This window comes from Vipera berus, assembly GCF_964194415.1.
Source record: "Vipera berus genome assembly, chromosome: 4".
Lineage (NCBI taxonomy): Eukaryota > Metazoa > Chordata > Lepidosauria > Squamata > Viperidae > Vipera > Vipera berus.
Genome location: NC_138206.1, coordinates 12,597,006 through 12,718,901, shown reverse-complemented (window position 1 = coordinate 12,718,901; position 121,896 = coordinate 12,597,006). Strand labels below are relative to the sequence as shown.

At 43.9% G+C, this 121,896-nt stretch overlaps 2 protein-coding genes across 2 annotated transcripts; one reads left to right on the top strand and one right to left on the bottom strand.

Moving 5' to 3' along the window:
* Positions 1-260: 260 nt before the first annotated feature.
* On the top strand, positions 261-59,047 carry SLC36A4 (solute carrier family 36 member 4). Its single transcript, XM_081326908.1, has 11 exons — positions 261-306; positions 13,755-13,869; positions 14,172-14,262; positions 14,656-14,744; positions 16,464-16,559; positions 21,616-21,700; positions 31,771-31,998; positions 33,474-33,572; positions 39,971-40,140; positions 42,457-42,626; positions 57,494-59,047. Exons 1-11 carry the CDS (start codon positions 279-281, stop codon positions 57,799-57,801), a joined length of 1,479 nt encoding a protein of 492 aa, XP_081183034.1. The 5' UTR covers positions 261-278; the 3' UTR covers positions 57,802-59,047.
* Positions 59,048-74,869: 15,822 nt separating this feature from the next.
* MTNR1B (melatonin receptor 1B) lies at positions 74,870-96,357 on the bottom strand (the record flags this gene model as incomplete). The annotated part of the gene is given in 4 exon segments (XM_081327703.1): positions 74,870-74,947; positions 74,949-75,073; positions 75,076-75,714; positions 96,093-96,357. Coding segments are annotated over 4 exon segments (1,074 nt in total). The 5' UTR covers positions 96,325-96,357.
* Between the last annotated feature and the right edge of the window lie 25,539 nt (positions 96,358-121,896).

Genomic DNA, 121,896 nt, shown 5'->3' with positions numbered 1-121,896 from the left:
CCCCAAAGAAGACACTCCCCAGCATAGGACTCCCAGTTCTGCTGGAAGTCCCATGATCCTCCCCCAGTTGAAAGGCCCTAGATGGGATGATAGCCACCTCCTCTGCCCGTCTAGCACTTAAGCATATCTATGATATCGAAGGCGACTGTACACTGTGCAGTACTGTACAGCTAGCAGCAAGTGTCGGGCAGCCTTGAACTGCGCAGGCGCGGTTGTTCCTTTGGCGCTCGGGTTCCACATTGGCGGAAGAGAGAGGAAGGTACCATAGAGACGGCGCGATGGGGACGCCGGCCAGAGAAGAATTAGGTACCGTACTTGGCAAACGGATTCTCTCGAGTTGGGGGAGGCTGGGGGTGGAGGTGGGGAGCGGGCGGTGGGTCCAGAAGGAAAACGAGGAGGGCTTTATTTCTTTTATTTCTTTTTTAGTCCCGTGTCGAGGTTTTGGGGTTCACCATTGAGGTTATTGCAGCCCAGGGTTTTGCAAAAGCATCGTGGGGACGATTTGCAGAACCGTCTTTGCAAGGCGCGCCCGCTGCAAAACGGGGACCGCTTTCAGACGAGACGCAGGTCACTGTGCAGTCATTTGAACGATGCAGTCTTGGTTCTTTGACCAACTCCGCCGATCAGACTATCTTTTACGCGCCGGGAGGCAATCCCGGAGGAGATTGAAAGCAATGGCTAACATTTCCCCCCCCCCCTTCCTTAGTTTTTCGTCTTCTTCTAACTGAGCCTAAACTAAGGATATTTCGTGGGCAAAACATTATCTCCTGAAAACGAGGCAGAATGTCCCAACAGAGGTTTTCGTTGGGAGGATGGACGGACAAAAGATCGTATGAGCGGTGTCGTTAGAAACAGTTTGTGGTACTCTTCTGCCCCTCCCTCAACAGTGGATTTTGTTTCCGTTATTCATTTTATTTTATGGGTTCATGAAGGACTCGGTGGAAAAATACAGGCATGAATGGAAAGATGTCATCTCCCAGAGGTTTGGAAAATTTTGTAAAAGAGGCAGCTGAAAAGTAAATCCTTTCCTTGGTGGCCCATCCTCAAAGTCCTGCTGTGTTGTGTTTTTTGATAGTGCTAAAACCTTTTTTCTTCAATAAGGACTGTCTGGGTAGGTATTTTAAAAGGCAAAGGCTCAGTTGAGTCGAGCAGGACTCCTTGCAGCTTCATGAACTAATAAGGTTTTTTTGTTTTGCATCAAGGCAGATACTGTTTGCTGTTGCTTCCTACTATTCAGCCTGTGCCTCCTTTATTTTTCCATTTCAAAGCATTTAATAATAATAATAATAATAATAATAATAATAATAATAATAATAATAATAATAATAATAATAATAATAATAAAAATAAAAAAAAGTTGGAAGGGACCTTGGAGGTCATCTAGTCCAACCCCCTGCTCAGGCAGGAAACCTTATACCATTTCAGGCAAATGGCTGTTCAGTCTCTTCTTAAAAACCTCCAGTGTTGGAGCATTCACCACTTCTGGAGGCAGGTTGTTCCACTGGTTAATTGTTCTAACTGTCAGGAAGTTTCTCCTGAGTTCTAGGTTGCTTCTCTCCTTGACTAGTTTCCATCCTTTGCTTCTTGTCCTGCTTTCAGGTGCTTTGGAGAATAGCTTGACTCCCTCTTTGTGGTAGCCCCTGAGATATTGGAAGACTGCTATCATGTCACCCCTCACCCTTCTCTTCATTAAACTACACATACCCAATTCCAGCAACCGTTCCCTATGTGTTTTAGCCTCCAGCCCCCTAATCATCTTTGTTGCTCTTCTCTGTACCCTTTCTATCCTCTGTCCTTGCTTGCAACAGAGAATAGTGCTGCTCCCTCTTCAGGTTGCCAAGGTAGGGAAACTCTGACCTAGATGCTTATCAGATGCTTATCAGATGTGTGAGTTATACCAGACTGGAGGATCTGGCTTTCACTTTAGAGGCCAAAATTCAGATTTACCTCACATTGGATCTACATCTGACAGGATGAAGTTCAGGGATGACAGTGTGACAGTTCCTATACCTGAATTAATAGAACCAAACACATAAGTACTAGTTTGGGAGTGTTGGGACTGTGCATGTGAGAAGAATTTGGAAACACTAGCGATCCAGCAGCGGGATCACTACTGCAGAATCCCATGATCAAGCATTGGCAAAAGTAAGAGAAGCACAGTGCAAAATACTGTAATTGTTCCATTGTTCTCTGTGCTGATTGGTCCATTTTCACAGAGAACAGGTAGTCCTCGACACACGACCACGACTGAGCCCAAAATTTCTGTTAACTAATTGAGACAGTTTTAAGTGAGTCTTGCCCCATTTTATGACCTTGTTAAAGAAATGACTGCCGTGGTTAGTAACATGGTTGTTAAGTGAATCTGGCTTCCCCATTGACTTTGCTCGTCAGAAGGTTGCAATAGGTGATTACATGACCCTAGGACACTGCAGCCCTCATAAATAGGAATCAAGCATCTGCCAAGCATCTGAATTTTGGTCATGTGACCATGGGGAGGTTGCAACTGTGGTAAGTGTACAAAACAGTCATAAGTCACTTTTTCAGTGCCTTTGTAACTTTGAATGGTCACTAAATGAACTATGGTAAGTCAAGAACTACCGGTATTGTGTTAGTTCTTTAAATAAGATACGGAGAAGCTGGAATGACAGTTGGAAAGAACCCGGAAGCCCGATCCTACATTGTTCAATGTGGTGAACATTTTTCACTTGCAAAAGAGAAGCCTTAGGGCATGGGTGTCAAACTCAATTGCATCACATGACGTATTGTGATGTATCATGAGGTTTTTTTTGCCTTTGCAGAGTTGGGTGGGCGTGGCCTGCACGTGACACCCCCCATCCTCCTTTGACACCTCTGGCTTAGGAGCAAAATGGCAGCAGATTACCAATATCTCAAAAACTGGCAGGGGAATTCTGGGAATTGAAGTCTACGTGTCTTAAAGTTGTCAAGGTCGAGAAACCCTTCTCTAGGTCATTTAATAAGATGTGAAATAGCATTGGACTATTTCCTCCAGATTAATGCAGAACCATTTACGAACTCCATTTGGCTGTACAGCCAGTTCAAATCCAGCAGGCTTTAACATCCTCAAGTCCATATTTATCTGTCTTGTCCACTGTCATATCGTAGAAGGCCTTGTTAAATATGCTAATGAGATCAAATTACACTTACATCTACAAAATTCCCTTGGTCTACTAAAATAGGCATTCTGTCATGGAAAGATAAGAAGTTAGTCTGACATGATTTATTTTTGGCAGACGCGATCTACTTCCTTATATTGGCTTGTTTCTAAACAATTACATGGCTAAATTTTAATTACTAACAAGTTAAGCATAAATTATTTACTGCATCCGCGGGATGCAGGCAACACACAAAACCACGCTTCCTCCAGTCCACGGAAAAACCTCTCTCCATGGAACTGGTTCCTGGTCCCAAAAAGGTTGGGGATCTCTGATCTGTTTGATCAAATAATCAGTGTTGATTTCTGCAATTATCAGGTGTTTCTTTCCAGAATCTGTCTCTAGAAGCAGTTAGGTATGTAAAGTTAAACTGACATGTTTTGATGACTAAGGATCAGCACCTTATCACTGGTTTAGTAACTGCATTTACCTGTTGAACTGGTTGGGGAGTTTCTATAAATCACACAGCCAAAATACATGTAATCTTCCATCCTTCAAGACTTTTCCACTGCTATCTCTGTGGTCATCCTTCTCTACTGGAAATTTCATCTGTTTTGGTTTTTCATGCCTTTGTGTGATTGCTGCCAATATACACTCCTAATTATATTTCCTCAACAGTGTTATTTCCTCAGCTGCGCGCACCAAACCCAGCAGCAACTCTTTATTTTTTCTTAAGCCCAGCTTTTTCCCATCCCGTAGGAGTGAACCAACATGGGAGACCTCTTTCATAAGAAGACATATGTCCCCTTTTATGAAAGAAATAAAAATAGCAAGCCAGTCTTTTCAGAGGCGGTCTAAGGATTTTTTATTTTTTTGAACAAAATAATCCAGAATGGGAAGTTGTGGAATTTTGATGGTGGATAGATCACTTCCAATTTATTTCTGGAAAAACTTGGGGCCATTCATTGAATAGTGAAAATTGTCTTGATCCATTAAAAAAAACCAACCCTGAAACTTAATTTTGAATTTGGACGTGGACCTATAGGGAAGGAGACTATTTTGGTTTTAAGCTCAGATAAAATATTTTTAGTGTTTTTCTCGAAGACATATCTAGAAAAGAGGTTACTCACCCACCCTCAGAAAACATATAATAAAACTATTAGTTTTACTTATTTGCAGAATAAGAATCTTAATGGTTGAAACCACTATGGTGCGGAGAGTTTGACTTGTTTTCCCCTGATAAAAATTTATACAATTTTCTTTTCTACTTTCCTGACTCCCCACCGTTTGAAATCAAAAGTTGTTCCTAAAACTTTTAATTTTAATTTTAACTGGGTTTTTATTTTTCTCAGGGTCTCATTTAATCTTTTTTAATTTGTTTTTAACTTTTGTATTGATTTTCTTTTAAATATCCTGTAAACCGCCCTGAGTCCTTCGGGAAAGGGCGGTATATAAATCTAAATAAATAAAAATAAATAAATAAAAATAAATATTGAGTAAAATCTAATGAATACACTTGGTCAATAGAGTTTTGCAACTATTATTTAAAAACTGTATTTGCATTGATTTTACATTTTGGAATGCTTTATCTTTCAATAATACAAGTGTACTTTTTTGGGTTGAGTAGGTATTGTAAAAAAAATTACTAAAGGAAATACATTTCTGTGCTACGGAAAGATTATGTTGCATACCTGCTTTGGGGAAAGATAGGTGCTTGAAAAGGAAAAAAAATAGAAGTAAAATGGATCTGAGAGAAAATCTATCTGGGTGTCTAAGAGATAGGATTAAAAATTCAAGATGGCAATCACAACTGTGTGATTGAAGCTATCCTTGTTTTTTTTTTGCACAAAATGCTTGAGTTTATTTTAACTATAATCTGTAGAGACTCCTTTCATCTACATAGTAAATTACTCAGACAATATCAGACTCCAAAAACCAAGAAAGGTGCATAGTGATTCCCCCAAGCGGAATTCTTTATTGTTCCCTCACCTACAGATAGATCCTTGCCTAATTTAATTATTTAATTATTTAATAAATAATAATTAAAGCAGACTATCACCCTGACAAGGTGGCTCAGTGGGTTAGGACGCTGAGCTTGTCGATCAGAAGGCCGGCAGTTTGGCGGGTCGAATCCCGAGTGCTGCATAACAGAGTGAACACCTGTTACTCGTCCCAGCTTCTGCCAACCTAGCAGTTCGAAAGCACGTAAAAAATGCAAGTAGAAAAATAGGGACCACTATGGTGGGAAGGTAACAGCATTCCGTGTGCCTTTGGCGTCTAGTCATGCTGGCCACATGACCACGGAGACGTCCTCAGACAAGCGCTGGCTCTTCGGCTTTGAAACGGAGATGAGCACCAGCCCCTAGAGTCAGAAACGACTAGCACGCATGTGCAGGGGAACCTTTACCTTTACCTTACTTTATCACCCTGATAAAGCATATGCTCTGGAAAGTATTAGGGAGGAGCTGTCTTCACCCTCTTTCTCCCACACAAACTATCTGAGCTGAGTTGTTTCTTGCTTCTCTGGAATGCACTGCCTCCATCCTGGGAGTCGAGACTGCATTCAATCACAGACAAATAGATAGGTAAGTTTTCAGTTTTATATAGAAGAACCACGTGACTCTAATCAAGATGAACAGAAGCATATGTTTCATACTGCTAACAGCGAAATCATGAAATATGTTTGCTCGCAACCTACCGTGCTGTTGGCCTGTTGTGTTAAACCATAGTTTGCTTTATAGCAACGGTTTCCAACCTTTTGGGGTTGGTAGACCAGGGTGGGGGGAAGAGGAAATATTCTGTGTGAATGGCAGGCCGCTTGCACAAATGGAGCTTTGCACGCAAGTGCTCACTGCTTGCTCAAGTGAAGCTGCATGCAGATGTTCTCACCCAACATTTTTGCAGCCCGCTTCTGAATTGGTCATGCCCTGTAGTGGGCTACGGCCCAGGTGTTGGGACCCGATTTTATAGAGTCCTTTGTGTTTTATGCATGGTTTAAATAGGTCACGGGGGCAGGTTGGGAGGGCATTAAATTGTAACTGCATAATTACTGGTTTCACACTGCTAAGCAAACACTTTAAAAAAGCACGAACCACCAGAGATTAACCGATCAGAGATTAACCGATCGGATGGATTTTATAGCAGTTCTGGAAGCCTTCCATGAAGTAGTTTTCTTGACTCTTGGAAGTTTAAGTAAACGTTTTCGAGACCACGAAAAAAAGAGGATGAAGGAATCTCATCCAATATAGATAATCGTATATGGTTAAGCAGATAGGCATTTGATGTCTCAGCTTGGCTTGTCCTACAGAGTCTCTAGAGACTTTGCTTGAATTTTTAACAGTGGGAACAGTGCCAAGCATTTAAATCATGTTGTCAGGTTGGAACAATGAGATTTGTTTGTTTTCAAGTAAAAAAAAAACCTTAAATAGACAATATGTTAAAAGATCTCCTGGGTTTAAAAAATCATTTTTTTTCCAAGTCTAGGTTGATTCTTGGTGACTTCTTGGTATTTCCAGGTAGCCTTTTTGACATCAATGTCAAAAGTGTTTAATGACTGTGGTCATGACAACACATTTCCTGACGTTAGTGTGGAAGTGGTTTCCATTTGCACTCTTTCAGGATGCTTTTTCAACTTTTGTGTCTGAAATTCTGGGTGTCTCCTTAGTTTCTCACCCAAGTTTACTACTACTACTACTACTACTACTACTACTACTACTACTAATAATAATAATAATAATAATAATAATAATAATAATAATAATAAGAAGAAGAAGAAGAAGAAGTTGGAAGGGACCTTGGAGGTCATCTAGTCCAACCCCTCTGCTCAGACAAGAAATCCTATACCATTTCAGACAAATGGCTGTCCAGTCTCTTCTTAAAAACTTCCAGTGTTGGAGCATTCACAGCTTCTGGAGGCAGGTTGTTCCACTGGTTACTTGTTCTAACTGTCATAAAGTTTCTCCTTAGTTCTAGATTGCTTCTCTCCTTGATTAGTTTCCATTCTTAGCTTTTTGAGGTCAGCCAAGGTCAGATAAGGGGGACGTGGTGGCTCAGTGGGTTAGGATTCTGAGCTTGTCGATCAGAAGGTTGGCAGTTTGGCGGGTCAAATCCCGAGTGCCACGTAGCAGAGTGAGTGCCTGTTACTTGTCCCAGCTTCTGCCAACCTAGCAGTTCGAAAGCACGTAAAAAATGCAAGTAGAAAAATAGGGACCACTACGGTGGGAAGGTAACAGCGTTCCGTGCGCTTTTGGCGTCTAGTCATGCCGGCCACATGACCACAGAGATGTCCTCGGACAAGCGCTGGCTCTTCGGCTTTGAAACGGAGATGAGCACTGGCCCCTAGAGTTGGAAACGACTAGCACGCATGTGCGGGGAAACCTTTACCTTTTTAAGGTCAGATAGATGCTATCTGTATTATATCCTCAATTAATGCATCTATTTTACTTTAAATCTCCTCCCCCACGAGTGTCCAGGGAGAGGAAGACAAATAAAGCTTGTATTGGTGTTATGGGGCAAGTGACATGATTTCTACATTTGCACTAGACATCAAAAAGTAAATATGTAATCACGGACTTTTCTTAATGATGCCACCAGAGTGCATGTTGACATTTGACTGACGTAGCTGAATTCTTCTCCTACTTCCCAACAGAAAGACAATCAAGACAGTTCGAGTTAAATTTGAAAGGTGGGATATAAATCCATTTTACAACTCCTACCTGGAAAATAATGTGTTCTATCATTTATAATAATAAATGATATAGATTTATATCACAGATATTATAATTTACACCACAGCTAAAGTGTTCATCAGAAAGCAGGCAGTTCCTCATCTATTTTTGTATGCTCTTTCTAATAGAGAGCTGTCAGATGAAAGCAGCTGAAAAAGTGAACCAGTTTAAGCTAATTTGAACCCTTTTATTAAAGATTGCTTTGATAAGTTAGTAATTTAAGATAAAGATCACTTGGAAGACAGGCACAGCTCCTGGTGATGTTTCTAAATAGAAGTACTGTATTGGTTTGTGCAATTCCACTGTGTCTGCAAATAGTTAAAATATGTTCAATTGACGGGCCTGAATCAATTATTTACATACAGGGTTACGGAGGTTGGTTTTATCCACTGCATTAAAATAGGGATTACATGGCTTTGGCTATTGAATTTTTTGACACCCTCTGTGGAGATCTCTGATCCAGCTGTGCAGCTGGAGAGATGGGAAGTTTTTTTTCCTTTTTAATGACTCAGTTTTACAGATTACCAGTTTTCAGTTCTGCATTCCCTGAACGGTTTTATTCCTACTGGCCTGTCTTCAAAACTTACAATTAAATTATTACCCTCATGAGTGGCTTTCTGTTCTGACACCCAGGCTATGTATTTTTGATTGCATATCCCTTTTTTAGGTTTTAAGTTGGATGGCACTGTCTTATCATATTGCCACAAGAACAACAAGGAATTGGTCACATTTAAGTTTTCAGACGCCCCAGACACACACACACACACACACACACACACACACACACACACTGCTGTGAGACTTTCCTAATCTTTCAAAGAAGTTCAGGTAACTTTCCAGATAACACAAGTAAGCTAAGGATGCTTTTGAGCAGGGGTCTTCAAACTTGGTCCTTTTATGACTTGTGGACTTCAACTCCCAGAATTCCTCAGCCAGCATGCCTGACACACTGGCTGAGGAATTCTGGGAGTTGAAGTCCACAAGTCATAAAAGGGCCAAGTTTGAGGACCCCTGTTTTTGAGTTTCTGAATCTCAGCAGCTTATAATTGTGTTGAGCAGAGTAGTCACATGTTCTCCCAAATTGTTAAGCAATAGTTTGCTTAAATATGATTTATTAAACCACAACTAGAAGCCTTTGCCCAATACATTGAGCCACAAATCATGGGTTTATATTCCGAGTCCCACACAATTGTCTAAGCCGGTGTTTTAAGATTTGATAGAATTCCAGGAAATTCTGAGAGTTGATGTCCACGCATCTTAAAATGCCGAAGGTTGAAAAACACTGGTTTAAGCCATCCCAAAGGTGCTTCCTCCAAAAGGCAATGGGAGTTTCTTAGTTTTTTTTTCTTTGAAAATGTTTCGCTTCTCATCCAAGAAACTTCTTTGGGACAATCATGACCTGGGTCAGGGGTCTCCATCCCCCAGGCTGTGGCCCATTCAGAACTGGGCTGCCGAAGTGGCGGGTGAGTGCAGCTCGACTTATGCACAGCTTGACTGATGCACACAGCGGGTGGGTGAGCGTGCCCGCCATTTGTGCAAATGGAGCGGCGCACACGCACACTCGCCTGCCGCTCACGTGGAACCATCCTCTCTCTCTTCCCCCCCCCCACTGCTGGTCCACAAAGCCAGACAGGTTAGAGACTGCTGACCTGGATGATTGAGACTCTCCATAGATCCTGGTTTTAGCCAAACCCACAGAAATTCTACATTGTGGCTTAGCTTGTGGAATGAATCCAGGGATGGGATGAATCGCCCCACTCTATCTTGCTGTACTCCACCACTTGAGTCTGTATCCGTTTTTTTGTATTTTACAGGCTTGGTCTTCTGGAGCAGAGCAGCTCAGTTGCCAACCAATAAAACTCTCCTTTCAGGATTGTGGCCAGTAACCTGAAGATTCCATCAAGCTCCACCCCCTTGTCTGCCATGTTCCATCAAGCCCCGCCCCCTGTCTAGAGTGGGTGAGGACTTTTTGCATTCAGAGCTGGTAACCATAGAAGCAGGCTCTGAGTTCTCCTTGTGGTGAGGAGCTGTCCACGTGACGTTCACAGGTGCTGATGAGAAATACTCAACCCAAGCTTATGTGATAAGTGTAGATAGGTAGCCATGAAATTAACTCATCCAAGGATGGTGTGCGGGCAAGGAAAACAGGCAGGTCGACTTCTGTATGCTATGTTAATTTAAATTTGGGGGAATTAATCTGGGAGAATAGAGATCTGAAGGAGATGTTGGCACCAGCATCCATAGGGGTCTTAAAAGAGACGAGATGCCACTTCCTAAAGTAGGTTGATGTAATACTCAAGGTACATAAGAGGGATGGGCTTTCCATTGCGATGCTACAAGCACGTTCACAGGTGCTGATGAGAAATACTCAACCCAAGCTTATGTGATAAGTGTAGATAGGTAGCCATGAAATTAACTCATCCAAGGATGGTGTGCGGGCAAGGAAAACAGGCAGGTCGACTTCTGTATGCTAATGTTAATTTAAATTTGGGGGAATTAATCTGGGAGAATAGAGATCTGAAGGAGATGTTGGCGCCAGCATCCATAGGGGGCTTAAAAGAGACGAGATGCCACTTCCTAAAGTAGGTTGATGTAATACTCAAGGTACATAAGAGGGATGGGCTTTCCATTGCGATGCTACAAGCACCAACTTGCCTTATCTGCCCCTGCCATAGATGCCTCTGGATGTTAAGCTTTATAAGGGGCAAAGGACTAGAACAGGGGTCGGCAACCTCGGCTCTTTTATGACTCGTGGACTTCAACTCCCAGAATTCCTGAGCCAGCTGTGCTGGCTCAGGAATTCTGGGAGTTGAAGTCCACGAGTCATAAAAGAGCCGAGGTTGCCGACCCCTGGACTAGAATAATGAGTATAGGGCTAGGAGTGGGACTGAGACATACAGCTGGCGTCGAACTGTTTTGAATTCCAAATATCATGCTTCTACAGGTAGGCCTCAACGTGCAACGGTTTATTTAGCGACCGTTCAAAGTTACAACAGCACTGGGAAAAGTGACTGATGACCGTTTGTCACAGTTACGGCCTTTGCAGCATCCCCAGGGTCACATGATCAAAATTCAGACACTGGGCAACTGGCTCATACGACGGTTGCAGTGTCCCGAGGTCACGTGATCCCCTTTTGCTACCTTCTGACAAGCAAAGTCATTGGGGAAGCCAGGTTCTTTTAGCAGCTGTGTTCCTAACTTAGCAACTAAAGTGATTCACTTAACAACTGAGGCAGGAAAGGTCGCCAAATGGGGCAAAACTCACTTAACAAATGTCTCTCTTTAACAACGAAATTTTTTGGCTCAATTGTGGATGTAAGTCAAGTGTGAAACCCTGCTTTGGATGGAAAACGGTGTTTTGAACATAGAGTTTTCATTCTTGAAATCTCTCTCATACTCAAGTGGTTTACATTCTCAAAATGAGATGTTTCGGGATGCTGCAATGGTCTTAAGTGTGAAAAACGGTTGCATGTCACTTTTTTTCAGTGCCGCGGTAACTTCGAACGGTCACTAAATGAACCGTTGTAAGTCAAGGACTACCTATCCATTCATCTAATATGAATTAATTTTTAAAATGCCACATTTGCATGTACAGATGATCCACAGAATGATGGAGTATTGTCTTGCCACAGTGCAAACTCTGGCACTGGGACACGTGTGTGATGTGGCAAAGCACATACTAGGAAAGGGGTGGGGCTTGCAAGATATGGACACGCTACTTTTGTTACTTTGACCCTCCTTCTCCCTTAGATGCTGCTGTTTCTGGAGTTTTTTATTCCCCTAAAAATACAGCTAGCCCTTGCTTAATGGCTGCTCTGTTTAGCAACCATTTGAAATTATGACACTGCCGGAAAGATGAGAGTTGTGATCATTCCTTGCACTTAACATGTCACATGATCAACTTTGGGGCGCTTTGCATCTGGTGGGGTTTCATGAAGATCTCAGCTTCCCACATTCACATGATCACCATTTTTGCACTTCGCAGCTGCCTTCCAACAAGCAAAGTCAACGGAGAAACTGGCAGTAAAATCACAAGTTGCAGTCACACGATGTCTTGCTTAATGACTGCAGGTGACTTGCTTAATAACCACGGCAGACTTGAGGTCTTAAGTCCAACGTCATCGTGTGATATCTCACTTTTTGACTATGTTTAGTGGTGCATTTGCCGGTCCCAATTGTAGTCACTAAGCAAGGACTACCTGTATAAATTAAAAGCATATGTATATATATAATTTTTTTGTTTGGGGGAAAAAAGTTCTGCTTTTAACTGCTTCTGATGTGATTGCATTGCTTGGAATGCTTGTATTTCTCTTGCATTAATAAATTATCTTCTGTATTTGGTTTTGGAGGGAATCTTTGATTTAAAAAAATACACATATATAATCCATGGATGTTTCTCCCTCTTTCTTATACCATAAGTGAAGATGCCTAAAGAGGTGGAGACAGGCTCATATAATTGATTTCCCACCCCTTCCCCACTACTTGGATCTCTGTAAAGAATTACCATCCCTTTGAACTGCAAAATAAGTTTTAAAAATAAAGCAATTCTGCATTTTCGTCAATTACATGCTTCTTTTTGAATGGCAGCAGCTATGTTATGGAATAAATTTGCTGGAAATGGGAAAAGGAGCTAATTTGGAGAGTTCTGGTGAATGATGGCATCTCCAGGATTAATTATTGTGATTGTTGATTTTTTTGGTATTACTGATTGTGCTATTTTTTTAGTTGCGGCTGCTTCAATTCATACGCTTTGTTTTGTGTTGCTGTTCTATAAACTGCAGAGAATCTGTTTTGATTACACTGGGTGTAAAATAATTAATACAGATAGTCCTTGATTTATGACCCTTATGGTCCTAAGTCATGAAGCGGGTCACCCATGTGAATGACCCAATTTTGCTGCCTTTTTTGTAGTGGTGGTTAAGTGAACACCACAGCTGTTAAACGAACCCATTGTTTGCTTTGGAAGTTTTTGCTGAAAACTGGAAGTAAATGTTAGTTTTCAGCCAAAATGTTGTAAATTGTAATCATGCGGCAAGTGATCTGTATAAATGTCTGTAAATGTGGATAGATTGCTCAGTGCCTAAAAATGTGGTCATGTGACCAGGAGAAGGGATTGGCTATCAGAACTCCAGAACCAGGCTATAAATACCCCTGGGAAAGTCCATCATAACTTTGAACAGTTGTTAAGCAACCAGTCGTAAGTCAAGGACTCTCTGTACTACCCGGATGTGCAAATCTTGACAAGTAATTCTGGCTAAACCTTTCCTTACGGCTAGTTTGGTATAATAGTTAAAGGCACCAGGCTAGAAACGGGGACACTGTGAGTTCTAGTTCTGCCTTAGGCACAAAGCCAGTTAGGTGATCTTCAACCAGTCAGTCTGTCTCAGCCCTAGGAATCAGGCAATGGCAAACAAACACTTCTGAAAATGTTGCCAAGAAAACTGGGGGAGTATATCTTCCCACAGTTCTCTGGACTCAAGGCTGATTCAAAGGCATAGACAACCCTTCCCCAAGCCTAAACTCTATTCCTCAATAAGGAATTATCTTACTATTCCTTAAACTACCTTTTAACATTTAGGCAATCTCAATCACTTGGATTCGGGTTGTAAATCCTGCAAATGCTAGAAATTTCCCTCTTCATCTGTTACTCTACGAACCGAAATCAACTGCTTCGTTGACTTTTAGGGGAGCATAAAGAGGCAACTCCACAGCACTCATACAAAAGGAATTAAACTTGATTAGGAAACAGCACTTCAAAGCAGAATTAACCAGGGAAGTGCATGGACTTTATAATGTTAGAATGATTTTTATAATGATGACTTATATTAATGTTCTAATAAGAAAACCTATGGAGATCTGAAGATATTCTTAGGTACTGTATTCAGTAATTCTGAATGTTGTGTTCTTAAAGTAGACCTGGAAGTAATGAAGCCTTTAATAGAAGATCAAAGTTCAGACGATGAATATGAGAATGAATCAGATTTACTGCCGGCAGACAAGAAATATCAGCTTGATCAGGAGGGCATTACGTATGTACTCTATTCCCACATATTTACAATAACCTCTCAGCCCTTTCCAGACTTTTATAAGACTAGACCAGGGGTAGGCAACCTTGGCTCTTTTATGACTCGTGGACTTCAACTCCCAGAATTCCTGAGCCAGCTATGCTGAGAGGAAAGGGAGAGGTTTCCAAGCTGAGCTATGCTGGCTTAGGAATTCTGGGAGTTGAAGTCCACGAGTCATAAAAGAGCCAAGGTTGCCTACCCTTGGACTAGACAATTCACACACTTACCCCTGCACTGATATTTTGTGTTTTTCTTTACATTTTCAGATTTGTTCAAACGCTCACTCACATCCTTAAAGGAAACATTGGGACAGGTCTTCTGGGCCTCCCTCTTGCAATAAAAAATGCAGGCATTCTGGTAAGTGTTGGGCAGATCCTTGCTATGGAGGAGAATAAGCTGTTGAGAGTTGGCTGCTGAGGCCTGCCACAAAATGGCTGGGTTCGCACAACCCATGAGGCTACTGGAGTAATGAATGGGTGAGAGATTCGGCCAGGATCTCTCTATATGCTGTGAACCAGGCTATTATATGAAGCCAGAATACCAGTTTATTTACTTCCTTGAGGGTAGACCATTATGTGTTTTTAGCAGTCTAGCAGAGATGACGAAAGCATTGAGAGTCGGATATCCTTCCTGATAACTCCGCAAATTTTTCAGGAGACCCTGATCTGCTTTCTGCTCATCCCTGCAGAAAAGGGGAAGCATATTGCTCTTTGTAAATTGGTTACTATCTTTGTTCCTTCTTCCATGCAGCTTGGACCAATCAGTCTTCTCTTCATTGGAATTGTGTCAATTCACTGCATGCACGTTTTGGTACGATGCAGCCATTATCTATCGGTCAGGTTAGTGTGTAGCTATCTCTTTTTGTTAATGTCACTTCTGCCCTGGAAATCAGCCCGCCAAATATTATCAGCCTGTATTTCTATGCAGGATATCAAGGTTTAGGGATAGACTCTTTTCTTTGCATTCACTATGGGAAAATAAAAAGCTATTAGCAGGTTAGATTTGTGGGTTTGTTTTGTTTTATATTGTTTTGCTTTCCTCTGTACTATGGGGATTAATGGAGTCAGGGTGCCCGCCATATTTCTGTGCTGGCTGCATGAGAGGAAACATTTGTCCCTCTGGGATTTGCTCATGCAGAAACCAAGCAGGCTGGCAGAAGGAGTTCAAAAGTATGTCCCCTTCCCTCCAGTCTGTTCCCTTGCTTGCATGGATTTCCTGATCACCGCGTGTTTGATTGCCTTGGTAAATATGAATATTATACCCTTTACGTTTTTCTGGACTCTGTTTTTTCTTTTTCTATCAAACTGTGTCTACTCTCAGAAAGACACTTGCATATTTTTTTTGAACACTTTAATAATGGCTTAACTTTATCCAGCTTCCACCTCTCTCTTTCTCTTAATGGAAGAGGTCATCTGACAGTCTGGGGTGACATGTCATCAATATGCTAATGATACCTGTTTATATAACTCCATCCATGGAGATCTGGATGGGGAGAAACAGGCTTAGCCTGAATTCTACCAGGTAATTATGGATGCAGAAGCTAGTTGAGTCCGTAGGTAGGTAGGTAGGTAGGTAGGTAGGTAGGTAGGTAGGTAGATAGATAGATAGATGATAGATAAAGAGAGATTGATAGCTGTATAAGCAAGATAGATAGAGATGGATAAGTGAGATAGATAGATAGATAGATAGATAGATAGATAGATAGATAGATAGATAGATAGATAGATAGATAGATAGATAGATAGATGATAGATAGATAGATAGATAGATAGATAGATAGATAGATAGGCAGGGAGAGAGAGAGAGAGAGAGAGAGAGAGAGAGAGAGAGAGAGAGAGAGAGAGAGATCTGTCTGTCTGTCTGTCATCTAAGCACATTTTTGAATTGTCCATCTCCCTGAAAGAGGGAGTAATTATTATGGAGGGCATAGTTCTTCCCCAGGTGAATGAACCTTTATTGTCAAAGTACAACCATGTATACATTGAGATTGGCTGAGCCTCCCTTCGTTCCCCCCCCCCACAATTCATAATGACAACAAACCCACCATCTTGTAGAGCTGACCTGCAACCTAGGGTTCTTCTGCACTTAAAAGCTCCTGCAAAACAGCAGTTGGAAGCCAAAGCCAAGAGACCCTTTGTGTAATTTCATCTTGTGTGCCAGTACCAGACATCCTTGGATCAAGAAGGTAGCTCAGACTTTCTAACGTTGCATCTGGATTGCTGAAACTTGGTAAACAAGGGGCAACCCTTGAAGACCGCCTGCAACCTGTTTCTGGGATTATCGGCTCTGCGTTGAATAAGGTCTGGGAGGGGTCTTGCTGGGGAATGCTCTGTTCAGAGACTTTTCCAGTGATGCCCCCCTCAACTCTCTTGACGTTGTTACTTCTGGGTGGCCAGACATCTCCCTCTTACTACATTTTTGTGTTTAATCTTTTTATATTAATCCTGTGAGCTGCTCAGAGTCTCTGAAAAATTGCAGCAGCGGACAAACAACTCAATATTTTTTTCTTTTTTTTTCAGTTGGAGGAGAAATAATTACTTTTTTTTTGTTCTTGACAGATTGAAAATACCTTTCTTAGGGTATAGCGACACCGTTAGCCATGCCATGGAAACGTGTCCCTTTCACTTATTACAGAAACGATCATCTTGGGGAAGGTAAGAACTGTTTTTGCACGGTCTCGGGTTTTTTTTCCACGCAGAGAATTGGGCAGCCTTCTGGTTCCACGATAACAGAACGCAGATTTTTTTTTAGATATAATATTAGAAAAAACATTATATTAAAAATTAAATATTAAATTAAAAATGAAAGTATCTGTTTAATGTTGCACGTATTAACGGTTGTAAGAATTGTATTTGATCGGTGCTGGATTTCAAATATGGGATGTAGTTTATCGATGGCCAGAAAGACGGGGTAGAGATCAGGAATTTAACGTGTATTATTAAGTAAGGCAAATGGACTCAGACGGCACGTGGTTTACTAAGCACTTAAGGTTTGTAAAAATGGAAAACTAATAAAAAATTTTTTTTAAAAAAATAACAGAGCAGAGTGGGTGGGTCTGACCAGAAAATCCCCCCCCCCCCCCCAGGTCTCAGTCTGAAAAGGAAAATCACGGCTATATTGCCATGATCAGGATGATCTATTATGCCCTGTTAGGAGTCCTGAAGGCTGCAGTTCTTACACAAGTGGACAGTCTCATGTAGGGAATTTAGATCATATATATTCTCCCTTCCCTATCCCTGTTCTGTAGCTTTTCTCTGTTACCACATAACCTCTCTGCAGAACCTTGAGGCTAGACCAGGGGTAGGCAACCTTGGCTCTTTTATGACTCGTGGACTTCAACTCCCAGAATTCCTGAGCCAGCCATGCTGAGGAGAAATGGAGAGGTTTCCTTACTGAGCCATGCTGACTCAGGAATTCTGGGAGTTGAAGTCCACGAGTCATAAAACAGCCAAGGTTTGCCTACCCCTGGGCTAGACATATGGTATAAACACAAAATGCCATCTGAAAACTGTTGCTATGTTCCGACTGTGTAGTTTATTCAGCCAAGTGTGACCTATTGCTGTATCAGTAAGTTATGGATCATCAGTAAGTTATGAATTCAAACTGATTCAGAACCAGCAGAAATGATGTGACCCTTAGCAGCATTGCTAGCTGGATATATTTAATCTGCCTTAATCATCAAATAGTGTATTTTGGGAACGTGAGGGAAAGGGAAGACCAGACATTATTTGGCTTTAGAATAGAGCTGGGAAGGGACCTTGGAGGTCTTCTAGTCCAGCCCCCCGCTCAAGCAGGAGAACCTATACTATCTCCATGTCCAGTCTATTCTTAAAAACCTCCAGTGATGGAGCTCCCACGATTTCTGAAGGCAAGCTGTTCCACTGGTTAATTGTCCTCACTGTTAGGAAGTTTGCTTCTCTCTTTGGTCAGTTTCCAACCATTGTTTCTTGTCCTGCCCTCTGGTGCTTTGGTGAATAACGTGACCCCTCTCTTCTTTGTGGCAGCCTCTCAAATACTGGAATACTGCTATCATGTCACCCCTTTTTCTTCTTTTCTTTACACTAGCCAAACCCAAGTCCTGCAGCTGTTCTTCCTATGTTTTAGTCTCCAGGCCCTAGATCATCTTAGTTGCTCTTCTCTGAACTTTTTCCAAGATCTCAACATCTTTTTTGTAGTATGGTGACCAAAATTAGTTGCAGTATTCCAGGTGTGGCCTCACTAGGGTTTTATAAAGTGGTACTAATACTTCGCGTGATCTTGATTCTATGCCTCTGTTTATACAACCCAGGATTGTATTAGCTTTTTTGGCTGCTGGTGAACATTGGTGGCTCATAGTCAAGTGATCGTCCACTAGGACTCCAAGGTCCCTCTCACAGTTACTGTTTTTAAGCCAGGTCTCGCCTAATCTGTACTTATATCTTTGATTTTTCCTGCCTAAATTGTAAAACTTTGCTTTTCAGCTCGTTGTTTAAGTTTGTTGATCAAGAAAGCATGATTCTCGCCACTTCTGTACTCATAGTTCACAAAAATCAAAAATTGCATATCACGGCGAGCCAAAATTAAGTAGATTACATGCATGGTGGCTTAGCATAGAGTGGGCAATTAGCAAGCCATGTTCAGCGTCTCAGTGCCCCATTGCATCTGCCGAGAATTTTGCCAAAGATGAAGAATACTTACCGTATATACTTGAGTATAAGCCGAATTTTTCAGCCCACTTTTTGGGCTGAAAAAATCCACTTCGGCTTATACTCCAGTGAACAAAAAAAAAGAACTGTCCCTTCGTTCGGGCCAGGCTGCTGAGAGAAGGGAGCGGCAGAGGCTTGCAGGGCTGGCAGAGGTGGCGGCAGTCCAGCGTTGTTTCTCCCCCTCGTGCGTGCGTGTGTGTGTCAGACCCACGGGAATGGCTGGTAGGGAAGCGGCATTCCGGCATTCCCCCCCTTCCTGTGTGTCGAGCCCACGGGGCTTGACACACAGAGAAACGCAAATGCCGGACTGCCGCCACCTTTACTAGCCATTCCTGTGGGTCTGACACACACACACACGCACGAGGGGGAGAAACAACGCTGGACTGCCGCCACCTCTGCCAGCCCTGCAAGCCTCTGCCAGGGCGGAGGGCGACGGCGGCTGCGGCGACCGGAGAAGGGAGCCGGAGGACTCGCAGCAGTCCTTAAGGCGTTGGTTGTTATGACTGGGCGAGAAGCGCGCGCGCTGGAAGGGGCTGGCTGGAGGGCGCTGCCTTGGCGCCTCGCATTCCTTTGTTCTGCGGAGGGGGCGGGGGGGGAATAAAGGCGGCAGGCAGCGCTCCAGTGAGGGGGAGGGGGAGAAGAGGAGAACGTAAGCCCTGCTGGCTCGGGCAGGAGTAAATAAAGCTGGATAACAGTTGTTTTGTACGGACGGAGCGAGAGCAGAACAAGCTGGCTGGAGGGAGGGATGCGTCTCCAGTCACGTAGCGTGTGTACTCGCGCTGTTCAACGCGGGGAATGAAAGGCGGGAGAGGGTGGGTGGAGAGCTCCTCCCTGCTTCCCTCTCCCGGCTCCTTTTTGCCTTGCAAAATGGAACTGGGTTAAGCCAGCCGAGAGCACGCGCTTTCCCCCTCCCCAGCCGGCCTGAGGGACCCCTGCCCCCTTTGTGCCTTTTGCCTTGCCGGAATGTCGCCAAGGCACTCGGCCGACTTGCCCTGCAGTCTGCGTCTCCTTGGAAGTCCAATACCTCTGGAAATCTCCACGTTGGAGAAGCGGCAGAGGCTTGTAGGGCTGGCAGAGGTGGCGGCAGTCCAGCGTTGTTTCTCCCCCTCGTGCGTGTGTGTGTGTGTGTCAGACCCGCAGGAATGGCTAGTAAAGGTGGCGGCAGTCCGGCATTTGCGTTTCTCTGTGTGTCAAGCCCCGTGGGCCCGACACACAGGAAGGGGGGGAATGCCGGAATGCCGCTTCCCTACCAGCCATTCCCGTGGGTCTGACACACACACGCACGCACGAGGGGGAGAAACAACGCTGGACTGCCGCCACCTCTGCCAGCCCTGCAAGCCTCTGCCGCGGCAGAGGCTTGCAGGGCTGGCAGAGGTGGCGGCAGTCCAGCGTTGTTTCTCCCCCTCGTGCGTGTGTGTGTGTGTGTGTGTGTGTGTCAGACCCGCAGGAATGGCTAGTAAAGGTGGCGGCAGTCCGGCATTTGCGTTTCTTTGTGTGTCAAGCCCCGTGGGCCTGACACACAGGAGGGGGGGGGACGCCGCTTCCTTACCAGCCATTCCCACGGGTCTGACACATGCACGCATGCATGAGGGGGGGAAACGCCGGACTGCCGCCACCTCTACCAGCCGTTCCCGCAGGTCTCTCTCTCTCTCTCTCTCTCACACACACACACACACGCACGAGGAGGGAAACAACGCTTGACTGCCGCCTCCCTAGCAGACCTTCCCTGTGGGATGTGCTGCCAGGAAGCCTGGCAGCCTGATGAGCGGACCCTGCGAACCGCGGCCGAGCCAGCTCCGGGATGCTGCCAGAGTCAACGAGTGGCTCGTCGTGGCACAGAATATAGATATGTTGCTAAGAAGGGGCCAAGCTTATACTTATACTCGGCTTATACTCGGCTTATACTCGAGTCAATAACTTTTTTTCAGTTTTTTGGGGTAAAATTAGGGGTCTCGGCTTATACTCGAGTCGGCTTATACTCAAGTATATACGGGTAAATCATTCCAACCCTGCAGAATTTTGGCTCTGTCCACCCTAGTGAAATTATGGTGCCATCTCTCAATCCCATCCTCCATTCAACAGCTCTTGAGTAAGGTTTTTTTTTAAGTGTAATCCTCAGTTGCAAGAAAGCGCTATTCTGGTTTAGGCAAGATGTGAACAAATAATTCTAGTTTTGATACCCTGTTGAATGTCTAAGTTCAAGATGGCTTATAACCTGTTTACCAAGAAAAGGAGATACAGATAGTCCTTGCCTTACAACCAGTCACAGGACTATTCAAAGTTAAGATGGACCTACTTGAGGGCTATTAATGATCTGGATTTGAAGTTCAGGTGACTGATACATTTTATGACCATGATGGGCAGGATCCATTACAGTTGTAAGTTGAGGACTATCAGTATATCCCTATCTGGAAAAAATGTTCAGAAGATCACTGCTAGTAATTTTGAGAGAAGGTTAATCATAACTTAGCAGATTATACTGAACATTCAGCAAATCCTGGTTATTTGCTTGTCAAGATTCCAAAGGTCCATGTGTATCTTGAAGAGCATATAATTGAAAAAGACCATTATATACCTCCATATTCCTCTTTTTTTCATCTAGTAAGTAGGATATATCCAAAATCTGAGAAAGAAGCAATTGCATTCCTTCTACATAAAGGAATAAATAACTTAAAAATGTTCTGAAAACAGCCCAGTGTGATTAGCAGCAGAAAATCAAAATGCCAATTAAGATACTGCCTTCAAAATACAAACCATTTCAATTTGATTAGAATAGCTTGCACGAGTCTGTTAATCCAATTCAGGGTGAAACGAGGCCATCTAAACAAGAGTGTTAACTGGTCCACTGGAGATATAAACCTGCAGATGCCATTAAAACAAATTAATAAGCAGTTGTCTCATCAAATTATCTTTTCAGTGCATCCATTCTTCTGATGCATTTGATGTATTTTCATGATCATAGCTTTACTTCATTGCAAGGCACAACTAACTGAAAACTTATTTTTCCTCTCATTATGTTTCGTAGATATGTCGTTGACTTCTTCCTTGTGGTTACCCAGTTGGGCTTTTGTAGCGTTTATTTTGTATTCTTAGCTGAAAATATGAAACAAGTAAGTACAATAAATATTGTTTGGATGTGTGTTATGTTATTGCCCCCTTTACTCTTTTGCTATGACAAGACATGTTTTCTCTGTTTAAATCCTTTGTGCATCTCATCTGTGGTTCTTTGTCATAAGACTGGACTATTGCAGTCTCCTCGTAAATGTCTTTGACTGCTCTTCAAAAGCTTCTTGCTTCCCTAGAAAGGACTAGCCCAAATTTCTAAAAGATGCATCATGGATCAAATTGGTTTCCTTATTTCTTGGGTGCCCCAAAAAAACCAACAACCATACTTAGAATGGAATAGAGCTGGAAGGGACTTTGGAGGTCTTCTAGTCCAGCCCCCTGCTCAAGCAGGAGAACCTATACCATCTCAGACAAGTGGCTGTCTACTCTAGCCTCTTTTTAAAAACCTCCAGTGATGGACCACTCATGATTTCTGAAGGCAAGCTGTTCCGTTGGTTTAACTGTCCCCACTGTTAGGAAATTTCTCCTTAATTCCAGGTTGCTTTTCTCCTTGATTAGTTTCCTTCCATTGTTTTTTGTCCTGCCCTCTGGTGCTTTGGAGAATAAGTTGACCCCCCTCTTCTTTGTGGCAGCCCCACAAATATGTACTTGAAGTATTCAGTGTGCATTTCTGGGCATCCCATTTCCCAAAGGACACTGACAGAAGAGGTTCAGAAGAGGTAACAAAAAACAGTTTAGGGACTTGGGGTACGTGACTTACGAGGACATGGTGGAAGAATTTGGGAATGTTTAATTTGAAAAGGAGCTGAGGGCAGACACGATAGTTGTGCTTAGAAAGAGAAACTCTGGATAAGCTAGCTGTTGTGATTCAGGGTCAGCCTGTGGGTTCGGCAGTTGGGTCGGACGACTCAGAGGAGGAGGAGGGGGGTGTTGAAGAGCTTGCTGAGGGGATTGGACAGCTTGATGAGAGCCCCCAGCCAGGCCCCTCTCATCTGGTCACGACGCAGACCCAGCTGTGTGAGCCTGACAGCGTGGATGAAGATGACCCACAGCTGGCCCTGTTCAAGGACGCCCGACGCAGGAGGCAATCAATCAGGGGTAAACAGAGGAAGGCAATGGGGCACCTCGGAAGGAGGCAGAGAGAGGCCACGCCCTGAACTGTATTTAAGGGGAATGTGTGGGAGGGCTGGTTTGCTGAAGGCAACCGCTTGGATAGTTCCTGTTTCTTAGCTCCTGTTTCATGGTTGGTGTCTTGTCTTGCTCTGTTTTATGTGAGTAAACTTGGCAGGCTTTATTCCAGCCTCTTGCCGTTTGTAAAGGGGTTGTCCCTGCTTTTGCTGCAGGGCCGGTAGCAGGCTGGTACAGAACACTAGCCAAGTTCTCCGTGGTCAGAGAAAGTGGGACCAGAAATAATGAGTGCATGCTGCAGCTACCTTGATTGTGTTTAAATATCAGAAAAAGACTTTCTGGGGACTTGGAAGGAGACTCTATGTGTCCCGGGATAAAGTTGCAGGATCCAATCTAGGTTGGTCACCAGGACCAAAGGTTTTGTCTTCCAAGGTTTCAGATTCATGCTGGAGTCCATCCTCAGGGAACTTGGCTCTAGCAGAATGTGTGCTTTGGACTATTCTGTGTGTGGTATTTATAGGGTGCCTGGTTGTATGTGTGGATTTTTAGTTGTTTATTGGGGTGCGATGGCCAGCTATTAAGTCGTCGGCTTAACAATTTCTGGGAGATAGTCAGCTTACAGAGGTTGTGGGTTCTTGATCTGTGGGCGTATTTTAGCAGAGTCTGAACAGCCAACTCTCATGGATTGTATAATTGGAGTGTGTACTGTGGAGTGTTGTACTAGATCAGTGTTTCTCAATCTTGGAATTTTAAGATGCGTGGACTCCAACTCCCAGAATTCCCCTAGCCCAAGGGTAGGCAACCTTGGCTCTTTTATGGCTCGTGGACTTCAACTCCCAGAATTCCTGAGCCAGCATGGCTCAGCTTGGAAACCTCTCCCTTTCCCCTCAGCATGGCTGGCTCAGGAATTCTGGGAGGGGGTTGGGTTTTTATTACTTTTAAATGCGTTTTAATCTATTTAAGAGTTCTGGGCACTTGTTTAATCTTTTTTAAATTTTGTATTCTGTCTTTTTAACATGTATTGCCCTGTTCACCGCCCTGAGTCCTTCGGGAGAAGGGCGGTATACAAATAAAATTAATATAATATAATATAATTAATAATTCTGGGAGTTGAAGTCCACGAGTCATAAAAGAGCCAAGGCTGCCTACCCCTGCCCTAGCCAGAATGGATTGCCAAGATTGAAAAACACTGGACCATATGATACATGTAGTTCCTCTAACCCTACCTGTTTAGGATAAGGCTGGTGGTTGTGCTGGCTTTCACTTGTAAGGCTGTGTTGGATGTGTTCAATGCCTTGTGTTATTTCTAAACAATAGTAAAGGTGAGATACAAATAAATAAACATAAAATTAACATAAATATACGCCAGCCAGAGTCATGGAAAGTCACGTGGCCTCTAAATGGTATACATAAATACCCAAACTGATTTTTGAAAAAAACAACAACAAAAATCCACTGTGGCTGCATCAAAACTGGGATGTTTTGTTGCCAAGTGTTAGCAGTGTGGTCTTAAAAACGTGAGAATTTCCTACTTGGTTCGATAAAAATCTGAATTGAATCGGGAATCCGATCTAGGTACTCATTTTCAACTCTAGGGGGAGCCCAAGGGATTCTATTCAGCTGCTGTTGTAATTCTATTTCCTCACTGGTAAAAAAAACTGCATCTTCACCCCTCAAAAAAGCTCCTGCATGTAAGTCACAGAAAATTAGTCTGGATAACCAATTATTGATCACGATCAATCTCTTTTATATCAACATTCATAGGTCTTACTCAGAACCGATAAAGCTAGCATTCTTTGAAGGGATCCTTTTGTGCTGTTTGGCACTCCTTTGTGATTTTGTCCTGTTCTTTTCACATATCTTGCTACAGCGGTTTCCAGATTTACATTTTCCTGGTGGGTGACAAGCTGGGAAAAAGCAGGTTTACTTTTCTCACATGTAACATACAAATAAAACAGTAAACTGGTTAGATTAGCATAGACCATGAGGCCTGGTTCACACATTAGACTGGGCTATATTCTTGTTTTAACTGTATTGGAAGATTCATTCAATCTTGTCTTGATTTTCTTTCGTGGTGGCTTCCAGTCTGTATTGTTTGCCTGATCACTGAGATGTGGCCAGTTTTGCTATTAATGCCTCCTGCTTGATTCTTTTACTCTTCTTGTCTTGAGTCCTATTTTAACATGCTAATAATAATAATAAAAAGTAGCATAAAGCATTTGGGTAAGTAGGAAGACAAATGGCTATAGCACTGTTTCCTGGTAGCGATAAGAGCTCTGATCTAAGATATCTATGCATGCTGTGGGATAAAGCAATTGAAACATTTAAAGATGATAATTTGCATCCCTTTAAAGTAATGGGTGCAATTTTGAAATGTTGCCCTCTGTTAATTAAAACAACAAAACAGTAAGGGGTAAAGCCTCCTTTGTGGATTTTGAAGAAGTAGGATAGAAAGAGTTGATGTCTATGGAGATTCTCAGTCCTCCAGGTGATGGTTGTCCCAAAGGTGCTTTTTCAAGAGGCAACTGGACTTTCTTGTTTTCCTTTGAAGATGTTTTGCTTCTCATCCAAGAAGTTTCTGACTGGGTGGTGGGGAACGGAATGGAAGGATTTATATTCCTTGCAGATAGCTGGTCATTTGCATTTTTAAGAGACCTTGGAGGTTTACCTTTTGACACAGATGGCAAAATTGAACAGCCTCTCTCAACAGAGAGCGTGGGATACGACATCATCTCTCTCCAGTCTACAATGCAGTCCTTTCAGCAGTTCCAGGAAGGCTCCGCACCCATTTGCACTACTACCCTGAGAACACAGACAAACCTCCAAGTGGCCTCAGCAAGTCTCTAAAAGAATGCAAATGACCAGCTAACTGCAAGGAATATAAATCCTTCCATTCCCCGCCATCCAGTCAGAGCTGATGAAGCTTCTTGGATGAGAAGCGAAACGTCTTCAAAAAACGAGCAAGAAAGTCCAGTTGCCTCTTGAAAAAGCACCTTTGGGACAAATTTTGATGTTGGAGAAGACGCCTGAGAGAACTGTGGATAGTCAGGAAAACAGACCAATAGATCATCAAACAAATCAACCCAGAATTCTCACTCTAGGCACAAGTGACTAGGCCGGGGGTAGGCAACCTTGGCTCTTTTACGACTCGTGGACTTCAACTCCCAGAATTCCTGAGCCAGCCATGCTGAGGGGAAAGAGAGGTGTTTCCAAGCTGAGCCATGCTGGCTCAGGAATTCTGGGAGTTGAAGTCCACGAGTCATAAAAGAGCCAAGGTTGCCTACCTTTGGGCTAGGCTCAAATTATCCTCCTTTGGACACTTTATGAGAAAGCCCAGCTCTCCGGACAAGGCTGTGATCCTGGGGAAGATAGAAGGAAAGAGAAGGAAGAATCGCAGCAAGGCGGCTCAACAGTGGCAAGGGTGCAACTTTGGAAGACCTGAAGGATCAGGTTGGCATGCGATTACCAAGAGCTAACACCGACTTGAAGGCGCTTTAGTTAAAAAATCTCTTTGAAGTTGTGGTGACTTCAAGAGCCCGTCCTTGTAGTTTTCTTGGTCGTACTGTCGTACAGAAAAGACTTGCAACTGGCTTTTTGAGGGATTTTTCTCCCCCTCAGCTTCCCACTTTATGAGGACCCGCTTTATGGCAATCACGACTTGCGTCTGTAATTGCCAGCCTCAATTATGGCCGTAAGTTGAGGACTGCCTGTATCCCAGTGCTCGCTGCCTCCCAGTTCTTTCTCTCCCTTTCTTGCTTTCTCTTTCTCCTACAGAGAATATGACAGGCCCGTGAGCAAACTCTGTCCTCACCGAGCTATTTTGGGGCCTCAGAGGATTTTCAGAACTCTGTTCTAAGTTAGGCAAATTTGGGGATCTCCTCATACTTATCCAGATCTGCCTCCTGTTGTGGATGATGCTGTTTTTACCTGCGTGACGCTGGATGCCAGAACGTAGGAAACAGAAAGAAAGAACACAACACCAAGGCATTCTCTGTGCTCTCTCAAGTATAATTTCGGTGGCTTTTATCGGCAGCTTTTGATGCTGCTTTTTTTATTGTTCTCAGTGCGTGGAAGCACAGAATAGAGTTTTATTCGTAGCCTTTTATATTGCTCTCCAAGGGGCTCCAGAAGCCACCCACTTCTCCAGCAGCCTTTTTATACATCGAAGCTTTTGTCTCATTTCTGTCTATTTTTCAGCTTGTAATCTGCAGTGTTTGTTTGTTGTTTGCTTATTTATTTATTAATTTCTAAATCACCTGATTCCTGGTGATTCCGGCAATTTACAAATTGTTTTTTTTAAAAAAAAAAACATTAAAACACCATTGAAATATCAGTAGGGTGGTGGTGGCTGTTCAAATCTTGGGGAAAACCTCAAACTTGCCAGAAACTTTTTTTTTAACAATTATTATTTTTCCTTTCCTGAGTTACCGGACTGTCATAATGAAATACTGCACCGGTGAATTATTTTTTTTAATAGAAAAAAAATCTACTTGGTGTACGAGTAGATAGTTTGAAATGTTATAGCCACAGTGACTGTAAGTTATGTATGTATGTATGTATGTATTTATTTATTTCCTCACTTTTTTGTCTTTATTTTGGCCATTTAACTTTTACCATACAAATGTTGCTACTAAATCTTTGTTTATTTTATTTATTTATTTTATTTATTTATTAGTTTTTATAAACCGCCCTTCTCCCGAGGGACTCGGGGCGGTGTACAGAGGAAGGAAGGTATACAGATCGAACAATAAAAATAATAAGAAACACTAATGAACACAATATACGTTGTTATACGTTGTTCATAGCCAGAAATAAGTGCCGCTTTTTGGCAAAACTGTCACAAAATGTAGTCAAATGACCCTGGGACACCGCAAAGGGTCATAAATGTGGCTGCGTTGTCAAAAGTGCCCAAAGTATGGTCATATGATCACAGAAGAGGACTGACCATAGAAACTTTGGATAAGGTCATAAGTAGCCCCAAGATAGGTTCATTGGAACTTTGAACAGTCACTAAGTGGCCAGACATAAGTCGAGAACTACAGGTCAGTCTTAATCAGGGGGTCTTCAAACTTAGCCCTTTTATGACTTGTGGACTTCAACTCCCAGAATTCCTCAGCCAGGGTGAGGAATTCTGGGAGTTGAAGTCCACAAGTCATAAAAGTTTGAAGACCCCTGGTCTTAATGAACACGGACCAATACAATTCAATTTTTCCCAATTTTTGGGGGGGGAAGGATACCAATTCTATGGAAACCTTTTGTGCTAATTAAGTGAAACATTGTTATGGGAATGACAGAAGAAAACCCAAAGTGTACTGTAATACAGCTTGCCTTGCTGGCATGCTGGCTTTTACACTGAGTGTATGTTAGGTCTAATAATGCAAAAGCCTGGCTAATAATGTTTACTATTCCACTGTAATGAAAAACAATGGGAGCCCCAAAGAGCATTAATAGCATATAGTGCCTGCCAAATGATACCAGATGTTTATGTAATAAAATACTTCCCACGCTCAAATAGTTGTTCAGATTACTTCAGGTAATTATTAGGGAGACCCCGTGGAGCAACCTATTATCCCTGTGGCTTAATAGGGAATAGATTGAATGGTCTAAAATGTTTTTTATTTGTGGGGTGACTAACATTGGACAAAACTGCAGGAGACTTTGAATTGGATGTCTTATTCCAAGCAGCTATCTCTGTTCCTACAGGCTAGTGTCCTTTTTCTCGATTGGAGGGAACTCTTAAAGGAAATTGCAATTCGAAGTCAAACACCGCCACCACCCCACCCAGGTTTTTTTAATGAAATGTAAGACAGTTTATAAGTTTATAAGGGATGCAGTGGCTCAGTGGGTTAGGACGCTGAGCTTGTCGATCAGAAGGTCGGCAGTTTGGCGGATCGAATCCCGAGTGCCGTGTAACAGAGTGAGCGCCTGTTACTCGTCCCAGCTTCTGCCAACCTAGCAGTTCGAAAGCACATAAAAATGCAAGTAGAAAAATAGGGCCCACTACGGTGGGAAGGTAACAGTGTTCCGTGCGCCTTTGGCGTCTAGTCATGCCGGCCACATGACCACGGAGACGTCCTCGGACAAGCGCTGGCTCTTTGACTTTGAAACGGAGATGAGCACCGGCTCCTAGAGTTGGAAACGACTAGCACGCATGTGCGGGGGAACTTTTACCTTTACCTTAGTCTAATGAAGAGAAGGACTAGGGGTGACATGATAGCAGTATACCAATATCTCAGGGGTTGCCACAAAGAAGTGGGAGCTAACCTATTCTCCAAAGCTCCTGAAGGCAGGACAAGAAGCAATGGATGGAAACTAATCAAGGAGAGAAGCAACCTGGAATTAAGGAGAAACTTCCTGACAGTGAGAATAATTAAGCAACAGAACAGCCTGCCTTCAGAAGTTGTGGGTGCTTCATCACTGGAGGTTTTTAAGAAGAGACTGGACAGCCATTTGTCGGAAATGGTATAGAGTCTCCTGCTTGAGGTTGGACTAGATGACCTCCAAGGTCTCTTCCAAGTCTTTTATCTCTGTTATTCTAATTGTAAGTTCTCTGAGAGAAGCAATCTAGAACCAAGAAGAAATTTCTTGACACTTAGAACAATTAACCAGTGGAACAACTTGCCTCCAGAAGCTGTGACTGCTCCAACACTGGAAGTTTTTAAGAAGAGACTTGACAGCCATTTGTCTGAAATGGAATGGTATAGGGTTTCCTGTCTGAGCAGGGGGTTGGACTGGATGACCTCCAAGGTCCCTTCCAACTTTATCGTTGTTGTTGTTGTTATTATTGACTTCTCCCACCAAGAAGAATGTAGGACAATGGAGACTAGCTCTTTCCTTCCTGTGGTGCGTTAGGAATAAGGAAAATTAAAACAGTATACGGGTAGTCCTTGACTTACAACCACTTGTTTAGTGACTATTCAAACCTATAACGGCACTGAAAAAAGGGACATGATTGGTTTTCACACGATGGTTTCAGCATCCCCATTTGGGCGCTTGGCAACTGGCCTGCATTTATGACAATTGCACTGTCCTGGGATCATGTGATCACCATTTGTAACCTTCCCAGCCAACTTCCAACAAGCCAAGGGAATCAACCGCATGACTCACTGAACAACTGTGGCCAAAAGGTTCGTAAAATGGGGGAAGCCAGATTTCGTTTAACGACGGCATGATTTATTGAACAACCGTCTTGCTTAGCAATGGAAATTTTGGGCTCAAACGGGGTTGTAAGTCGAGGACTACTTGTTTTGAAGGAGTTCAACCCGGTGGTCAATGCTTGATCAGCCAAAATTGGAGAAAGTGGCTTTAACCAAAAAAATATCTTAAATGAGCAGGCATGCCTAAGAACTGGTAATCATTTTACACAATACATTGTCCTTTATTTACTGTTTTTAGCTCGGGCTCTTATTTAATTCTTTTTTTTAATTTTTGTATTCTGTATTTTTATATGTGCCCTGTTCACCGCCCTGAGTCCTTCGGGAGAAGGGCGGTATACAAATATAATAAATAAATAAATAAATAAATAAATAAATAAATAAATAAATAAACCTTCCATCAAAACTCCCTCTCTCTACACCATTTGCATGCATAAAAAGGGAAAGTAGATTTTGACAGATGGCTGACTGAACCCAGAGTTTTGCAAACAAACGAGGGTATGCGGTGGCCTTCCTTTGCCCGTGAAAAACCCATTGGCGTGTGTATGCAAAGGGAGAGTTAAGGCCTCTCACATTGGCTGCATTGGGACTTTGGGGTCAACGAGCTGGAGTAGCCAGCCTGAAACCCCAAACCAGAGCAATCCTCGTCAAAGCAGGATTAATAGTAAGCTTAGTAATAGGAAGGCAGTAACTATACCAATTCTTCTTCTTCTTCTTCTTCTTCTTCTTCTTCTTCTTCTTCTTCTTCTTCTTCTTCTTCTTCTTCTTCCTCCTCCTCCTCTTCCTCCTCCTCCTCTTCCTCCTCTTCCTCCTCCTCCTCTTCCTCCTCCTCCTCCTTTTAAAAAAAAAACAAGACGTAACAGCCTTTCGGGTCAAACTGATGTTTGCCAACGCTTGTTGAAAAAATGTAAGTTGGTGCAATTACATGAGAGGAAAACCTTTCTTTACATTCTGTTGGAGAAGACGATTGGGCCCGGGGTGTTGGAGGAATGTAGTCTGGAGTCCTAGGAGAGAAGGGCTGTTTCTCAGAGGACAAAGAGGCAGTGGAGCTTGAAAAATCTGGTAGGCAGGAAGAGAGCTAAGATGGCCGCCTCTATAGCAGTTCACAAAAGTATTATAATTATGCAGATAGTTGCTTACGTCCGGCAAGATTCAGTCTGTAGGTGAACAATAATAAACAACATGTGTGGTTCTTGGGGCCTGACACAGACTGTGTAGTAGGGAGTAATGGCACAATTTATTTTCTAGCAACTATAGCAAGGGTTTTTTGTGTAGGCCCATAACATGCTGTCACAATTTAAAGAATCATAGAATTGTGGAATTGGGAAGGACTACACGGATCATCTAGGTTTGCTGTCTTCTGAACCACTGCTTAGGTTTTTTATCGAGGTAGTCCTCGTTTAGTAGTCACAATTAGGACTCGCAACTCTGATGCTAAGTGCTGTTGGTTGCTAAGCGAAATTGGACTGTGCCGATCTTACAACCTCACTTCCCCTTTGGTCGCTAAGTCATGTGACCACGACTTGCGATTTTACTTCCGCCTTTTCTATTAAATCCATTCTCTTGATTACGCTTGCGGCAAGCCAGTCGAGGAAGCACATCAGCGGTGAGACGATGATAAAGGTGAGCGTTGGCTGCAAAGCTGTTTTTTTTAAACACCATCGTGGCTTTGAACGGTCGTTAAATGAGTCAGTCGTAAAGCGAGGACTGCCTGTAGTTCTCCCAATGCTAAATTTTATTTTTTATTTTATTTTAATTCCATTTATATCCCGCCCTTCTCCGAAGACTCAGGGCGGCTTACTCTCTCTCTCTCTCTGCTTACTTTATGTCAGGTTTGCGAAGGATATGCTCAAACTAAACCATATGCTATGAACAGCACAGGAACCACTGCCCCCGCAGACAGAAAGAGCACGGATTTGAGAGTATACATGCTGTGCTTCCTTCCACCTGTAATCCTCTTGGTTTTCATTCGAGATCTGAGGCATCTCTCTGTGTTCTCATTCCTTGCAAATTTAGCCATGGCTGTCAGCTTGATCATTATTTATCACTGTGTTATACAGGTGAGTAGGGAGTATTTCTCCACTGTTTCATTTTTCAGGGTCACATTTAGTTGTGTTCTGCCCCACGGACCCCCGATCCTTTCTGATGTGGATTTGGTCCTGCATTTCTGTACCTTCACACAAGCACCAAGGGTGGTTGAAACGATCTAACTGGAGAGGAAAACAAGGATAAACAACTGCCGTACAGGGCGTCCTCAATTTACGACCACAGTCAAGCCCCAAATTTATGTGGCTAAGTGAGACATTTGTTAATTAATGGTTGTTAAGGGAATCGCTGCAGTTGTTAAATTAGCGACACCGTTGTTAAGTGAATCTGCCTTTCCCATTGGCTTTGCTTGTCAGAAGATCGCAAAAGGGGATCACGTGACCCCGGGACACTGCAATGGTCATAAATGTGAGTTAGTTCCCAAGCATTTGAATTTTGATCGTATGACCCCAAGGATGCTGCCATGATCGTAAGTATGAAAATCGGCCGAAAGACACTTTTATCAGTGCTGTTGTAACTTTGAAAATGGTCACTAAAGGAACTGTTCTAAGTTGAGGACTACCTGTATGGAATTCCTAAAGTGATTTGAGCCTTTCTGATTTAGTGGCTGCAACAGCAGTCTTTCCCCCCCCCACCCCAAAGAAAACACGACTCTGGTCTTGAAATCATCAGGGATTGAGCTAGGCTTGAGGCCTTAAGATCATATCTGGGGTTTTAGATTTTAAATTTTAAATTTTAGAACGTGTTTTATTGTTTAGGGCTACTTGGTTTAATTTATTTTAATTTTTGTATATTATGTGTTGTATATAGTGTTTTAATTGCCCTGTATACCACCCCGAGTCCTTCGGGAGAGGGGCGGTATATAAATCCAAATAATAAATAATAAATAAATATCTCATCCTACCACTGATGTGTCAAGATTCCGACTCATGAACCCAACCAACCAAAGACCTTCGAGACATTTCGATCTCTTAATGTAAAACTTTATTGAGTACCTCACTTCGGCACTAATGAAACCAAAATCAGCTCTGGCATATCGTAAAAGCACTGAATTCTCCCTCCTCCCTCTGGGTTGGGGCACGTTGCCCCATGAAGTAGAAAAACATGGTTATGAGAAATCATCTCTAGGTCTAGCCAGACGCCTGGTGTAACGTCCTTGAGTCTCAGGGTCTGGCTTCTTCATCTTTGAAGTCTGCCTTACAAATCTCTTCCCTCCCCGCCAGGTTCGTTGGCAAGCTGAGAAGCAATATTGTGTCACCCCAGCAAAAACGTGCTTTGAAACTTGACATGATGATTGCATAGAACACTACTTTGCTTTTAACAATGGTCAGAAGTGAGATACGCTACTAATATCCTCCACTGGATCTGATTTCGGTCATGTCAGTGTGTGTATATATATGTTTGTGTGTGTGTGTGTGTGTGTGTGTGTATACACACACACACACACACACATATACATATATACACTCCCTCTTTACTTTCTCCCCAGGGTTTATCTGAACCTCGAAAACTGACTCTGATGGCTACTTGGAGCGGGTATTCCCTTTTCTTTGGCACGGCTATCTTTGCATTTGAAGGAATAGGAGTGGTGAGTATTTGACAGAGTTAAGAATCTGCCTAAATCCTCTGAAATCCAAATACATTTTCTCTTCCCTTTATAGCTCTGCTATGCAATAAAAATGCATTCTGTAAACATGTGATTGCTGGTTTTAGGGCTGTCTTGAGGAAACTGATTGTGAAGTCCTGAAGGATGGAAAAAAGTCGAGCTGGGTGGTGTTAAGCACAAAGGTTGTTGTGGGAGAGAGTGAAGAGAAGAAGGTACATTAATGTCACGCCAGCCTAGATTATCTGTCCCAAGGCCTGCAAGCAATAGCCCCGAGTTACTTCAGAGTAGTTTCTTTATAGTTGCTCACCTACAGACAGAAATCTTGGCAAACTAAGGCACTTATCTGCATCACTACATCCTCAACCAACAAACAAAATTAAGCCCGAGATTTCTGCGGCTAAGTGAGCCAGTTGTTAAGTGAGTTTTGGCCCATTTCACGACCTTTCTTGCCACAGTTGTTAAGTGAATTCCTGCAGTTGTTGAGTTAGTAACAACCATTGTTAAGTGAATCTGGTTTTCCCATTGACTTAGCACAGACATGTCAAACACAAGGCCTGGGGGCCGGATGCGGCCCGTGAAGTGGTTTCATGTGGCCTGCGAAGCCATCCTGGAAACAGTGAGGGAACGGCCCCCACTGCCTTGGCCCTGGCCCAGAGACCCTCCTTCTGCCAGAGACCCTCAGATCTGTCCCACTCCTGCCCAGGCCCCCATAGGCACCCTTGATGTGAATGATGTAGAGCTCGCCATGCCCATCCAGTAGGCCATATGCACTCTAGCCAAGCCCACCCAGTAGGCCACGCCCACCCTGGCCACGCCCACCCGGCCTCCTGAGGGCAACTGCAATGCTGATGCGGCCCTCAATGAAATTGAGTTTGACACCCCTGACTTAGCACAGGGCTCTTCAAACTTGGCAACTTTAAGATTTGTGGACTTCAACTTCCAGAACTCCTCCTCAGCCAACCCTGGCTGGCTGAGGAATTCTGGGAGTTGAAGTCCACAAGTCTTAAAAGTTGCCAAGTTTGAAGACCTCTGACTTAGCATGTCAGAAGGTTGCAAAAGATGATCACTTGTTCCCGGGACATTGCAACCAGGGTGAGTCAGTTGCCAGGCATCTGAATTTTGATCATGTGATCATGGGGATGCTGCAGCAGTCGTAAGTGTGAAAAAATTTGGGGCTCAGTTGTGATTGTAAGTTGAGGACTACCTGTACTCTCAAGGGGTGTTTGTGAGAAACGGTAAAAAAAAAGTTCAAGATGGTGGCCGCAGCAATAAGATCAAAGCTCTACTTGTTTGCTGTGTATCGTGAGAACGAGTGGGTAGAGCAGGGGTAGGCAACCTTGGCTCTTTTATGGCTCATGGACTTCAACAGCATGGCTGGCTCAGGAATTCTGGGAGTTGAAGGCCATGAGTCATAAAAGAGCCGAGGTTGCCTACCCCTGGGGTAGAGCTTGTTGCAATCTCAGCAACGTGGAGCCAAGTATGTGAGTTTGCTTGTAGATTCCCCCTTCTAAAGAGTAGCAAAATCAACGTGAACTGCCTTAAGCAGTAGATGATGATCCAACATTGCAAAATTGCTGCTATTTATACATAGAACCTTCATGGTTAGCTTGATTGCGTTTATTTTTAATTTCATTTACTGTAAATTGCCAAAGTTGTTTGAGCTAGGCAACGGTAAATATTTGCGGAAGCAAATTGATGAAATAAAGAGAAGTTTCACACAGTTGTATAAATCACATATAGTACAACACTTTAGCTCCTGCTTATGCTGCAGGGAGTGCAAATTTTGCTTCAGAGACACAGGAGGTAGAATTGAAAGGGCCCCTCAGATTGGTAATCTTGGATTTCACGCTTACTCAGAGGGATGGACTTTCAGCTCTGCGGTCTTTTAGATTGACTTTGTGACATTTTTTTCTCTTTCTTATTTGGACCACATTCCTATTGTTTCCTTAAACAATGGTTAACATTTTAATGTCTGGAGGCTATTCCATGGCTGAATTTGGCTTGCAAAATGGATAAAGGACCCACCCCAAACCACGTCAGGGGAAGACGTGGAGCCAAATCTAGTCCAAAAGGAATCTTTACTATGACATGCTTGGTTGTAGGAATACAAGACAGGACTTAATATTGTTCTACAAACTAAGACCTTATAAAGAGTTCCCGGTTCAACCCCCCCTTAACCCCATTTGGTCAGCCCCCCATCATTTACCTGGTATCATCCCTCTCGTGGGAAAAAGGAACTTAGGATCTTTTATGTTTATTGCTCTCTTCCATGACACAAGCCAGATGCTACCTACTCTAACCCTCCCTTTTGTTCCCCCAGTTCAAAAGGCTTCTCTTTTGCTTTGAAATGCCTAATACAGGCTCAATACACATTCGTTCCTTCCTCCTCGGGAGATGGCAGAATCCAGGAACAACATACCATACATTAAACATACATTTATGAATATGATATAAATGGATTCTGACACAAATTCTATGTGTGATACACAGTTGTCCTTTGTGTCCCTATGTTCAGGTTCATGTTTTTAAAACTCTTACTATACTTCCTGGAGTAACAGTACAGTGGCTTTAAACTGCGGTATTGCAGGATAACTCTGCCCACAGCCTGGAGTTCGATCCAGACAGGGTTCAAAGTTAACTCAGCCTTCCATCCTGGGTAAAAATGAGGATCTAGATTGTTGGGGGCAGTACACAAATAATACTTACATTATAAACTGGCCAGAGGGTGCTGGGGATATAAGCTTAAATGCTACTGCTATTACTATTATCATTTTTTCCCTGTTTCTTTTTTAACCTCAAAATGGGGTTCCTCTGTTAACGTTAAGGAGAGGAGGTTCTTCCAATTTGAGATGCATCTAAAGGAAAAAGTGGTAGAGGAAGAACACAGTGTGATTGGCAAAGTTACTCAACAACTTTAACTTCTTGCAGCATTTAAATGTTGTAGCAGCATGTTGCTAATTACTTTGCAGATTTTGACATGAGATTCCGGATACCAGGGATAGAGGTGGGTCAGTCTGCTGGGAAAAATACGAATCTAACCTTTGTCTACTGAAACAGCTTTATAAGGAAGTTAAAAAAGATTTGGGGAATGGTCTGTCTTGTTCTCTCACAATATATGGAGAGACTTAGCCATAGTTTCAACTGTGAAACTGTCAGGGTCCTAGACCAAGCTACATCCAAAAACATTAGGGAATTCCTGGAAGCTTGGCAAACAGATAACTCAGCAATCAATAGACCCAAAGAGATAAGGCATATTTTCCTATCATTCAAAAGAGGTAATAGAAAAGCTAAGAAGGAAACAGGATTAGAACGTGTCCTTTCCAGGAACGAACACCAGAAAAGAAGAGATTAGCACCACACAAACAAACAGAAAACAATACAGATAGTGCTCGACTTACAACTGAGCCCAATGTTTCATTTGTTAAGTGAGGCATTTGTTAAGTGAGTTTTGCCCCATGTTACCACCTCCCTTGCCACAGTTGTCAAGTGAATCACTGCAGTTGGTAAGTTAGTGACCTGGTTGTTAAGTGAATCTGGATTCCTCCTTGACTTTGCTTGTCAGAAGGTGGCCAAAGGTGATCGCATGACCTCAGGACACTGGTCATCAACTGGTCATCAATATGAACCAGTTGCCAAGCATCTGGATTTTGATCACACGTTCATGGGGATGCTACAAAGGTCGTACCTGTGAAAAATGGTCATAGGACACATTTTTCAGTGCCGTTGTAACTTTGAATGGTGACTAAATGAATGGTTATTAGTCTAGGGCTGGGGGGTGTGTGTCTTCAAACGTGGCCCTTTTATGACTTGTGGACTTCCAGAATTCCTCAGCCAGGCACACCGGTTCACAAGTCATAAAGGGGCCAAGTTTGAAGACCCCTGGTCTAGGGCAGGGGTGGGGAATCTTGGCTCTTTTGTGACTTGTGGACTTCAACTCCCAGAATTCCTCAGCTGGCTATGCCGGCTGAGGAATTCTGGGAGTTAAAGTCCACAAGTCATAAAAGAGCCAAGGTTCTCCATCCCTGGTCTAGGGCTACCTGTAAGTAATCAAAGAGCTACCAAAAGAAAAACCATGCCCTCACCAACTGTGCACATATAGGCAACTCCTGATCTGACCAGTCTCTGGTCCATTCTTCCATTGAGTAAAACTTTCCATTATGAGGAACCAATTTTGTTCTCTGCTTGGGCAATGACCAAAAGTGGAGAAGTTTATTTATACAGGCCTGATAATTCATCAAGTGCTTTCTCTGCAGCTTCTCTTTTGTTGTCCCCCAAGGTTCTTCTTTAAATCCCATCAAGCCTGCTTTTTCTTCAGAACTCCTTTATGCTAAGCAAGTACTGAGTCTGCAGGCAATTATGGAACAGTGGTTTATTCCCAGAGGCTGGTTGTTTTCCCTTCATTGGGAGGGAAATTCATTGGGAGCCATTGGCAATGGAAGACCTGATATGTACGCGAGATTATTCTTGCATTTGAAGAGGTTCAGAATTGCTCAGTTGGTGCAATTACATGCAAGAATTGGCTGTAAACAGTGCAATTTCACACTGCAGCTCTCCAAAAATTAATATAATTTAATACCTTCAGTTCTTAAATCTAAAGTGTTTGCTTATTGGTGGATTTTCCTCCCAGGGTTTGGACTCCATTCAGAGACGATGCTAGCCTCAGTTTAAAATCTGCCATCACTAAACTGTCTTAACCCTGTACAGCAGTTGTTGGCAGCCTTTTTAGGCAGTAGATAACACTGTGATATTTTCAGTGTCATCATATAGGTAGTCCTCGACTTACGACCACAACCAAGTGGAACTTTTCCGTTGCCAAGCAAAAGAGTTGTTAACTGAATTTTGCCCCATTTTACGATCGTTTTTGCCACAGTTATTAAGCGAATCACTGCAGTTTTTAAGTGAACCATGAGGTCATTAGAGAATCTGACAATAATATAATATAATGATGATGATGATGATGATGATGATGATGATGATGATGATGTTGGAAGGCACCTTGGAGGTCATCTAGTCCGACCCCCTGCTTAGGTAGGAAACTGTATACCATTTCAGACAAATAGCTGTCCAGTCTCTTCTTAAAAACTTGGAGCATTCACAGCTTCTGGAGGCAGGTTGTTCTACTGATTAATTGTTCTGTCAGAAAATTTCACCTTAGTTCTAGGTTGCTTCTCTCTTTGGTTAGTTTCCATCCATTGCTTCTTGTCCTGCTTTCAGGTGCTTTGGAGAATAGCTTGGCCCCCTCTTCTTTGTGGCAGCCCCTGAGATATTGGAACACTGCTATCGTGTCACCCCCTAGTCCTTCTCTTCATTAAACTAGAAATGCCCAATGCCAGCAACCGTTCCTTAAATGTTTTACCTTCCAGTCCCCTAATCATCTTTGTTGCTCTTCTCTGCACTCTTTCTAGAGTCTCGACATCTTTCTTTACATCGTGGTGACCAAAACTGGATGCAGTATTCCAAGTGTGGCCTTACCAAGGCATTGTAAACACTTCACGTGATCTTGATTCTATCCCTCTGTTAATGCAGCCTAGCACTGTGTTGGCTTTTTTGGCAGCTGCAGCACACTGTTGGCTCACATTTAAGTGATGGTCCACTAGGACTCCGAGATCCCTCTCACAGTTGCCCCCACTGACTTTGCTTGTTGAAAGCTGGCCATCTTCTTTGGGCCTGGGCGAGCCATGATCAGTGGGTTGCAATTAAACTATAGGTCCAAGCCCTCAATATAGCACTGATATTATAATCAATTGGCTCCGATTCTAGGACACACTGGAAGTAAAGTTAAAAGGTAAAAGTTTCCCTGTCTAGTCATGTCTGACTCTAGGGCACGGCCCTCATATTTGCTTCTTGGCCAAGGGAGCCATTGTTGTCTGAAGTTGCTTCTGTGGTCATGTGGCTAGCATGACTATATAGCAAGGCACACAGAACACTGTTATCTTCCCACCGAAGGGGTACTTATTTATCTACTCACATTTGCGTGCTTTCAAACTGCTAGGTGGGCAGGAGCTGGAGCAAGAAACGGGAGCTCACCCCGTTGCGTGGTACTCAGGTCTCAAACCTGGGCTGTCAGCTTTCCAGCCGATAAGCTCATTGTCTTTAACCACTGAGCCCCTCTTCTTTGGAAGTAGCTTACATACGGTAATTCTCCTACACTCAGTTGCATTATGGTTGCACTTTTTCCAATTTTGCAGTTGCTGAGTGCAAAAAAACCCCCCAAACCTGTTTTTAATCTTTCAAATTTTCAGGAAGAAACTGTTCAGACATGAAACTCTTCTTTGAGCATTTCAGTAGCGAGACCGATGGCATATACACTTAATAAATAAATAAATAAAATAAAAATGTCTTATCCTCTGCTTAACCTATCTGTATCCTCTCTTTTTCAGGTGCTCCCCATTCAGAATAGGATGAAAGAAGCTGACCGCTTTCCAGTGGCACTCAACGTTGGCATGGGGATTGTGATGTCCTTGTATATTTCATTAGCCACCCTGGGATACCTACGCTTTGGGGATGAAATCAAAGCCAGCATTACTCTCAACCTGCCACAAGATCGATGGTCAGTCGAAGCATGTTGATGATGATGATGATGATGATGATGATGATGATAATAATAATAATAATAATAATAATAATAATAATAATAATAATAATAATAATAATAATAAAGTTTGGAAGGGACCTTGGAAGTCTAGTCCAATCCCCTGCTCAGGCAGGAGAACTTATACAATTTCAGGCGAATGGCCATCCAGTCTCTTCTTAAAAACTTCCAGTGTTGGAGCCTTCACAGCTTCTGGAGGCAGGCTCTTCCACTAATTAATTGTTCTAACTGTCAGGAGATTTTTTCTTAATTCTAGGTTGCTTCTCTCTTTGGTTAGTTTCCATCCATTGCTTCTTGTTCTACCTTCAGGGTAAGACTTGACTTTTTTTAGCATCCAGACTTGATTCTTTTAGCATCCTTGTAATTAAAAAGTATTCTTCTTAATTGGTGTGAGTATTCCCAGTAACATCTATCCAGCCCACTAGAGCAGGGAGGCAGGATATATATCATGGGTCCCCTCCATTAAGGAGGTCCTTGTAGTGGGACCAAGAAGAAAGGCCTTCTCTCCCCGTGGAACATAATTTCTGTGGAGATAAGATTAGCCTCCACCATGATATTCTTTCGAAAGGCCCTGATGCCATGGCTTTGTCGGCAGGCCTGGTGACCCCAGGGTGATACAGAGCACTTCAAGTGGTTTGCCTGATTGTTGCTGCCAGCGGTGTGTGTGTGTCAGGGGGGTGTGTGTGTGTGTGTTATTGGGCATATTTGAGGTTTTATTTCTGCAAGCCACATGGAGTCCCTGTATATGGGTGCCCATATACATTATGAGAAGGTAGGGTAAGGAAAGGTAGGGTAAGGTAGAGTAGGGTAGGTAGGGTGGGATAAGGTAGGATAGGGTAGGGTAAGGTAGGGTGGGGTAAGATAGGGTAGGGCAAATAGGGTAAGGTAAGGTAGGGTAGGGTACGGTAAAGTAGGGTATGGTAAGATAGGGTAAAGTAGGGTAGGGAAAGTAGGATAGGGTAGGGTAAGGTAGGGTAGGGAAAGGTTGGGTAAGGTAGAGTAGGGTAGGGTAAGGTAGGGTAGAGTAAGGTAGGGTAGGGTAAGGTAGGATAGGATAGGATAGGGTAAGGTAGGGTAGGGTAGGGTAAAGTAGGGTAGGGAAAGTAGGATAGGGTAGGGTAAGGTAGGGTAGGGAAAGGTTGGGTAAGGTAGAGTAGGGTAGGGTAAGGTAGGGTAGAGTAAGGTAGGGTAGGGTAAGGTAGGATAGGATAGGATAGGGTAAGGTAGGGTAGGGTAGGGTAGGGTAAGGTAGGGTAGGGTAAGGTACGGTAGAGTAAGGTAGGATAGGGTAAGGTAGGGTAGGGTAGGATGTCATGGTTCTGATAAATGCAATACTTCAAGTCATTGTTTACCTTAAAGCAGACATGTCAAACACAAGGCCCGGGGGCCGGATACGGCCCGCGAAGTGGTTTCATGTGGCCCGCGAAGCCATCCTGGAAACAGTGAGGGAACGGCCCCCACTGCCTTGGCCCTGGCCCAGAGACCCTCCTTCTGCCAGAGACCCTCAGATCTGTCCCACTCCTGCCCAGGCCCCCATAGGCACCCTTGATGCGAACGATGTAGAGCTGGCCATGCCAACCCAGTAGGCCATACGCATTCTAGCCACGCCCACCCAGTAGGCCACGGCCACCCTGGCCATACCCACCCAGCCCCCCGAGGGCAACCACAATGCTGATGCGGCCCTCAATGAAATTGAGTTTGACACCCCTGCCTTAAAGAATCTTTTAATTGAGTAGCATAGCATCGCTAGATTTCACCCAAGTGGCTTCTGACAGCGAGTATCCCTTCCATTGTACTAGGTACTGCAATTTCCCTTTAAAAATTCTAGAATCAAGAATACGCTTTACTTCATAGTGGGTTTGACCCGCCACTACGAGGGGCCCGGGTGCCTTCTTAGAGGGAGATCTTAAAGTGGATTCTCGAAAAGGTTTCAACCAGCCGCAGTGAAAGACAGGGTGAATTCTCTCTAAAAGCCGAGGGAGTTTCAATTCTACTGTGACTGGGTTGACGATCCTTACGATGGGGAAAGGCCCCAAGAATTTCGATCCTAATTTCTTACTGGGTAATTTAAGGCCTGGTCTAGCTGAAGTTCCAAGCCACAATTTGCTTGGCATAAACCCAGGGCCAAGCACGTTTTTTTGGCTTTGTGTGCTTCCCTATTCTGAAGCGAGGCAGCCAATTATTTGGCAGTTCACCAAATACAAATTGCAACGGTTCCTTTGCTTTGTAGCAGACGGTCGTCGTAATTCATAGGTTTTGTTCAACTGTTCACAGGTTGTACCAAATGGTCAAGATCCTTTATTCCTTTGGGATTTTTGTGACCTACTCGATTCAGTTCTACGTTCCAGCTGAGATCATCGTTCCTATTGTAGCAACCAGAGTGCAGCAGAAGCTGAAGCTGATCTGTGAGTTGGTAGTGAGAATGCTTCTGGTCTGCTCAACCTGTAAGTACAAACGGTGTGATGGGCAAAAAGGGAAAAAATAAAACCCTATTAAATTTAAAGCTCAAATCTTCTCCCTTTCTCTATATGTGTGAATACACCTAACAAATCAGCTATGTCTTCTGGAGTTTGTGTTACCTACCTGTCTCTTATAGGCTGGGGCATTTTCATTACAGATAGTCCTCGATGTGTGAGCCCAAAATTTCTGTTGCTAAGTGAAGCATTTGCTAAGGGAGCTTTGTCCCATTCTGTCATCTTTCTTGCTACAATTGTTAAGTGAATGGCTGCCGTTATTAAGTTAGTAACATGGTTTGCTAAGTGAAACTGGCTTCCCTTTTGACTTTGCCTATCAGAAGGCCGCAGAGGTTGATCACATGACCCTGGGACACTGCGACCGTCATAAATACGAGTCAGTCGCCAAGGGTTCGAATTTTGATCACGTCACCGTGGGGATGCTGCTATGGCCATAAGTCTGAAAAACAGTCATAAGTCACATTTTGCAGGTTCGTTGTAACTTCAGATAGTTGTTCGTAAGTCCAGGACTACCTCTATATCCTCACCTACATTTCGCCCTTCAGTTTCACATTTGTAGCATCTCCACTCTGAGGGCCTGTAGGAAAGTCCAGGTTTAATTGCTTTTTTTTTAAAAAAAAAAACCCAACAGCAATTGTTTATGCCACATTATTTGGCCAATAGTTCCTAAATTGTTATCTGTAAACTGGTGGATCATTGTACATTTGCTGATAAAAGCAAAAGAAGCTTTTGGAAACAGGCCTAAGCGGGAGATGCAAATTGGAGCAGGTATCATCTCTAGCCTGAAGGTTAACTTGGGAGAGTGTTTGCCTGCTGAATATAAACATTGAGATGCCTCTTCAATTTCCTCTTCATCACCTCTCTGAGAGATTTGCGGTCTGCAGGAAAAGAGGAGTTGCCTGGGCGAAATCCAATCTAAAGACCCCACTGCCCTGTCATTCAAGGCAACAGCCAAAACTTTGGTCCAGCTACGTGCCAGACTTCAGAGACAACCCAGACTCTCTCTGGAACTCTTGCTAGGTCCATCAATCACCTGGGGAAATTGATCAAACAGATGTAGCCTTCCTGAAGCAATAGATTTAGCCTTCCTGAAGCAAGGGGCGAACCTGTCAGAATCCATTTGTATCACATTCATAAATGTATGTTTAAAACATTATTCCCCCCCCCAATACGGATTCTGCCATCTCCCGAGGAAGGAGGAGCATATGTGGATTCAGCCTGCCTTAGGTTATTTCAAAGACCAAGGGAACCTTTTGAACTAGGGGGATCGAAAGGGAGGGGGAGAGGAAGAAGGCAATAACCATAAAGATTCGAAGTTCTTTTCCCCCCCCACGAAAGGGTTGACACGAAGTAGAAGGATGTGGGCTGACCAAATGGGGTTGAGGGAAGGGGGGGGGGGTTGAACTGAGTACCCTTTATAAAATTTCCATTTGTAAAACAATACCAAGTCCTGTCTTGTATTCCCACAACCAAGCATGCCCTAGTAAAGATTCCTTTTGGACTAGAACTGACTCTTAAGAGTTTTTGTCTTCCTAAGACACGGTTTGGGGAAAACTCTAGTGCCAACAGAGAGTGATCTAACCTCAGTGGTGGAATGACTCACGTCTCATTGCTTCTCTTCCAACGAAAAAAAACCTCATAGGAAAATGATGGTGACTGAGATGTCAGTGTAATTCATTGTAACTGAGAGGTGGGAGAAATTTCCCCACTAGATGTTGGTAGCAACAGAGACGTGTTTGAAGTGCATATCATGATTATTTTGACGCCAAAGGCACACCTTCCGAAGCTGTGAATGATCCAACACTAGAAATTCTTAAGAAGAGACTGGACAGCCATTAGTCTGAAATGTTATAGGGTTTCCTGCCTGAGCAGGGGGTTGGACTGGATGACCTCCAAGGTCCCTTCCAACATTATATTACTATTACTACTACTACTACTACTACTACTACTATTATTATTATTATTATTATTATTATTATTATTATTATTATTATTATTATTATTATTATTCATCGCACAGTCAGCCAGATGTTCAGACTGGATTTGGCATTTTTGTCTGTCTATCGAGTCCTGGGATAGGCAGATATAGATATTTGATGGTATGACAGATATCGTCGCAGGATGGAAGCAGTTCCTAGTAAGGCCGCCTTTTGCAATTGACTAATGGCGAATTTGTCAATGTCATTGGTGTTCAAGTGGTGCTTCAGTTGTTTTGGGATTGCACCCAAGGCTGCTGCTGCTGGTGCTGCTGCTATTATTATTATTATTATTATTATTATTATTATTATTATTATTATTATTATTATTATTATTATTATTATCATTACTGGCTCAAGGTTGACTCAGCCTTCCATCCTTCTGAGGTCGGTAAAATGAGGACTCAGATTGTTGGGGGGGGGGCAATATGCTGACTCTGTAAACCACTTGGAGAGGGCTGTAAAGCACTGTGAAGCGGTATATAAGTCTAAGTGCTATGGCTATTGTGACCACTGAAGCATCCCCACGTTCACGTGATCAAAACTCGGACTCTTGACAACTGACTCATATTTATGACAGTGGCACTGTCGTGAGGTCATGTGATCCACTTTTGCGACCTTCTGACAAGCAAAGTCAAAGGGGAAGCCAGATTCACTTAACAACCGGGTTACCAACTTAACAGCTGCAGTGATTCACTTAACAACTGTGGCAAGAAAGGCCGTAAAATGGGGCAGGATTCATGTTTTGCTTAGCCACAACAACCTTGGGCTCAATTGTGGTCTTAAGTCAAGGACGACCTGTAATACTAGAGTATACTAGCAGTAGTAGGTGGCGCCTTCAGCCAAAACTTTCATCCACCAGGCTGATAAGGGATACACTGTAGGTTGGTTGTAAAATAGTCCTGGACGTATGACCACAGTTGAGCCCAAAACTCACTTTTGCTAAGTGAGACAAAACAGACGTTTGCCCTGTTTTACAACCTTTCTTGCCACAGTTCTTAAGTGAATCCCTGCAGTTGTTCAGTTAGTAACATGATTGTTAAGTGAATCTGGTTTCTCCATTGACTTTGCTTGGCAGAAGATGATCACTTGATCCCAGGACACTGCAACTGTCATAAATATGACTCAGTTGCCCAGTGTCTGAGTTTTGATCATGTGACCACGAGGATGCTGCATATGAAAACCAGTCATAAGTCACTTTTTCAGTGCAGTTCTTCTCTGCCAAGATTGGGTCACCTCTGCCATCTTTCCTGATCTCAGCTAGGCAACCTCAGGGCATTCCGATGAGATATTTAAGTATTTGAGATTAATATCTAAAGTAGCGCGCTAGACTATATATTTGCCAAAGAAGAATAGAAAAAGCAGCCAAGTGTATCTTTCAGAAAAAATATCTATTTATTTATTTATCCAGTTTGCACAGCTGCCCATCTCACAAAACACAACTCTTGATAAAAAATTCCTCCTCTTACTGTTTTATACTGCTGCACTGCCCACCACAATTGAAATTTAGAAGTTTTAAACTAACAGGAGTTAAAAAGGGCCTTTGGGGAGTGAAGGAGTTATTGTTATGTTTATTGTTTCATGATAATTTGGAGTTTCTATTGGTCTTTTATGTCTTCACCATATTTTTATCCTTTATAGTGTAAGCTTCCAGAAGTTATTCTTTGAGGTCAATAGTGACACTATTATGGAAGTGGTTTGCCATTGTCCAACAGGATTATTTTTTAATTTCCTAATGTAGATCATAGCCTTTCCTGCTGATTTCTAATCTAAACGCTAACACTCTATAATTCCCCTTATAAGCCATCATCAGTTGGATGGTGCTACCTGCTGTAGACCAGTAACCTAAATGTTACATACACTATAGGTAAAGGTAAAGGTTCCCCCGCACATGCGTGCTAGTCGTTTCCGACTCTAGGGGCCGGTGCTCATCTCCGTTTCAAAGCTGAAGAGCCAGCGCTTGTCCGAGGACGTCTCCGTGGTCATGTGGCCGGCATGACTAGACGCCAAAGGCGCACGGAACGCTGTTACCTTCCCACCGGAGTGGTTCCTATTTTTCTACTTGCATTTTTACGTGCTTTCGAACTGCTAGGTTGGCAGAAGCTGGGACAAGTAACAGGACGAGTAACACTATAGTCTGATGTTATTTATCTTTTTTTTTTAAAAAAAAGTCTCACGGCTTGAAAATCTTCAAATCTCAGATAGACCTCAATTTAAAGACTGTTCGAAGTTACAATGGCACTGAAAAAAGCGCCCTATATCCATTTTTCACACTTATGACTGTTGTAGCATCCTCATGGCCCCATCATTAAAATTCGGACGCTTGGCAATTGGCTCGTATTTATGACGGTTGCAGTGTCCCTGGATCATGCAATCCCCTTTTGCCACCTTCCGACAAGCAAAGTCAAGGGGGAAGCCAGATTCATTTAACAACCGTGTTACTAACTGAACAACTGCAGTGATTCACTTAACAACTGTGGCAAGAAAGGTCGTAAAACGGGGCAAAGCTCCCTTAACAACTGCCTCGCTTAGCAGAATAAATGTTGGGCTCCATTGTGATGGTAAGTCGAAGGCTACCTGCAGCTTTCATTTTGCAGAATAAAAACATTTTACTTAACTAATGCAACACAACTCCCCGCTTTGCAAGGAAGGCTTGGAAATAGTGTACCTAGCTGAATGGGATTAAGATATCTCAGAATTAGGAGATGGCTATTCATGAGAGGCTTATGAGATTTATTCAACTTTCTTATTAAAAGGCTGGTCGTTCGGTTGTATTCCCCCTCCCTCGTCAAGCCTATCAAGAAACTGATCATTGCCTTATCCCTAAACCAGGGGTAGTCAACCTTGGCTCTTTTATGACTCGTGGACTTCAACTCCCAGAATTCCTGAGCCAGCCATGCTGAGGGGAAAGTGAGAGGTTTCCAAGCTGAGCCATGCTGGCTCAGGAATTCTGGGAGTTTGAAGTCCACGAGTCATAAATGAGCCAAGGTTGCCTACCCCTGCTCTAAACTGTTCTTATAAAAAGGTTCCTGTGGGTTGATATTTCTCTCTACTCTTACTCATGGTCTGTTGCCCCTTTAGTTTTAATTTATAGCTCCTCTAGCCATTAATATTTATCACTTGATTGTCCAAAAGGACAGATTGATGGCAATGTCCATTATCAGCAACATCAACTATTATTTGTGTCAAACGCTTTAACAACCAAAGAGGTACTCAGTGACATTAACCTGGGGTAAGGTTAATGTTGCTCTTGAGAAAATAACAGCTGAATGAATAGAGCAAGCAATTCAATTCTCTGGAAAAAAAATAGATATATTGGAGAGGGCAGATAAAACGATTTTTCCTTGTCAGCTTGGAACTTTAGCAAAACCCAAGTGGTGTGTAGTTATGTAATTTATAAAGAGGAGAAGATTACAGTGAGTCCTTGCAACTGAGAAATAAACAGTATGATGAAGAATAAAGTGACAAGTATGGGTGTATTGGAGTGTTATATTTAACTCTCCAAATATCTCTTTCTTTAAAAAAAAAAATGATGTAGAACACCACAGCTCTATGTAAATATATTGGCTGAAAAATGATCAAGTTCATTTCATGCTGTTTATATAGAAGGAACTTCTTCATCAAGGACAATAGCTGGGTTTTTTTTCATACCATGAATAACTTATTCGTTTGGTGTCAGGAAGGGCATCCGGCCCATAAATGCTCAACTCCATCCAATCATCACGACTCTACCCCGAATTAAGGGATTACAGCAGGGGTGTCAAACTGCCGGCCCGCGGGCCGGATGCATCATCTGGAAGCCACGCCCACCCCATTGCCAGTAATGGCAAAACCGTCCCGATACATTGTGCGACGTCACATGGCGTCGCAAGCTTGACATGTCTGGATTACAGGGACATAAAAAGGGAAGCATAACTTATTAATACTTGCCTTCCATTGACTGGAGAACTGGTTATGGCACAAATATATTACATCAAGGTTGCCTTTCTCTTTTTGATATTTTAACGGTAGAATACTTCTCCAAGTTAAGCTCAGATCTGTCATGACCATCTGAAGAAGATCTTTAGTTCTTTCTTACAGATTCAGATTCTTAGGAGTCTTAAGTCTATAGGTCTACCAACTTTCCAATTACAATTCCTACACATTCACACTGTAGACCAAGGGTCTTCAAACTTGGCCCTTTTATGACTTGTGGACTTCAACTCCCAGAATTCCTGAGCCAGCGTGCTTGGCTGAGCAATTCTGGGAGTTCCACAAGTCATAAAAGGGCCAAGTTTGAAGACCACTGTTGTGGACTCTTGGTAAGGAAGATGAGTGCATGCAAGGAACTCCATCCAAGAACGCTCTTCTGCAAGGCTCTTAACCGAAGTCCTTTAAAATATACATTAGTTGTGTAAGTGTTGAGAGCTTTTGTACAACATCTTTCTTATTTATTTATTTATTTATTAGATTTCTATACCGCCCTATTCCCGAAGGACTCAGGGAGGTTTACAGGGCAAAGTTAAAAACAGTTAAAACAGTACAAAAGTTAGAATACAGTTAAAATTAAAATAGAATTAAATAACGTTAGCCCAAATTTAAAATTTAATTTAAAATTTAAAAATTTTAAACCCCTCAGTCCAGGCCAGCTAAATCAAACAACCAGGTTTTTAGGTCCCGGCGAAACGAACGAAGGTTGGGGGCGGTCCGGAGTTCCACAGGCAGGTCGTTCCACAGGGCAGGGCGCCCACAGAGAACGCCCTCCCCCTAGGGATAACCCACCGGCACTCACTGACCGGCGGCACTCTAAGGAGGCCCTCCCTGTGGGTGCACACAGGACGATGGGAGATTGATGCTGGCAGCAGGTGCTCCCTAAGATAACCCAGACCCATGCCATTTAGGGCTTTATAGATCATCACCAGCACCTTGAATCTCACCCAGAGGGCAACCGGAAGCCAATGCAGCTCACAGAGGAGAGGTGTTACATGGGAGTGTCGGGAAACTCCCATCACAACTCACGTGGCCGCATTCTGCACCAACTGAAGCCTCCAAGTGGTCCTCAAGGGCAGCCCCATGTAGAGAGCATTGCAGTAGTCTAACCGGGAGGTCACGAGCGCATGAGTGACTGTGTGTAGGGCATCTCGGTTCAGATAGGGCCGCAACTGGCCCACCAGGCGAACCTGGGCAAAAGCCCCCCTGGTCATGGCTCCTATATGATCTTCCAAAGTGAGCCGTGAATCCAGGAGGACGCCCAGGTTGCGAGCCCTATCAACGGGGGGTAACACCTCATCCCCCATAATTAAAGATGGACAAAACTGGTTCATCTGAGATGCCAGTATGCACAGCCACTCAGTCTTGGCGGGATTGAGTCGAAGCCTGTTTTCCCCATCCAAACCCGGACCGCCTCTAGGCAACGGGACATCACGTCGGGGGCATCGCTGGGTTGGTTCGGGGTGGAGAGAAAAAGTTGGGTATCATCAGCGTACTGATGATAACCCACCCCGAAACCACGAATGAGCTCGCCCAGTGGCTTCATATAGATGTTGAACAGGAGGGGGGAGAGGACCGACCCCTGAGGAACTCCACAATCAAGAGACCTCGGAGCCGACCTCTGCCCTCCTGTCAACACCGACTGCGAGTGGCCCAGGAGGTAGGAGGAGAACCACTGTAAAACAGTGCCTCCCACTCCCAACCCCCTGAGACGCCGCAGTAGGATACCATGGTCGATGGTATCAAAAGCCGCTGAGAGATCTAACAGGACTAGGACAGAGGAGCAACCCCTGTCCCGAGCCCGCCAGAGATCATTCACCAGCGTGACCAATGCCGTCTCCGTGCTGTACCCGGGCCTAAAGCCCGATTGGTACGGGTTTACATAATCAGTTTCCTCCAGGAACAAGAGAAGCTGATGCGCCACCGTGCTCTCAACAACCTTCGCTAAAAAGTGAAGGTTGGAGACCGGACAACAGTTATTTAAAATAGCCGGGTCCAGGGCAGGCTTCTTGAGGAGGGGCCTCACCACCGCCTCCTTCAAGGCGGCGGGGAAGATACCCTCCTTCAAAGAAGCAGTTATTACTGCCTGGAACCAGCCTCGTGTCCCCTCCCGAGCTGCATACACCAGCCAGGAGGGGCACGGGTCCAATAAACACGTGGTGGAACTCAGCCTCCCCATGATCCTGTCCACTTCTTCTGTCCGCTTGCCATACCCTTGAGCATTAGCCACAACAACATCATCAACAGTTGGAGAGAATGACTGGATCTGGATAATGACAATAAAAGGACGAGTAAGGCTGGATTTTAACTTGGGATGGCCAAAGGGAAGAGGAAGGATGGCAGAAGGCTAGAAGAAAGAGCAGTGAGAAGATATAGACATGGAAAGAGAAGGAAAAAGGTTGAGGGTACGATGGCAAGTCTGGACTGCTCCAGATTCCTCGAAAACCAGCAAGGAATTCAGATATTTTAGCTTTTTCCTTTTCTTAGCTTCTTCATGGAACAGGATGTTCAAAGTCTGAAGACCAGATTTATCATGGAAGACAAATGATAACTTTAACATCAGACTTTTTGTAAAACACAGTGGGAAACAAGGTAGCATCCTTTAGAGCAGCGGTTCTCAACTTTTTCTAGAGCCCGCACCTCTAGAACGCTTCTGATATATTCTCGCACCCCTTACAAAAGTTTGAAATAACAGTAACGAATTATCCATATACACTATAATTTGGAAAACTCAACTTTTCTCACCCACTGGAACATCGTCCCACACCCCTGGTTGGGAACCCCTGCTTTAGACTAATATTTTAATCTATTTCCTAAAGAAACAACATTAAAGCAGGTTCCCTCAATTATTTGTTAGGTTTGAGACTACAGCTCCCAGATTTCCCAGCACACGGGGGCAAGAATTTTAGAAATTATAGTTCTCTCATGGTTGGAGAGCAACCACGATAGAGATGGCAATAATTATTGGCATCGACAGAAGGAAGATGGAATATTCCCCCAACCCTAACTTTCTAGGAGAAAAAAGACACACCATTTAAAGAGAATTTCTCAATACTGTGGGTTATGGTTTTATTCTCCTTTTTAGATAAGTGGGTCTGCATACATTTTTGGTCATTTTTAGTCATTATATTTCAGAAACATAAATCACCAAAGCAAATAATTCCCCCATTTCCATAATCAGCATGAATTTCATATATACATATACATATGTCTTGAGTGTTTTTGAGCACCTGGTCGACCCAAATGTGGGTGAAATCTTTTGCCTGTATCAGCCCAAACTAGGGCCAGCCACAGGCGGCAGTCACAACTGCGACAATTATTTATATTAAATAAATTTGGATTTCTTTATTTAACACACACACACACACACAGTGTGTGTGTGTAAATTTTTTGGATTGCTAACAAAGAATTAAAGGGAGACTGATATGCATTTCAAACTTATTTGTTCTCATCAGTCAGCCATACCCTGATGAGAACAAATAAGTTTGAAATGCATAGCAGTCTCCCTTTAATTCTTTGTTAGCAATCCAAAAAATTTACACAAATATGAGCTGTCACTACTGTGACCACTGCCTGTGGATGGCCTTGGGTTAGGCTGAAACAGGAAATAAGATTTGTCCCATGTTTGGGGCCTAGCAAGGTAATCTAAATACTTAACAAACATTATATATATATATATTCAACATAGTTAACAACTAATCTAGCTTGAATGCAAGTGCTTGAGGATAATGGAAGGAAGTCTATTATAGTCACAAAGAGATGTTTAATGATTCCTCCCACTACATCCACTTAAATTACATTGAAATAAATGCCTCCTTGAGTGCTGCAGCTTTTCATCTATATTCTTTAACTTCATTTTTGCCATAAAATACAAACGTATTTTAGACTCAGAGTTTAAGTGCTTCAACTGCATTCAGTAGATTGGAGCTACTGACTGTGAGTCCTTGAAGCTTTTGTTGTCCTGGCCTATTGATTAACATTTTGTCTCATATTTGATGGGCAAGATAAATTGAAAAAGGAGCATGATCAAATTTAATAGTTCAGAGTTTTGAACGCCTATACTTAATTCTACTGTTCACCCCAGCCTTTAATGTTTCTGGGGTTCCAAGAGCATCAAAAATGACTTCCTCCCCCTATTCCTGTTTTATTAAATTATACTCACAGAAAGTGTAGGACTGTACGTCCTTAATATTGTATGCAATTCCTGTTGAATTCCAATCTATTTCCCACCTTCCATATTGAGGGGGGGAAAAAGAAGACCAAACAGTAATTTTAGTTGCATTGTACTGAAAGCTTAGAGTTGTCTCTTTAAAAGTTTTGCCCTGCTTTGTTGGTTTTAGATTGATTGTCAGTTTTCCTTGGTGTTTTTTTTTAATTGATTAATGCAGGGGTCTTCAGACTTGGCCCTTTTATGACTTGTGGACTTCAACTCCCAGTAATCCTCAGCCAGTGTGCCTGGCTAAGGAATTCTGGGAGTTGAAGTCCACAAGTCATAAAAGGGCCAAGTCTGAAGACCCCTGGATTAATGCTTTCATATTTTGTTACATGGATCAACATATTATTCAGTTTTAATTATTAGAGCGAAGGGCGATCTATGAAATATAAAATTACAACGGGAATAAGATCCAGTTTGTTAGGAAAGATCCCAATTAATATCTTAATAATATCATTATTAAGAATCAGTCGGGGATATTTGATCCTGAATAGATCAGAGATAATGACTGTGGTGACTTATGGTAGACCCAAAGCTGTTGTGGACTTTCTGCATATAAAATAGAATAAATAGATTGTCAACAGAAGGTTTTAAAGTTTGATTTAGTTGTTGGTTTTACCTGTTAACTATGTTTCCATGTAGTAAGTAGACTAACTGGATTGAGAAATTGTGTGCCTGCTTTGCAAGAGGGGAGGTTATTATCTTTGAAGTATATTTATCAGTATTCAAGTGGGGGGACAATTTAATCTGAATAGAGCTGGAAGGGACCCTAAAGGTCTTCTAGTCCAACCTCCTGCTCAAGCAGGAGACCCTATACCATTTCAGATAGTTAGCTGTCCAGTCTTTTTAAAAAAAATTCCAGTGATGAAGCACCTACAACTTCTGAAGGCAAAGCTATTCCACTGGTTAATTGTTCTCACTGTTAAGAAGTTTTTCCTTAATTCCAGGTTGCTTCTCTCCTTGATTAGTATTCATCCATTGTTTCTTGTCTTCCCTTTGGAAAATAAGTTGACCCCCTCCTCTTTATGCCAGCCCCTCAAATACTGGAATACTGCTATAATGTCACCCCTAGTCCTTCTTTTCTCTAGATTAAAAAGGGAAAGGTTCCCCCGCACATGCGTGCTAGTCGTTTCCGGTGCTCATCTCCGTTTCAAAGCTGAAGAGCCAGCGCTTGTCCGAGGACGTCTCCGTGGTCATGTGGCCGGCATGACTAGATTGGCCAGACGCAATTCCTGCAACCGTTCTTCATATGTTTTTGTCTCCAAGCCCTTAATCATCTTAGTTGCTCTTCTCTGAGCTTTTTTCCCCCCAAAGTCTCAACATCTTTTTTGTAAAGTGGTGACCAAAATTGGAGGCAGTATTTCAGATGTGGCCTTACCAAGGCTTTATAAAGCAATACTAACACTTCACATGATTTTGATTCTATGCCTCTGTTTATACAACCAAGGATTGTATTAGCCTTTTTGGCTGCTGTCACACACTGCTGGTTCACGTTTAAGTGAATTTATGTATATTTAAGTGAATTTATATATACATCTGGTGTTTTTTTATTTTATTTTATGCGCTCTTTTTTGTGTACAGGAAGTCCTCAACTTACGACAGTTCATTTAATGACTGTTCAAGGTTACAACAGTACTGGAAAAAGTGACTTATGACTGTTTTTCACACAACTGTTGCAATATCCCCATGGTCACATGATCAAAAATCAGTTGCTTAGCAACTGACTCATATTTATGATGGTTACTTTGTCCCAGGGTCATGTGAACACCTTTTGCAAGCTTTTGACGAGCAAAGTTAATGGGGAAGTCAAATTCGCTTAACAACCGTGTCCCTAATTGGAGTGATTCACTTAATAACTGTGACAAGAAAGGTCATAAAATGGGGCAAAACACACTTAACAAATGTCTCAATTAGGAACAGAATTTTGGGTTTAATTGCGGTCGTAAGTCGAGGATTACCTATAGTTTTGTTTAGTTGTGTTTTCTTTTTATATATTTTTTAGGAGTTTGTATTTTAATGTTTTGAATAATTTTTTTTTAAATGTGATAAAAAAAGTTACCCCAGTTATATCAATCCTGTTTTGGCAAGTATCAAATTTCCTTTTTGTTATTATTTCAGGGAAATTAAAATAAAAAATAAGAGCGAACTGCTTGGAGAAAGATGGATTCTCTTTCCACTTCCTTTTTTCCACCTATTTTATTTTTCTAGGGGGCAAATGCAAAAATTCAAGAAGCCTCATCTTTTTGCAAGGAGGCGGAAGTGAGAATTAACCTTTGTTCTGTATTCACAATGCATGTTATGGTATATTCTAAAATCAAACTGTGTTTGAGGGGCGACGCTAGGTTTGGGGCTTGATCTAGGCCCAGATATAATTTAGCCTCTGGATTCTTGTGGTATGCTAGGCCTTAATGACCCAATTAAGCAAGCAATAACTCTCTTATTTTCTCTCTGTGTGTCCCGTGAACAGCAGTCCTCCACATACAACCATTTGTTTAGTGGTTGTTCAGCTAACACAGACATGTCAAACACAAGGCCCGGGGGCCGGATCCGGCCCGCAAACTGGTTTCATGTGGCCCGCGAAGCCATCCTGGGAAACAGTGAGGGAACGGCCCCCACTGCCTTGGCCCTGGCCCAGAGACCCTCCTCCTGCCAGAGACCCTCAGATCTGTCCCACTCCTGCCCAGGCCCCCATAGGCACCCTTGATGCGAACCATGTAGAGCTGGCCATGGCCACCCAGTAGGCCATACGCACTCTAGCCACGCCCACCCAGTAGGCCACACCCACCCACTAGGCCACGCCCACCCGGCCCCCTGAGGGCAACCGCAATGCTGTTGCGCCCCTCAATGAAATTGAGTTTGACACCCCTGAGCTAACAGCACTGAAAAAAAGTGATTGAGCATTAAACATTAAAATAAGGGACCGTTTTTTAATACTTATGACCGTTGCTGCATCCCCGTGGTCATGTGATCAAAATTCGGACATTTGGCAACAGACTCACATTTATGATGGTTGCAGTGTCCCAGTTAACTACTGTCCTTGCCACAGTTGTTAAGTGAATCACCACACTTGTTAACTTAGTAACATGGTTGTTAAGCGAATCTGGCTTCGCCAGGGACTTTTCTTGTCAGAAGGTTGCAAAAGGTGATCACATGACACTGCAGCTGTCATAAATACGTGCCAATTGCCCAGTGTCCAAATTTTGGTCATGTGACCACGGTGATGCTGCAACATTAAAAAAAAACCCCCAGTCGTAAGTCACTTTTTTCAATGCCGTCGTAACTTCAGATGGTCACTAAATGTACTGTTGTAAGTTGAGGACTACTTGTAGTGCTTTGATTCCTTTTCCTATTAGGATTAGTTCTGGAACACGACTGTTTAATTTTTTAAAGTTAAGGAACTACAGCTTCTAGGTCAGCATGGCGAAGAGGTCCAGGAAGATTAAACGTTTTTGCCTTTGGTGCTTGGCATATTCCTCTGCTGCTTAAGATTTGGCATGGTCCCACTTGCCTTTGCAGAGTTTAATTTGGTTTTAGCTATTGAAGGAAGAGGTGTGTCCACCTCTAAAAACGAACCTGGCTCTTCTCTTTCAGATCTTCAAATATCTCCAGCTTGGGATGTCAAAATTCATTCAGAGATGCCTATATTTCTCTTACTTCTTTTCATATTTCTTCCTTCTCACAAATATGTATTAAGTTTATCCAAATAAAAAAAATGCAAAAATGCAAAGAAAAATGAGAATCATAGGAAAATAGGGCAGGAGAAGGGGAAGAAGAAGAGAAAAAAAGTGTAGGGTAAAAGGAAAAAGGAAAAAAAGAATAACAGAATAACAGAGTTGGAAGGGTCTTTGGAGGTCATCTAGTCCAACCCCCTGCTGAAGCAGGAGTCCCTATACCAGCATCGACTTTTTTGGTGCAGGAGAATAAGCTTATAACGTACAACCTCTTTTTTTTAACTTTTACATAATAATATATACTAGCTAGGGATGCGGTGGCTCAGTGGGTTAGGACGCTGAGCTTGTCGATCAGATGGTCGGCAGTTTGGCGGGTCGAATCCCAAGTGCCGCGTAGCAGAGTGAGCGCCTGTTACTCGTCCCAGCTTCTGCCAACCTAGCAGTTCGAAAGCACATAAAAATGCAAGTAGAAAAATAGGGACCACTCCGGTGGGAAGGTAACAGCGTTGCGTGCGCCTTTAGCGTCTAGTCATGCCGGACACATGACCACGGAGACGTCCTCGGACAAGCGCTGGCTCTTCGGCTTTGAAGCGGAGATGAGCACCGGCCCCTAGAGTTGGAAACGACTAGCACGTTTTATATACTAGCTGTTTCTATAAGAACAAGCCTATCTAATTAGCAAAATCCAAAATCAAAGTTTTTCCACCTCAGGCACCAAGTCCAAAAGCTGGTTTCCAAGCAGAAATAAAATGAGTATTTAACATTATTTAAATTCTGTTTGATTTTAAATATAATTAATTCTTTTTCCTGAATCAGGGTAGTCAATTTAGCCATCTCTGCTAACCCCACAAACTTTTGCAGCCGTTCGTCTATAGTGGGAATCACGGTATCCTTCCATTTTTGTACATAGAGTGTTCTTGTTTGCTGTCACAGATACCATGTTTCTTAAGCAATAATGAACTTTCCCTTCTGGACACTGTCTCTCTCTCTCTCTCTTTCTTTTTCCAGGTGCTATAGCAATATCCATCCCCCGTCTGGACATCGTGATCTCGCTCGTTGGAGCCGTAAGCAGTAGCACTTTGGCTTTGATCATGCCCCCATTGATTGAAATTCTCACCTTTTACAAGGAGAAGCTAAGTGTATGGGTGATCCTCAAAGACATTTCCATAGCCTCCCTTGGCGTGATTGGTTTCATAGCTGGCACGTATGTAAGTGTTAAAGAGATTATCTGCCCCACAACTTTGCTCTTTGAGAATGCTACGGTCAGTTCAGCAACCTACTTCAACACTTCCCACTTGGCCAAGGATGCCAATTAGTGTCAGAAGATTGTGGGCCTGCTGAATTTCATAAGAGATGCGTGTTTGCAAACCAAAGAGATTCCAGATGGACAGGTTTTAAAAGAGAAAATGGTTGGAAGAGGGATTTCCCCCCCCCCCCCCCGGAATGAAATCTGCTCCTTTGGAGGATACAATTTATTCAAGATTTTTCTCCTCTTCCGTTCAAGCATCATGGACTGCTGTGTATTTATTTGCAAAAGGGACCAGAAATCAAAAACACTTCTTGATATCATGTTTGGACATCTCACATTGAGAGAATAATCCCTGCCAACTTCTTTATTTAAAGTTAAGCCAGTCTTTTGAGGTCCTCTTCACGTAACTTCGGAGATTAACAAGATTTATGCAAAAATCTGGATATCGTCTTTCTGTGTGTTTTGTGTAAATCTTATTTTATGTTTTGAAGTTTATGTATCTACTTGGTATACAAGTAGAAATGCTTTCCAGTGGATTCTACTCCCCAAGTAGACAAGGACTTTAAAGCCCGTTCCATCACTGCAGTTTTTCCTCCGTGAGATTAGACCTGATGCCCTTGAATTAACAGCCTCCATGGTTTATCTTGGTAGAGCAAGATAAACTCATCATATTAGTACTTTCTCCTAATGTCTGCAAAGAAATATGTCTTGAGACTTACATGCAAATTGTTTACATGATGTGAAGGAACGAGAAGGATGCAGTTTTGGAGAGGCAAAACATTTGCTTGGCTCATGGTAAGAGAGTCAAGCCACTGTCTGGATTATCACAGACAGTTCCCCCCCAGCATGCATAAGAGTAATATTACAGTTCCACAGAAAGCTGTATTTTTCTATTTATTTCTAACTACATAGAGCACTTCTATATTTGTATGTAAGCACTGTTTGGTTGCAAATGAGATATATCTGCAGAATTTTACTTTCTGTGGAAATCATACGCATGTATCCTTTATGCTTTAATCTGTGTTGTTTTTTTAAAGGAAACAAGTTTTGATAACACGAAGGTGCCGTACAACTCATGTTCAGAGTAAACCAGTTGAAAACAATTAAACTTAATGATAGCCGTGATTTGATCTTAGAAATTTCAATGAGTATATTCTAAACATGACGAAGTCTGGTCTTAACTCACCAGTTTGAATCCATTAAAATACATTGATGATAAGGGGTTCATGTCTTGGGGTGACCTATACTTTCTAAACCTTTCTCAACTCTCAATTTCCTAAGGACCTGAAAAAGAAGAAAAGGGGTTATATCTTCTGTTTCTTTGTGGCAACCCCTGAGATATTGGAACACTGCTATCATGTCACCCCTCACCCTTCATTAAACTACACATTCCCAATTCCAGCAACCGTTCCTTATATGTTTTAGCGTCCAGTCCCCCAATCATCTTTGTTGCCCTTCTCTGTACCATTTCTAGAGTCTCAACATCTTTTTTACATTGTGGTGACCAAAACTGGATGCAGTATTCCAAGCGTGGCCTTACCAAGGCATTGTAAAGTGGTATTAGTACTTCACCTTATCCTGCCTGGGTTTTATATTCCTTGCTAAAAGTCTTCAATTCCTTCTTGAACCTCTTTCTCTGAGGCATTCCACCTTTGGAAAACCTAGCTGAAGGCAGGGAGAAGGGGGGGAAGAAAGGGAATGCAAAGCAACACAATTCTTTTCCTAAAAGTTGTGGAAAGGTTTCTTGCCATGTTGGTTGCTGAATTTGTGCATCTTGGTTGCTGAATTTGTGCATTCAAGGCCTCCAGTTTTTCTGGACTGAAAAAAAGAACAACAGCAGCTGTGTTCCCTCTGCAGTTTTAACCAATGACTGCCAGCGACTCTGCAGTCCTTAAAGTAAAAAACATAACTTTCAAGATAGGTTTGTCATCCATATTCTTCTTCCTGATTGGTCTGTGAACTTGAGGTTACTTTTTACTAGACATCATAATTTTGGAGTATACAAATTTCACTGCACCAAACGAGTTAAAAAATGTATATTCCTATAGCAGGGTTGCTAATAGCTGAGAACATGATCAGCGGCCAGTATTTTTAAACCTGACCGCTTTAGTCATGTAAAAGGAGGATGGGCTCCAATTTTCAAGCAAGACCTCTCAAGCAAGCATCTCTAGACACCCTCTGAATCAGGGCTTCTCGACCTCGACAGCTGGAAGAAGGGTGGACTTCAGTTCCCAGAATTCCCCAGCCAGTCATTGCTTGGCTAGGGAATTCTGGGAGTTGAAGTCCACACATCTTCAAGCCGCCGAGGGTGAGATGTACTGCTCTGACGGTACATTTCAACTATTTACTGCAAGTAAATAGGCGTAGAGCCGTATTCTTAACCCCGATATCTGACTGAGCAGGCGTATCTTCCAATTCAAGGTACGGCTACAATTGCATCTGCATTGGCTCTCAGCCTAAAACAGTTGTAAAAGAACAATTCAACCTATTCGTCTTACTTGCAGAGAATGCCAATTCTGGTTCCTCTCTCCCTTTTGGTTTTGCCGGGGCTCCGGGTGCCTTTACAAGTTTCCGAACCGCCAGATGCACCCAGAAGGCCCATGCTTTGTCCCTTGAACTGTGCTTGGAATCTTTGCCAGTATGCCGAAGGATGACACCCGGCGATGTTATAATCTGTAGCCCACCCAAACGACAAGGCAGGCAGAATACTATGTTTGCAAAGTCTATGACGTGCCTTTTGTAAGAGCAACGGAAGCACTGTTTTTCCCAAGGTGGATGCAGATGTTCCACTTCAATGCCATTGGGTGGTCATTGTTCTCTGAAGAGTATGTAACTTCAATCAACCCTACCATCACATTCAGCTACTCTTATCTGGCCTTCCTAACAACTATCCGGATTTGTTGCTATGTTTCCCCTGGGTACAAAGGTATTTTCCTTCCCCAATTTCTGTAATTGATGGGACTTGAAGCATTATAAAATCAGATGTTTCCCATGTCCCTCAATTGCACAGTAGATTTTTTTTTCCCCTACTGTGTAGGAACTTGTTACTTCAAGGTGGCCGATTCAGCACATTGTACCAATCGAATGCCTTCACCTCAGCAGCACTTACTCAAGGTGTTGGAATAGAGTCCTGGCACTAAGTATTTTTGTGTCTATTATGAAAAAGAAAAAGGAAAAAAAATCAAGGAAGCAAATTCACTAGGACAAAGGCGTACTTCTCAGGATCCGAATCTTAAGCAGTGGCGCTGTTGGAAATCAAGTTCCAAAGAGTGCTGGCCAAAGGTCTTAATTTTTTTTAAAAAAAGCACAATAATAATGCAATGTGTTGCTTTTGAAGATAGAGATTAATACGATGGAAAGCTCCAGTGAAGAACAGCTGGAGACAATGAAAGACTGCAGAGTTTAAAACAATGCCCTTTTAAAGAGGCAATCAACAGCAAATCGAAGGAAAGGAATTCCCGTGGATGTTTTAAGTCTATGGAACAAAGTGTTATGTTTGTATGCATTACCTCAATTTATATTGAAGTGGATTTTATTGTGGGCAGTTTTAATGCGATGTAGACATGGGCTGCATTAAAAAGTGTGCCACTTACTCATTACTAACCTTCCATAGGGACAGGCTCTGTGTAAAAATCCCCGTGTTTCCTATGGAATTTTTAATTTAATAAAAATATTGCAATATAATTACTCTGCATTTTTCTTCCAAAATTTTTCAACATATCATTTTAGTGACTCTTCAGACCTGGGGGGGGGGGGTGCAGTGGGCAGATGTAATGGGGAGATTTTGGTAGTTAGATTGATAAGCTGGTCTAAACTTCACTGCTTATGCACGCCTCTTTTCAACCTCTTATCTACCTATTGGGAAATAACTTAATCAGAGCAGGTTTTCTGCTGTGAAAGTGGTGTGAACAGAAAAAAACAAAACAAAAACCAAGCTTTGTGTTGTTCTCCAAGTGTTTTTATTTTTCCTCCTAAAACTATACAGAACCAAGTGCCGGATGGGCCAAGTTGAAATATATGTAGATGGGATAAATTCCACTCCTGCTTAAAACAAGGGTTCTTGTTTTATGGTGCCGGGACCACCTAAAATAATGAATGAACTGGTGTGATTCCCACAGTGACTAAAACTGTCAGACTACAGGTAGCCCTAAGGGACGCAGTGGCTCAGTGGGTTAGGACGCTGAGCTTGTCGATCAGAAGGTCGGCAGTTTGGCGGGTCGAATCCCGAGTGCTGCGTAACAGAGTGAGCGCCTGTTACTCGTCCCAGCTTCTGCCAACCTAGCAGTTCAAAAGCACGTAAAAATGCAAGTAGAAAAATAGGGACCACTACGGTGGGAAGGTAACAGCGTTCCGTGCGCCTTTGGCGTCTAGTCATGCCGGCCACATGACCACGGAGACGTCCTCAGACAAGCGCTGGCTCTTCGGCTTTGAAACGGAGATGAGCACCGGCCCCTAGAGTTGGAAACGACTAGCACGCATGTGCGGGGGAACCTTTACCTTTACCTTTACCTTACAGGTAGCCCTTGACTTAAGATCACAACTGAGCCCAACATTTCTGTTGCTAACGTGAAACATTCGTTAAGTGGGGTTTGTCCCATTTTACAATCTTCCTTGACATAGTTGTTAAGTGAATGGCCACAGTTGTTATGTTAGTAACAGGGTTGTTGGGTAAATCTGGTTTCCCCATTGACTTTGCTTATTACGTTGATCAGAAATCTAATAATTCCTGTGAGAGCTTTGAGGGAACATCCGGGCAGATGGCACCGTTACCTCAGCAGGCCTTCAACATCATGGGAAGTCCCCCGGGAAACCCCCAATGTCCCTGAGGAACCACCCAAGACCGTAGCGGTGTACCCTGCTATTTCTGTATTTCTTTATCTTAATTTATAGAGTGCCAACATGTGTGTATAATGAAGTAAACAACTTAAGGAGCATATAAACATGTGCCTCATTGTCTATTCAGGGTTCCCTTCTGAGTGAAGGGGTTTGTCTTTAGCTGAATAAATTTTGAAAAGTGAGATAATAAAGGCCCAGTCTAGCACAATACCAACAAAGAAGAAAAATAACAGCTTTCAAAAGAAATCAGCATGGCTGCATAAAGAACTCTCTGATAAACTGAAAGATTAAAAGGACAAGTATAAGAAGTGGAAAGAGGGGCACATAACTAAGGCAGAATATCAGCAAACAGCCCGTGCCTGCAAAGATGAAGTGAGGGAAGCTAAGGCTCAAAATGAACTAAGGCTTGCGACCAAAGTCAAAAATAACAAAAAAAGCTTCTTTCAACATATAAGAAACAAGAAAAAAGTTAAGGAAATGATTGGTCCATTAGTGGGGGAAAGCGGCAAGAAGGTGACAAGCAACAGGGAGAAAGCAGAACTATTTAACTCATTTTTTGCATCTGTCTTTACACAAAGGGAAAAAACAGTCCAACCTACCAAAACCAGTGCCATAAAAAACAGAATAGAAATGCAAGTTAAGATAGGCAAGAAAATGGTAAGTGAGCACCTGTCCAGACTAGACGAGTTCAAATCACCAGGACCAGACGGATTACACCCCAAGGTTCTCAAGGAACTGGCAGACGTGATCTCAGAACCACTGAACTATATTTTTCAAAGATCCTGGAGCACTGGGGAACTACCAGAGGACTGGAAGAGAGCTGATGTAGTTCCCATCTTCAAAAAAGGGAAAAAAAATAGTTCCAGGAAATTACAGACCTATCAGCCTGACCTCAATACCTGGGAAGATTCTGGAAAAGATAATCAAACAACAAATCAGCGAACACCTTGATGCGAACAAAGTTATCACTAAAAGTCAACATGGGTTTGTCAAAAACAGATCATACCAGACAAATCTTATTACATTCTTTGACCAAGTGACAAAACTAGTGGACCAGAGGAATGCTGTAGATATAATTTACTTGGACTTCAGTAAGGCATTTGATAAAGTAGATCACAACCTACTACTTGATAAGATAGAAAAATGTGGGTTAGATAGCATCACCACCAGATGGATTTGTAGCTGGCTGACAGGCCGTACTCAGGGTGTGGTCCTCAATGGAACTGCATCTACATGGAAAGAAGTGTGTAGTGGGGTGCCCCAGGGCTCTGTTCTGGGCCCAGTGCTCTTCAACATCTTCATTAACGATTTGGATGAGGGGATAGATGGGGAACTCATCAAATTTGCAGACGACACCAAGCTGGCAGGAATAGCCAATACTCCAGAAGATAGGCTTAAGATACAGGAGGATCTGGACAGACTCGAACACTGGGCACTATCTAACAAAATGAAATTCAATGGTGAAAAAAGTAAGGTTCTATATTTAGGCAGGAAAAATCAAATGCACAGGTATAGTATAGGTGGTACCTTGCTCAATAGTAGCAACTGTGAGAAAGATCTTGGAGTCCTAGTGGACAATCACTTAAATATGAGCCAGCCGTGTGCTGCAGCTGCCAAAAAAGCCAACACAGTGCTAGGCTGCATTAACAGAGAGATAGAATCAAGATCACGTGAAGTGTTTACAATGCCTTGGTAAGGCTACACTTGGAATACTGCATCCAGTTTTGGTCACCACGATTTAAAGAAAGATGTCGAGACTCTAGAAAGAGTGCAGAGAAGAGCAACAAAGATGATTAGGGGACTGGAAGGTAAAACATTTAAGGAACGGTTGCTGGCATTGGGCATTTCTAGTTTAATGAAGAGAAGGACTAGGGGGTGACATGATAGCAGTGTTCCAATATCTCAGGGGTTGCCACAAAGAAGAGGGAGTCAAGCTATTCTCCAAAGCACCTGAAAGCAGGACAAGAAGCAACGGATGGAAACTAGTCAAAGCAACCTAGAACTAAGGAGAAACTTCTTGACAGTTAGAACAATTAACCAGTGGAACAGCCTGCCTCCAGGAGTGGTGAATGCTCCAACACTGGAGGTTTTTAAGAAGAGACTGGACAGCCACTTGTCTGAAATGGTACAGGGCACAGGTCGGCAACCCGCGGCTCCGGAGCCGCATGCGGCTCTTTGAGCCGTCTCCTGCGGCTCCCAGTCGCCCGGTGCACGCACACCTCTTCGAACGGGCAGTGGTGCGCACGCACCTCTCCAAATGGAGAGTGGCACCGCCCGTTCCGAGAGTTGCGTGCGCACCTTTCCAAAGGGCAAAGGTGTGCGTGCACCTCTCCAAACCGCCGCCGTCCCGTTCGGAGACCTGCCGCGTTCGTCAAACATGGACGAATGCGGCAGCTGTGCAAACGGGACAGCGGCGGTTTGGAGAGGTGAGCGCGCACCGTCCTGTTCGGAGACCTGCCGCGTTCGTCAAACATGTTTTGGAGAATAAGTTGATCCCCCCTTCTCTGTGACAGCCCCTCCAATAGAGGAAGTAGTAGGAAGACAGTTATCATGTCCCTCCTAATTCTTCTCTTCAATAGGTTAGACATACCTAGGTCCCTCAGCCCTTCATCATACAGTTTAACCTCCTGACCCTTTAACATCTTACCAATGAATTGCCAATGAATGCAGTCCTGATGAAATAAGAATTGTTGTTCTACAAAGAACCAAGTTAGATAAGTTTCTCTGATTCATCCAGCTGAATCATGAAGCGATAATCACGTTTATGGCAAAGTGAAAAATGGCAGTGAAAATGGAGATGTTGATAAGTTCAATAAGTTCAAATATATACAAGTTCAATACTTGTCCTTTTCCAAACATATACTTTGAGTCTGTCTTGCATAACACAGTTTTTGCCTCCCCCATAAGATGTAGTTGCTGGTGGGCTCCTTCCATAATGGAAAATTGAAATAAATCTGTGCTGTGTCATAGCTTCTTTGCTTTGAAAGCATCCAGCGTAACTAATGTTTTGAAGGTGTTGCAGCAATTAGGGGCTTGCAAGGTGGTAGCTAATATGCCGTGATACTGTAATTTGCACATCATTGGTTTCACAGTTAAAAAACAAAATGCTTAATATTCCTTTTACTGTACTCGAATGCAGAAGTTCATAGGGGTGTTATCCATCTTAAAAAATGAATTGGAAGAGTTTCTGATTTGTTTAAAATGGACTTTTTGAGGAAAAAAAGACAAATCTATCAGGGAGGGGAAGTCTGGGTGGAAGTCTGGGAGGGGATCAGAGAAATCTCAACATCATTTTTGAACAGATGGGACTTGAGCCTAGCCCAGGGGTAGGCAACCTTGGCTCTTTTATGACTCATGGACTTCAACTCCCAGAATTCCTGAGCCAGCATGGCTCAGCTTGGAAACCTCTCCCTTTCCCTTCAGCATGGCTGGCTCAGGAATTCTGGGCGTTGAAGTCCATGAGTGATAAAAGAGCCAAGGTTGCCTACCCCTGGCCTAGCCCCAAACTGGGATAGATGCTACAGTAGTCCTTAATGGTACTACATCTACATAGAGGGAAGTGAGCAGTGGGTACCACAAGGTTCTGTAGTCTGTAGTACTCTTCAATATCTTCATAAATGACTTAGATGAGGGAATAGAAGGGGGACTGATCAAATTTGCAGATGACACTAAGCTGGGAGGAGGAGCTAACATCCTAAATTATAGGCTCAAGATCCAGATAGATCTCGACAGACTTGAACATTGCTTGGTGGAGCAGTGGGCTAATGCCTCCTTAAGTAACACCAGCTGCCTGCAATTATTGCAGGTTCGCATCCCACCAGGCTCAAGGTTGACTCAGCCTTCCATCCTTCTGAGGTAGGTAAAATGAGGACCCAGATTGTTGGGGGCAATAAGCTGACTTTGTAATATTGCTGCTTGGGGCCCCCGAAAGCCCTAATAAGCAGGCATATACATAGAATGAAGGCTATTGCTAAGCACATTTGATTTGTGCTTAGATTGTAAGCCGCCCTGAGTCTTCAGAGAAGGGCGGGATATAAATGGGATTAAAATAAAATAAAATAAAATAAACATTGGGCCCTATCTAGCAAAGTGAAATTCCACGTAGAAAAAAGTAAAGTCTTACACGTAAGCAAGAAAACCCAAAAGTACATGTGCAGATTAGGTGAAACCTGGCTTAATAGCAGTAACTGTGAGAGTGATCTTGGAGTCCTAAGGAGAACAGTTACAAGAATTGGGCATGTCTAGTCTAGTGAAGAGAAGGACCAAGGGTGACATGATAGAAGTGTTCTAATATTTGAGGGGTTTTCACAGAGAAGCGAGGAATAACCTATTTTCCAAAGTACCGGAAGCAAAGAAACAATAGATGGAAACTGATCAAGGAGAGATTTAACTAGAAATACAGTAAGCTATCCATAATCTGCCTATGTAATAATGGGCTTTCAGCTGGAATGATCAAGGTTGGTTTTCATTGCTAAATCAGCAGGAATTTGACATTCCTCCAATGATGGATCACAGTAATGACACATTTCAGAACCAGATATACCTGGGCCGGATCACAATTTTCTTTGCCTCTCGATCAACCAAAGATACGATACGGGTAGTCCTCAATTCATTGAATGACCGAAGTTGCAACAGCACTGAAAAATGTGACTTATGATCGTTTTTCACACTTAAAACGACTGTTGCGACATCCCTGTGGCCATGTGACCAAAATTCAAATGTTTTGCAACTGATTCATATTTACAACAATGGCAGGATCCTCAGGATCATGTCATCCCCTTTTGTGATCTTCTGACAAGCAAAGTCAATGGGGAAGCTAGATTCACTTAACAACTGTGTTACTAACTTAACAACTGCAGTGATTCACTTAATAACTGTGGCAAGAAAGGTCATAAAATGGGGAAAAATGTAACAACTGTCTCGCTTAGCGATAGAAATTTTGGGCTCAGTTGTGGACATAAGTCAAGGATAATACTAATACTACTAATAATAATATAACAACAATAACAGTAATAATAATAATAATGCCAAGCATCTGAATTTTGATCACATGACCACGGGGATGCTGCAACTGTCGTAAGAGTCAAAAGTAGTCATAGGTCACTTTTTCAGTGCCGTTGTAACTTCAAACGGTCACTAAACAAACTGTCATAAGTTGAGGACTACCAGTACACAGAATTAAGCCTCTTGAAGGACACATGACCATTCCAAGAAGATCTGCAAAGCAGAAGCCACCTCAGGAGAGATCCGTTCTGCTGGGATCATGTGGGATTCTTGCTGTTTAGACAGAAGAGCTAAGAGACATTACCACATCATATACGGTATAACTGGTAAAACTCTTTGCTTCCTTGAAACAGGCCAGCACGTCTGTAGGAAGATAAAAACCTAGACATAATTCTGGACATAACCCCATGAGAGTGTAAATCTGCATTAGAAAAACCTCAAAGTAAAACTAATGTGCGTGTCTCTAATTTGGATGAGACAAAACTCCCCGCTCTTATGAGTGAGGACCACAACACAAAAAATAAGCTGTAGGTCTGTGCCTAGTTTAATCTTCATTTTCTTTTCAAAATTGTAGCCGCTGAGGGTTTGATTTGGATTAATTTATCTCATCCCTGCAAAATAGCACATTTTTCCCACTGGGAAACCCTCCAGATGGTGTGTGTGTGTGGGGGGGAGAGAAGCATTTTGTGTGGGAAGGTTTGGTGGAAATTTGACATCAGCCAGACGGCGCATCTGCGTGAGACGGAGCAAAAGCATATTGAATTAGCATGATTCCTAAAGAATCAAATAAAATTAAATTAAGAAGCAGTTTCTTGTATAATTAAGAATCTCAGACACCCCGTGCGGCATGGAGTCTAATCTGTCTCTATTATACTTCAATAAGCCAAGCTGCAACAGAATGATTAACAAAAAGAAAGAGGCTGTATTTCTTGTATCTTACCGGGAAATTAGGATCTCAATTGTTGAGGATCGGGAACATCATTACCTGCATATTCCTGCCTCTCTCTCGACAGGGTTATCTTCTGGATTCTGTATCTTAGTTTTGCTGGAGTGTGAGAGAACTTTGGGAACTGAGAGTGTAAACGTTGTGTGAGGAATAAAAATTCAACTCCAAGGGTGTTGGAAAACAAAACAAGTTTTATTAAAGCTTTTGCAAAAGCTGGTGAAACTCTTGGTAATGGCAAATCCCAGAGTCCACACCTGAATCAATTTTTGCATAGGTTTTTATACCCTATCCCGCGTATCACGAAATATCTTTCCAAAGTGAGCCCAGTTGATAGGCCCACCTGGTCACCTAGCAACCATTACAATTACCAAACCCTTTGTTCCTGTCTTATCTTCCCTACCTTTTCTGTGGTGTGATTTGTAACATCCTACTAACTAAGGGTATACAGGTGAAACTCGAAAAATTAGAATATCGTGCAAAAGTTCATTTATTTCAGTAATGCAACTTAAAAGGGGAAACTAATATATGAGATAGACTCATTACATGCAAAGCAAAATAGTTCAAGCTGTGATTTGTCATAATTGTGATGATGTGATATGAATTGACCTTGTTATCTTTCAGATCAGGACACAGAATGGGTGAAATAACCCTTCTTTTTTTTAAAAAAAAAAGCATTGTTCTGGGTTTCATGATTCAGTTTTCTTTTAAAAACCTGTATATAATAATGCATATCAGGTAAAATATAACCTTGTTATCTTACAGATCGGGATGCAGAATGGGTGAAATAATATTCCTTTTTTAAAAAATGCATTGTTCTGGATTTCATGATTCAGTTTTCTTTTAAAACCCATGTATATAATAATACATATCAGGTAAAATATGTTTTGAAATCTCTTCTTCTACTTTTCTAATGAAAAATTTATTGAGGTATGTGTGCATATTTATCTAGGTGTGCTCTTTAAATGGAACTCATAAATTAACGAGAAAATAAGATGGCACTGATTCATTAATGAACGCGTAACAAATGGCACAGGCTAGAAATAAGCTGTGGTAGAAAGAAAAGGGATGGAAAGAACAAAGCAACCTAAGACATAAAGTGAACAGATTCACTCTTCCATAACCAAAGAGGAAAGTCCAACTTTGGCTGTTTTTTTTAAAATTCCATTTATATCCCGCCCTTCTCCGCAGACTCAGGGCGGCTTACAAGCTTAGCAGTAGCCTTCATTCTATGTATATGCCTGCTTATTAGGGCTTTCACACACCCCCAAGCGGCATTATTACAAAGTCAGCTTATTGCCCCCAACAATCTGGGTCCTCATTTTACCTACCTCGGAAGGATGGAAGGCTGAGTCAACCTTGAGCCTGGTGGGACTCGAACCTGCACTAATTGCAGGCAGCTGGTGTTACTTAAGGAGGCATTAGCCCACTGCTCCACCAAGGCTGTTCCTGTACCCTTCCCCTGTAGCCCTAGGTCAGTGATGGCGAACCTTTTAGACACCAAGTGCCCAAACTGCAACCCAAAACCCACTTATGTATAATCGGGTGCCGGGAGGGTGGGGTGGCCCATTAGGTGGGTGTGGTGAATTGGGTGGGCATGACCCATTGGGTGGGCGTGGCTGCGATGGTAATGGCAAACTGGGTAAGACTAAAAAGTTCAATCAATCAATTCCAACTTTGCGAGATTTTTTTCCCCCACGAGAAGTTGAAAATGATTGATTGAAGCTTTTTTTATTTTTGCATGGTGGTAGAGGCCTAAAGCAAAAAGGTTTTATAAAGCCCAGCTGAGGGCCTAGGACTGGAGTGATGGTGCACGTGCCCACAGAGAGGGCGCTGTATAACACCTGTGGCACGCGTGCCATAGGTTCGCCACCATGGCCCTAGGTTAATGGTTTTGTTCCCCTTATTAGCTTATTTAATCTAATTCCCAGTATTGACTTAAAAATGATATGATGAGGGCTGGAGAGGGGGTTGTTGTTGTTGTCGTCGTCATCATCATCATCATCATCATCATCATCATCATCTGAGGTTGACTCAGCCTTCCATCCTTCCGAGGTAGGTAAAATGAGGACCCAGATTGTTGGGGGCAATTAAGCTGACTTTGTAATAATGCCGCTTGGGGTGTGTGTGAAAGCCCTAATAAGCAGGCATATACATAGAATGAAGGCTACTGCTAAGCTTGTAAGCCGCCCTGAGTCTTCGGAGAAGGGCGGGATATAAATGGAATTAAAAATAAAAATAAATAAAATAAAAATCTAGTGTTGTCACAGTAGCCAGAAGACTACAATGCTATTGCAGAGTAGTAGTGTGACTTGCAAGGGACAGGGTGGCTCAGTGGGTTAGGACGCTGAGCTTGTCGATCAGATGGTCAGCAGTTTGGCGGGTCGAATCCCGAGTGCCGTGTAGCAGAGTGAGCGCCTGTTACTTGTCCCAGCTTCTGCCAACCTAGCAGTTCGAAAGCACATAAAAATGCAAGTAGAAAAATAGGGACCACTACAGTGAATTGGGTGGGCATGACCCATTGGGTGGGTGTGGCTGCGATGGTAATGGCAAACTGGGTGAGACTAAAAAGTTCAATCAATCAATTCCAACTTTGTGAGATTTTTTTTCCCCACGAGAAGTTGAAAATGATTGATTGAAGCTTTTTTTATTTTTGCATGGTGGTAGAGGCCTAAAGCGAAAAGGTTTTATAAAGCCCAGCTGAGGGCCTAGGACTGGAGTGATGGTGCACGTGCCCACAGAGAGGGCGCTGCATAACACCTGTGGCACGCGTGCCATAGGTTCGCCACCATGGCCCTAGGTTAATGGTTTTGTTCCCCTTATTAGCTTATTTAATCTAATTCCCAGTATTGACTTAAAAATGATATGATGAGGGCTGGAGAGGGGGTTGTTGTTGTCGTCGTCATCATCATCATCATCATCATCATCATCATCATCATCATCATCATCATATAGTGTTGTCACAGTAGCCAGGAGACTACAATGCTATTGCAGAGTAGTAGTGTGACTTGCAAGGGACAGGGTGGCTCAGTGGGTTAGGACGCTGAGCTTGTCGATCAGATGGTCAGCAGTTTGGCGGGTCGAATCCCGAGTGCCGTGTAGCAGAGTGAGCGCCTGTTACTTGTCCCAGCTTCTGCCAACCTAGCAGTTCGAAAGCACATAAAAATGCAAGTAGAAAAATAGGGACCACTACAGTGAGAAGGTAACAGCGTTCCATGCGCCTTTGGCCACGGAGATGTCCTTGGACAAGCACTGGCTCTTCGGCTTTGAAATGGAGATGAGCACCGGCCCCTAGAGTTGGAAACGACTAGCACGCATGTGTGGGGGAACCTTTACCTTTACCTTTTTTAGTGTGACTTGCCAAGTTAGCCCTCTTATAGGAAATGCTTGCGCGCTTCCTGATCATGCCACAGGAGGGCAATCTGGCTTCACACCAGAGAGAAAGTTGAAGGGTTCTTCCTGCAGCGTTGCCCAGCGCCCTCTCCCTTCCCTGAGCTGCCTCACAACCAGGTGTTGCCACTGGGAAAGTTCAGAGGCCTCAGGAATCTGACTGCCTACAAGGAGCACACTTCGTCTCCCCTCCAAAGTGGTACCTATCTATCTACTTGTACAGGACATGCTTTCGAACTGCAAAGTGGGCAGAAGCTGAGGCAAGTGACAGGAGCGCACCCTGCCATGCAGTGCTGGGGCTCAAACTGCCAGAGCTGAGACCATCTCCAGCATCATTAAGCCATTGATCCACTATGCGTTTGGAGAGAGGGTGAAATGGGAATAGCAAAAGATGGTCAATCATATTCTATATTCCCAGTAGTGCCCCCCCTCAAAGAGCAATCACACTGACAAGCTCTCAAACAGATAGTCCTTGAGTTACAACCATGTGTTTAGTGACCGTTCAAAGCTACACTTGCACTGAAAAAAGTGACTTACAACCCTTTTCACACTTATGGCTGTCTCAGCATCCCCATGATCATAAAATGGGGCAAAACTTACTCAACAACTGTCTTGCTTAGCAATGGAGATTTTGGTATCGTACGCCGAGGACTACCTGAATAATGTTTTCCCTCCTATTGATGCCAAGGAAAATAGAATTACATGGTTAAAAAAGTCCAGGAAGAAGAAATGAAAAAAAATTGTCAGAATGAAATATATTGCAGCATTAAGTGCCTTGATTAAAAAATAAATAAATAGCACAGCCCACGTTTCAGTTTCCACTGATATTTTATGATTTAAGTTTTATTTTAGTTACACTTTTATCTATATTTTTCATCCCTTTGCGTTAGCCATTTTGAGAATTGAGTTGGGCGGAAATGAAGAATGTCAATAACAATAATAATAGCATAGATTCTGATGTCTTATTGATCCTGAAAGAGATCATGCCAACAGGGAAAACACTCATTGTGGGGGGAAAATAAGAGATCCATCCAAAGTTATAGGCTCTTATAGAAGAATCGTAAATGTCTTTATTCAAAAACAAATTTGTTCTCTAGCTCAGGGCTTTTCAACCTTTTCACCCATTGTACCACTTTTAGGATATGGCAACATCTGAGTACCACCAGTCGCCTAGCAAGGTGTCAAAAACGTGATGACCCAAAAAAAGGAAAAAAGTTCGCTCAGTGACTGTTCGAAGTTAGAATGGCACTGAAAAAAGTGCCCCCGAAGCCACAGCCGAGCAAGACACCTGCCTGCCTGCCCGCCCGGCGGTGCTCTTCCTCCTGTCTGAGGTTTTCATTGTTGTGAGCATTTCTGTTGAGGATTGACAGTGGGGGTGGGGTGCGGGTGTGTATTGTTTTTATTCCCCTCGTCTGCTGGGTGGTTGCAGCAGGTTTTGGTGACTTCACATGACCCTGAGACACTGTGACCGTCATACATATGAATCAGCTGCCAAGCATCTGAATGTAAATCACAAGACCCTGGAGATGCTGCAACATTCCAGCTGATCGGCGCTTCTTCTGGGCTCAGAAGTGCCAGGATCAGCACCAAGCTCCAGCTGGAGCCTGGCGCTGATCCTGGCGCTTCCACTGAGACCTGACAGCCCCGAAGAAGCGCTGATCCTGGCGCTTCTGCTGAGCCCTGACAGCCCTGCAGCTCCAGCTTGTGTGGTGCTGCCACCGGTTCAGCTGATTCCCCTCCCCCACTACCACTTTTCTAGCAGGTCGCGTACCACCTGCCAGGTGCCAATGTACCACAGGTGGTACCCGTACCACTGGTTGAAAAGCCCTGCTCTAGCTATTCATAAATGACTTGGATGAGGGAACAGAAGGGGAACTCATCAAATATGCAGATGACACTAAACTGACAGGAGTAGCCAACACCCCAGAAGACAAGCTCAGGATCCAAAAAGATCTTGACAGACTTGAACAATGGGTAAACAAAATGAATTTTAATGTGGAGAAAAGCAAAGTTTTATGTTTGTGTGTGAAAGGCCTACCTGAACTTGATTTCAATTACATCTCAATGGGTGTAATTTTACCACTTGCTTTAGAATTCTGACAATACACAACAATGAATCTATCATGGGCTGACAACTTAATTAATTTAATTGGCTCCCACCTTCTGGCGTGCCATGCCCCTCAAGATGAGAGCCACCCCACCCCCACAGCTTTTGGGCCTTCCATAATAGCCTCAAAACCAGCCCCTTTTGACTGGCCTGGGACCTCCAATGGGGGCATTCCATATTGGAGGTGGTTAGTGGACTGGGAAAAAGATCCCAACTTCGCCCCATGGTCTTCTGATTTTATTTTATTTCTGTTTATTTAAAATTGTTTTAATGTTTTTACCTCTGCTTTTATGAAGTCTGGGTAAGCCGCCCAGAGCCATTTGATAATGAGATGGGCGGAATATACATTTAATAAATAAATAATAAACAATATTTAAGTCAACTCTGAGGAACAGAAATTGCTATTCCCATTTTATTCTTACTGAACCAGCATTCAGCTGAAGGAAATTTAAATAATCACCACAACCACCCTTACAGAAAAAAAAAGAATGTCATTAAACTACATTAAACTCTTTCCTTAGAGACACATTTTAAGAGTCATATTTTGAGCAAACTCAGCAAAGATCATGGTTGTTTTTGTCGATATATATCAAAGTCCCGCATAGGTGTTTTGAAATTAAAGCAAGCAAACAAAGCAAATGTTGCGTTTATTCATCTCTCATTTTCCAAATTCCAAAGTCATTTTTAAAACTGTTCCTGTTGAATCAGTGAATAAAAATGTAAACGGACTCTTCTTTGTCGAGAACTCAGTTCCACGTTGTCACCATCAAGTGGTAGAATAAGATTTAAGCGTACAAACGTACGAACAGTTTGATTCCGTGCAATGGCTCACATTTATAATTCACATTTATCTATTTACAACATCTTGGCGTGAATTTGGTCATTATCATTTAAAGCAGGAGAAACTTTGCTCTTCTGCATTTCTGACTTCCCCATTGGACGTGTTCTGAAGAAACAGCGTGGGAATCCACAGTGACATTAGAATTCGTTTATATTCCTTCCGAAAATTTTGGTTCAGAAGCCCATAGATTATTGCATTAAGGCAACTGTTGAAGTAGGCCAGTCAGGAATTTTGGGTGCTATTTCTGAAGGGTTGATGGCCACAGCCAGACCTATTAAGTTCAATGGCGCCCAGCAAAAGGCAAAGATCACAAAGACAACAAACATGGTCAGAAAGTTTCCGAAGTCACTTGTTTTTAGCTTCAGCTTCAGTTCTGATTTCACTCTCCTCCTTACTCGTATCACCAAAATCCAGATTGTCAAGTAGCAGAAGCTCACAATGGTGATCGGAAGAATGAAGTGGATGACGACAACAGCAATCGTGTAATAGGAACTGGCTGTTTGAGTGAAAGTGCACGAATAGATCCTTCGATCATACTTGAGGGAGCCAACGAAAAAGTTTGGCACAGTTGCAACCACGGTGAGAACCCAGATAAGGCAGACATAGAGCATTGTGTTCCACCAGCTGTACACTTTGTGGTATACAAAACTGTGGCAAATGTAGCAATATCGGTTGATTGCAATGGCGGTGATGTTGAAAATGGAACCTATCACGCTTAATCCCATCACAAAGCCGCTTGCTTTGCAGTGCGTTTCTCCCAACGACCAGCCATTGTGAAAAAGGGCAACGAGGACTAAAGGATAAGGGTACAAAGCCACCACTAAGTCTGCCAGGGCCAAGCTAACCACAAACACATTGCCTGAGAAAGGAAAAGAGAGAGAGGAACAAAGTCAAGACTTTGGATATCCAAAATGAGAAACTCTTTCAGATGCAAATGACAAATTTCAAGACTATATGCATACTTCAATTTTTAAAAAAATCATTCTAGAACTTGGCACCAGTTTGAAGTGGTGAAACACATACATGACACACACCTAAAACATACTACATACAACATATGTATACACCCACACCCCTACATATACATAACAATAAAATATTAAACACTGTCCATCTTGAATATATAACGGAAGGAAGAAGCCTGAGAGTTCACAAGGTTAATGCTGTATGGAATGAAACTATGGCTGAATCTGGATGTTCTGCTACAGATAGTACGAAGCCCCCTCCTTCCAGAAGGTAACAAGGAAAACAGGTTGTGAAGAGGATGTGTAGTGTCCCAGATAATCTTATGGACCCTGCTCAGACAACGCTTCTGTGCTATGTCCTGGATGGGAGGGAGGGAGGGAATTGCCAATGATCTTTTCGGCCGTCCTCACACGGAACAGTGTTGCCTTCCCACCATAGTGGTCCCTATTTTTCTACTTGCATTTTTACATGCTTTCGAACTGCTAGGTTGGCAGAAGCTGGGATGAGTAACAGGCGCTCACTCTGCTACGCGGCACTCGGGATTCGACCCACCAAACTGCCGACTATATATATAGTATGTAGGTCTTGGCGTAGGATTGAGGGTGTCTTGGCGACGTTTTCGCACAAGCATGAAACCGAAGACACCAGCCTGATGATGACGAGTGGGACCTAGTCGAAACGTCGCCAAGACACCCTCAATCCTACACGGGAAAAGACCTGAATACATATGTTTTAAATGTTTGTTAAGCATTCAGAATACACTTGCTTAGTCCCAGACACGGGACAAATCTTATTTCCTGTTTCAGCCTAGCCCAAGGCCATCTACAGGCAGTAGCCACAGCAGTGGCAGCTCATATTTGTGTAATTTTCTTTTTGGCTTGCTAACAAAGAATAAAGGGAGACTGATATGATCATTTCAAACTTATCTGTTCTCATCAGTCAGCCATACCCGAATCTCAGAAGGGTATGGCTGACTGATGAGAACAAATAAGTTTGAAATGATCATATCGGTCTCCCTTTATTCTTTGTTAGCAAGCCAAAAAATTTTTTTACACACACACACACACACACACACACACACACACACACACACATATATTGGCTTGCTAACAAATAATAAAGGGAGACCGATATGATCATTTCAAACTTATTTGTTCTCATCAGTCAGCCATATCCTTCTGAGATTTAAACCTGGGCCAACTGCGTCTTATATATATATTTGATAAGACTAAAAGTACGAATACTGGGTGTGTGCATGTTAGAAAGAAAAATCGAACACAACACCAGGATAGAAATATAAACAAACTGTTTAATACAAAACACTTAGCTTTCGTCGGCCAAACTGCCGATGTCGTCAGAGTTAAAATAGGAGTTCTGAGAGTTGCTTATATAGCTGGTTGCTTTTGCATCCTGCTCATTGAGCGGTCACCGGTCTATTCACCTCAATCGACCTTAACGTTCCAAATTGTCCTGCATCTCTTCACATACTTGTGGAATCGGGAGTTGGGGGTTGTTTTCTTGCCTGTAGTCGCTCTCCTGGCATGTGTACAAATGCCAGGGGGCCGGTTATCCAGCCACTCTTGTTTTGTGCCTCCCCCCCCTCTTTTTTTGGTTGAACCTGAGCCTCCGTCTCAAGATCTAACGCTCTCCTGGCATTTTTATATATGTTTGTGTGTATGTGTATGTGTGTATATATGTATATATGTACATATGTATACATGTGTGTATATATGTGTGTGTGTGTGTATGAGTGTATGTGTGTGTGTTTGTGTGTGTATATGTGTATCTGTAATCTACTCCGTACTTTGTGGTTCTCATTGCTGCTCCTGAGCCAAGTGCCCGAAAAATGCCATTTCCTTAGACCTTCTAAATATTATATTATTATGCTGCTTTACAGTTAATAACTCATTTGGTAACCATAGGCAACATGGATTTCATTGCACATTAAGTGAACAGATCAACAAAGATTAGGCCGAGCATTCTGACCCATTTCGGTGTTGTTTTGTGTGGCTGAGGTGGACAGCTCTGCCCATTTCAGGGGACACAATGAAAATGAAACAGCAAAGTGACCATTTGTTTCTACCAACTTCCTGTTGGCATTGCTCAAAAGTTCAATTTACTCTTGTTATGGGGAATGATGGTTTTCTTCTTTCTTTCTTCCTTCCTTCCTTCCTTCCTTCCTTCCTTCCTTCCTTCCTTCCTTCCTTCCTTCCTTCCTTCCTTCCTTCCTTTCTTTCTTTCTTTCTTTCCCATTTTTTTTTATAAATAATTCAAGGTGGTGAACATACCCAACACACCTTCCTCTTCCTATTTTCCTCACAACAACAACAACCTTGTGAGGTGAGTTGAGCTGAGAGAGATTGACTAGCCCAAAGACTAGCTAGCTGGCTTTCCTGCTTAAGAAGGGACTAGAACTCACAATCTCCTGCCGTCTAGTTTGGTGCCTTAACCATTAGATCAAACTTCCTTGCAATATATTGTCTTCTGTTTTGTACCAGGTCAGAGTGGAGACTAAACGAATCTTAATAGGCCCAGCCCAGGTAGCCTGCCCAGGTTTCAAAGTTAAATTGTAAAGATTTATATCCTGGTCTCAAAGAAATGCAGTATTTATGGCCTCCACACTTAAAGTTACCATCTCCCTAGAAAGTCTTTCCATTCTGTATTAATAAAGGAGATTAAGGTGACCCTCTGTTGCCATCTTGTGTTCATCGAAAAAGAACAAACAGTACTTCTGGGTTTGTTTCGCCCCCTCTTTGTTACTGTAACTACCTGGCTAACTTCCACAACCTTTTTTGTCCTTATATGAAACAAAAAAAAATGTTTTTTTTTTGAAAGAACAAAAACAAAATACCTTGATTCTACAATAGGGTTACCGTTGCTTTCAGGTGGAAAAACAAGCCATTATTTAATCTCAAAAAAGTTGCAGTTCCTTTCTGAAAAGAAAATTGAGAGAATGGACAGAAAAGGCCATTTGTGTGATCATAAATAAATATTGCTAAGTAGTCCTTATCCAAAACAAAGGACCTCAGCTGGCTACTTCTCTTGTTCTCAATCACAACATTCGGGGTTTTATACACTGAAGAGCTGTAAATGGGACCTAGGTAGAATTTTATTAGGGACAATCAATGGACTGAGGAATCAATATCCAAATTGATTCAAGTTTTTCATGGGCAGAGAATCTTTAATGTGAAGGAAACAATCCAAGTTAAAGTGGATTCACAGTTTCTGTGAATTCAGAGAATCATCAGGTTGAAATGTACTTATAGATCTCTTATGATTATATCGCTTTGTTGTTTGCAAGTTTTGCCATGCACACTGAGAGCTTATGCATAAGAGACAAATTCCTCGTGTGTCCAATCACACTTGGCCAATAAAAAAATAATTCTATTCTATTCTTTTTTTCAACGAAGTTCTTTGATTCTGACTTAAGGGTTCAGATTCTTAGGAGTCTCAGTCTATGAGTCTGCCAACTAAAATAATATGGTAAAGGGTCTCCTGCTTGAGCAGGGGGTTGGACTGGAAGACCTCCAAGGTCCCTTCCAATTCTGCTATTCTGTTATCTAATCCAGCGTTTCTCAAACCTTGCAACAGTAAGGTATGCAGACTTCAACCCCCAGAATTCCCTCAGCCACTCATCTTAAACTTGCCAAGTTTTGAGAAACACTGATCTGGTCCAACCCTCTGTCGGGCTCAGGAATCTATCACAGTAATGATCGTGTTATTATTTTATGTTTCATGTTTATCCTGCCTTTATTACTGGAGATAAATAACTCAAACATACCTGACACTCCTTCCTTCTCCCATTTTTCCTACAAGAACAAACCTGTGAGGTGGATTGGGCTGAGAAAATATGACTGACCCAAAGTCACCCAGTCGTTTTTTTCATGCCTAAAGTGGAACTACAACTAGACCAGCATTTTAACCACTAGAGCCAGGGGTAGGCAACCTTGGTTCTTTTATGACTCGTGGACTTCAACTCCCAGAATTCCTGAGCCAGCCATGCTGAGGGGAAAGGGAGAAGTTTCCAAGCTGAGCCATGCTGGCTCAGGAATTCTGGGAGCTGAAGTCCACGAGTCATAAAAGAGCCAAGGTTGCCTACCCCTGACCTAGACTAAACTGGCTTTTATTGAATGGAAGAGCCACTAAGTGACCTCAGCCTCAGGCACAAAGGCTACATAAACATTGTTGTTCATATGAAATATTTAAGAAACATGATAATAATCCCTTTAGCCTTGATGAGGCATCCAAGCAAGCATCTAAGTAACAGGCAGTCTTGAGGTTTGCAGGAGAATTCCTCATAATAGCCCCACAAACAGCCACTAATCAAAGGAATTCAGGGAAAGCATAAAATATAGCAGAGATTAGGAAATCTCCTCTTGTTACCCATTCACTAGTTATTTACGCAATTACTGTTACTTAGATTTGGACTAGTGAGAGATTGGAATTTTGTTTAAGAGGTTGACGTGTGATTGGGTGTGAGAGAGACAGGATGTACATGATCTCATCATAAATGGAACAGAAGCGTTTTCTGAGGACAACCCCCCACCCCCATGGAAAACAATGAAACGAGCAAAATTGTCCATTCAGGCATAGGAATATGAAAAAAAAAGTTCTCAAAAGTCTGGATTTGACAGACTTAGGTATGTTTAAACATACTTAAACAAAGCTTACTCCCACCCTTTAAATAATGCCTTATCATTAACTGTAGGGTGACATGATAGCAGTGTTCCAATATCTAAGGGGCTGCCAAAAAGAAGGCGGGGTCCACCTCCTAAGCTCCAGAAGCAATGGATGGAAACCACTCATGGAAAGAACCAACCTATTACTAAGGAGAAATTGTCTGACAGAACTATTAACCAGTGGAACGACTTGCCTCCAGAAGTTGTGGGTGTTCTAAGACTGGAGGTTTTTAAGAAGAAATTGGACGTCCTTTTGTCTGAAATGATATAGGATTTCTTGCTTGAGCAAGGGGTTGGATCAGAAGACCTCTGTTGTTCTGTACAACATGCATGCATCACACAGTTCTCATCATGCTGTGAATTTAGAATTTGATCTGAGCGGACAGAATTTCCCCCCTTTTCTCCATTAATATGCCTCTATTTTGTACAAAATATAGCCTACAACTTGCAGTTTATAAATCTATATTTACTTCTTTCAGATAGATAGATAGATAGATAGATAGATAGATAGATAGATAGATAGATAGATGATAGATAGATAGATGAATATAGAGAATGTGTATATGTATATGTATATGTATGTATGTATACGTATACGTACGTGTGTGTGTATGTATGTATGTATTTGCATCCCTTTACTTCGAAGAATTAAACGGCCTCCCCTAGATTGGACATTCCAGTCAAATGTGGTACTTTTCAGCTGTGTTAATTAGATTTCTCATAGTTTCCAGTAAAAGAATAAAATTGGCTTGGAATGATGGGAAATATACTTCAACTGATCTGGAGTGCATTAGGCTGGGAAATGATAATGGACAATGGAGATAAGATTTTTTCTTCTTTTTCATTTTTGCTCCTATCAATCAGTCTTGATTCCTGGCAAGTGCTGGGAGTAGTCCCTGCAGTTGTCTTGGCAATGTTTACAAAAATGGTTTCTCATTGTTTTATTTCTAAGACTGAGAGAGAGTGACTGGCCCAAGGTCATACATCTGGCTTCATGCCTAAGGTCTAAAATTCACGGTCTCCCCTAGTTTCTAGCTGGTGCCTTAACCACTACTACACCAAGCTGGCTCTCAAGAGGAAAGACTTTAATGTTCAGCACCATAGACAGCTCCAGGCTGGGCAGCTAGTGACAATGTTAACTCAGTATCTTACTGTACTCTATTTGGCGATGCTCTTCAAAAAAAGCATTTCTATATCCTTTTTTTGTGCCAATTGTTCTGATTGATAATTTATCTGTTTTCAATAGTGAAATCAATTTAGTTTTCACTGTGATTTTTTCCCCCTAATCACTGCAAATATTTATTTTTCATTGCTATGGTTGCAGTTTTTGCTTTGCTTCCTTATAACTCTTTGGCTAATAGAGCAAGGTATTAATTACTTCCTTCCACCCTTACCAAATTCAGCATCTTGTTCCTGGAAGCTATCTTTTTCTGCATGCATTATTTAGAATGTACCTCCGCCTTCATTTCAAATTTCTCTACCCCAATTCCTTTGTGGGGACAATTTTTTTTTTAAAAAAAGCATCTGATTTTTTAAAAGCATCTGATTACAAAATTGCAATAATTTAATCTTCACAGCTCAAATACAACAAGCAAATGCCGAGAAAGTATGGGACATTTTTGTGGGATTTCAGTATTTTTAATTATATAGTTTTAATTATAAGTGTTCTTGTTAGATTTCTTGGCAGAACCATATTCTTAGTATTTTGAGTAAATTTTCATAAACATGTTAACAGTCTCTACATAATGTGATATCTGCCAAAGTTATTAGAATGTCTACAGTGGACATCTAGAGTCCCATATGCCTTTTGAATGTTCTTTCTATAACTTCCTTTTTGTTTCTCACATCTTTCTTACTCTCCCTTTAGCAGAGGACTGAGTATAATCAAGTTCACATGAAAGGTTAGTACCATTTTATCAGGCCTTGGTAAGACCACATTTGGAATACTGCATCCAGCTTTGGTGATCACAATATAAAAAAGATGTTGAGGCTCTAGAAAGAGTGCAGAGAAGAGCAACAAAGATGATTAGGGGGCTGTAGGCTAAACGATATGAAGAACAGTTGGAGGAATTGGATCTGGCTAGTCTAGAGAAAAGAAGGACCAGGGGTCACATGACAGCAGTGTACCAGTATTTGAGGGGCTGCCACAAAGAGGGGGTCAACTTATTCTCCAAAGCACCAGAAGGCAAGACAAGAAATAATGGATGGAAACTAATGAAGGAGAGAAGCAACCTGGAATTAAAGAGAAACCTCCTAACAGTGAGAATAATTAACCAATGGAACAGCTTGCCTTCAGAAGTTGTGGGCACTTCATCGCTGGAGGTTTTTAAGAAGAGACTGGACAACCACTTGTCTGAAATGGTATAGGGTCTCCTGCTTGAGCAGGGGGCTGGACTAGAAGACCTCCAAGGTTCCTTCCCACTCCGTTACTCTGTTATTCTAACTGTAAGTTCTCTGAACATTTTACTTGCTGAAAAAAATAAAATAGATTAAGGGTTGCATAAAATTAAAGTATGGATATAATTTTAGGAGTGTAAGAGTCTCATTGATAGTCTAGTTCAGTATTTTCCAAACTTGACAAATTCCAGAGGGACGGATTTCAGCTCACAGAATTTCTCTGCCAACATAGCCTCTACTGAATATTCTGGAGATTTGAAATCCACCCGTCTGTAACTTGCCAAAATTGGGAAGCATTGATCTGGTTCCTAGAAGAGATGGACTACGCATCATTGGATGGATGGTTTCTTGAAAGCCTATGGCTTCTTGATTGTATATTTAATTTCTTCTGCTTTGCTTCTCCCCATTTTGGTTTGTGGTACTGACTTGTGCTCCTTCCCAGTGAAGTTTTCCAGCCTCTGGTTTGGTTTCTGAATTGCCAGATGGGTCCATAGCAAGCAAAATTAAGCTTTAAAAGCTTTTGAAACTCTAGACCTTTCTCCCACTAGTAAATACAAGAGGCATGGATTGAGCCACTATGTGCTTAAAGGGGTCAAGTGCCTGTATATGCCATTGCTGGTCTTCCTCATCTGTTCCTATTACAAAGAGAAATTAGAGCAGGGGTAGGCAACCTTAAGGGACGCGGTGGCTCAGTGGGTTAGGACGCTGAGCTTGTCGATCAGAAGGTCGGCAGTTTGGCGGGTCAAATCCCGAGTGCCGCGTAACAGAGTGAGCGCCTGTTACTCGTCCCAGCTTCTGTCAACCTAGCAGTTCGAAAGCACGTAAAAATGCAAGTAGAAAAATAGGGACCACTACGGTGGGAAGGTAACAGCGTTCCGTGCGCCTTTGGCGTCTAGTCATGCCAGCCACATGACCACGGAGACGTCTTCGGACAAGCGCTGGCTCTTAGGCTTTGAAACGGAGATGAGCACCGGCCCCTAGAGTTGGAAACGACTAGCACGCATGAGCACCTTTACCTTTACCTTTAGGCAACCTTGGTTCTTTTATGACTCGTGGACTTCAACTCCCAGAATTCCTGAGCCAGCTGGGAGTTGAAGTCCACGAGTCATAAAAGAGCCAAGGTTGCCTACCCCTGACAGTGCTAGATTCATCAGCTTTATCACAATACATGAAGGTTTTGTAGATAGCAAGCAAACAGATGAGTTAATAGTATGGTGGGATAGCCTTTATCTAAAGCTTGGATGGATCTCTTGACTGAAGAAGTCTAACAGAATGGTGAAATTCTAGGCTCACCAATCTCAGTTCCTACATTGCTTTGTGTCTTCATCACAGTGAGCATGATCTCTTTTTCATGATATGCACCAGATCCCATAATCCTAAGGCTTACCGTATATACTTGAGTATAAGCCGACTCGAGTATAAGCCGAGACCCCCAATTTCACCCCCAAAAACTGGGAAAAGTTGTTGACTCGAGTATAAGCCGATCCGCCGTTCTGCAAGCCTCCGCCGCCGGCGGAGGCTGGATCCGCGCTCTGCAAGCCTCCGCCGCTGGCGGAGGCTGGATCCGCGCTCTGCAAGCCTCTGCCGCCAGCAGAGGCTCGATCCGCCATTTTGCAAGCCTGAATACACAGGAATACCCTGTGTGGCCGCGGCTCTCGGGGAAGCCCTGGCTGTCCGCTTCCTCGCTCCACGCTGCCATTCGGGGCCCGCGTGTTCCCCGGGCAAATCGCAGCGCCCAGCAGGCGAGGAAACACGCCCGCTCCAGTCGCCCCCCCTTCCCTCAGGAGACGCGAAGCAAGTGACCGCCCGGAGCTTACCGAGGACTTGCGCGCGGCCGAGGCTTCGGTGCTTCCAGGATCGCGCGCACCTCTCCCAAGCCGCCGCCGTCCGGAGACCTGCCGAAGTTTGGGGAGGTTTGGGGAGGTGCGCGCGCACCTCCCCAAACCTCCCCAAACGTCGGCAGGTCTCCGTTCCTCCGCGCAGACCTGCCGACGTTTGGGGAGGTTTGGGCGCCTCCCCAAACCTCCCCAAACGTCGGCAGGTCTCCGTTCCTCCTGCCGACGTTTGGGGAGGTTTGGGCGCCTCCCCAAACCTCCCCAGGTCTCCGTTCCTCCGCACAGACCTGCCGACATTTGGGGAGGTTTGGGCGCCTCCCCAAACCTCCCCAGGTCTCCGTTCCTCCTGCCGACGTTTGGGGAGGTTTGGGCGCCTCCCCAAACCTCCCCAGGTCTCCGTTCCTCCGCGCAGACCTGCCGACGTTTGGGGAGGTTTGGGCGCCTCCCCAAACCTCCCCAGGTCTCCGTTCCTCCTGCCGACGTTTGGGGAGGTTTGGGCACCTCCCCAAACCTCCCCAGGTCTCCGTTCCTCCTGCCGACGTTTGGGGAGGTTTGGGCGCCTCCCCAGGTCTCCGTTCCTCCGCGCAGACCTGCCGACGTTTGGGGAGGTTTGGGCGCCTCCCCAAACCTCCCCAAACGTCGGCAGGTCTCCGTTCCTCCTGCCGACGTTTGGGGAGGTTTGGGCGCCTCCCCAAACCTCCCCAGGTCTCCGTTCCTATGCGCAGACCTGCCGACGTTTGGGGAGGTTTGAGCGCCTCCCCAAACCTCCCCAGGTCTCCGTTCCTCCTGCCGACGTTTGGGGAGGTTTGGGCGCCTCCCCAAACCTCCCCAGGTCTCCGTTCCTCCGCGCAGACCTGCCGACGTTTGGGTAGGTTTGGGCGCCTCCCCAAACGTCGGCAGGTCTGCGCGACGTTTGGGGAGGTTTGGGGAGGCGCCCAAACCTCCCCAAACGTCGGCAGGTCTGCACGGAGGAACGGAGACCTGCCGAGGTTTGTGGAGGCGCCCAAACCTCCCCAAACGTCGGCAGGTCTGCGCGGAGGAACGGAGACCTGGGGAGGTTTGGGGAGGTGCCCAAACCTCCCCAAACGTCGGCAGGTCTCCGTTCCTCCTGCCGACGTTTGGGGAGGTTTGGGCGCCTCCCCAAACCTCCCCAGGTCTCCGTTCCTCCGCACAGACCTGCCGACGTTTGGGGAGGTTTGAGCGCCTCCCCAAACCTCCCCAGGTCTCCGTTCCTCCTGCCGACGTTTGGGGAGGTTTGGGCGCCTCCCCAAACCTCCCCAGGTCTCCGTTCCTCCGTGCAGACCTGCCGACGTTTGGGGAGGTTTCGGCGCCTCCCCAAACGTCGGCAGGTCTGCGCGACGTTTGGGGAGGTTTGGGGAGGCGCCCAAACCTCCCCAAACGTCGGCAGGTCTGTGCGGAGGAACGGAGACCTGCCGAGGTTTGTGGAGGCGCCCAAACCTCCCCAAACGTCGGCAGGTCTGCGCGGAGGAACGGAGACCTGGGGAGGTTTGGGGAGGTGCCCAAACCTCCCCAAACGTCGGCAGGAGGAACGGAGACCTGCCGACGTTTGGGGAGGTTTGGGGAGGCGCCCAAACCTCCCCAAACGTCGGCAGGTCTGCGCGGAGGAACGGAGACCTGGGGAGGTTTGGGGAGGCGCCCAAACCTCCCCAAACGTCGGCAGGTCTGCGCGGAGGAACGGAGACCTGGGGAGGTTTGGGGAGGCGCCCAAACCTCCCCAAACGTCGGCAGGAGGAACGGAGACCTGGGGAGGTTTGGGGAGGCGCCCAAACCTCCCCAAACGTCGGCAGGTCTGCGCGGAGGAACGGAGACCTGGGGAGGTTTGGGGAGGTGCCCAAACCTCCCCAAACGTCGGCAGGAGGAACGGAGACCTGCCGACGTTTGGGGAGGTTTGGGGAGGCGCCCAAACCTCCCCAAACGTCGGCAGGTCTGCGCGGAGGAACGGAGACCTGGGGAGGTTTGGGGAGGCGCCCAAACCTCCCCAAACGTCGGCAGGAGGAACGGAGACCTGCCGACGTTTGGGGAGGTTTGGGGAGGCGCCCAAACCTCCCCAAATGTCGGCAGGTCTGCGCGGAGGAACGGAGACCTGGGGAGGCGCCCAAACCTCCCCAAACGTCGGCAGGAGGAACGGAGACCTGGGGAGGTTTGGGGAGGCGCCCAAACCTCCCCAAACGTCGGCAGGTCTGCGCGGAGGAACGGAGACCTGGGGAGGTTTGGGGAGGTGCCCAAACCTCCCCAAACGTCGGCAGGAGGAACGGAGACCTGCCGACGTTTGGGGAGGTTTGGGGAGGCGCCCAAACCTCCCCAAACGTCGGCAGGTCTGCGCGGAGGAACGGAGACCTGGGGAGGCGCCCAAACCTCCCCAAACGTCGGCAGGAGGAACGGAGATCTGGGGAGGTTTGGGGAGGCGCCCAAACCTCCCCAAATGTCGGCAGGTCTGCGCGGAGGAACGGAGACCTGGGGAGGTTTGGGGAGGTGCCCAAACCTCCCCAAACGTCGGCAGGAGGAACGGAGACCTGCCGACGTTTGGGGAGGTTTGGGGAGGCGCCCAAACCTCCCCAAACATCGGCAGGTCTGCGCGGAGGAACGGAGACCTGGGGAGGTTTGGGGAGGCGCCCAAACCTCCCCAAACGTCGGCAGGAGGAACGGAGACCTGCCGACATTTGGGGAGGTTTGGGGAGGCGCCCAAACCTCCCCAAACGTCGGCAGGAGGAACGGAGACCTGCCGACGTTTGGGGAGGTTTGGGGAGGCGCCCAAACCTCCCCAAACGTCGGCAGGTCTGTGCGGAGGAACGGAGACCTGGGGAGGTTTGGGGAGGCGCCCAAACCTCCCCAAACGTCGGCAGGAGGAACGGAGACCTGCCGACGTTTGGGGAGGTTTGGGGAGGCGCCCAAACCTCCCCAAATGTCGGCAGGTCTGCGCGGAGGAACGGAGACCTGGGGAGGCGCCCAAACCTCCCCAAACGTCGGCAGGAGGAACGGAGACCTGGGGAGGTTTGGGGAGGCGCCCAAACCTCCCCAAACGTCGGCAGGTCTGCGCGGAGGAACGGAGACCTGGGGAGGTTTGGGGAGGTGCCCAAACCTCCCCAAACGTCGGCAGGAGGAACGGAGACCTGCCGACGTTTGGGGAGGTTTGGGGAGGCGCCCAAACCTCCCCAAACGTCGGCAGGTCTGCGCGGAGGAACGGAGACCTGGGGAGGCGCCCAAACCTCCCCAAACGTCGGCAGGAGGAACGGAGATCTGGGGAGGTTTGGGGAGGCGCCCAAACCTCCCCAAATGTCGGCAGGTCTGCGCGGAGGAACGGAGACCTGGGGAGGTTTGGGGAGGTGCCCAAACCTCCCCAAACGTCGGCAGGAGGAACGGAGACCTGCCGACGTTTGGGGAGGTTTGGGGAGGCGCCCAAACCTCCCCAAACATCGGCAGGTCTGCGCGGAGGAACGGAGACCTGGGGAGGTTTGGGGAGGCGCCCAAACCTCCCCAAACGTCGGCAGGAGGAACGGAGACCTGCCGACATTTGGGGAGGTTTGGGGAGGCGCCCAAACCTCCCCAAACGTCGGCAGGAGGAACGGAGACCTGCCGACGTTTGGGGAGGTTTGGGGAGGCGCCCAAACCTCCCCAAACGTCGGCAGGTCTCCGTTCCTCCGCGCCCTGCCTGCCTGCTTCTTTCCGCTGCGGAAAGAAGCAGGCAGGCAGGGCGCGGAGGAACGGAGACCTGCCGACGTTTGGGGAGGTTTGGGGAGGTGCGCACGCACCTCCCCAAACCTCCCCAAACTTCGGCAGGTCTCGGACGGCGGTGGCTTGGGAGAGGTGCGCGCGATCCCGGAAGCACCAAAGCCTCGGCCGCGCACAAGTCCTCGGTAAGTTTTTTTGTTGACTGGAGTATAAGCCGAAGTGGAATTTTTCAGCCCAAAAAGTGGGCTGAAAAATTCGGCTTATACTCAAGTATATACGGTATAATATTTTATATTTGTACCATTATATTTCTTATATGCTGCTCCGTTTCTGGATCCTCACAGAGGCTTATAAGATATACAAAATATTTTGAATAAAGTTCACAATAAAACAGCAATAAGAAATGATCATCACATGGGCCACACTTTGAAGTTAGCATATTTTAGGGGTCTCCAAAAGCCCTGAAAAGTAATTGAGGAGTATTCCCAAAATTTCAGTAGTAGGATGTTTCAAAGAATGAGGACCAATACAGAGAAGGCTTGAATGTCCAATCCCTGGAGATTGCATTTCCTTGCCAGTTTAATTTTAGAAACCTACCTTTTCACTGTTGTTGATACAAATATCCCTCGATTTACAATCACAATTGGGCCTGGAAGTTCCGTTGCTAAATGAGGTAGTTGTTAAGTGAATTGCACTCAGTTTTACAAACGTTTTGTTGCTGCAGACATTAAATCAATCATTGCAGTTGTGAAGTGAATCTGGTTCCCCCATTGACTTTGCTCGTTGGAAGCTGTCTAGGAAAGTCACAAAGGGAGATCAAATGACTCTGGCACACTGCAATTCTCATAAATAGATGCCAGTTGCTAAGCACCCACATTTTGACCATATGACCGTGGGGATGTTCTGAAGGTTGCAAGTATAAGGATTGGCTGTAACTCCCTTTTCCCAGCAGTGTTGTAACTTCAAGTGGTCACTAACTGGACTGTCATAAATTGAGGATTTCCTGTACTATTATTTGGGTTTATCTAGTCTGAAGAAAAGAAGAAATAGGGGTTACATGATAGCAGTATTCCAGTATTTGAGAGGCTACCACAAAGAAGAGGGGCTCAAATTATTGTCCAAAGCACCAGAGGGCAGGACAAGAAACAATGGTCAGAAACTGATCAAAGAGAGAAGCAACTTGGAATTAAGTGGAAACTTCCTGACAGTGAGGACAATTAACCAGTGGAACAGCTTGCCTCCAGAAATCAGGGGCGCTCCATCACTGGAGATTTTTAAGAAGAGACTAGACCAGGGGTCAGCAACCTGAAACAGTGAAAGAGCCACTCGGAACCGGTTCCCTCACAAAAGGATAGACTGGGAGCCGCAAAAAATGTGTGCGCATGCATGTACATGTGCGCATGCGCAGAACAGGGTTTGACTGAAGAGTGGAGCCAAGGCGAGATATGCACCTACCCTGCATATTTGAATTGATTGGTTGAACTTTTTTAGTCCCACTTTTTTTTTTTGGACTGCACATAGCAGAAGACTGGGAGCCGCAGAAGACGGCTGAAAGAGCCGCGTGCGGCTCCGGAGCCGCGGGTTGCAGACCTGTGGACTAGACAGTCACATGTCTGAAATGGTATAGATTCTCCTGCTTGAGCAGGGGGCTGGACTAGAAGACCTCCAAGGTCCCTTCCAGCTCTATTCTATTCAATGTTCAAATTTATCATAGCAATGCAATTTGCAATGCTTTTAGTGCCCCTAATCTCTGTTATCTCCTGAATTCCAGCTATCATCTATTGTAGCCAGAACAGCCAACGGTAAGGGATGATAGGAAATGCAGCCTAACAATACTAAGTGGTTTGCAGCTCATCTATGCATAACGAGACATATTAGCAGACTTGGAAGAATGCCATCATTTGCAAGAGTACAAAAAAAATAAAAATGCCCCAAACTTTTATTTATTTATTTATTTTTATTTTTTTTAAAAAAAGAAAAGAAATTGGAAGTGCTAAAACAATCGGCAAGCCGATTCAGCAAGTAGAAAAATAGGGACCACTCCGGTGGGAAGGTAACCGCGTTCCGTGCGCCTTTGGCGTCTAAGTCATGCCGGCCACATGACCACGGAGACGTCCTCGGACAAGCGCTGGCTCTTCGGCTTTGAAACAGAGATGAGCACCGGCCCCTAGAGTCGGAAACGACTAGCACGCATGTGTGGGAGAACCTTTACCTTTAATGTGATAAAGTTGATGTGTCTAATAGGTTATAATTTCTCTTTCTAATAGGAGCAGATGGTGAAGACCAGCAATGGCTTATACCAGACATGTTAAATTTGTGACATCACATGACGTCGCACAATGTATTGGGATGGTTTTGCCATTGCCAGCAATGGGGCGGGTGCGGCTTCAGGATGACACATCCGGCCCGCGGGCCAGCAGTTTGACACCCCTGGCTTATACTCTCAAGCGCAAGAGACCAGATCCATATGTGTGGAGTTCAAGCTAACTACTTTATTGTATTCTGCCTATAATACAGGAATTTCCCCAGACTGCTTTTCTTCCCTTGGAAATAGATAGGTAAGCTTCCATGGAGCTTAAAGAAAATTGGTCCTGCGCAATCACCCAGGGCTAATTCCCTGCTTGATCCCTCCACCCTGGATGTTTCCCAACATAAACAGACATTCGATACCCTTCAAGCACATGGTGGCTGAATCCATGTCTCCTATATTTACTAGTAGGGGGAAAAAGTCTAGAGTTTCAAAAACTTTCAAAATTTCATTTCAGTTGCTCTGGACCCAGTGGATATCAAGAGTAAATAACAGGCGAGATGCAGGCAAATAGTTTTCATTGGAGTTGTAAATTTTGCTATTTACCCTACACGCCTAAGGAGAAAACTCTGGAATCAATTTTTCCCCTATTCTAAAAGCAGATGCAGGACCCCCCCCCTAACAAAATATTAAAGACTCTGGAAAATCTCTGAACATTTCTGGCATCTGTTATTTCTCATTAAAAACCATTCATGCAACCGCTAATTGATTTAATACTACCCTTTTGAGCCTAGGGCCTTTTTTTGCCTCCTCCATGTTTAAACAAATTTGCAGAATGGCTAATTGCTAATCCGTTTTGGCCCAGCATTTTAGATTCATAGATGCTAGCAGTGGTAACCTCCAAAGTGCGGTTTCCATGATGTGTTTGTAATTTAACCGAATTAATTAATTACTTCATCACTTTTGTAGGCTGGTCTCTCTCATTCGTTGTGCTAACGGAACATGCTGGCCCACTTATAGACTTAATGTCTGCATTTGCCCAACATGCTACGCTTGGTGAATAGATAAAGCTGAGGATTCAGATGATCTTCCTGAAATGCATGCCATCACTCTTAATGCAACCTAACGTAAGTATGGAGCAAGAATTGAAGTCATCCCAAAAACTTCCTAGAAAAACCATATTTTATTCAAACATTAAAAATCATGTATCAACAGTTGAACTTACCATGCCCCCCCATGTTGCCTTCTGTTCTGAACCAGCCCTCTTCTGGCCTTGTAGTAAGGCAAACCCCTATTCAGAAAGAAGAGACTGGAGAGCGTCCAAGGCTAAAAGGCGTCTGCCAGGATTTATTACTCAATTAACAAAAACACTAGAGCTTGTCTCCTCAAGCGGAAGAGTTGCTTTCAGCAACCAGCCCCTCCCCAAACACTCCTTTTATTGAGAGCTCAGGGCGTGGTCTCCCTGTGCCTCCTCCCGAGGAGTCCCACAGCCTTTCTTTGTTTGTTCCTGCTCGACTGCCTCCTGCGTCGGGCGTCCTTGAACAGGGCCAGCTGTGGGTCATCATCCTCCGCACTATCGGGCTCACGCAGCTGAGAAGAGGTCCCCGGCTGAGGGCTCTGCAAAGCCTCCAAACCATCATCAGCCGGTTCGTCTCCCTCCTCCCCCTCATCTGAGTCATCCGATACATCGGAGCCGGCTGTCGGACCCACAGGCTGGCCCTGAGTCACAACACCTTCAGCATCTTTGAAAGAGCTTCAAAGATGACTCAGAAGGTTGTTCATTGCTCATCTATTTCAATCCAAAATTTCTGACTTCTAGCAGAGATAACGCCTCACTTGTAGTTTTCACGATATGTCCGAACTGAATTAAGTATTTGTATTTGCCAGCTTATCTCAGTTTCTCCTTTTTAGATCTAATTTTGAACCAACATAAGCCTTCTTCAAAAGCCGCAGGATGCCAGGTTTTGTTAATAGCAGAGTTGTCTACCTGGAATTAGCCCAGAGATCTTGAATATGTCTGGAACTTCAATCCATTCTAGTGACAGTAGTCAGATGGAGCAGTGATACAGAAGGAACGATAATATAGCAGCAGTGACACAGTGACACAAGAAGCAATACTCTTCAGTCCTTTCCCTTCCCTTAATTCCAAAAAAGAGTTTGAAAGACTGAGAACTGCACTGGTTCAAGAAGAGTTTTCAACACACAAGATGAAGATCAATTGTATCCCCTGGTTACATGGTCCCGTCCACCATTTCCCCAACATCAAACAATGATAACATTCATTCTCAGAATGATATCACAGTGATGTCACAGAGTGAGGTCCTTCCTGGGCAGGAATGGGGGGATGGGATGGGATGGGATGGGATGGGATGGGATGGGATGGGATGGAATGGAATGGAATGGAATGGAATAGAATAGAATAGAATAGAATAGAATAGAATAGAATAGAATAGAATAGAATAGAATAGAATAGAATAGAATAGAATAGAGGGTGAAGACGCTGAGCTTGTCCATCAGAAGGTCAGCAGTTTGGCGGGTCAAATCCCGAGTGCCGCGTAACAGAGTGAGCACCTGTTACTCGTCCCAGCTTCTGCCAACCTAGCAGTTCAAAAGCACGCAAAAATGCAAGTAGAAAAATAGGGACCACTCCGGTGGGAAGGTAACAGCATTCCGTGCGCCTTTGGCGTCTAGTCATGCCGGCCACATGACCACGGAGATGTCCTCGGACAAGTGCTGGCTCTTCGGCTTTGAAACAGAGATGAGAACCGGCCCATAGAGTCGGAAACGACTAGCAAGCATGTGCGGGGGAACCTTTACCTTTTTAATTTTAATTTAATAATTTAATTTAATTTTAATTTAATAATATTTCTATACCGCCCTTCTCCCAAAGGACTCAGGGCGGTGAACAGGGCAAGAATAAAAATACAAGATTACAAAAGTTAAAAAAATAATTAAATACATGCCCATATACTAAAAATACATCTTAAAACCCCAGTAAAATGACAATAACAACCCCCCCAGTCCCCTCATCAACCCCCCCAGTCCCCTATTTAAAGAATAATAGAATAGAATAGAATAGAATAGAATAGAATAGAATAGAATAGAATAGAATAGAATAGAATAGAATAGAATAGAATAGAATAGAATAGAATAGAATAGAATAGAATACTTTATTGGCCAAGGGTAATTAGATGCACAAAGAATTTGTCTCCGGTGCAGAAGCTCTCAATGTACATGCAAAGCAACAGAGTAATAATAATCATAATAATGATACCAATAAGAGAGGGTAATAGGGAAGATGAGAAGGATAATTATAATACAACTTGGGTAAAATATACTTAGACATAAGACAATACTGTGAAGATTAGGCGTTCAGCAGAGTGATCGCACGAGGGGAAAAAACTGCCCTGTGTCTTTTGGCATGCAATGCCCTATAGCGCCATCCTGAGGGGAGGAGCTGAAACACTTTATGCCCAGGATGTGAGGGGTCTGTAAATATTTTCTCAACCCTCCTTCTGACCTGTGCAATATACTGTACAGGTCCTCAATGGAAGGCAGGCTGGTTGCAATTGTTTTTCCCCCCTTCAATTCTAACTATCTGTTGGAGTCCTTGAAGATGTCAAGATGTCTCTGTGAAAGTAAAGCCAATGAATGCAGTGAAGAATAAAGAGTTGGTAATAGACCTCCAAGGCAGAAACAGAATGTTATTAATAGTAATTGCACAACAGTTGCAGGATAACCACCCTGAGTCCTACGGGAATAGGGCAGTATATAAATTTAATAAAATAAAATAAAATAAATAAATAAATAAATAAATAATACTTCCCTTTCACTAGAGGTTTTCAAGAAAAATCTAGTGAACCCACTTCTCACCTGAAAGCAGCATAATACTAGCATTGTCAAAGCAAATTTCATTACACAGAAAAGAAATGAAACCAAACGAAAACCAGCAGAGTAATCAGGCAAGGCCAACTGCTGGGTGCCGGAACTGATTCTGGAAAAGCCATTCCGTAAATTTTATTCCGCAGCAAAGAGTTCTGAAGTGTTCTTGCAAACCATAATTTCATGCAGGAAACTTGGCAGCTCACTTGTTTTTTTCACTGCTCCTCACTTAAGTTTTCAATTAGGTCTTCTCTTGGACAAAAGGAGTCCTTCTTCAAAATGAGACACTGTTCAATGAGACATCAGTATCTCCTCAGTAACCACTATTTCTGATGTTACTCCATACCTTAGGTAAAGGGAAAGGTTCCCCCGCACATACGTGCTACTCGTTTCCGACTCTAGGGGCCGGTGCTCATCTCCGTTTCAAAGCTGAAGAGCCAGCGCTTGTCCGAGGACGTCTCCGTGGTCATGTGGCCGGCATGACTAGATGCCAAAGGAAAGAGGCTGGAGTTTCAGTGCCCAACCTGAACACCGAGCCTCAGTTTCCCCTTTGGGTAGTAAGGGGGACTGGCCTCTTGCACCGGAGTAGGCGAGCCACGAAGTCAAGAAAGAGAGACGGCGCCTGGCATCTTCTCCCACTCCACTTCCCTCCCCCCCTCCCCCCGCTCCCCGCGCCCTCACGCACATTTCTTTTCCCGGTGGAACTCGCAGCCCCATGATTCGTCCTGGGGATGGCGGGTACGGGCGGCCGCGCGTGTCTGGTTCCTCCTCCCTTTTTTTTTTATTGAAAAGTTTTAACATACATTTTATCTTTAACAGTCCCCCCTCCCCCTCCCCCTCCCTTCTCCCTCCCTCCCTACCCCTCTCCCCCTCCCCCCCCGACTTCCCAGAGCTAAGTACAAGGTATAAAAACAAAAAAAAAAACGATCATAAACATCCATATGCTAACTACCATAAACTCTAAAATCTATCACTCTCTGGCTCATATAGGACAATACAAACACTATTAATATTAAGTATATATAGAAAAAAAAGAGAAAAAAGAAAAAGAAAAGGAAGACTTATTCAAATGCTACATGAAACTTTTTAGTCCTATATTTGTTCCGGATATACTCAATCCATTTTCTCCATTCCATGATATAACGTTCTTGCGAGTGATCTTTCAAATAAGCCGAAATCTTCGCCATCTCTGCCAGGTCAGAAACCTTTAAAGTCCATTCTTCTATGGTCGGCAGTTCCTCCTTCTTCCAATACTGACCTATTAAGAGTCTTGCTGCCGTAATTAAATTCAACATCAACTTAGTGTCCACAACCGTAGCATCTGTAATTATTCCCAACAAAAAAAGTTGCGGACAAAACTTTATCCTTTGCTTGAAAATCTTCTGCATATTCCACCAAATTTTTATCCAGAAGGCCTTCACCTTTTTGCAAGTCCACCATATGTGAAAATATGTTGCATCTTCATCGCCACACCTCCAGCATTTTGGCTGATAATTCGGGTACATACTTGCAAGCTTTTTAGGATCCTCCTCCCTTTTACCTGCATTCCTGAGCTTGCGGTTCTTGAAGACGGAGACGACGACCAGCAGGCTTCCCGCCACATCCACTACCGTGGTCAAGATCAGCACGCTGGACAGCACCGCTACCACCCAGCGCGGCCTTGGGCCCGCCGCTGCCTCCCCGTCTTCTTCCCCGCGCTGGGGCAAAGGGAAGGCGAAGGGCGATCGCCCCCCAAGCCCGCCGCAGTTCCTTAGGGAGCCATTCTCCAGCATTTCGGAGCAGCCCCTCTGCGCTTCCAGAGCTGCCCTCCTCCTGCTGTCCGGCGCCCGCCGCTGCCTCCTCCTCCTCTCCTCCTCCTGTCATGTGGCCGGCATGACTAGACGCCAAAGGCGCACGGAACGCTGTTACCTTCCCACCGGAGTGGTCCCTATTTTTCTACTTGCATTTTTACGTGCTTTCGAACTGCTAGGTTGGCAGAAGCTGGGACGAGTAACAGGCGCTCACTCTGCTACGCGGCACTCGGGATTCGACCCGCCAAACTGCCGACCATCTGGTGAAATGAGCAATTTTGCCTTCCCTTGTGAAGTTTTGGGTTGAGTGAGCATAATGTCCCATAAAACATGATCCTGAATATCTCTAATGGGTTTCATAGAATTGCTTGCTCAAGATGGCATGACTACTAAATATGAATATACATTTGCCTTTACTGCTGACATAACATATACATTCTTATGCTACAATAAATGTATTAAAGATGCTATAAAACCTTTTTACTCTGCTTATTTCTATTCCCGTGTTCATCCAGTTGGCTCTGTATTTTATGATTTTAAGCTCCTTCCTCCCTAAACAATAGTTTATCTCCAGGTGTATCGGGCTGTTAGCTAAATGGATTGCACAGCTGAGTCATAATAATGTCTCTGCTGAACATGAACACTATTGTTGATTTTTTTTTTCTAACAGGCACTCACTCTGCTACGCGGGACTCGGGATTCGCCCCGCCAAACTGCCGACCTTCTGATCGACAAGCTCAGCGTCCTAACCCACTGAGCCACCGCGTCCCTTCTCTTCCTCTCTTAAGCAAGCTCAAAATGGATTTAACTTTCACAGAACATCATCATCATCCAGAATCATTGGCTTGGTCTTGCCCTTTCATTCTTCTTTCTGGAAGAACACTTATGTTTCTAGCCGTCACGATTCCAACAAACTGTTTTGAGAATGTATAGTTGATGGCAATCTGGCAACTCAGAAGCCAGTGGGGGCTGCCAAAGCGGAGAACGAAACTCATCTGGCCGCCCCTGCCGCCGCCTCCTCCTCGCATTGGAAAGAGGCGCTCCGAAGCGGCCACCTCGTTCCGCTCGCTCGCCCCTCCAAAAGCGCTGCTCCGCCGTTCTCCTCCCCCCCAGGGGTCTTCCTAGGCTGTTGCTCCTACGCCCTACCCACCTACCCACCTCGGACCCCGCTTCCCTTTCCCCCCCACCCCCTCCCTCCCAAGGAGAGGCGCGAAAGACGAGGAGGGGGCGGGTGGGGGAAAGAAGGCGGAGCTTCGCTCCTGGGGGAGGCGGGTGAAACGCTTCCCAAGCTCCGCCCTCTTCTTTCTGCTCCTCGAAAGGAGTCCAGAGCCCCGCCCATTGAGCGGGGGGGGGGGTTACGCCACGCCTCTTCCTTCCGGGGGGGATGGGGCGGGCGGGGTTTCTGGGATTCCCAAGTCAGTTTTGCGCCCGGGGGTGGGTGGGTGGTGGTGGCTTGCGTTCGCGGCCTGGGGAGTTCTTTGGAGAAGGAGCGGCGCTCGTGTTAAGCTATTAATAAGCAGAACCAGCGTAAATCTCAATCAGTATATGCCAGGGGTAGGCAACCTCGGCTCTTTTATGACTCATGGACTTCAACTCCCAGAATTCCTGAGTCAGCGTAGCTGACTCAGGAATTCTGGGAGTTCAAGTCCATGAGTCATAAAAGAGCCGAGGTTGCCTACGCCTGGTATATGCTAAGATATAATCACTATAAAAACCTTGCATTGCTCGCCTTCCTCTCCCCTCCGGCGTTTTTATAGAAATGCCCGCCCCCACCCCACGCCCCCACCCCACGCCCCCACCCCACGCCCCCCGGACGAGCCAGAGCACGTGGGAATATATCCCTTCTTTCTCTCGCCTGGATTGACCCGGGCGTTACTCACCGGATCAGATGCGTGGAAAGAGAGAAGGGAGGAGGGAGAAGGGATGGAGGGAAGCGTGGATGCCCGGCGCAGGTGGGTGGCAAAATTACAAAAGCCGCGGGGCGACAAGACCACTAAGAAGACGGTTTGCAGGGGCTGGTTATCTACGTGGGTTTGGGAAAGTCAGATTTTTCACCTGAAAATCATCAGGTGAAACAGAAGCTGCTTTCAAAAATGCTTGGGTTTTGAAATTGCAGCCTAGTTCTTGGACCGTTGGACTGGGACCGAGGGGATAGAGGGGCTGTTAGGCTTTTGAACGGGAAATAATTTTTATAAACTTTATGCAGAATTGACTTGTGAGGCCGGTGTGTGGTGCAATTAGTTCACATGGTGTAATACAGGGGTGTCAAACTCAATTTCATTGAGGGCCGCATCAGCATTGCGGTTGCCCTCAGGGGGCCGGGTGGGTATGGCCAGGGTGGGCGTGGCCTACTGGGTGGGCATGGCTAGAGTGCGTATGGCCTACTGGGTGGGTATGGCCAGCTCTACATCGTTCGCATCAAGGGTGCCTATGGGGGCCTGGGCAGGAGTGGGGCAGATCTGAGGGTCTCTGGCAGAAGGAGGGTCTCTGGGCCAGGGCCAAGGCAGTGGGGGCTGTTCCCTCACTGTTTCCAGGATGGCTTCGCGGGCCACATGAAACCACTTCACGGGTCGGATCTGGCCCCCGGGCCTTGTGTTTGACATGTCTGGTGTAATAAGATGGAGGGTTTGTTGTCACTGTGAGTTGTGGGGTGGGAGCACGAAGGGAGGCTCAGCTAATCTCAATGTATACACGGTTGTACTTTGACAATAAAGGTTCATTCAAATAGAGCAGGGGGTAGGCAACCTCGGCTCTTTTATGACTCATGGACTTCAACTCCCCGAATTCCTGAGTCAGCAATTCTGGGAGTTGAAGTCCATGAGTCATAAAAGAGCCGAGGTTGCCTACCCCTGGGATAGAGGTACAAATCCACCCTCACCCAACTGGATGACTTTGGCTCCACTTCTCACATTTTTTAAAAAAAAAGATTTTAAACCCCCCCCCCCTCTTTATTGCCGCATCAATAACTCAAGGTGACGAACATAGCTACCGGTAATACTCCTTCCTCCTCTTACAGGCAGTCCTCGACTTATGACAGTTGAGCCCAAAGTTTATGTTGCTGAGCAAGACATTTGTGAATTTTGCCCCATTATACACCCTTTCTTGCCATGGTTGTTAAGTGAATCACTGCGGGGGTTCAGTTAGTAACAAGGCTGTTAAGTGAACCTGGCTGGCCCATTAATTTTGCTTGTCGGAAGATGGCCAAAGGTGATCACATGACCTGGGGACGCCGCAACCGTCATAAACACATGCCAGTTGCCAAGTGTCTGAATTTTGACCACATGACCATGGGGATGCTGCAACGGTCATAAGTGTAAAAACTGGTCATAACTCACTTTTTTTCACTGCTGGTGTAACTGAATGATCACTAAATGAACTGTTGTAAGTCAAGGACCACCTGTATTTTTCCCAACAACAACAATCCTGTGAGGTGTGTTGGACCAAGAGTAGCTGACCCAAAGTCACCCAGCTGTTTTTCATGCCTAGCCTTGTCGGCTGAAGGGATGAATTAGCTTGAATGGGGGAGAAAGGGAACACATTCCCCTTTGGATGAAATACTTAAAAGTGTGTTGGGATTGGCCTTCATCCACCCCCACTCCATCCTGTCCCTTGAGAAGGCACACTTTTTTTTTATTCCTAGTGGTTTTTCCACACGTGCAGGGTCCACTTTTTTGGATCAACTGAATGTTGATCTATTGGTTGCCACAGGAATTGACTGACTAGCTCAGGGGTCTTCAAACTTGGCCCTTTTATGACTTGTGGACTTCAACTCCCAGAATTCCTCAGCCAGCGTGCCTCACTGAGGAATTCTGGGAGTTGAAGTCCACAAGTCATAAAAGGGCCAAGTTTGAAGACCCCTGGACTAGCTTGTCTTCCAAACCTGATCTTATGAGCTGAGTGATTGATCCAAAGACACCCAGTCAACTTTCATGCCTAAGACAGGACTAGAACTCACTGACTCCTGGTTTCCAGCCTGGCACCTTAACCATTAGCCCAAATTGGCTTATTGTTATTCTAGGAATAACCTGAATGGAGATTCCCCTGCATGTTGCCTTGAGTTTTGGGAGGGAAACCTGGATATAAATCTAACAAATGAGTGATAGATCAGGTCTGACTGTGGAGAATGAATAACAGTGAACAGAGTTGCTTTTTAGAATCATAGAACCATAGGACATCAAGGGACCTCAGAGGTCTTCTAGTCAAACCCCCTACTGAAGGCAGGAGCCTTACACCATCCCAGTCAAATTGGTATCCAGTTTATTTTTGTAAACCTTCAGTGATGGAGCATCCACAACTTCAGAAGGCAAGCTATTCCACTGTTTAATTATTCTCATTGCCAGAAAATTTCTCCTTATTTCTCAGTTGGATTTCTCTTTAACAAGCTTCCATTCATTCTTATATTGCTGTCTTCCTACACAAAGAAAAGGGAAAAAGAGATAAGTAGTTGAATAACTCCTAGACAGGACAAGAGATCAAGACACGGAGCTGGAATGCATCTGGAATTCATCTACTTTCCCTTACCTTAGTTGTCTCTGAGTGTTTTGTGTTCCTATCTGTGTTCCTATCTGCAGAAAGGAGCTGTTTACAGATCTTAAAGGGACGCGGTGGCTCAGTGGGTTAGGACGCTGAGCTTGTCGATCAGAAGGTCGGCAGTTTGGCAGGTCGAATCCCGAGTGCTGCATAACAGAGTGAGCGCCTGTTACTCATCCCAGCTTCTGCCAACCTAGCAGTTCAAAAGCATGTAAAAATGCAAGTAGAAAAATAGGGACCACTCCGGTGGGAAGGTAACAGCGTTCTGTGCGCCTTTGGCATCTAGTCATGCCGGCCACATGACCACGGAGACGTCCTCGGACAAGCACTGGCTCTTTGGCTTTAAAACGGAGATGAGCGCTGGCCCCTAGAGTTGGAAACGACTAGCACGCACGTGCAGGGGAACCTTTACCTTTACCTTTACAGATCTTAAAGCTCACTGTCCCCTTTGGAGAACTTAAAATGGGACACATTTATCCACCACTTTTCATGTGCTTTTAAGCTGTCTCCCTCTAAGTTAAAGCCCCATTACTTATTTCAATGACCTTAGCAATATAAAAGTCTGCTACTTTTATATCCACTTGTCTGGAAGAAAGTCCCATTAAATTAGATTTGAAGTAGACAGTTCTCCTCCATGTGAGTCACGTCTAAAGTTTCACACCAAAGCGCAAAGGTCTTAAGCCTATGCTCAAAATAATAAAGCCATCATCAGTGTGTTGGCTTGATTTTCAAACCCTGCTAAGTGATTTGGGTTTAGAGCTTAACCAAAGCCTTTTGCCTTTAATAAAGAAATGAACATGACAAGGAAGTGAATGCTATTTTTTTTTGGCTACTGTTATATTGGCATCCACAGTCCCTAACCAGCTGTGCCAGTAAACATGCTAGCTAAAGTTAATGGAGGTTGAAGTTGAAATAGTGAGAAGGGATCATATTGCAGATGGCTGGGTTAAGCCATCTCTGTTGTTTTATTTGACTAAGGGACAAGCAAAATCTTCTCTCCATTCTCCATGCCTCTGAAATTGCCTCTTGCAAAATTGCTAAGGGGAAATGTCTTGAAATGGATTTTCTTTGGATTGAGTCCAGCTCCCAAATAATGGAATTATGCTTTTCAAAAGTAAGTCCATAAAACCTCATCTTTTTCATTACCCATGACATGTCATTAGGAGTTAGGTGGGATATAAATTTTATTTACTATTATTATTATTATCCTCCGCAATCAGTTAATTCAATTCCAAACAAAGGAAACCCAAAAGAAAACCTGACATGTTTTCAATTAGAGTAGATAACATTGAATTATCTAAGTCATATATAAATAAAATTAGGCAGTTTGGGGACGGTTTGTGTATCCATGCATGTTAATCAATGGGTATAAGCAGGTGGCTCAGTGGGTTAGGACGATGAGCTTGTTGATCAGAAGGTTGGCAGTTTGGCGGGTCGAATCCCGAGTGCCGCGTAACAGAGTGAGCGCCTGTTACTCATCCCAGCTTCTGCCAACCTAGCAGTTCGAAAGCATGTAAAAATGCAAGTAGAAAAATAGGGACCACTCCGGTGGGAAGGTAACAGTGTTCCGTGCGCCTTTGGCGTCTAGTCATGCCGGCCACATGACCATGGAGATGTCCTCGGACAAGCGCTGGCTCTTCGGCTTTGAAACGGAGATGAGCACCGGCCCCTAGAGTCGGAAACGACTAGCACGCATGTGCGGGGGAACCTTTACCTTTATAAGCAGTCATCCTGCTGCATTTATTTATTTAGACTTAGAAGGCCAAATGACTGGGGGGAGGGCTATACATAATTAAAAGAAAATCAAAAGAGGAAAAAGATATCTACACCCAGATAAAGATCACCCAATAACTTACAAAAAACATCCAGATGTTCAGCAAACAACCTAATGCCAGGTGTGGGAGCAAATGCATATTTTAAAGACTTGCAAAGCCTCTTTTGAGTGGGAGCTGGGAGAATATCTAGAACAGGGGTCTTCAAACTTGGCCCTTTATGACTTCTGGACTTCAACTCCCAGAATTCCTCAGCCAGGCATGCTGGCTGAGGAATTCTGGGAGCTGAAGTCCACAAGTCATAAAAGGGCCAAGTTTGAAGACCACTGATCTAGAGGGACAGAGAAGGGGCACTTTTGGAGTCACACTACAAGACAATGTCAAACTGAGGATTGTGAAGTACCCCCACTCTGCCCAATCTTAATAGACAGCCAACCTTAATCGCTGGAAATAGGTGGTCCTTCAAATAACCCAATCCCATGCCATGCAGGTTTCGTGGGTGAAAACCAGCCCCTTGAATTGCAGTCAGAAGCCAATTGGCAACCCATGTAGGTCAGGGAACAGCGATGGCACAGAGGCATTTTATTTATTTATTTATTTATTTTTTATTTTTTTATTTTAATCCCATTTATATCCCGCCCTTCTCCGAAGACTCAGGGCGGCTTACAATCTAAGCACAAATCAAATGTGCTTAGCAATAGCCTTCATTCTATGTATATGCCTGCTTATTAGGGCTTTCGGGCCCCACCCCCAAGCGGCATTATTACAAAGTCAGCTTATTGCCCCCAACAATCTGGGTCCTCATTTTACCTACCTTGGAAGGATGGAAGGCTGAGTCAACCTTGAGCCTGGTGGGATGCGAACCTGCACTAATTGCAGGCAGCTGGTGTTACTTAAGGAGGCATTAGCCCACTGCTCCACCAAGGCTCTTTTTAAGGAGCATTTATGCCTAATGCATTTTTGGACCACTCTGGATGGTCTTCAAGGGCGGCCCCACAGAGAACACATTGCAGTAGTCAAGCTGTGAGGCGACCTGGGCATGAGTGACTCACTTAAAAGTCTCCGGATCTAGGAATGAGTGCAACTGACACACAGTATGAATCTGTGTACAGCTGTCCCTCTTTTCTAAAAAAGCAACAGCAGGGCCAGAAGGAATCCAAGTTACACATTAGTCTTAAATAGGGGAATGCTACCCCAACCAAGATCAAAGATGAAAAATTCCCATATTTGGGAATTGAAACATCAACAGACACTCAGTCTTGGCACTCGGACTGTTTCTCCCTATCCGGAACCAGACTGCTTTCCAGGCTCTGGATCAGGATACTAACAGCCAATCAATGGCTTAGTAATACAGGTCATCCTCAACTCACAACCACAACTGAGCCCAACATTCACATTGCTAAGCGAGACAGTTGTTAAGTGAGTTTTGCCCCATTTTACACCCTCTCTTGCCACAGTTGTGACCGTTGTTAAGTTAGAAACATGGTTGCAAAGTGAATTTGACTTCCCCATTGGCTTCACTTGTCAGATGTTACAAAAGGTGATCATGTGATCCTGGGACACTGCAAACGTCATAAATATGAGTCACCTGCCAAGCGTCTGAATTTTGATCACGTGACCATGGGGATGCTCCATTGGTCATAACTATGTAAAGAGGTCATTAGTCACTTTTTTTTCAGTGCCGTTGTAAATTCGGACTAAGTGAACGGATGCAAGTCAAAGACTACCTGTATTTAATGATACTAATATATCATTGGTCCATTTATGATGCTAATTAGCGTTTTTGTGAGTTTGTACAGATCTACGGAGCAGTTCTGCTGACCTCTGATAGGGTTGTGGTCAAGTCTTTGGCTGTCTCCTCCCGTGGCATTCACAGCATGTGAAAAAGCATCCACTGATGCTCTTTGTGGCAGGAAGTTCAGACATCTTTTTGTGTCATAGTCAAGGGACAGGAGTTTTCCAGCTTTTTCAGGCTGTGAAACCTCTTAATTAAAACAAAAAAAGAAATGACAGAATCCGAGGGTCCACGAATAGCAGGCACAGCTTTAAAGGTAAAGGTAAAGGTTCCCCCGCACATGCGTGCTAGTCGTTTCCGACTCTAGGGGCCGGTGCTCATCTCCGTTTCAAAGCCGAAGAGCCAGCGCTTGTCCGAGGATGTCTCCGTGGTCATGTGGCCAGCGTGACTAGACGCCAAAGGCGCACGGAATGCTGTTACCTTCCCACCGTAGTGGTCCCTATTTTTCTACTTGCCTTTTTACGTGCTTTCAAACTGCTAGGTTGGCAGAAGTTGGGACGAGTAACAGGCGCTCACTCTGTTACGTGGAAATTTGATTGCTTTCAAGTGAATTTTTGTCCTTCTGTTGTCTTCCCATTAAGTTCATGGCAGGTTCTCGCAGACCGTTCAGGAGCACAGTTTGAAAAACCTGGCCCTCTAAAGAGTCTCCTTTTTATTCACCTCCCACATTTTCTCAGGGCAATTCAAGACGATATACTTGAGTTCCTTTTACTAATCTCCCATCCAGGCATTAGAAGTGATACTGCTGATGGGGAGCTGGCAATCTACCCAGCTTACGCGAAACCCATTCTACATTCAGCCTCTTCAGATCACGTGGTTGGATGTAATTTCGCATCGGGCACGTTTTGCAGGAAAAAGGGAGCCAAGAAGGCAATTCTTTTTTTTTTTTTATTGAAAAGTTTTAACATACAATTTTTCTTTAAAACCCCCCCTCCCCCTCCCTTCACCCTCCCCCCCTACCTCTCCCCCCTCCCCCCCTCCCCCCCGACTTCCCAGAGCTAAATACAAGGTATATATAAAAAAAATATATAAAAAAAACCAATCATAAACAATCATATACTAACAACTATAAGCTCTAAAATCCATCACTCTCTAGCTTATATAGGATAAAACAAACCTTAGTAATATTAAGTATATATATAGAAAAAAACTAAAAGAAAAAAAAGAAGAAAAAAGAAAGAAGACTTATTCAAATGCTACATAAAACTTCTTAACCCTATACTTATTTGCATCCTCCCTCCGCTGAGGGTGGATGAGAAACAAGCAACGATGAAAAGGCTCGTTTCGGCCTTGGAAAAGCCAATACATCAGAAATAAGAATTGCCTTCTTGGCCCTATAGAATAAGTATAGGGCCAAGAAGGCAATTCTTATTTCTGATGTATTGGCTTTTCCAAGGCCGAAACGAGCCTTTTCATCGTTGCTTGTTTCTCATCCACCCTCAGCGGAGGGAGGATGCAAAATTATGACAGCTATTTTGGGATGTCACGCTCCTATTTTTATGGCAACATGCCTTAATATATCCGGCAATCGCTTAGATGATTTAGAGCTGTTTTTCGTGGTGCTTCCAAGAGAATGCTGTTAGTGCTTCCGTGCCCCAACAGACCCATCAAATAGGCCACTTCATTTACAAGCATCAGACTTCCAAAGTCACCCATCTGATTGACTGATACAAGTGGACTTGTTTGCAAATGAAACCTCAGAGAGAGAAGCACACACATGGATAAAGGTAAAGGTTCCCCCGCACATGCATGCTAGTCGTTTCTGACTCTAGGGGCCGGTGCTCATCTCCGTTTCAAAGCCGAAGAGCCAGCGCTTGTCCAAGGACGTCTCCGTGGTCATGTGGCCGGCATGACTAGATGCCAAAGGCGCACGGAACGCTGTTACCTTCTCACTGTAGTGGTCCCTATTTTTCTACTTGCATTTTTACGTGCTTTCAAACTGCTAGGTTGGCAGAAGCTGGGATGAGTAACAGGCGCTCGCTCTGTTACGCGGCACTCGGGATTCGACCCGCCAAACTGCCGACCTTCTGATCGACAAGCTCATCGTCCTAACCCACTGAGCCACTGCATCACTTTACACACATGGATAACCTCCCTCAATTGATGTCTGTGGAGAGTCTCAACCATCCAGATCGTAGGTTGGCCCAAAGGTGCTTTTCCAAAAGGCAATTGGATTATCTTGCTTGTCCCTTGCATACGTTTTGTTTCTCATCCAAGAAGAAGCTGAAGAATCTTTTTAGATGAGAAGCTAAATGTTTTCAGGGGGAAAAAAATCCCAAGAAAATCCAGTTGCCTTTTGGGAAAGCAGCTTTGGGAGTTCCTGAACTGACTGCTCTCTTCTTCCAGATATGTTCGATTTCAACTTGCTGGAAATTGTGGGAATTAGAAAACCAGCATAGTATAGGTACTTCAGGTTGGGGAACGATGATGGACAGATGTAGTTAACAGATGAAGAATTTGTGGCATTCCAGATGTTGGATTACTGGTCCTATCTAGGCCAACGTTTCAGCTGGCTGGGTGTTAAGAGGCACTTCAGCCCAACCACATCTTGAAAGCTAGAGGTTTCCCAAAACTTTTCCATAGCTTGTATAAAGATCATGGCATATTAGTGGTTGGATAAGTTGGAAGATCTGGAATAGAGTCTGCATTGGATCTTGAGCTACAGGCACGGTTTCCATAAATTGAACCTTACAGTATTGCTGTGGTGCTCCATATTCGCCTATGTTTTGCTATGAACACATTCATACACTCATATTTTTGCAAGGTGTTTGCAGCATTACACAGATCTAAATGTCTTGGGGAGGCATCCAAGATTCCATGCTGAGTGCTGGATCCTATGCTGAATGTTCATACAGCTAGTTCTCAACTTGCAACCACAATTGGACCCAAAATTTCTATTGCTAAACAAGTCAGTTGTAAAGTGAATTTTGCCCCATTTTATGACCTTTCTTGCCACCGTTGTTAAGTGGAACACTGGCGTTGTTAATAACATGGTTGATAGCTGGCTTCCACCTTGATTTTGCTTGTCAGAAGATCGCAAAAGGTGAACACATGACCACGGGACATGCAACTGTCATAAATACATGCCAATTGCCAAGCATCCAAATTTTGACCATGTGATCACAGAGATGATGCAACTGTCAACGCTGCTAACATCGGATGATCTTGCTTTGACAGTATATGAAAATGCAGCCATTTCCCCCTTAACTTGTGTGTGACTTTTAGAGATAGAATTAGATGATGCTGGGAGAGAGGAGGAAGAATGTATATGGGAATTAGTTAGACATAACAACTTCATAGTAGAGTATTTTTTCAAGGTTGTTTGAAATAAGAGATGATAAGAAGGGTTGGAGAACTGGAGGGAAAGTCTGCATTTCAAACTAATTGGAGAATGTGATTTATGACTGTTAATTAGAGGAGGGAATTGTGCTTTGATACTATGTGTTTAGGGGAGGACAATTCAGATTTTGGCTTCAACCATGTACGTGCCGATGCCATGCTACTTGAATAAAGATTCTTTAAGGTAAACAGTGCTTCAAAGTTCTTTGGAGAGTTCCATCCGTCGGAACCATGACAGCAGCAGTGTGAAAAAGGTCATAAGTCATTTTTTAAGTGCTTTTGTAACTTTGAACAACCACTAAATGAATGGTTGTTAGTTGAGGACTACTGTAGTATCTCAAAATGCCTGTTTCTTGTGGGATCTTTGGTGCTCTCTGAGCTGGATTGTTTTCTTGACCACATCAAGTGCAACACTGATGATGTCACCTAGTTGGGTAATGCAATGTCTCCAAGAAAACAACCCAGCTCAGAGCAGCAAGGATCCCACAATTCAACCCTGAACTACACATATTCTCTTCTATTGGTACCTGTTTCCTGTGGCTAGTTTGTACCATATGGCCTCGGAGACTGATGTCAATTATAGCCCAGCAATTTCTAGAGGACCAGTCATTTTTCCATCCCTAATATATAGGATAGGGCAGGTACATAGTTGGGACTGCATAAGTGCTGCAATTTCTATTTTCTTCCTCTCTTAGGTAAAGGTAAAGGTAAATGTTCCCCCGCACATGCGTGCTAGTCGTTTCCGACTCTAGGGGCCGGTGCTCATCTCCGTTTCAAAGCCAAAGAGCCAGCGCTTGTCCAAGGACGTCTCCGTGGTCATGTGGCCGGCATTATTTATTATTATTTATTATTTATTAAATTTTTATACCGCCCTTCTCCCGAAGGACTCAGGGCGGTGTACAGGGCAATAAATATCAAAGTGTAAATACAAAAATTAAAAAAGAATTAAATAATTATGCCCAAGAATACAATACTAAAAATGTGTTAAGAACTTATTTAAATCCAACCCCAAACCCATCAGACCAGGCCAGATTGTTCAAATTTTTTGAATTTTTTTAAATCACGCCGGAAGGAGCGCAGGTCGGGGGCCATCCGGAGCTCAACCGGAAGGCGGTTCCACAGGTCTGGCGTGCCCACAGAGAACGCCCTCCCCCTGGGGGCCACCAATCGACATTCTTTGATCGGAGGCACCCTGAGGAGGCCCTCTCTGTGGGAGCGCACTGGACGGAGGGAAGTTGATGCCGGCAGCAGGTGCTGCCGTAGGTGACTAGACGCCAAAGGCGCACGGAACGCTGTTACCTTCCCACCATAGTGTTCCCTATTTTTCTACTTGCATTTTTACGTGCTTTCGAACTGCTAGGTTGGCAGAAGCTGGGATGAGTAACAGGCGCTCACTCTGCTATGCAGCACTCGGGATTCGACCCGCCAAACTGCCGACCTTCTGATCGACAAGCTCAGCGTCCTAAACCACTGAGCCACCACGTCCCTTCTCTTCCTCTCTTAAGAAAGCTCAAAATGGATTTAACTTTCACAGAACATCATCATCCAGAATTATTGGCTTGGTCTTGCCCTTTCATTCTTCTTTCTGGAAGAACACTATGTTTGTAGCCGTCATGATTCCAACAAACTGTTTTGAGAATGTATAGTTGATGGCAATCTGGCAACTCAGAAGCCAGTGGGGGCTGCCAAAGCGGAGAACGAAACTCATCTGGGCTTCCAGCTTGGACTGAAGGTTATGCTTTTTTTCATTTTATTTCCTGCTACAGTGATAACCTTGAAAGAAGCATGTATGATAGACGGAATAAAAAAAAATTGGCTCTCTGGACAGCTTGTTTTCCTTTTCCTTGCTTTGGGTAGAATTGGAACCTTTGACTTTCAAAAGAGCAGAAAATCAACAACTTCAGCCCTCCGCCACCCCTGCCATCCCCTTGGTGATTGTGGAAGCAGAGAGAATTGAATTACTTCTTAGGTTGGAGGAGGGAGAAAAGAAGGGAATTCCAGACCTTTTTAACCAGAGATAGGCAGGGTGTATTGCAAGAATATTCAAATTAATGGTACAAAGAAGTTTCATTCATGACAGTTATATTCAGGCAGCTGTTTCCAACAAGTGAACTTATTACCTAAGCAAAATTCTGGAGAGTAGAGCTTAGAGCAGGGGTAGGCAACCTTGGCTCTTTTATGACTCGTGGACTTCAACTCCCAGAATTCCTGAGTCAGCATGGCTGGTTCAGGAATTCTGGGTATTGAAGTCCACAAGTCAAAAAGAGCCCAGGTTGCCTACCCCTGGCTTAGAGGAATGAATCTTCCCACTCATCTATTGAGAGGGCTCTTTTATGGAAAACCAGGAAGTCATTTGATTAATGGGCTGTGTTTTTGCCTTTGATTGCCTTAAGTAGCGTATGCAAGCCCTTCAAAGGAGAAAAAGCTCATTCCTCCTTCAATCATTCGAAAACAGCTGAAGTCCACGAGTCATAAAAGAGCCAAGGTTTGCCTAGCCCTGGTAAGTCCAAGCCCTTGTCATGGTTCCGATTAACGAGACAGGTCAAACAAAATTCAGGCATCGTTTATCTAAAAAGTCTTAATAATAAAACGAAACATGGGCATTCATGGATGGATGCCAGAATCTGAAGTCTCCTGCCCTAAGCCCATTGTATCATACACAATTCCCACCCTTATTTACGCATCATAAATCACATTATCCAATTAGTTTTACATATGAAGTTTGTGCCCTACGCACAGTCACTCATGAGCTCATGACCTCTCGGTTAGACTACTGCAACACTCTCTACATGGGGCTGCCCTTGAGGACCACTCGGAGGCTTCAACTGGTGCAGAATGCGGCCGCGCGAGTTGTGATGGGGGTTTCCCGATACTCCCATGTAACACCTCTACTCCGTGAGCTGCATTGGCTTCCGGTTGCCCTCCGGGTGAGATTCAAGGTGCTGGTGATGACCTATAAAGCCCTGAATGGCTTGGGTCTGGGATATTTGAGGGAACACCTGCTGCCAGCATCAAGTTCCCTTCGTCCAGTGCGCTCGCACAGGGAGGGTCTTCTCAGGGTGCCACTGGTAAAAGATTGCCGGCGGATAACACCCAGGGGGAGGGCCTTCTCTGTGGGTGCACCTGCCCTCTGGAACCAGCTGCCCGTGGAGCTCAGGACTGCCCCTGACCTGCGTTCATTCCGCCGGGACCTGAAGACTTGGCTCTTTGAGCTCTCTGGCCCAGGCTGAGAATTTTAACTGGGGTTTTATTTTCAGGGATAATTTAATCTTTTTCATTGTCTTTTAACTTTTGTATTTTGTATTGGTGTGATTTTAAAATGCCCTGTAAACCGCCCTGAGTCCTTCGGGAAAGGGCGGTATATAAATCTAATAAAATTAAAATTAAATTAATTTTTCTGAAATGGTATAGGAATTGGCCTAGAACAGGGCTTTTCAACTGGTGGTATGTGTACCACCTTTTGGTACTTTGGCACATGGCAGGTGGTACGCAACCATCCTAGAGAAGTGTAGCGGGGGAGGGGAATGAGCCAAAGCAACCCAAGCCTGAGGGACAGGCAGCTGGAGCTTCAGGACTGTCTGGGCCTGGCAGAAGCCCCAGGAACTCTGGAAGGGCTCAGCTTATTGGCTCCAGCTGATTGGCACTTCCAGAAGCAGCACAGAGCTGGAGGTGAACTGGAGAAAAAGGGGGGGAGGAGAGGATAGGATATAAAAGGAGGTGGTTTTGGCGGGAAAGGGGAAAAAAGACAACAGGGAAAGAGAAGGGGATGGAGAAGAAGCTGTGGAAGGAGAGCTCAGCAGGGAGGTAGGAAAAAGAGACAGGGAAGAAGCAGCAGCTGTTGCTGTAGGAAAAGGTCCCCTGGTTCATTTTGTCCAGCTAGGAGAATGCAATCAGCACTAAAGAAATGAAAAGCCGGGAGATGAGCATGTCAGAAAGGAGGTGGGTTTATTTCAGAAGCCAGTGGGTTCCTGGTCAGCTGGCAGCTTGAATGGATTACCATAAGGATTTTTATACAGTATTTTGTAATTCAGAGACTCGGTTTACGTGCTTTGGTTATTGGAATATTTTAGTCTATTTCACAAAGGCTAGCAATGAGTTCAAAGTATTGGCTTCTATAGGTTTAATTCATTTAAACAAATGTAATTCTTTATTCTGGAAGGCTTTTGTGAGCCTTTCTTGCTTTGTGCTTGATTCCTGTGTCTTTAAGGGTTCAGGGAAGGGACTGAGTGTGTGTGCATTCTTACTACACTGTGGAAGGAGAGCCTAGAAGCAGGGAGGAAGAAGAGGAGAGCAAGAGAGGAAAAAGGGCCAACTAGCTAGCTCACGGGTCTACAAACTTAGCAACTTTAAGATCTGTGGACTTCAACTCCCAGAATTCCTCAACCAGCCATGATGGCTGAGGAATTTTGGGAGTTGAAGTCCACAAGTCTTAAAAGTGCCACAGCTAGCTGGTAGTGGTTAATAAACATGAATAAGTTCATCATACATTTGTCAGTGCAAAGGGAAAATGATTCAGCAAAGGAACAGCTACTGAAGAAATTAAAACCAGTACTTTTTTACTTTTTTCTATATTTTGTAATATTTTATTGGATTATAGAATAAAATACAAAAGCAAATAGTAGGAGGAAAAAGGGGGGAAAAGTGAGGGGGAGAAGGGAAAAAGAACAGGCTTCCTCTGTTGCAGTAGAATGAAGCATTAACACTGAATGACTGGCTCAGGAATTCTGGGAGTTGAAGTCCACGAGTCATAAAAGAGCCAAGGTTCCCTACCCCTGATTTAGTTCTTTCCATTAGTTTTTAATTTTTTATTTATTTGTTCAGTTTATATCAATGGCTGCATGTTGGTTAATTTGTGTCCAACCATCATGCAGCAAATGAAATTGGTACTGGTCAGTAGCAAACAAATAGAAATAGAAACAGATCTTTCTCAACATGGGGAAGGCCTTCTGGTGCCCGCTTGCTATGAACCTGATAATAACGAAAAACTCTAATGGGGGAAAGAGACATGAAAGACTTCCCTAGTTCTGTAATTTCCCTGGCCCCAAAAGTACGTGTGGGTGTGGCCTCGGAAGACATTTTAGGCATTGCCTAAAACATTTTATAATGGAAGTTTATTCATTTTTTTTCATTTACAAGGAATATTTTCATTGAAATACAATTTGAGTAGAATAGCTTTTGCAAATCACAAGTTGCTATAGTTCCCTCACCAGCTAATATCCTGTTTTGAATGAGATGACTCAGTTAGCTTCCAAATTGTGTATTAAAATGACTGACATATGCATGCTATTCTTTACCCGTGTAGAAGAGTTGGCTGAGCTGGAAGGTGGGGTTAAATGTGTCATTAATTTGGAGCCATTGCATTGCCACAAGAGACCCAAGTCCAATGTCCCATGAATTCCATTGACCCTTATCCAGTGCCAATTTAGTTTTGATTGTTAGTTGACTAAATTCTTATATTAGAGGAAGCAGCAATATACTCTTCCATGCTTTGAACTCAATAAATGCTTCTAATTATTTGTGGCTGGCATTAATTCTTACTCTTCTCTTCCACCCTCAACAATCAGCTTGGTAATCAGGAGAGATTAAGAGATTAAGTTATTCTGAGGAGGAAATTACAACACATCCCATATTGTCCAAACTATTTTGAAATAAATAAAAAAGCAGTTCAAGAGCTAGAAAGTTTTTTTTAATGTTCCTAATTAGTTCCAGGGACGTGGTGGCTCAGTGGGTTAGGACGCTGAGCTTGTTGATTAGAAGGTCGGCAGTTTGGCGGGTCGAATCCCGAGTGGCGCGTAGCAAAGTGAGCGCCTGTTACTCGTCCCAGCTTCTGCCAACCTAGCAGTTCGAAAGCACGTCAAAAGGCAAGTAGAAAAATAGGGACCACTCCGGTGGGAAGGTAACAGCGTTCTGTGCGCCTTTGGCGTCTAGTCATGCCGGCCACATGACCACGGAGACGTCCTTGGACAAGCGCTGGCTCTTCGGCTTTGAAACGGAGATGAGCACCGGCCCCTAGAGTTGGAAATGACTAGCACGCATGTGCGGGGGAACCTTTACCTTTACCTAATTAGTTCCAGCAGTAATAATTTCCCCTTAGTAAAAAAATAAAAGAACTTAGGACATTTTAAAGAATAATGATGTTATTCTTTCATAAGCTTTCGTGGATCACAGTACATTTTTTTATGGGATTAAGTGGTCATGACCCACTAAAGCCTCTGTGGTGATAAATACATAATGCCGGTTGTTTTTCTCACAAGATAGCAGCGAGCCTATTACGTTATCGATTTCTTTGTCTGTTCATATTTTAGAATACTGTTATAATGTCTAGCTTGGATAGAAATCTGACAGGATGCAATAAAGGTTGAAAATCACAGGGCAGTGAAATGCGTGTAACATACCAATCACCTATGGTTTGGTTAAATGGTTTGATTATTTTCTCTTGCTTCTAGAAAATTAATAGACGGGTTATTAATAACAGTACTTACAATCCACAATTGAGCCCAAAATTTCTGTTGCTAAGTGAAACATACGTTACATGAGTTTTGTACCACTTTTATAACTTTGTTGTTAAGTGAATCACTGCAGTTCTTAAATAAGTAACATGGCTGTTAAGTGAAGTTGTCTTCCCCAATGACTTTGCTTGTCAGAAGGTCACAAAAGGGGATGCCGTGACCCTGGGACAATGCAACTATCATAAATATGTTGCCAAGTGTCTGAATTGTGATCACGTGACCATGGGGATGCTGCAATGGTCGTAAGTGTGAAAAAACAGGTTGATTAGGCGTTGTCACCCAGTTGGGTATTTCTGCCTCTAAAAACCATTAAATAATACACTCGGAAACTATGCCTGAGCATATTCCAAAAATTTACTCTTACAATCGTTCTGATGCAATTTCATCATTATTTCAATTGTTTTCCTGGTCTTAGAAATCCATTTTGCAGTTTGCTCAGGAAGAAACTAGGAAAGCTACCATGCTCTCACTTTACAGCTTAAAGATATAACATTCATCTCTGGTGTCTATGGAGATTCTCAGTCATCCAGCTCACGGTTGTCCCAAAGGTGATTTTTCAAAAGGCAACTGGACTTTGTTTTTCCTTGAAGATGTTTCTCTTCTCATCCAAGAAGCTTCTTCAGTTCTGACTGTAAAAGCTTCTTGGATGGGAAGCAAAACGTCTTCAAGGAAAAACAAAGCCCAGTTGCCTTTGGAAAAAGCATCTTCCTCTCTGGTGCTTAAACAAGATGCCAGTATATCTCGCACCGCCGCTTTCCAAAAGTTAAGAGCGTAGGGAAAACCAAATTAATTTGTGTAATTAACTTAATACAATTGCAGTGGAATGTAAAAGCAATAGACTTTAAATAAAAGTAATAGACTCTTGTAGTGTTACCATCCTCTATCTTGTAATATTAGCATCCTTCCCTCGTCATGAAAAATCTATGCAATCTTGTTGCACAGTTCATGAAGTAAACTCAAACTATACATCAGGAGACTGTCCAAAAGATTGCCACCATCATTGTTCTTCATCTATTACAGCAGTTATATAGCCCCATTTAGTCACTGCATTACAGGTATTGGATTCGTTCTTTCATTTAATATGGCATAAAGCATAAATGACATGCAGCAAGAACAACACATATTCAAAATTACCTTCAGCATGACCCAAAGTGAGTTTACATGATTTCAGGCAATGCACTGGGAAATATATTCGGAAGGGTAACTTCCAACTTGGTCAGCTTGACCTGTGTTGGTGTTTGTTACTACAGAGATGGAAGAAGCTACTTAGAAAACTGTCAGTGTGGATTCAACTTTGTATTATGGGCATTGGGCATCAGAAAATAGGGGGTTTAACTGGTAGAACAGCAGTTCCTTTCAACCTGGTGCCCCCCCCCCACCAGCATTATAGGTTTGGAAGTATATGTGCCATGTAGGAAATAGATATAGAGAATTTTGGTTTCTAGAATGACTTCTAGATAATGGTTAGGAATCTAGAAGTTCTTAACTGTACACGAGGCCATTGTTCAGTCTCTAAGGTGTGTCTGATTCTTTGTGATCCCATGGATCATAGCATGCAAAGTCTACCTTGACCTCCACTGTCTCCCTGAGTCTACCCAAACTCATGCCCACCCTGCCCCAGTGACACCATCTAACCATCACACCTCCTGCTGTCCCCTTCTTCTTTTGCCTTCCATCTTTCTCGACATCAGGGTCTTTTCCAATGAATCCTTTCTTCTCATTTGGTGGCCAAATTATTTGAGCTTCAGCTTCAGTATCTATCCTTCCAAAGGACGGTCAGGGTTGATTTACTTTGGGAGTGACTGATTGGATCTCCTTGCAGCCCAAGGGACTCTGAAGTGTCTTCTCCAACACTACAGTTTAAAAATATCAATTCTTCAGCGCTCAGCCTTCCTTATGGTCCAACTCTTATAGCCATACATAGTGTTCTGTACCAGCCTGCTACCGGCCCTGCAGAAAAGGCAGGGACAACCCCTTTTACAAGAAGGCAAGAGGCTGGAATTACGCCTGTCAAATTTATTACTACAAAAACAAACGGAACAAGACAAACCAAGAAACAGGAGCTTAAAGAAACAGGAACAATCCAAGCGGTTGCCTTCAGCAAACCAGCCCTCCCCACACATTCCCCTTATATAGAGTTCAGGGCGTGGCTTCTCTCTGCCTCCTTCCGAGAAGCCCCATTGCCTTCCTCTGTTTGCTCCTAATTGACTGCCTCCTGCGTCGGGCGTCCTTGAACAGGGCCAGCTGTGGGTCATCTTCATCCACGCTGTCAGGCTCACACAGCTGGGTCTCCGTGGTGACCAAGTGGGAGGGGCCTGGCTGAGGGCTCTCATCAGCAAGATCTTCAACCCCCTCAGCAAGGTCTTCAACAACCCCCTCCTCCTCCTCTGAGTCATCCGACCCAACTGCCGAACCCACAGGCTGACCCTGAATCACAACAAATGTAGCAGGGGAAGATGGAGTTATTTCTTCTTCCTACTTAAGCTCCCAGGAGAATTTAATTCCAACTGGACCATCTTCTACCAGCCATGCAAGACAGAAGGCCATATAGCAAAGTGAAACAAGACAGCTATAGCTCAAATCCAGAATATGGGATAACATCACCTTGCACATTATAGTGGGAAAAAGAGCAGGCTACTTCATATTGTGAAGTTGATATAAGCTCTGGTTGGTTTAATCATTGTCCAAATCAGAGGTCAATAATATTATGCTCATAACGTCACTGGGTCGTATGTTTTGTGTATATATGAGACTGTGGCATTTTCATGAGATTTGGTGGTTCACAAAATTCCTGTCATGGGGCTTTGTGAACCACTAAATCTCATGAAAATGCCACAGTCTTATGCACCCTCTGGCATTCTCTCGTGAGATCTTGAAATCTTAAAGGGGAGTTTGATTGTTGAAATCTCATGAAATCTCATTACCTTTTATATTATTAAGCACTTAGGAGCTGTGGTGGTGCAGTGGTTAGAATGCAGTATTGCAGGCTAACTCTGCCCACAGCCTGGAGTTCGATCCTGACTGTCTCAAGGTTGATTCAGCCTTCCATCCTTCTGAGGTCAATAAAATGAGGACCCAGATTGTTGGGGGCAAGATGCTCACATTGTAAACCATATTGTAAAGCAGTATGGAGTGGTATATGTCTAAATGCTATTGCTAAATGTTATTGCTAAACAGGAACATATTTTATTTTTTCATATTTAAATAACACCAAATATAATTTTAGGGGCAGGAGGCCATTTCAGTACAAAGCAACTTTTTCTTGCCTTCATCCTCTCAGGAAAATAGTCCAACGTGAAAGTAATTTGGGACTTTTCTGAGGTAGGACTGTAGCTAAAATGGAGATAATAATAGCAAATTATCTGAACTGCCACACATGCTAAGTGTCTCCTTTCCCTGTGATTTGATAAGGTCAAATTATAACTGAGCACCTATTCAGAGGCACACAAAAAGCATTCTGACAGGAATTGTTGAAATAAAACAAGTTGATTTTGCTTACCTGCTGACATCGTATCTTTTCTGCTCTGTGGAAGATTATTGCGTGATTTCAAGACAACAATGAGAAATAGGCACAGTGAATTAAAATTGATCTCTGAGCAAGTTAAATACAAATTAACCTTACTCTTGTGGTTTAGAAAGTCTAATTTGATTGTGATTATATTTCAAGCATTTGGGAACTGGGCGGAGGGGGTGAATTATTAGAGTTTGTGAAATAATCACAATGCAAGTTTAGAAATACTAGCTTGATATCTCCTTGGACCTTGTACACTGATGTATAGCAAAAGGCATTATAAAGCAGTACTAATATTTCATGTGATCTTGATTCTTGCAAGATTCTGTTACAATAACCTCATACTATGAGTAATATTAGCAGGCATGATTGTGGTTTTCTAATCTGGTCTGTCTTCAAGGGTCGATTGACATTGACCTTCTTTCCTTGTCCTCTTCAAGATGAACTGTGATGACCCAAGGCCCCGCATGGAGGCAAAGCAGTCGGATGGCGAGAGAAACAGTCCTTTAATAATGGCCAATGTTCCCCAAAAGCTCCCACATATGCTGGCAAGCCTTCAACCAAAGCACACACACACACACACACACACACACACACACATGTTCCTTTCAGCTACCTCTGGCTGAAGGCAATTTCAATACAGCTGGAGAAGCATACAATGTCCTCGAGGCCAGACAGATAACAAAGAAAACAAAGCAGAGACTTCATGAGTCCCTTTAAATCTCAGCTTGCCTGCAGTTTGCAAGGAGAGACTCTGAAATGCAGTCTGCGGTCGTAAAGCGGGAAACCAATACTGGTCCAGTATTCAAGGTGTCCAGGTTTTCCAACCAAAGACAAGAGCATAATTCACAACTGTCCCAAGATTCCACATTTGTTCCTGGCAAATGCCCCACCCCACAGCGTCTCCTTAAAATCTTAATCCCCAGGTGTGCCTTGTGGACTGGGGCGGGACGCTCTCCTCCCCAGTAATTGAGCCCGCCTACGTTGTTCTCCCCTCCTCTCTGCTCTCTTTGCTCTAGGATCAGGTGTGTGTGTGGGGGGGGGCTTGCTCCTCGCCTGAACTCTACCTACCCTGTTGCAAATCTAAAGGGCCCTGGCTTGCCTCAGCCTGCTTTTCCCCACAGTCCTTCGAAGCCACAGACACCTCCTTCTGGGCCTCAACAGGAGCCTGCTCCAGTTCCATGTCCTCCTCAGATTCATGCTTGGACCAAGGCATGACATGGACATAAAGAACGGCCAGGACTCTGATTTTATCACTGTGGCTGCCATCTGACCTTTTCTGACCTCCACTCTGTGGGCATCTTTATTCCCTTCTGTGAAGCTAATACACAACGAACGTACCTTTGCTTGGCATTTTTTAAGTAAAACCTCTTTTTTGAGTTGAACTCAGCTTCCGGTAGCAAGATGGACACATTTACTGGTCAGTCGCCCATCCAAAAAACAAAGCAGGCCCAACCCTGCTTAGCCTTTTTTTTTTTGATTAGCCAAAGTTACTTGATACTCCTATGAGGCAGGGGAATTAAATTGTTATTCAAACCCTGTTAAAAGTTTCATTTTAGGCAAGCAATGCGTCCAGGCATTGTGTGCAGAGAAACTGCCTTCTAATGGACTAATTATAGTTATAGAGTCTGAATGATGCTGACTTCATTCCCCCTCCAGGCTACATTTTGTACCTCTGAATGGCTGCCCCCTAATTACTGGCATCTGTAATGTGGATTCAGAAAATCGATATTAATTACCAGTGAAGATATCAGATGTTTGGAGGCTGTGAATGAAATGTGCCAGTGGATATTAAACACAGTTCTACAAAGTTGAAGGTTCTTTACCTCATTAGAAATCTGACTAGCACCTAGAGCAGGGATAGGCAACCTCGGCTCTTTTATGACTCATGGACTTCAACTCCCAGAATTCCTGAGTCAGCTACTGTAGTTGCTGCATAGAAATACATTCCAACACTGAATTCCCAAACCCAGCATAGCTGACTCAGGAATTCTGGGAGTTGAAGTCCATGTGTCATAAAAGAGCCAAGGTTGCCTACCCCTGACCTACAGTTAGCATGGGCAGCATTGTCATCATCTAGCATTCAAGTACGAAAAATAATTATTCAGGTAATGTCAGGAAAAGTTACAGCAGTGTTTCTCAAACTTAGCAACTTTAAGATGGGTAGACTCCAACTCCCAGAATTCCCTAGCCAGCATGCTGGGTTTTGGAATTCACTGTTGGAATGTATTTCTATGCAGCAACTACAGTAGTATTCAGCCAGTAGATGGTAGTATTTACAAGTTTGGATCTACAGTATACAGTATACTCTATGCCAGGTGCGTCAAATTGGCAGCCCACAGGCCGCTGGCTCCGCAAAGGCAAAAAATATCGCAATATGTTACAATACATCATGTGACCCGATTGAGTTAGATATGTGTGCTCTATGTTCTTTTGTTCTGAGTTCCTGTTTCCTGTTACAGTTTTATAGTTGAGCAGTAAAGCACATGGTGACTGTGGTACTTTATATAAACAGAATTTTTAACCCTGGGGATAAAGAGAAGGAGAAGGAGAAAAGGAGAAGGGAAAAAAGGAGGCGAAACACCAGTTTAGTGGTGTTTCTTTCTTTCTTTAATAGAATGCTACAGCCCCAGTCTGCAGATCACTATATGAATCACTTGGCCCTGAATCTAATCCACATTGCAGTACAGGAATCCAAGCTAAAACAACCTAGTGAGGTGGAGCCTGTTTGGTATAGAGGTGAAAGCACCAGACTAGAAAAACCAGGAGACCGTGAGTTCTAGTTCTGCCTTAGGCACAAAGACAGCTGGATGATCATAGGTCAGTCCCTCTCTCTCAGACTTGAGGAGTGGGGTGATCAAAATCAATCCCCACTCCTCTACACATATGGATTGACAATTGTGCCACCTGGCTTGATCCCCTTGGCTTCCCACTGTGGAAAGGAGCTGTAGTTAAGCTGATGAAAAGTGACATGGATGGGAAGTAAGATGAATACATCTTTGACGATTCTTTTTGTTGACTGCCTATTTTGCTTCATTGCATAGCTTCTCCCAAACGGAACAATTTAGTTGTTGCTCTGAGTAGAAGATAGTTGAATGGTAATGAGATGTGATTTACTCTAGTTACCATGAATTAAGAAAATGGGACTGTTAGGCAAGGAAATCTCACTTAGACCATCTTATCTGTCCATCAGATTGGAGAGAGTTTTTAAATTTCTTTTTCTCCCCCTCCCGCTTCCCTATCTCATTCCCTATTCAGCATATAGATTTAAGATTATTTTAAATGGCTTTATTTAAATTATTTAAATGATTTAAGATTATTTATAACAACAACTGGGTCCTGCGGGAGAAGGGCGGTATATAAGTTTAATAAATAAATAAATAAACTTAAAACTTTGTGTTCAGTAATGCAGCAACTATATATATGCTCTCCTCACTGAGAAACAGACCCTGGTAAATTTTGGAGAGACCAGTAGGTAGATTTTGCTGAAGCCCTGAGTAGAGTTGAGTATGAATGATTGTCTGTTGTTGTTGTTAGTTGCGAAGTCGTGTCCGACCCATCGCGACCCTATGGACAATGTTCCTCCAGGCCTTCCTGTCCTCTACCATCTTCTGGAGTCCATTTAAGCTCAGATTGTCTGTTAATACCTGGGAATCTTGGTATAGAAATAAAACAATAGCAAAGTAGTGCTAAGAATAGTCCTTTCATAGAATAAAGGATTCCATCAGACAGAAAAGAGGAAAGAGTTTCTATCATGGAATATGATCTGCTAGGCTCAGGAATTCTGGGAGTTGAAGTCCACGAGTCATAAAAGAGCCAAGGTTGCCTACCCCTGTGCTAGGCCATTCTTCCCTAATCTGTTTTGACCTGGATGGATTTATCTTTAACAGAATAACAGAGTTGGAAGGGACCTTGGAGGTCTTTTAATGCAACCCCCTGTTCAAGTAGGAAACCCTATACCATTTCAGACAAATGGTTGTCCAATCTCTTCTTAAAAACCTCCAGTGATGGAGCATCCACAACTTCTGGTGGCAATTCGTTCCACTGATTAATTTCCCCTTAGTTCTAGGGCAGTTCTCTCCAAGCAGCTTTCATCCA

Excerpts from the sequence above, each read along its gene's own strand:
- SLC36A4 (XM_081326908.1), top strand. The coding sequence starts at position 279 with ATGGGGACGCCGGCCAGAGAAGAATTAG. Across the intron at positions 33,573-39,970 it reads CATTTGAAGGAATAGGAGTG|GTGCTCCCCATTCAGAATAG; the intron begins GTGAGTATTTGA and ends TCTCTTTTTCAG. Across the intron at positions 42,627-57,493 it reads GCTTCTGGTCTGCTCAACCT|GTGCTATAGCAATATCCATC; the intron begins GTAAGTACAAAC and ends TTCTTTTTCCAG.